Source organism: Pavona decussata, unplaced genomic scaffold (assembly GCF_977016875.1).
Source record: "Pavona decussata unplaced genomic scaffold, jaPavDecu1.1 SCAFFOLD_47, whole genome shotgun sequence".
NCBI lineage: Eukaryota > Metazoa > Cnidaria > Anthozoa > Scleractinia > Agariciidae > Pavona > Pavona decussata.
This window is the reverse complement of record NW_028145469.1, coordinates 1,751,581-1,894,808: the sequence shown is the minus strand read 5'-3', so window position 1 is coordinate 1,894,808 and position 143,228 is coordinate 1,751,581. Positions and strand designations below refer to the sequence as shown.

The window sequence follows — 143,228 nt, the reverse complement described above, 5'->3', positions numbered from 1 at the left end:
AATGATCGCCAGAAACGTTCAAATAACTATCGTTCAGTCTTAATAAATTTTCGAAAAGTCTTATACCAACTCTACTCGTCTTCAGCTTGTTCAAGTTGTGTTCCTGTATGTTTTGCTTTCGATTCAAGCCTTTCTTTTTACAAGAATGAGATGGAAAATGTCAAAAACCTTAATCTGTTCCATAAGGATCAACTGTGACGACCTTTTCTCTCTCACCAGGGAAGTAGCACTTGTTATTATTCAGCATAATGACTGGAGACAAGCCATGCGCAATAAGACCAAAGAAGGCAACACTATTAACACACCAATGAGAAAATTGATCAAGAAACTTCCTGGTGAGTTGTCTGCTCTCAGTTTAATCGCGGATAACTGTTATACCATCATATTTGTTTCACTGCGCACATGCCACACATTGACATTCCAATCTTAGCAGTATGCAGGTTGTTTGTCCCATGAACCTAGTTTAATGGCCTTAGCTCCCACGAGTCTCCTGTAGTTCAGTGGTAGAGCATCGGAACTAGTAATCGGAAGGTCTTAGGTTCGACTCCTGATAGGAGCACTCGGATTTCCTTTTTCCGAGTATGCCTGTGTAACATTGAATAATTAACAATTATTCCATGAGCGTGCGTTGGATATGAGATGGTAAATAGCCAACGAGGCGCAAAGCGCCGAGTTGGCTATAACCAATCTCATATCCAACAAGCGCGAATGGAATAATTGTTTTATTAAATTCTCCCCGTTTGGATATTGATGTTGAAGTAAAAGAATTTTTTTTTAAGTCAATATTTATTTCAAATTAAAACGACCAGATGTTGAGGCAACTTCCGAATAAAGCGCGCGAAACTTAATGATCACATGACACGCGCAGCTCATTGCGAACGGAGTTGAATGAAAAATCTAAAGCGAAGAAGATCGGACACAGTCGGACATCTCAAATTCAAGAAACGTTCAAGTGTACGAGTGACAACCTTTCTGAGACAAGCATTCAAGTGCTTTTGAAGTTCCAGCTAATCGAGAAGCGTAATAGTTGTGCACATTTGAGCAAACGTTTTGCTGTGTGGTGCCGAGCGAAGGAAGGAATCAAGGACGGCTTTTTTTATGCTGAACTTAATTCCTCGCAGACGTTTTAAAACACTTAGGGCAAGCCGAGTCCAAGTGTCGAGGTACAACCTCAGTGAGACAAGCATTCAGTGCAAGTTTTTAAACTTCGAGCTTATCGAGAAGTGTAAGAGCTGTGCACATTTGTGCAAATGTTTTGCTGAGTGGTGCCGAGCGAAGGAAACGAACATTATGGCCGCCGCTCGTACGGATTTCATGGATAAACTTTTGTAAATGGAGTCCTTGTAAATGCATAGAAACAGAAAGGCAGGCATTAAGCTCTTCTTGAGAAATTTTGTCGATCGGTTTTAACCTCTTACCGCCAGGATTTGCAAGCCATCCTGAAATTTTTCAAGGTAACCGGTTGGTATTGTTGATGTTGTTGTTATGTGATCTAAATCGTAAAATCGTGCAATTTTTTCTCATTTTAAAGGAAACTTCGGAGATACGCACCATTAAATAATGTCATGCCGAACTTAGTGGCTTTTATTGTTGTCATTGTATGGTATTTCTTTTCTTTTCTTTTTTTTCTGGATTTTTGCGAAGAAACTTTCCCTTTCCCGCCGAAAAAAGTTTTTAACTTAGCGACACCTGGGGCAATCGTTTTCCATATAAGGTCAAACTACGGTATATGAGCTGATAACCGGAATTTAGTGAACCAATCAGAACGCTAGAAATGCAATATCCGAGGCTGAGAATTTAATAATATACAGTATCATTCTAGTATAATCTTTGTTGCTGTGTTAAGAGCAAGTATTTCTACCACATGGTGCAGGACAAGCTGGTGGGCGAGCTCCAAATCCGTGACAAAGTGTTGCACTCCAGCGCTCAACATTCGGGTTACCATGCATCTCTTAGAGTAGCTTGCAGGATCGGCTGTAAGAACAATAGCGGAACGTAGGACTCGGAAAAAAATAAAACTACCGTCCAGGGTGCGTGATATACAGATCCAACGACACAAGAGGTTTCAAAGAGCTCCGTGCTATCTGCAGCATTCACCTTACTAGGTGTGATTGACTTTGTTGATTCTTTCCCGAGAAAACTGCCTTCTAAAACAGTTTACTACTGAATCTGTGTAACTGTATTTATTAAAAAAATGGGTCATTGTATAATGCAATTCCAGGAATTTGATTGGCTTAGAGACCATGATATATGAGCCATTATGCCATGCCCAAGAAATAGCGACCATTAAATTGTTTTCTGGTTGTTCTTGCAAAGCGAAATTCGCAAGATCTAGGATTGCATTGTACACTTTTATATTGTTATGTAGTTAGGTGTCCACAGTTAGCGTGCATTCCAGTACGCCAGGTGTTAGACATTACTGAAGTTTTAACTTACTTACCTGCTGGTCCGCGCTCTTGTGCTAGCCGCTTAGTTCTTATATAATTCTATCACTTCGGAACGTTTTGTTCAACAGCTCTGGTTTTAATGGTCCCGGGTCCACACCAAAAAAGTACAGTTCAGTAGGTGTCATTTCAACGGTCACACCTTAGGATTTCGTCCATAGATTGAAAGGTTAAACCACCTTTTATGGAATAAACAGTGCCATCATAAAGTACATCGCAATAGCTTTCAAATGGAGGAGATTTGATCTACACACTCCTTTGAAAATTTGACTGTACGATCAGAGTAAATTTTCTCGTTTTTCCGCTCTTGTTGTAGAGGTCGCAGAGAAAGTATTCAACCGATGTGTGAAAACAAATGGGTACCCTGTGGACCATCCACAGTACGCCATCACTCTTAGCTACGAGTTCCTTGATGACGTCAGTCTTGAGTGGGCAGGTTTCGTGACGTCAGAGGCAGCTGAGCACGAGGAGACTGGGTTGGATGCTGTGATGTACAAAATTAAATCAGCGTTACCAGAGAATGCCAGCAAGCAAGTGGAAATTAAGAGTAATCATCCGTTAATGCTTATGGTAAGCGAGGTTTACATATATATATATTCCTGTACAGATTTAAATTCTTGCCACTTTTTATCGAAAAAAAAACATAAAATAAAATTCGTTCACGGAATTAAAGTTGTGGTGCGCGCACAGTTACTTCCAAGATTCTTCAACATTATTGTGAGCAGAATGCAAACAAAACAAGTGACATCTTAAACTTTAATCGGAAAACTTAGATATTCTTGGAATCGTGAACTTTTATTTTGGAATCCTTTTAAAAAGGCAGCATTTGAGGCGTTTAATTTTGGTATACGTATTTGACTCCCGGGATTTGACCGCAATTTTGTAAATGTCTCTTTCAGGTCACTAAAGAGCGCGTTAAGCTCCTTAGCCATCCACTTGTGACGTACCTTCTTCGCTACAAGTGGCGTAGCTTCGGCCGGTATGTATATTACGGCCGGCTTATCTTGTATGGAATATTCCTGTTTTTCCTGACTGGCTACGCCATGCATACGACAAAGAGCATCCCGATAACTGAATGTAAAGATCACGAGTGCACGTGCAATGTAACTTTTGGTACTGGTACCACAGGAAACCGAGTAATGTGGAGAAAGATTGGTGGACCTGTGATTCTTACCACGACGTCGATAAGTATATTTTTAGAGGTGAGTGTTCTGTCATGTCACAAGCTGTAAGGTGCGTGCGGTGTAACTGAGCTTCGGAGGGTGTGTAGAATATGAAGCTAGTCTTTTTAAGCGTTTACCAGTAACACATAAAACCTCTTACAGAGTTGTATGAGCTCTCAGACTTCGGGCATATAAAAGTATCAGCGATATTGCTAAGGGTCTTTTCCAGTTCCTTTTTTCCCCAGGCGCACGGGAACTGCTCAATACTTACGGGCCAGTTTTCTCATTTTTGCGAAGAAGTATCAACAGTCACAACCCTGAGTATCAACTTCCCATTTACATACGCCAGCCGGTGTCGAGGTGTCGACGAACTAGTTGGGAATATACGGGTTTAAAAATTGCAGGAACATAGTTTCTTAGTTCAGCACGTATCAAGGGACATAACCAAAAATTCGGGACCTACCGGGTCATTGATTAATTTTAACCTAAAGTTTTTGTCGTTAATTTAATCATGGCATCTAATAAAAGGCACAACGGTGATTGATATGAAAGTTGTTTTTAATCGTTAAACAAGCCTCTAATTCAAGTGAAAGACGAAGTGTCGTAGAAACTGATTAGGGTATACTGAGCAATATGTTCACTGCGTTACATTAACTTTTCTTCCCTCGCCATTTTAGGTTATTCAATTTTGCTACGTATGGAGGCTCTACTTGCAGTGGAACAGACTTATAGAATTGTTTGCTTACATCTTCTCTATGGTTTATATCGTGGATGATTATCAACTTAATGAAAAAAGCTTCACAATTTCAAGGGGATCAAGGTTAGATGACTGCATCTTCCGATCTTTATACTGTCGTCCCTCCGACGGAAAACTGCCTTGAATTCCTCATATTTTCACATAGGTTAAGTAGCCTTTATATGCACCGGTTAAGGCCTGCCAAAAACTAAATCAAAGAAAAGGCATTTACAACACTTATAACATTTGTAGTCGTGAATTCTAAATCCTCCATAACCAGTTTGTTTATATACAGGCGAACAAAATTGGCACGTTTTTTTTTATTCGATAGTTTCACCATCGTGAGTTTGTACGAGAGGAAGATAAGTACCTGCATATAGTAATTTGTCAGTAATGTGTAAAGTTTTGGCGTTGAATCTTTCACATATTTTCTTTCACTGAACTACATACAGGCTCTTTTATGAATGTTTAAAATTATTTTTTACAGGCCGGGGCAATTCTTTGCAAGCGGTGGCATCTAATCGCACATTCTGTGTTTTCATTTTGTCTTTCGGCACAAAGCAAAGTATAAGGCAAAATCTCCGGTGATTTATGTTCTGTGTAATAACCGTATACTTTTTTGTTTTAGGTGTTTTGTATGGCATAACAGTCTAGGTGCGACCGCGGTCTATCTGTCCTGGATCGGACTAGTTCTTGTCATGCGCAAGTTTCCCAAGCTTGGTATATATGTGGTGATGTTCACTGATATCTTCAAGACGTTTGCTCAGTTCTTTGTGGTGTGCTTCCTGTTTATCGTCGCTTTTGGTTTAGGATTTCATATTCTTTTGTACGATCAGGTAAGCTAGTGGTGTGTGTCTCTGTTACCTACATATATGACAACCAGATTTTTGAAAGTTGGTAATAGGAATCCTCAGCTGAGCTCGTCAGCCATTCTTGTCCTGCCTTTCCTAGACAGCCCGTCTACGAGCCATCACTTCACGTTTAAAATCTGTAGATCAAGTTATAATCTGTCTCGGCTATCGCCAAGGCTTTCCGCGCAAATTACAAGTTCATCAAGATACCAGTGTCCCAGAAAAAAAATAAGTATAAACGACTGTTTAAAGTTAAAACACAAACTAAACAAGATTGTTTTTGCCATTTTTGTTAGCAAAGAAGCTTGTACGCAGTGGGTCTCAAACACCATTGAGTCCGACTGAGTTTTTCAGTCCTACCTCAAGACGTTTTTTAAACTCCTTTTCTAGGGCCTAGATAGAGAGCGCAGATCACAAAAGCGACATCCATATTTTCTCATTCGATCGTTACCCCAAATCCTTGGTCACTGACTCTTGAAAAGTGCTTGAAATTCTTGTGACACCCATGCAATCTCGCTTTTTCTTGGGCAATTTTAAGCCATCAAAAAACAACTTCTGCAGACATCCATTTGTGGCCTTAATGCCATGTTAATGGGTATTACGGATGAATACGAGGAAAGTTTTGCTACCAAACAGTTGTTTTCCTTTGCTTGGCAAATAGCCAAAAGAATGGTAAAGAATTTGGTCGCTTGAATTGCAATCATTCATAGATATACATGTGCTAAGTTGGGCGGAAGGGTTCTAACTGATAAGAAGTCCTTATACTAAACAATATTTTAGTGTATACAAGGTACACAGCTGACCTCCTTTAGTGTCTCAGAAGAGGCATTGTTTGGACTCTAGTGTAAGATTTTGCTACTTGGATTGTTGATTGTTTTTGGCAAGTTCAGAAAAAGGATAGAATTGTGTTTAGCCAAAGCTATACTTACAATAGCAAACCAGTGTCGTTTTCTCATCTATAGGTTCCTTACTCCACTCCTGGTCGTGCGCTGCTTAAGACTACAATGGGAATGTTAGGAGAATATGAGTATGACACAGTGTACAATGATCATGTGGTACCTCCGGTCACGTGGTTCCTGTACGTGACATTTCTCGTCACTAACTGCATAATTATCATGAATCTGTTGGTAAGTAGTATTACAACGTGGTCTGGTTAATTGATTAATTATTAAGAAAAGTGCCTACTTTTGCTAAGGCGTGCATACGTTCTGTGCATCTTGGGATGGTACATGAAACTCTGATTTCTTCTTACTTATTTAAAGATATTTTTGCACGGTTTGCAACTATGCGGGAAGAGAAGATCTTAGCAAGTGTTATTGAAATCCAAAAAGAAAATTGGGGGTAACCAGGCATTTTCCAGCGATAATCAAGCTTTAATTTAGAAAAACAAGACGCCTAAAGGCGATTCCGTGGGATGCTTTTGTTTTTTTAGCGTAACATTGGAGTGAATTGTGAAGTTAGAGAGTAAGGCCACAAGTAGTGAGTTAGATTGGCTGTTCGATGATCGCGGTGACATTATCTGTTTCTTTGGTAGGAACTTGTATATTCCCATTGATAATGTGTGCTTGTTTATTCGAGATAACGAAAGGATTAAAGCTTCCATGAGAAACATGAGGGATTTGTCTTAACAAATATTTCCCTTTGAATTTAAAAATGTTAACAGTGGAAGACTGAAAATAAAAAAAAAACATCGACCCGAATAAACCTTGTCGTAAACACTAAGTTTATTTACATGTGCGTTTTGGTGAACAGGTAAGCTCAACATCAGCAAGAATACACAAAACGTTAAACATACACGTAGCATGATTGTCGACTCGTGGATTGAACAGCCTGAACTCTAAAAGTTTCGAATAGAGTAAAACTCCCGAGGCTTCACTATCTTCAATAACAAAACAACAAACATTTGAGCCGCGTGGAATAAGTTATTTTTGAAATGGTTCGTGTAGATGTTTTCCGTGATGTACTCCTTGATTCGTGAATACACTGATTCAGTGGATATATATCGTGTTTCAAAGGTGCTTCAAACTTCTTGTATAGACTAAGCGTTAGGCACGTAGGCCGAATGAACACGTCAATTTCAGCTGTCATGAATTGCACAAAGGTACTATCAGGAGGCACTGACCTTAAATAATTTACTCATGAGTCAATCAATTAATTGTTGAAAAAAGTGAGGAGGGATAAGTGCCCAATGAAGTCGAGGATCGTGCATTCAAAGGAAATAAAATAAAACCTTCAAAAAGCTTTTATTTATCAAAGCAATTTTTCTAAAAGCGTGTACACTGATCAGGTTTCAGATGACACTGAAGAGTGGCAAACGTTTATTTTCTTTGGGATACTCCTGTCTTGAACTTTTTTCAGCTGGAAGAAGTCAATAAGAAGCGAGATTTTGTGGTCTCAGAAAAGAGCCCAGTTAGAGCAATTAAAAACAAACGCGCCAATTATATCGTAGTGGTCTGTCATTGTGCTTAGTTCATTATTACGCAAGTAATAATCGGCTAGCATCTTTCACAAATTCAGTACGATACGATTTTGTGACCATGGATACTTCTTCGAGGGAAAAATAGTTCATGTGGTCGAGTTCTTTTGTCTGTTAGCACGCTTAACTTTGTTTAACTGAATAGAGCCTTTCAACATTCAATATTTTAAATCGCCTATTTTATCATCTAATCAAGGCGTTACGTACTGTCGAAATGTAAGTTGATTAACAAATGTTAAACCGTGTGGCTTTTCTCTGTTGTAGGTCGGTTTAGCTGTAGATGACATTAAGGGAGTGCAAGAGAAAGCAGTTCTCAAGAGACTAGCTATGCAGGTCAGTTATAACCATCTATCAAAGCACACAGGGGTGTTTTCTATTGAATCGTACCAAATGTTACCATAAAATAACGAATAGAACACCCTCTCCCATCAATCTCAGGCACTAAAATCCCTTCGGTAATGAGCTTTTTCATTTCCTCAGTTGTTGTCAATGCGCATGATGGTTAATAGTTTCCCAACTGCTAAGAGAATTATCCTGGTTTTTATATAACTTTTTTTCTTCTCACTCCAAGATAGATCTAGGCTCCATAACATGGCCCTGACTTATGATTCTGTGAGCGAAATCCCAAAGTGTGAAACTGCCTATTTCCTTTGCTGCACAATTCGGCTGCAGCTTGAACATCTTTGTATAAAATCCTGCAGTGTGACAAATCAATTCAAAGCTATGTTTAACCAGCGCTTTCTTGTGGTGCTGTTTATTATACCGGTCAACAGGGTAATCACGACTTTGATTCTGTAGATGAATTCCTAAAGTATAATCAATCACCTCAAAGCTTTTTCTCATTACTTAGTTTCTATATGATACTGTTTTTTTTTGTGTCCAGCACAGAAGTGATATTTATGATTCAGTGGTTAAGTCCTGAAACTTGACTAATTGTGTGGAAAATACGCTTCTTAATGAAAACGTCTGCTTTGTCATGTTACAAAATTTGTTTTTAATTTGTTTTTGTTTGTTAATTTACAGCAATGACTATTGCGGGAACTGAATGAGTGAACTTAGCCTTGATTTTTTTCGTTAGGTGGACCTTGCTTTAGATGTGGAAAAGGCTCTACCAGCCATGTTAAGACAGCGGTTTGCAACAACCCAAGATGTAATTCACCCAAACGCGAACAAGTACTGGACAATATGGTCATTTTGGAACCAAGGGGTCAGTCCTGCAAGAGCGATTAACGAAGCCATGAATCCTGAAAAGGTTAGTGCTCTTACACTAGTTATCATTTTAGTCAGAAGTTAGGTCGACTGCGCTCAATTGATTTGACTTGAAAAAAATCGATGTTAAGTTGTTATCACAGCTATTTATGACCGCTTTTTTTTTTCTCACTAGACTCCGATTGAGAAACTTCAAAACCACCAAGAGGTCTTAAAGGAAGAAGTGATGACGCTCAAATCGAAACTCAAAGCTGTGCTAGATCACACCACACAACTGGAAGCCATGATGAAAGCGCTCATGAAGCATCACGGGATATCTGTGGAAGCGGAGGAAGAAGGCGAAGATGATGACTAGACGCGCATAGTGAATTGTGGGTCATCATCAGCTTCCCAGAAGGCTGCTTTTATGAAGTGGCAAATGTGACTTTTGCCACCGATACAGGAACATGATGATTAGAAAAGGCAGGGGAAAAAGGAACAAGCCAGGATGGTGGGCTATTTAACAGACACGAAGCCGTATTTTCAACGATCACTTCACGCCTGGCATTAATGTATCTTGAGGAAATGGCGAACAGTACACGCACGATTAATCGCGAAGTTTAGAGGTCCAATGACTAGTTTATCGTATCAGTGAAAAAAAGACTAATTAGACGTATATATTTACTTTTGTACTCAAATTTTCAGAGACACCTTCTGTTAAAACCTTTCAAATAGTAGTCATTACCTTTTTCGTCAAAACAAATTTATTACCGCTTTTTCGTCGTGTCAAAATGATAAAAACATCTAAAATCAAAGCTATTTGTAAATTCCAATAATACATTCATTTATTTATGAATTGTATTATAACCAATCATTTATTTGAAGTTGTGTTGGGGTTGTGGAAACAGGCGATACGCCATGCTTTCAAGCGTCCGATGTGAGTGGACGGATGGTGCGTGACAAATTGTATCCTCAAAAACTTCTTCTGTTTCCATGGAGTGCTATTCAGACAGTAAGGATTATTTATTTGGGGGCAAAACAAATATATATGTTATGCCTTCGTCCAATATTTATCGGTTTGTACTCCTTCAAGTTGAGTTGCTGAATTATTGTTGATACAGGAATATTTTCTAGGATTGTATTCTATGGAAGAGAGTAAATTTTAATTGTAAAGGTTACAAATTTTATGGCAAATAGATGATATTTTATACCAAGAAGAATCAGTTAAAACTTTCTTTTGACATGCGCAGTATACTTGGAAAAAAAATTACCATTGAATTAAGACGTGGCTTTAAATCAACTCGAGGTATCTTTAAACCCATCTCGACATGGATAAGTGTAACATTTAAAAATACCAAAATGTGGCTCTGGGGTATTTTTTTTTTTTTTTATCTTAAGTGACATCTGCAAACGGTTAAGGTTTGACTTGAATCTAGAAATGCAAACGTTTAGAAAAGCTTGTTAGCCTGCGATCCGATGAATGCTCTTACGTTGCAAAAGTTTTGCGCATGACATGGAAGAAACAACGCAATACAGAGCGATCCATTTGCCTTCTTTTGTATGTCAAACGGCTATTGACTATAGTAATAGCTATCAGGAACCAAATACAAGAAGTGTACAACTCCTATAGACTCGTGTAATAATTCAGTCTCGCACGTTAGTCTCACTAACCAGTCTAAAGCTTTGCATAATTCTCATGTGAACTAGAATTTAAATTTTCGCGGGAAATAGTATTCCGATGCGTATCTAAAAATAGACCAATCTGTGCTCAGTAAGAGAGAGGGACGCTCCGGGTGATGGACTCCTGTAGCTATTTATTATTTAAACCAGTCCCTGTTCTTTGTATTCTCCAAAATGCTTCATGTTTCCGTAACAATTAACGCTGCTAATCATGAGACGCAATAAAACGATTCTGTAAACCTTTGAATTGAAAAATAAAATAAAGTGTGGAAAATTCGATCGAGTTTCCTTTTTTGGTTTAAGTGCACTTTTCAAATCTCTGCGTTATCGTTATTACCACGATCTTTCTCTGTGAATACTAAGCAGAAAATGTTTTCGCGCACTCACGTTTTACCACAATAAAGGACAAGAGCATGAAGGGGTGGCGGTCTATCAGTTAGCGCATTAGGTTTTTGATCGCACTTCCAATGCCAAGATCAAACCCGGTTAGGAGGAAGTGGGGGGGGGGGGGGGGGATAGACGTACTGAATACATTTTCAAAACGGGAGACCACGCCTCGAGGTTCAACCTCTTATTCTTTTCCCATACCAAGTTTTACCGATATGGTAAAGCTTTCACGTACATTGTACCCCTTTCTTATATGTCAAAGATAAGCCAACAACTAAATTAAAGCCTTTCTTATTGTTAGGAATTTCTGCTTAGTATTGCTACCCTTTCGGTATTCAGATCCCCCTATTCAGTCAAGTGTTGCGACCTCTTAATGTCGTTGGCATACATCGAGAGTGAATGAGGCGAAGACGGGCGGAACCCCTCACGAAAACAGACTCCCCCCCCCCCCCCCCCCATATTCCTTCCTCGGATCGAAGGGACGTTAGTTCAAAGCAGGCCTTTAAGTTTGAGTATACAAGCAAGCGTTCATGAGCAAGTTTAATAAACGTTATTAGTCTTTTATGATATTTAAACTTTTAAGCCATACTACTATTACTAAGAACGATAAGGAATGTTTTTTTTGTTGTTGGTGTTGTTTTAATTAATGGCAACAATCCTTTTCTATGTAAAATGCTTGATAATAATTCCAAGCAACTGCCAGCTGTAAAAACTACTTATTATTAAAACAAAGCTTGATACATTAGTAAAGTTCCGAAATTAAATTACAAGCTGAAAGCTGCATAAGATAAGCTTGGATTTAAAATGGAAAATGTTGCAACTCAATCGATTGTCTAATGGAAGTTCATTCAGTAATCTAGGAGCAGCTGTACGTAGAGAAAGTCTTGAGATTGAATGTAGCTATTTTGCGGCGCAGAACATCATTGGATGAGCGCAGAAGTCTTCGGAGATAACAATACTTGCTGTACTTAGGTAAAAGATTCGTCACTCGTTTTTTGTGTGTTTTAATTGTAACGCTGTGAAATGTTTTATTGAACTACCCCAGGTTCCGGTTGTTCAAAGAGCGAATAACTCTATCCAGTGGATAAGTCGCTAATCGGCAGATAAAATGTATTGGTTGGAGTACATTTTATTCTCTGGATAGTGACTTATCCACCGGATAGATCTAGAATTATCCGCTCTTTGAACAAGATGCTTGACTGGCTTCACATTGTCTCTCTTCACTCACGTGGCTTAAAAGAAGTAGGAACAACCGTTAATGAGAAACGAACCAAATACTTAGGCAGCCCAGCTGGTGAACGGACTAGCATCCCATTTGGAGGAGGGGAGGGTAGGTAGTAATTTTTCCAGTTGTTTGATGCTACACCGGGCATAGGCAGCATATCGTTGTGTGACATCCTCTTACCTTAACTGCGCCACAAAATTTGCATGAGGAGGCCACTCGACCGTCAAAGAGGGAGTCGAAATACAAAATACAAATCGTGGCAAAATGTTATTGTTTTTTGCTTTGTGGAACTAACTCTCTTTTACTATTAATGAGATTGGAAGATTATCCAACACTTTAAGTGACTTTAAAACGAGGTTTTGTCGGAGTTTGGCTATCTATTCATTTCTATAGCAGTACCTTTTAATATGTAGATTGGATCTCCCATGTATGTATTAATTGCAATTGCCTTCACGGCGCAGTGAGAAATGCCGTGTGGAATAAGTAATGTTATCTTATCTTACAGTTGCAGAGTTCTAAGTGGAAAGTTCCGTTACAATAGAAACTGTAATGACGCCTGTTAGACGATAAGGAAACGCACTGTGATTCCATCAAAGAGGCAGATTAAAAAGAACGTCCACCATAAATAAATATTGAAATATTTGTGATGCAGGAGAGCGGTCAGCTGTGCACAGAGTTGTAAATAATAATTATGCACAACTACATACTGACATACGTAGAGAGTGTTATACACCGGCATGAACAGTCTGTAAATATTTCTTGTTTTAAAGCGATATTAGGTACAGAAATCCTCCGTTAAAAAATTTCGGTATGCCTATCGACCAACCGCTGGTCAAAGACATTGCTGACTCTAGGTAAGACCAACCACTAACCAAGTAGCCTGGGTACGAGTCTCTCCATCCCCAGCGAAAGCAATCTCGTACCCAGAGTCTTCAGGCTTTTTGGTCAGCGGGGCAACGCCGGGAAGACTCTGGGGACATCGAAAAAATTCAATTTTTTTGATTGGCTGTTCCGTAACGGTTTCCATTGTTTTACCGCAGAAATCCTGCGGTAATAAAATTTGATGTCCCCAGAGTCTTCCCGGCGTTGCCCCGCTGACCAAAAAGCCTGAAGACTCTGGGTACGAGATTGCAGCGAAAGCGAAAGCCAAGCAAACAAACAGCAACAAGTTTACAGCACACTCGTTTCAATCAGTCATGTCTCTTGATACACGGAGGAAAGATTTTTTGCAATCAGCATCGAGGACTACCATCAAAGAAAGATGTAAATCCATTTTCAATCAAGAACTCTTGAGCGACGTGAAGTTTGTTGTTCAAGGCTCCCAGGGCGGAAGTGAAAGTAAGATGATTCCAGCTCACAAGTTTGTGTTGGCGATCAGTAGTCCAGTGTTTTATGCCATGTTTTACGGCGAACTGGCGGAGACAAAAGATTCTGTCTATATCTGTGATTGTGAGTACGAGAGCCTGTTGGAGTTGTTTCGTTTCATTTACAGCGATGAGGCGAACTTGACACCGGACAATGTGATGCAGTTGATGTATTTGGCGAAGAAATACATGCTGCCTTCTCTGGCTGACAAATGCTCCATTTACCTGCAAGAGAAATTGGACGTATCAAACGTGTTTTCCGTTTTGCCAGACGCACAAAAATACGAAGAGAAAGATCTGTTGGATCACTGCTGGAAGGTGATCGAGAAAGAAACGGAGGAAGCTGTGAAATCGGATTGTTTCGTGACAATCGAGAGGTCAATACTGGAGGAAATGGTTGAGAGAGATTCGTTGAATATCAAGGAAGTGGAATTGTTCAAAGCTGTCGATCGCTGGGCTGGAAAGGAATGTGAAAAGCAAGGCCTTGTAGCAGAAGGCTCTGTGAAAAGAAGGATCCTTGGAGAACGGCTCGTGAAGGGAATTCGTTTTCCTGTGATGGCACAAGAGGAGTTTGTAGGTGTTGTTCTTGATTGTGACATACTTTCAAAGAAAGAGTGCTTTGATATGATGAAATATTTTAGCGCTTTGTTGACCATTCCAGTTGGGTTTTCTGGGCAAAGAAGAACCGGTCAACTAATTGTAATATCTAGGTTTTGCTCACTCGGTAACCTGGGATGGGGTTACTCTCCCGGCTATTCTAATTCTATACGTCTTTGTGTTGGCAAAGACGTAAATCTGCATTCAGTGCGTCTTTTTGGTAGCGAGAACAAGGAATATTCAGTGTGCTTATCGGTGACTGATCCCAGTGGTGTTAGTATCATAAATGTTAATGAAAAGTACTTATCTGAGCTTATACAAAGTGAAATGGGAAATTATCAGGGGTTTGAGGTTGATATTAAACCTCCTGCTGCCTTACAAGGGAATGTGGAGTATCGTTTTATTGCTTATATAACCGGACCTCCTTCCTGGTATGGGCTGAGCGGCAAACCCACTGTACAGCATTCTGGGGTAACATTCAGCTTCAGAAACAATGGGGGGAATACTAATGTTAATCAAGGGCTATTTCCTGAATTTATTTTTACAATGGCCTGAGTAGCAGCAACCTAATACAAGGTCAGTCTTTATTTGCGTTAGGATTAATTTACTTTAATGTCGAATCTTCCATGGATTTTCTAAAACGTTTGAGCAGTCACTATTTCATTGCCCGTACTAATGTCACTGATCTGAGACTCTCAAAATAGTCAGGCTCGGGACAATTAGGTTGCAGTGTTGCAGGTTGTAGGTGGACTTTTGTTTTATTTCAGGACTGTTTAAAATTTGTCGCTCAACTAATCGTGAGCATGGTGTTAAATGAGTCATTATAGGTCATTTAAGACTGTTTTAATTCCAGTTATAGTATGTTTACTCCATATATCGTTTTTTAAGACTCCCAGTAAAAAATCCTTACTGGATGTTTGTTTAGAGAGTTTTCAGAATCGAAACATTGACGATGATAGAGGTATCACCTTTGTAATTACAGATGCCACCAAGGTCAGGAGTTGTATGTTTCACTCTACTCGCAGGTTATAGAGAAGTCCACCAGACACTTCAAAGCTAGTTAGGAAAAATGACATTTGTTAACAAAAGGGAGGCTCTTTATGGTTCCCTGCTAGTTTAGAGTTATTTTAAAACTTTCTGCTATCCGTTGTGGGATAAACTACACTATATAATCAGCAAGGAAAGTGCATTTCAATGCTCAACTTTTTCATTCGTGAATAATTTTCTCGTCCAATTTGTCCGAGATTGTAGGTAGCAAGGAATTTTTCGGCCATTTTGTCAGATCCCATTATTCTGTAGAGAAAATTACTTTTTAATAATATTAGGCTCAACTTAATTCAAACAGTAATCTTAAGTAAAGAAATGTATAGAATTATTAATTGATGGAAATTTGTAGAAAGCTATTACTTGTATCTTGTTAATTAGGCTAATTAGAGATGTCGTTAGAGTGATACAGTTTTGATTAAGCGTAAAGTGTAAATTAATTCAGGCAGCTTTAGTTTTTCCAGTTCAGTAAATCGCTTACTATTGACCTGAGCGATGACATGTACTTTTTATTTTGCCTTCTACACGCTATGTAATATAGAACAGTAACGAGGGTCTTCAGATCTTTTAAGAATAAGTTAAATACCATTTTTTTTACCATAATTTTGACAGGTGCTTTAGTTTAATCAACCCTCGTCAAATTGTACAGTATACATTGTATTCATTTTAACTTGGTATTAAAATTTACATCTAAATATGTGCGTACGTATCTGTTTGTAAGCAAGAGTGTGATATGATCGTTAAATGTCGGAGTGACATGTGTGCGAGTTTTCCTGTTTTGAAGCAATATTCAGTATACCAGATGAATTTACCCCTTGGTCTTTACTGCAGAGGAGAGGAAACAGAAGACGTCTCTATAAAGTATTTTCTACATTTATAACAAATCAGTTTGAGATGGGAATCATTGCAACTTAACAAATCAATTGTTGAATCAAAGCAGTACAGGTGTTACAAAAATGCCCTGCCAAACAATGGTCATAATGAATTACAGGGGGAAAATTGCAAACAGAACAAATCCATAATAACTTTGACGTGCAAATAAAAAGCCAAAGAATCCTTCGTGCTTGTGCATATTTGTTTTGCCAAAGTTAATATTTTACCTTTCGGTATCCTTTTTTCTTGGCCAGTATACTTAAGCTGTTTGTCTTACAGTGAGCGGTGCTTGGCGCAGTTTGAACTGCTTGGGTTCACTTGAGTTGGTAGTCTCTCTTGAGGTGTTGTCTTACTTGCGATGATTGGCTTCCTTGAGATACTTGGTTTACTTTGGTTGTTTGGGTTGCTTGCAATTGAGTTGCGTGGGTTAGTTTAGTTGCTTGCAAAGGAGTTAGTTTTCCAGTGTTACAAATTTCTGGGCTGTCATTTTGCAGAGGAAAACTTGAGATTTTCTAAACCACTTAATCCGAAATTCTGAGACGATAAGAGGCCTTCCGAACAGATATCCACCAAAATAAACCCAAAAGTAATCTTTTCTTTCTTTTACTTTTTTACTTCGTTTACAAAATAGGTAAGTCCTTATTGTTTTAACTTGTAATTTATTTTGCTGAAATAGTCAGTTGGCTAGAGAAGGCCACAGAAGCTGCAGATTCTGTAACAAAGCTGCATTGGATGGTATTCAACGATGGTCGCTTAAATATTCTTTTATTCATTTACAATGTAACGTTGCATGTGTCCGGCGAATTCAAGGAGGAAAATTTTTAGAATGGGTGACTTTCGCGTAAAAAAGGGACTATCTAGACATACTGTGCTTCGCTCCCTCGTTAGTTTTACCGTAGCCTGAGAGCAAGCTCTCTTGGGGGTGGGGGGCGGGAGGGGACCACGCTAGTTTACCTCAGTGAACGCTTGGCTCTTTCATGTGAACTCTTCGTCTTTATCAACCTAGCAGTTGCAATCACAATATCCTTATGCCAAGCATGATATTTCAATTTTGCATTTGTAACGAGAAATCGCTGTTATCGATTGAGTTAATATACATACTGAAGAGAGTAGAATCTTTATTATTAATGTTGCAAGCATTATTATTTACTAGCTAAACTTGTTCTGGTGTAATTATTTCATGACATTTCATGGTAAAGACAACGAAGAACTCATATTTGTAGTCATTCCGAATACAGTTGCTAAAGTGACAGTTCTGAGATGCAAATCGCAAATAACTCATATTTGTGTCAACACTTTTGTACTCAAATTTTCAGAGATACCTTCTGCTTAAAAAGCCTTTCAAATAGTCGTCATTACCTTTTTCGTAAAAAAGTCTATTACCGGTTTTACGTCGATATGATAAAAGCAAATAATACAATTCATATAGAGCGGTTTCCAATTGAGTGTCGTAAAACCAAAACCAAAGTAATTACTCTGGTCAATCAGCAACAGATGTAAACATCACAACGAGCCAATCAGAATTTGAAGCAAATACATGTAATTGGCGCCAAGCGCGGGAAAACGCGTGCAGCCAAAACACGTTTTGGTTTTGGTTTGGATTCCCATTCGTTGAGTACGTGGTGCGAGTTTTGTTAACCAATCACAGTGCGATGCAAAACCAAAGCCAGCGCAAAATTACTTACGACGCTCAATTGAAAACCGCTCTAAAAACAAAAGTTATTTATATTCTGGAATACTACAGTTATTTATGAATTGTATTTTAACCAATCATTCATTTGAAGTGATGTCGGGGTTTTGGAAACAGGCGATACGCCATGCTTTCAAGCGCCCGATGTGAGTGGACGGATGGTGCGTGACAAATTGTATCCTCAAAAACCTCTTCTATTTCTATGGCTATTCAGATGAAATGAATTATTTATTTCGGGGCAAAACAAATAAATATGTTATGCCTTCGTCCAATAATTATCGGTTTGTATTCCTTCAAGTTGAGTTGCTGAATTATTGTTGATATAGGAACATTTTTTTAGGATCGTAATCTGTGCAAGATGGTCAATTTTAATTGAAAACGTTACAAATTTTATGGCAAATAGATGATATTTTATACCAAGGAGAATCAGTTCAAACTTTATTTTGGCATGCGCAGTGCACTTGGAAAAAAACGTTCTCATCGAATTAAGACGTGGCTTTAAATCAACTCGAGGTATCTTTAAAGCCATCTTAGCACGGATAAGTTTGACTTTTAAAAATACCAAAAATGTGGCTGTGAGGTATTTTTTCTCTTTAGTGACATCTGGAAACGGTTAAGGTTTGACCTGAATCTAGAAGTGCAAAACTTTTGGAAAAGCTTGTTAGAACAGTTGGGCCCACGATCCGATGAATGCTGTTACGTTGCAAACGTTTTGCGCATACATGAGGTGGAAGAAACAACGCAATGCAGAGTGATCCAGTTGCCTTCTTTTGTATGTCAAACAACTGATGACTATAGTAATAGCTATCAGGAACCCATTACCAGGAGCGCATAACTCCTATAAACTCGTGTAAAGGCGTTTTCACAGACTTATTTATTTTTTAATTGAAGTTCCCATAAATTCAGTCTCCCAGGGGAGCCTTACTAACCAGTCTCATGCTTTGCATAATTCTCATGTGAACTGGAATTTTATTTAATTTAAATTTCGCAGGAAATAGTATTCCGATGCGTATTTAAAAATTGATCAATCTGTGAAAACGCCGTAACAAAGGCTTAATTGAGAAATGGACGCTCCGAGTGATGGACTCCTGTAGCTATTTATTATTTAAACAAGTCCCTGCTTTTTGAATTTAGGTATTCTCCAAAATACTTCGTGTTTCCGTAACTATTCACGCTGCTTATCATAAGTCGCTGTAATACGATTCTGTAAACCTTTGAATTAAAAAATAAAATAAAGTGTGGAAAAATTCGATCGAGTTTCATTTTTTGTTTTTTTAAGTGTACTTTTCAATCCTATGCGTTATCGTTATTACTACGATCTATCTCTGTTAATATAATATTAGGTGGACAATTTTAAGACGCACTCGCTTGTTCTCACTTGACTAACTTTTGTTTATCCCGAGAAACCAGCTGCCTTAAGTTTTTGATCCTTTTGCTTTTCACCATAAAGGACATTAAACATAGAGGGGTGGCGTTCTACCAGTTAGCGCATTAGGTTTTTGATCGGACTTCCGAAGCGAAGATCAAACCTGGTTAAAAGGGACATAAGGGTAGGGGTACTGAATACATTAATATACCAAGAGACCACGCCTCAAGGTTCAACTTCTTATCCTTCCTCAGTGATGTCACATACATTGTACCCCTTTGTTATATGTCAAAGATAAGCCAACAACAGAAAAACGTCCTCTTCGCTTTTGTTATGTTCACACCAATCTTTGGATTTACTACCAGGAATTTTAGTCAAGTCTTGCCACCTGTTAATGTCGCAGCCTTTCGTGTTGATTCGAGATTGAATAGGGCATACCTTTGGGTGTGGAGGCGCGGTGGTGTAGCGGTTAGCGCGTCGGACTTTCGATCGGACGGTTGCAGGATCTGAGGGTCGTTGGTTCGAGGCCAGGTTGGTCCTTCATTGCTGTGTTGGTTCCTTAGACAAGAAACTTTGCTCCACATTGTCTCTCTTCACCCAGGTGTATAAATGGGTAACGGCGAAATACTGCTGGGGGTAACCCTGCGATGGACTAGCATCCCATCCAGGGGGGAGTAGCAATACTCCCAGTTGCTTCATGCTACATAAACCGGGCTAAGCTCCGGCCGTGTGGGCCACTTAGGCTCTTGTGCGATTTTACCTACCTACCTACCCGGGCGTAGCCTCCTTGTAAAACCTACATCAGTGTAAACTTCCCCTCCCTTCCCTTGTTCAAAGGAACATAGGTTCAAAGCTGGCCCTTGAGTTACAAGCGCGTCAATGAACCCATCTAAACGTTGTTATCAGTCTTTAATGATATTTAACCCTTTTTTGAGCTATACTACACTTACTTAGAGTGATCAATAAAAGTTTTTAATATAGCGTCTATCCGTTTTCTGTTCTAAAAGCTTGACAATAAATTCGAAGCAACAGTAAAAACTACGTAATTATCAAAACAACGCTTAATATATAAGTTAAGTTCCAAGTTAAATTGCAAGCTGAAAGCTTCCTTAAAATCAGCTTGGATTTAAAAATGTAAATGTTAGAACTCAATCTGTTGTCTATTGGAAGTTCATTCCATGATCTCGGAGCAGTGTGTTTTAATTGTAACGCTGTGAAAGGTCGTTCATTGAATTAACCCCTGGCCCCGGTTTTTCAATGGGCGAATAACTCCATCCAGCAAATAGGTCGCAGACCGGCGGATAGGATGTATTTTTTTGGAGTACGTTTTATGCGCTGGAAAGCGGATTTATCCACTGGAGAGAGTTATCTGCTCTTTGAACAACCGGGGCCTGGTCTCTACACAAGATACTTGACTTCACACTGTCTCTATTCACTCACGTGGATAAAAAGAAGTAAGAGCAACCGTTAATGAGAAACCAACCAAGTGGACTACCATCCCATTTGGAGGGGGAGGGCGGCGTTGGCGGCCTGTCCTTGTGTTACATCTTCTTACCTTAATTCCTGTGCTTGTATGACATCTTCTTACCTTAATTCTGTGCTTGTGTGACATCTTCTTATCTTAATTCCTGTGCTTGTGTGACATCTTCTCACCTTAATTCCTGTGCTTGTGTGACATCTTCTTACCTTAATTCCTGTGCTTGTGTGACATCTTCTTACCTTAATTCCTGTGCTTGTGTGACATCTTCTTACCTTAATTCCTGTGCTTGTGTGACATCTTCTTACCTTAATTCCTGTGCTTGTGTGACATCTTCTTATCTTAATTCCTGTGCTTGTGTGACATCTTCTTACCTTAATTCCTGTCCTTGTGTGACATCTTCTTGCCTTAATTCATGTTAATAGCCCTTTTCACGGTTAACTCTGCTTATTTGAATTACAATGAAATATAGAATGTATGTGAGACAATTTCGGGTTGCCTCGCATCGACGTTGGATAACATTGTAATGCAAATGAGAAAAATCAACCGTGAAAAGGACAATTGCATCACAAAATTTGCATGAGGCAGCCACTCGACCTTTAAAGAGCAAGTGAGTCAAAATACAAAACACAAATCATAACAAAATGTTATTGTTTTTGCTTTGTGGAATTAGCCTTTTTGCTGATATAAGATTCGAAGATTATCAGTGACTTTAAATCGAGGCTTTGTCACTACGGTAACTATTCACAAACGCGGCATATCTGAAAAGCCGGAGTTTTGTTATTTATTCATTTCTATTTCTATATATAGCAGTATTTAGTGTAGATTGGATCTCCCATGTATTGTAATTCCTTTCATCCTGAGTGGAAATACCGTGTGGAATAAGTTATATTATCTTATCTTACAGTTGCAAAATTATAAGTGGAAAGTTCCGTTATAATTATAATAGAAACTCTCACGACCTCGAGACTGTGCCTGTTATACAGCAAGAAAAAGGACTGTGATAACATCCCAAAGGTAAATTAAGAAATCTAATATCCATTGTAAATGTTGAAATATTCGCAAGGAGTGACAAATAATATGCACACTACATACTGAGAGAACGTTAGACACCGGCATGAACAGTCTGTAATATTTCTTGTTTTAAAGCGACATGAGAAAAATTCCGTATATTCCAAAGTCGTTCACGGCGACCAACAGCTGCCCAAAGAGCACGAGGACTCCAGTAAGAGTCTCTCGTGGCCAGCAACCGCTGTCCAAGTGGCCTGGGTACGAGTTTGATACGTGGCTCAATGACTCCCCTCATCCCGAAAGCGAAAGCTTTGTCAAACAAGCAAACAAACAGCGACGGAATTACACTAACAGCACATTCGTTTCAGTCAGTCATGTCGGTCGATGCACGCAAGAAAGATTTTTGGCAATCAGCATCCAGGAGTACCATCAAAGATAGATGTAAATCCATTTTCAACCAAGAATTCTTGAGCGATGTGAAATTCGTTGTTCCACAGTCGCAGGGAGGAAGTAAGATCAAGATTCCGGCTCACAAGCTTGTGTTGGTGATCAGCAGTCCAGTGTTTTATGCCATGTTTTACGGCGAATTGGCGGAGACAAAAGATTCTGTCGAGATCTCTGATTGTGAGTACGAGAGTCTGCTGGAGTTGTTTCGTTTCATTTACAGCGATGAGGCGAACTTGACACCGGACAATGTGATGCAGTTGATGTATTTGGCCAAGAAATACATGTTGCCTTCTCTGGCCGACAAATGCTCCGCTTATCTGCAAGAGAACTTGGACGCGTCAAACGTGTTTATCGTTTTGCCGGACGCACAGAAATACGAAGAGAAAGATCTTTTGGATCGCCGCTGGAAGGTGATCGAGAAAAAAACAGAGGAAGCTGTGAAATCGGATGGTTTCGTGACAATCGAGAGGTCAATACTGGAAGAAATGGTTGAGAAAGATTCGTTGAATATCAAGGAAGTGGAGTTGTTCAAAGCAGTCGATCGCTGGGCTGGAAAGGAATGTGAAAAGCAAGGCCTTGTAGCAGAAGGAACTGTGAAAAGAAGGATCCTTGGAGAACGGATCGTGAAGGGAATTCGTTTTCCTGTGGCGTTTGTAGGTGTTGTTCTTGATTGTGACATACTCACCAAGAAAGAGTGCTTTGATATGATGAAATATTTTAGCGCTTTGTTGACTATTCCAGTTGAGTTTTCTGGGCAAAGAAGAACCGGTCAACTAAATGTAATTTCTAGGTTTTGCTCACTCAGCAACGGATGGGGTTACTCTCCCGGCATTTGTAATTCTATACGTCTTTGTGTTGGCAAAGACGTATATCTGCATTCAGTGCGTCTTTTTGGTAGCGAGAACGGGGAATATTCAGTGCGCTTATCGGTGATTAATCCCAGTGGTGTTAGTATCATAAATGTTAATGAAAATTTCTTATCTAAGCTTATACAAAGTGAAATGGGAAATTATTACGGGTTTGAGATTGATATTAAACCTCCTGCTGCATTACAAGGGAAAAAGGAGTATCGTTTTATTGCTAACATAACCGGTCCTCCTTCCTGGTATGGGCTGAGCGGCAAACCCACTGTACAGCATTCTGGGGTCAAATTTACCTTTAGGAGTGATGGGGGGTTTACTGATCTCAATGGAGGGCAATTTCCTGAATTTATCTTAACAATGGCCTGAGTAGCAGCAACCTAATGCAAGCTCAGTCCTTATTTACGTTAGGATTAATTTACCTTGATGTCAAATTTTCCAGGGATTTTCAAAAACGTTTGAGCAGTCACTATTTCATTGCCCGTACTAATGTCACTAAGACTCTCAAAATAGTCAGGCTTGGCAAAAAAAACTGGGACAATTCGGTTGCTATGTTGCAGGATGTAGGTGGACTTTTGTTTTATTTCAGGACTGTTTAAAATTTGTCGCTCAACTAATCGTAAGCATGGTCTTAAATGAGTCATTATAGGTCATTTATTGTTAAGAGACTGTTTTAATTACAGTTAGAGTATGTTTACTCCATATATCGTTTTTAAGAGTCCCAGTAAAAAATCCTTACTGGATGTTTGTTTAGAGAGTTTTCAGAATCGAAACATAGACGATAATAGAGGTATCACCTTTGTAATTACAGGTGCCACTAGGGTCAGGCGCTGTAAGTTTCACTCGACTCGCAGGTTATAGAGAAGTCCACCAGACACAAAGCTAGTTAGGAAAAATGACATTTGTTAACAAAAGGGAGGCTCTTTATGGTTCCCTGTTAGTTTAGAGTCATTTTAAAACTTTCTGCTATCCGTTGTGGGATAAACTTCACTATATAATCAGCAAGGAAAGTGCATTTTAATGCTCAACTTTTTCATTCGTGAATAATTTTCTCGTCCAATTTGTCCGAGATTGTAGGTAGCAAGGAATTTTTCGACCATTTTGTCAGATCTCATTATTCTGTAGAGAAAATTACTTGTTAATAATATCAGGCTCAACTTAATTCAAACAGTAATCTTAAGTATAGAAATGTATAGAATTATTAATTGATGGAAATTTGTAGAAAGCTATTTCTTGTATCTTGTTAATTAGGCTAATTAGAGATGTCATTAGAGTGGTACAGTTTTGATTAAGCGTGAAGTGTAAATTAATTCATGGAGCTTTGGTTTTTCCACTTCAGTAAATCGCTTACTATTGACCTGAGCGATGACATGTACTTTTTATTTTGCCTTGTACACGCTATGTAATATAAAACAGTGACGAGGGTCTTTAGATCTTTTAAGAATAAGTTAAATACCATTTTTTTACCATAATTTTGACAGGTGCTTTAGTTTAACCAATTCTCGTCGAATTGTACATTATACATTGTATTCATTTTAACTCGGTATTAAAATTTACATCTAAATATGTGCGTACGTATCTGTTTGTAAGCAAGAGTTTGAATTGATCGTTAAATATCGGAGTGACATGTGTGCGAGTTTTCCTGTTTTGAAGCAATATTCAGTATACCAGGTGAATTTACCCGTTCGTCTTTACTGCACAGGAGAGGAAACAGAAGACGTCTCTACGAAGTATTTTCTAAATTTATAACAAATCAGTTTGAGATGGGAATCATTGCAACTTAACAAAGCAATTGTTGAATCAAAGCAGTGCAGGTGTTACAAAAATGCCCTGCCAAACAATGGTCATAATGAATTACAGGGGGAAATTGCAAAGAGAATAAATCCATAATAACTTTGACATGTAAATAAAAAGCCAAAGAATCCTTCGTGCTTGTGCATATTTATTTCCAAAGTTAATATTTTACCTTTCGGTATCTTGTATAGACGCTTCTTAACACATACACTTGCTTGCGTGCAATTCTTGGCCAGTATGCTTGAGGTGTTTGTCTTACAGTGAGCGGTGCTTGGCGCAGTTTGAACAGCTTGGGTTACTTGAGTTGGTAGTCTCTCTTGAGGTGTTGTCTTACTTGCGATGATTGGCTTCCTTGAGCTGCTTGGTTTACTTTGGTTGTTTGGGTTGCTTGCAATTGAGTTGCATGGGTTACTTTAGTTGCTTGTAAAGGAGTTAGTTTTCCAGTGTTACAAATTTCTGGGCTGTCATTTTGCAGAGGAAAACTTGAGATTTTCTAAACCACTTAATCCGAAATTCTGAGACGATAAGAGGCCTTCCGAACAGATATCCACCAAAATAAACCCAAAAGTAATCTTTTCTTTCTTTTACTTTTTTACTTCGTTTACAAAATAGGTAAGTCCTTATTGTTTTAACTTGTAATTTATTTTGCTGAAATAGTCAGTTGGCTAGAGAAGGCTACAAAAGCTGCAGATTCTGTAACAAAGCTGCATTGGATGGTATTCAACGATGGTCGCTTTAATATTCTTTTATTCATTTAAAATGTAAGGTTGCATGTGTCCGGCGAATTCAAGGTGGAAAATTTTTAGAATGAGTGACCTTTGCGTAAAAAAGGGGCTATCTAGACATACTGTGCTTCGCTCCCTCGTTAGTTTTACCTTAGCCTGAGAGCAAGCTCTCTTGGGGGTGGGGAGCGTAGTTACTAAAACAAGGAATGACCTAAAATGACCTAAAATGACCTAAAATGATCTAAAATGACCTAAAATGATCTAAAATAAATCTGAAATATTCTTAAATGATCTAAATGAAGTGAAACCAAGATAAAATTACAGAATTACAGAACTGAGTGCTTACCAAAGTAAAGGCTGATACCAGGAAGCTGCTGTGAACTGCCGGAAAGACAGAAGAAGACTCGAAAAGTGCCGATGGTTGCAGGTAAGCCAATTCGATGACAAAGTTGCGTAAACAAACCGCACTAGAGCGAATCTTTTTTTTTTGGTCGGTCTGGAAGACCCAAAAATATCGGCACTGACCAATTTTTTTCGGGTTCGTTTTCCGGTCGCACATTAAAAGCCACACGACAAGGCTAAATACTTGTGTAAACACTGATAAAACGCTTTTGTAAACAATGTAAAGGCATATCTGTGCATCAATAGGCCTAATATCACGGTTTTCGGTATTTTTTCCCGCGAACTATTTTTAGTAGCAGTTCACGGCTGGTTCGCTATGCAGACAAATGTATGAAAAATTCAAAACACGACTGGACGCTTTCTGGCACAGCTACGTCCCTCCATTTTTTTTCTTAATCCTCTTTCTAGTGCCAAAAGTTTCCAATTCATGAATTTTTCAGAAGCGATGTTTTATCAAAATTATTTGACATCGGATTTCCATACAAACAATGTTTTTTCAAGCCTGTTTGCCTACTCGTCAAAATGGCGTCGAAAACCGTGATAAGGCCTATTTCCTTAACTAAACACGCAGTTAACAAAACAAGGGTAGCGCATGAATGAAATATATCTCTGTGCCAGTTCCATATAAAATAGCTGCATCAATCAAAACCGCGTTGCTGGGCGAAACATAGAACTTCGCTTCGTACCAATCAAAACCGCGTTGTTGGAGAAAAACTAGGCACTTCGTACCAATCAAAACCACGTTGCTGGGGAAAAACTAGACACGTTGCATCAATCAAAGCCGCGGTTGTGATACAGTAATTATCGGGAATTTCCCTGAAGAAGTCTCCGGTAGAGACGAAACGCGTCGGAAGTAAACTAAGTCTTCTGTTGTGCTGCTCACTAGTCTTTGTTATAAAATTAAAGAAATAAAATCATTTTAGATCGTTTTAGGTCATTTTAGATCATTTTAGATTCATTTTAGATCATTTTAGGTCATTTTAGGTCATTTTAGATCATTTTAGGTCATTCCTTGTTTTAGTAACTACGGGGTGGGGAGCGGGAGGGCGCCAGGCTAATTTACCTCAGTGAACGCTTGGCTCTTTCATGTAAACTCTTCGTCTTTTTAGAACCGAGCAGTTGCAATCACAATATCCTTATGCCAAGCATGATATTTCAATTTTGCATTTGTAACGAAAAATCGCTGTTGTCGATTGAGTTAATATACTATACTGAAGAGAGTAGAGTGTTTATTATTAATGCTGCAAGTATTATCATTTACTAGCGAAACTTGTTCTGGTGTAATTATTTCATGACATTTCATGGTGAAGACTACGAAGAACTCATATTTGTAGTCATTCCGAATACAGTTGCTAAAGTGACAGTTCTGAGATGCAAATCGCAAATAACTCATATTTGTGTCAACACTTTTGTACTCAAATTTTCAGAGATACCTTCTGTTTAAAAAGCCTTTCAAATAGTCGTCATTACATTTTTCGTAAAAAAAAATCTATTACCGGTTTTACGTCGTGTACAAATGTTAAAAGCAAATAATACGACTCATATAGAGCGGTTTCCAATTGAGCGTCGTAAAACCAAAACCAAAGTAATTACTCTGGTGAATCAGCAACAGATGTAGACAACACAACCAGCCAATCAGAATTTGAAGCAAATACATGTAACTGGCGCCAAGTGCGGGAAAACGCGTGCAGCCAAAACACGTTTTGGTTTTGGTTTGGATTCCAATTCGTTGAGTAAGTGGTGCGAGTTTTGTTAACCAATCACATTGCGATGCAAAACCAAAGCCAGCGCAAAATTACTTACGACACCCAATTGAAAACCGCTCTAAAACCAAAAGTTATTTATATTTTGGAATACTACAGTTATTTATTAATTGCATTATAACCAATCATTTATTTGAAGTTGTTTTGGGGTTGTGGAAACAGGCGATACGCCATGCTTTCAAGCGCCCGATGTGAGTGGACGGATGGTGCGTGACAAATTGTATCCTCAAAAACCTCTTCTTTTTCTATGGCTATTCAGATGAAATGGATTATTTATTTGGGGGCAAAACAAATAAATATGTTATGCCTTCGTCCAATAATTATCGGTTTGTATTCCTTCAAGTTGAGTTGCTGAATTATTGTTGATATAGGAACATTTTTTTAGGATTGTAATCTGTGCAAGATGGTCAATTTTAATTGAAAACGTTACAAATTTTATGGCAAATAGATGATATTTTATACCAAGGAGAATCAGTTCAAACTTTCTTTTGGCATGCACAGTGCACTTGAAAAAAAGTTCTCTCTGAATTAAGACGTGGCTTTAAATCAACTCCAGGTATCTTTAAAGCCATCTCAACACGGATAAGTGTGACATTTAAAAATACCAAAAATGTGGCCCTGGGGTATTTTTAATCTTTAGTCACATCTGCAAACGGTTAAGGTTTGAGTCGAAGCTAGAAGTGCAAAACATTTGGAAAAGCTTGTTAGAACAGTTGGGCCTACGATCAGATGAATGTTCTTACGTTGCAAACGTTTTGCGCATGAGGTGGAAGAAACAACGCAATGTATTGTGATCCAGTTTCCTTCTTTTGTATTTCAAACGACCGATGACTATAGTAATACCTATCAGTAACCGATTACCAGGAGCGCACAACTCCTATAGACTCGTCTAAAGGCGTTTTCACAGACTTATTTATCTTAAATTATAGTTCCCATAACTTCAGTCTCCCACGGGAGCCTTACTAACCAGTCTCATGCTTCGTATAATTCTCATGTGAAGTGGAATTTTATTTAATTTTAATTTCGCAGGAAATGGTATTCCGATGCGTATTTAAAAATTGACCAATCTGGGAAAACGCCGTAACAAAGGCTTAATATAAGAAATGGAACCTCCTAGTAATGGACTCCTGTAGCTATTTATTTTTTAAAACAGTCCCTGCTCTTTGTCTTCCAAAATGCTTCGTGTTTCCGTAACTATTCACGCTGCTAATCATGAGTCGCAATAGTACGATTCTGTAAACCTTTGAATTAAAAAAAAAATAAAGTGTGGAAAAATTCAATCGAATTTCATTTTTTGATTTTAGTGCACTTTTCAAATCTCTGCATTATCGTTATTGCTACGATTTTTCTCTATGAATACTAGGCCGGCAATTTTTTCGCGCACTCACGTGTTCTCACTATTTGGTTTAGCGCGTCAAACCAGCTGCCTTAAGTTTTTGCTCCTTTTGTTTTTCGACCATAAAGGACATTAAACATGGAGGGGTGGCGGTCTACCAGTTAGCGTATTAGGTTTTTGATAGCACTTCCAATGCCAAGATCAAACCCGGTTAGGAGGAGGTGGGGGGGGGGGGGGGGGGATGGACGTACTGAATACATTTTCATCATGGGAGACCACGCCTCGAGGTTCAACCTCTTCTTCTTTTCCCATACCAAGTTTTACCGCCGTGGCGAAGCTTTCACTTACATTGCACAACTCTCTTATATGTTAAAGATAAGCCGACAACAGAAAAACATTCCGTTCATTATGGCTGGGAATTTCTGCTCGGGCTTGCCTATCCTTTCGGTGTTCAGTCAAGTCTTGCGACCTCTTAATGTCGCTACATTTCGCATACTTCGAGAGTGAATGAGGGGGAAACGGGTGGAACCCTCCCATAAAGAGACTCCCTAATCTCGTACCCTGATCTCAGTCGGTTCGGGAATGTCGAAAGATCTGGGTACGAGATTAGAGACTCCTCCCACCCCTCCCTCGATCAAAGGGACATTGGTTCAAAGTTGGCCCTTGAGTTTGAGTTTACAAGCGCGGGTCCATGAACAACTTTAATAAATGTTGTTTTTAGTCCTTTATGATATTTAAATTTTTTGAGCTACTCTACTACTACTAAGAAAAGTAGTATATCTTCAGCAAAATTATCCCCGTTAGTGGATCCCCTTGGATCCCCTTGGATCCCCTTGGATCCCCTTAATCAATATTCCTAAGCGTCGAGTCCATGACGTCATCTATTGTTATAACCTAGGGAAAAAATGCGTTCCTCCATACTAATGAAGTGTCGAGGTTTACTAATGAGCGTCACTCTTGCACAAAGGAAACAATAGACATGCCCAGGCTTGCCCGCTCTATTCCCACCCTGATTGGATCTTAGGATTTGTATTGTCTGTTTTGAATAAAAAGCGGGTAGATTTCGAAAGCGTCATTCCTTCATTCAACTTAAACTCGCTGGGAAAACTTTTTCCGATTTTTAAAACGTTAGTACCGTTGAAAATGGCTTACTTTGACCTAAACGCTATCAAAAATGCAATGATTTCTTCTTCATGGAACTCCCTCATAAAAGCATGGTACGATGTAGAAAGCGTGTCTCAAGAAATTTCTACCCTGATTCTATCTCCCCAACGTAATCTGGAAGCTGTTACTGAAGGTTTAAAGCGATGGAAGGAACACGCTGGACTTTTAAGTTGGAATGTAACGGTTCATTCATTATTACTGCACGACGATGCACGCAGTAGCCGCGTGTTGAGCACAGCTGTGTGTTGCTGGAAGGCGGTCCAACTGCTGGTCGTTCAATTCGAGAAATTGTTATTTAATCAGAAAGAGAAAGGCGTGGAAGATACAGTGTGGTTGCAAATTCAAGGTTTGGTGAAGAAATTTGGAGTCCTTCTGCTTAAAAGATTCACAAGAGAGCAATGTGGCCTAGATGATTTCTCACTTGAGAGGAAAGGAGCTGGTGATAATGACCCTGGCGAGAAATGTTTTACAAGACCTGGTATCCCCTATCTAAGCAAGAAAACAAGAAGAACCACAAAAAGTCGCCATTGCTCCAAAATGCGAACCCCTTTCAAAGACGCTCTCAGCGAATTCTTTGCCGAACGACGAAACCCTCCGAAACTAACCATCGAGATTCCCAAGACAAGTTCACGACCAAAACTGCAAAGACAAAATGGGGTTATAGAGCAGTGATGAGGATGCGTTTTACTTGATTTGTGATACTCATGCTGACAGTTTTCTTGAAAAACAATTTGATTTTATATCAGTGTTAAGCTCATTTTCTGAGTCCTAATAAACCGTTGATGCGTAAACCTATCTTTGTGTCTTTTTTTCTCCTATCAATCTCGAGAAAATAAAAAATATATCAGTATATATATTAAAGTCACGCACCGTTAGTCAGTTAATTATGCTAGTTCGCAAGCCTAAAGTTGCATATAAATAAGTTCAGTTCTGCTGAAAAACCCCAAGGGAGTATCTTGACGCATTAGTTTATAATCAATTTTATATAACTTAACAAGGATCAATTAAAACACGCGACTTATAATTGTTAGCAATAGAACCAGACAAGAGATACCGTTTAAAAAACTTTATTAAAAAACAATAAAGGGTTAAATACTCAGCGATTTGAAAGGAAAAGGAATGAAAATGAATCATTTGACTGACTATTACAAATCCGTTTTTTCCGTTTTATTTCGAGGAATAATAAATATTCCTTCCGTGTCTACACAATTTTCCTATGGCCTCTAAGCCAAGAGTTCGACTTTCTTTGTTTCTTGCGGTTTGCCTTGTTCTTTGAAGTCGGTCTTTTAGTTTTTGCTTTAAAAGAGGCCTCATTTCTCCGCTGTCTTGACAGTTCGTACACCGTTTCTTGTGTCTGTGCTGGATTGTGAAAGTGATTTTTTCCGGAATTATCCGCTTCACTTTCGTAAACGACGACTTTAACTTTAGGTTGCAGTTTCGCCTCTTGTAAATACTGTCTTCGCTGTATGTGCCCTAACTGATGAACATCCGCGAGATGGTTAGCTAATCTGACAAGGTATTTAGCCCCGCACGATGGAATCGGACAGTTTCTGCAAACTCTCTTGTAAACCATGTTGACAGTTTGGTGACTGAACACAAATGACATCTTTTTCGCAAATAGTCAGGTTATATAGAGTGTCAGAAGGGCCAAACACAGACCAGAAAGGCCATAACCAGGCCAAACACAGTCCTGAAAGGCCATAACCAGGCCTGAAAGGCCAAAACAACGCCAAAAGGGACTAAAGGAGACAAACGGGCCATTTGTAGTTATATGTTTTTATTATTATTATTATTATTATTAGTAGTAGTAGTATTATTATTTTTCTCAGACACACGCGTGGGTGTCGCGCGTCGCTAGTCACGCAACAGCTCTCAACTTTGGAATCATCATCTTTATTTAAAAGTGTCATCACAAATAACAGTGTTTAATTAAAAAGTTTTGATCTTGCTTTAGTAATTTGTATTTCAAATTTCAGATTTTTTTAAATTTTTGGACAAGTTTACCGATTATTGTTATTATTTTCAAGTCATCAATCAACACACTTAAAGTTTGCTTGTTTACAGTTTTATTGAAATGCAACAATACAAAGATCCAGGAAATAAAAAAAAAATCCATAACAGTCATAGTAGGTTTAGTCTTGATCTTGTGGAATGGGCTACTTTTCGTACAATCGATTGAGTAAGAATTTCCGCTTATCGATAGCAAGTTCCGTCGATTCCAACCAATCAAATCCTTCTGTGTCTTTAAGCTCTTTTTGAGTTTCCATCACTTTTTTGAAGGTGGGATCTTTTTTCATTGCACGCATCCATTGTAGATTCTCTAAGAGCACTTTTCTCAGCTCTTTTCTGTAAACAGGAACGAGAGCGTTTACGGCTTTACTACGAGCCACATCTTCTGAATCGCCGTTTTCTTGGTATTGATTGATCAAAGCGTTAAGCTGGGTCTTGTGGCGGTTCTCGGCTTCATCAAGAATGCGTGACCACGGCTCTAAGTTTTCTGTTTCTTCTTCTTGGGAAGACTCCGTTCCTTGACTAGAAACTTCGCTTTCTTGGGAGAAATCGCTTTCTTGGGAGAAATCGCTTTCTTCATTGTCTTCATCATTTCCAGCACCTTGTTGCAAGTATAAGGTATAGTTTGTGCTCGTCATCTTTGGTTTGAACCGCACGCCTTCTGACAGGAAACTAAACTTCAGAAAGTAACGCGTCTCTTTTAAAGAAAATTGATGAAGGCGGGGTTACTAAGCGTTCTCCTTCATAAATAAAAGAAGACCAGAAAGGCCATAACCAGGCCAAACACAGGCCTGAAAGGTCATAACCAGGCCTGAAAGGCCAAAACCACGCCAAAAGGGACAAAAAGAGACAAACGGGCCATTTCTAGTCATGTGTCTTTATTTTCTCAGACACACGCGTGGATGTCGCGCGTCGCTAAGTTTTAATTGTCTTATAAGCTCTCTGTGATAATTCCCTTGTTCCGTTCATGGTTTTGAAACAGGTCGCTAATAGTTTCCGATATTCTATTTCAATATCACCATTCTACACTTTTTCGAGGGTGTTTGGGGTTCCAACAGTAAACTTGCTAGCCATGTTGTTAAGGAACTGACGGTCTGAGAATCGAAGTCGATGAAGATTTCGCATAAAATAGATTGCGTGTAGCCGGTTCGGGTATTGTTATCGACACTGACTCTGGGACTACCCAGTTGGATATGACTTATTGTTTCTCAAACAAAAGACACACGAGATAATTCACATGCAAATTTTAGAGCTGGAGTCAAACATATGTTAAACATAATTAGTGACTAATGCGGTGTAAAGATGAATAAAACTTTATTTCACTCAAAACCTTTAAAAATCTTTCAAAGGATCTCAAGACAGCTCTATGTCCACACAGACGGTAATGCAATATATTTAATTAGAACAAACAGGAAGATCTTGGTTCCTTATATTGTTAAGCATAGCAATACATTTTGATCTGCGTAAATCTCGTGCAAAAGCTCTAGAATAAGAAGATAACTGTTTATCTCTTTCTATCTCTTCATGTTCTTCGGGGCTGATGACATAACCTTCAAAAGGTACGTGTTTGCCTTCAATATGTCTTTCATATAAAACCTTCAACACTCGGAAACTTTCGGGATGATAGCCGTCATCACTTGCGTACTTGAAATACGCCTGACGCAGCAAATCGTCTTTATCTAAACAAAGTGAAGGATCTGGGTCGTCTCGAGAGTGTTCTTTCATTTTTTGGACATAAAACTTGTAAGATTCCCATACTTCGTCCATCCATTTTCTGTATCTAAGACCGTGAAATATTTTAGGACTTCCTAGACTGTTGAATCCGTTGTCACACATTAAAAATCCTTCGTCATATTTGCGTGCATGGCGCTGGCGCTGAATAAGTCCTTTCTGTTTAACCTCTTGGCGATGATTTTCAAACATCTCCTTTATCTCTCTATAAGGATGAAATCTCGTGAACCGTGGCTGAGGTGAATATGAGAGCCGCTCCTTGATAGCATGCGATATTGGCTGGTCTATCCACATGAAAAAGTTACACTCTTTTTTTGTGGCACGTCAGAAACATGCGATCCTGGCTCCACGGTTGTTTACTTTTTCTCAATGCTAGCTTGTTAGAACAATCACAGACCAACTGAGCTGCATACCTTTTCACATCAGAGTGTGTATGATGTGCGATACGCTCTATGTACTCTTTCCATTCTGAAGCAGGGGCAAACATAAAGCACATTTTCTCGGGACAGTAAACATAGCTAAATCCTTGCGCTTTTTCTACCAATTCTAACGTTGAGCGGGGATGAAACGGGCAGGACTGACCGGGTAAGGAACTCGCTTTGTCTTTTGTCGACAGAGGTGTAGCGCTCGATTCGACTTGCATGTTTGGAACCATCCTTGCGAAATATAGCAGCGATAAAATAATCTTTACTCTAGTTGAATGATAACGCTTTCAAATTTTGCGCTGTTTTTATTAACTCTAACAATAGAGTCTTGACTATCCAATCAGGGTGGGTATAGAGCGGGCAAGTGTGGGCATGTCTATTGTTCCCTTTGTATTAGAGTGACGCTCATTAGTAAACCTCGACACTTCATTAGTATGGAGGAACGCATATTTTCCCTAGGTTATAACAATAGATGACGTCATTGCCTCGACGCTTAGGAATATTAATTAAGGGGATCCAAGGGGATCCACTAACGGGGATAATTTTGCTGAAGATATACTACTAAGAAAGATAAGGAAATGTTTTTTCTTAATTATTGGCGGCAATCCTTTTCTATTTATAACGCTTGAAAATAATTTCGAAGCAGCTGCCAGCTTTAAAAGCTACTAATTATTACCATGCGACGTGCCTTACCGTGGCCACCCAACAAACTTTTATGGCTAACTTGTGAAAAAAAATAGTTTGTTGGGTGGCCACAGTAAGGCGTGTCGCACTGTAAAACAACGCTTGATGCATTAATTAAGTTCCAAAATTAGATTACAAGATGGAAGCTGCCTTAAAATCAGCTTGGATTTAAAAATGTTAATGTTACAACTCAGTCTATGGTCTATTGGAAGGTATTTTGAGGCGCAGACTGAATCATTGCATGAGCGCAGAGGTCTTCGGTGTTAACAATGTCAGTACTTGCTGTAAGGAACTCTATCCAGCAGATAAGTTGCTACCGGCGGATAAAATGCATTGGTTTCGAATTGGTTGGAGTACATTTCAACCGCTTGATAGCGATTTATCCACTGGAGAGAGTTATCCGTTCTTTGAACAAGCGGGGGCCTTGTCTCTAAACCAGAAACTTGACTTCACAGTCTCTCCTCACTCATGTGGATAAAATGAAGTAGGAACAACCGTTACTGATGTAATGAGAAACTATGCAAATCCTTAGGTAGCCCTGGCGCCAGTGGACTAGCAGCCCATCTGAAGGGGGAGGTAGAGGTAGTAATTTTTCCTGTTCCTTCATGCTACACACAACGCGTAATAAAGGATTTTCAAGTAATTAATTCCGCTAACGATAAATAACGACTTCTTCACAATTTTCCTCGTGATTACGCTTCACTCAGGCTGTTTCAGTTCTGTAAAGTTGATCTAACAAAGGATTCTACACTCTACACTCAAAACTTCATCGATCCGACGATAAAATCACAACTCGAAGGCATGTTCTTCTCACGTGGCCTCTTCCCGCCACTCACTCGTAATTATGCTAATCTATGCTCATAGTTCAATTTCTAACACACTCCCCACCTTGACTGTTACGAGTCAATCAATAATATAACTGCTCAAAATCGTTACAAAATGAACAAAAGGTGAGAGTTCATCGTTTCTTTCTCGTTCTCCTTAATTAATGTTCAGCAACATGTTCTTGTTCAGCGTTTCCTACAAACACTGTAAAAGCTGACCAGTTACCATAACCAAAAAAAAAAGGTTAAAGTTTGAATCTGAGGTAACCGTATTTTTTTTGGTCACTGTGAACTTTAAATTATGGGTTAAATTGGTCTGGGAGAGCTGTTCGAGGACGACCATTGCATCTCAAATCCCTTCGCACATGTCAATACAGAACACAAGCAAGCTGCCTACTTCAAAGAAAATTTCAGTTTAGTTGTAAGTATCAATGTTGTTACTCTGCAGCACGAGTACACAGCTCAAGTACTACTAGCAGTTCTTGGGCTAGCGCTATATATTTTCCATGAAAGTGATGCCGGTACAGTTACTGAGTGGGAAGGGATTTGTTAGGGATGTTTATGGTATAGGATTTTGGCGGGAAAACGGAGTGCCTTTTGCTTTGGCCTGGTTACTCAGCGCGAAGTGAGAGTAAACAAAACAGATCAGCCAGAAAAAGCTGAATACCGGAGGGTTTTGGTTAAAAGGCCTGTCATTTGTTCTATTTTTGTTATCTAAGCTTATTTTATAGTTAGATCAGAGTCAAGGCAAACACTAGATCACTTTTTATTCGTCTAACTTGTGTATTATATTTCTTCAAGGAACCAAGACGTATTACACTTGGTCATTCATCAGCTCGAAGACGCAGGGGCATCAGACAGAGGCACATATTGTTGTTAGACTGTCCGTTGTTAGACTCATTTCAACTTATGCTGAATAAACCATCCATTCTTGACGAGGTGAGACTAAAACCATGTTTGCCTGTTTTAATTAAGTCAGTGAAGAAGCGGAGTTTTTTTTAATTTAAGCTCATTTTCATTTGGTCTTATTTTTCAACCCAATTGTTCATTTACGTATCAGGAGGAGCTGAAGAGGATAAGTTGAGTGAGGAGATGTATAAAGTTAAAGGGGCAACTATAGAATTCAAGAGCATTTCGGTCCACCTCATTTGCATGTGTCGGTATGTCTTAAAGAACGATAGATAATATTCTTATGCAGTGAGAAGTAATGAAAAATATTTTGTGTCAGGTCAACAACAGCCATCAGCGCAATGATGGTAAAATTGAGGACTTCTGTGATGGGGAAGCGTTCAGTGAACATCCCTTGTTTTCAAGTGATCCAACGGCATTGCAGCTATTTTTATACTACGATGAAGTTGAGATAGCCAATCCCCTTGGCAGCAAGACAGGAAAGCATAAGCTAGGTATGTATTTAAATTTGAGGAAATATCAGTTTCCTTTGTTGTGATCATTTGCATTTGCATTTAGTCTTAATCATGCATGTATAGTCATTTAACCAATTACACTGTAGATAACTACCTGCACAAGAAGCCGCAAGCATTAAAATTTTGCATGGCATGTCAAAGAATTTGGAATGCAATGATCTAATAAGAAAACGACCACATCATACCACTTAAGTTATTTTGCCTTTCTTGGGTAACATATACCTGGAAGCAGAATATTTGACATAATTTGCGACCTAAGCTTGTTTTGCCCTCCTAGGGAAGCACAAACCTGCTGGAAGGGGGATTTAATTTTCTCGCATTTTTCTTCAACGTGTTCTGTCTTCCAGTTAACTTTAAGACAACAATTTCACTGCTTGTGGCTTCCAGGGCATGTTAACAATAATCACTAGTGTACATCTGAGTTTATAAACCTTGAATATTTGTAGGGGTTGTGTATTACACACTGGGGAATATATGTCCCAAATACAGATCTCAACTTGATGCTATTCAGCTATTGGCAGTTGCAACATACCCAGTCATTAAAAAATATGGAATTGATGCCATTTTGGAACCTTTCCTGGATGAGTTACAGTTTTTGGAACAAGTAAGTACTTTTGATTAATAATTATTATTGATAGGTTACATTTCTAATCCAGAGTCACTACATTATGCTGGTAATAAAATTAATCAATTACTGACATGCTTTAGATAATTGATAGGTTTCATGTGATAATTAATATACTATAATATTTTGTCGACATAACAGTTTTGCAAAGTGATAACTGTCCAGGTCACTTATGAAACTGGTGTTGAAATATAGCCAAACAATTTATTTCAGTAAATCAAACATATATAGTAAAATAAATATATTCACTTCCTTCAAGTTCTACAAGTTATACACCTCTTTAATGTATGTTTTAGGATGCAGGACACCAATTCATACTAAATGGTAAAAGACACTCTCTGAGGGGCACCATTGCATTCGTTTCTGGTGACAACCTTGGTTCCCAACTAATTGGTGGCTTCAAAGAGGGTGCAGCAGCACGACTGAAATGCAGGCATTGCATGGGTTCAGCAGCTGACATCCAGACGAAGGTGTTAGTTTAAAAGTTATTGCTACATTAATTTACATGATTGTACATGTATGCACATGTACATGTACAACTGAAATGTCATTTTTCATTTTCTATGTGATGCTTCACTATCTTTAAAGTTATGATGGGCACTTGGGCACTGTTAGTAACAACCACGATCATTTTGGTCTCGCTACTATCTTGTACCCAGAGTCCTTGGGCTTTTTTTAGCGGGTGGGCGCCAGGAGAAACTCTAGGGTACTGGAATTTTATTATGGCAGGATTTCTGCCGTAAAACAAGGCAAGCTGTTATTAAGTTATTATTATCATTAATTTAATTTAGAAGCATAAATGTTTACTCTTTTCCTATATGTTTCAGTTTCTTAAAATGGTAATATTGGTATCCCTTTTTACCCAGTTTAGAGAATCCCAGTTTGTGCTTAGAACCAAAGCAGGACACAACTGTCATTGTGATGAGGTTGACAGAGTTCCTGCAAATGGAATCATTTATGGGATCAATAGGAGATCAGATTTGTGTCATCGTTCTCGTTACTTTCATGTAATTGGAGGTCTTCCTGCTGATGCCATGCATGACATTTTGGAAGGAGTCCTCCAGTATGAGCGCAAGGAGATGTTGAAAGTTTTTGTAAATGAAGAGAAGTATTTTACCCTAGACAAGTTGAATGAGAGAATCAGAGATTTTGATTATGGTTACTACAATGACAAAAACAAACCATCTACGATTTCCTCGAAAACTCTCAACAGCGAAACTAACAGTCTCAAGCAAAAAGGTATTAAACTGTCTACCGCATGCCTCAGTACATAATATCTAGTACGCTGACATTTTTGACAACGGGTTGATCTTTGTGAGGGAAAAAGGAATTTACTCAAATAGATAAGAATTTTTTGTTCAATTAAGTAAACTGCAATGCAGAAACAGATGATTTGCGGTTAAGTTTTTAAAGAAAATTCTATTATTGGTTGTTATTAATAACAACTTAGTGATGATCTCTTTTCAAACATGAGATATTTATTAAGGTCCAGTGAGAGATGCATGTACAGGAAAATAATGCAAGTATTTGCTATTGAAAACCTTCAAATTTAATCAATTATTGGTTCCTTGCTTCCTTGAATTGTACATAAGAATAGTTAATTCTTGTTCTATAAAACACTTAAATTATATGATTGTATGAAATGAACATCTTTACAAGATAAGATGTAAATATTGGTATTATGTTATTTTTGCAGCAGCACAAATGTGGTGTCTGGGTAGATTTCTCCCTTTGATAATTGGGAATCTTGTACCATCAGAAGATGAAAGGTGGCAATTATTCAATATGCTTCTTGACATCAATGACATTGTGTTTTCACCTGTTGTAAATGAGGACAGCATTGGGGTTCTTGAAGGTTTAATTGAGGAGCATCATGCCACATTTATTGGCTTGTATCCCGGGAGATCAGTTATTCCAAAGATGCATTACATGATTCATTTCCCATCACAAATGCTCAGGTCAGACTTTTATAAGCTGCATTTTTACAAGTTATCCAAAATTGCTCAGGGAGTGGGGTACATGTGCATGTGTAATGTGCATGCACGTGCACGTGGCTTGTACTGCACGTGCAAGTGTATCATCTTACACACTTCCAACATGGAGATGTAACCTTAAAATAGTAACCATACAGACAGCATGACAGTTTCCTTCTCAAGTGGCAGGTGGCATACCTCCTACACATTTACTTTGACGTAACCAAGAAATAGACACGTACACATTATTAGCTATTTTATCTTGCATTTCTTCTGTGATTGGTTAATTTTATAACTTACACTTTTTTAAAACAACCCTTTTTAAAGGCTTGGACCAATGGTGAGATCTTGGTGCATGAGATATGAAGCTAAACACAGATATTTCAAGCAACTTGCTGGAATTCTGGGGAATTTTACCAACGAGGCCTTCTCACTTGCTGTGAGACACCAGCGGCTTCAATGCCTAAAACTGGGTTCAAAAGGAAACTTTGCGAGCGACTTTCTCCACAAACCTGTAGAAATAGGTGAGTTAATCATGACTGAATGAATTGGATGCCTAGGTTTTATGAAAAATGTTGAGTCATTAATATGTTATTCAGAACTTTGTCTACAAATGGATTTACCCTAATTAGAAGTCTAAAAGCCGTGCACTGAAACATCCACATTGATCTTTGTTATTTATCAGTTACAGGGAAAACAGTCATAGCTGGGGATGCTGAATATTTCAATGAACTTCAAGCTATGGAACCAACTGCAGACGGCACAGATGTATTGTATGAGTAAGTTGATAAGAAATCATTTTGTTCATTTTGTGACAGATCTTTTGCTTGGTGTGCAAGGAATAATCAAGATTGCAAGTAGTCACTTGAATGGGATTAGTAAAGTTAATATATAGTTAATACTAGTATTCACTATTGGTAGTTAAAACTGCATTATTATTATTATTATTATTATTAATATTATTATTATTATTATTATTATTATTATTATTATTATTATTATTATTATCATTGTTATTATTAAGTCTTTGACGTTAAACTATCCTGCATTGAAGTCTCGCAAGACTCTCGGAGACCAGTCATTCTTCGTGGCCGTCCCCAAATTATGGAACGAGCTTCCTAGTGAGATCAGGGACCTAAATTCAATAATTATTAGTAAATTCAAGACGGCAATCAAGACTTATCTTTTTAGACAAGCCTTTTTTATAGTATTTATATATTTAAATTTGCTCAATTGAAAATTTACATTGATAATTGCGAATAGAAATTAATAAAATTATTATTATTATTATTATTATCATTATTATTATTATTATTATTATTACAACAGTCAATTTTTTTAGGAATTTGTTAAATAGAGATAAGTTATTGAATAAATGTTTATAACACAAATTTATTTTTTTTATTGTTACCACAGGGCTACCAATGTTATCATTTTGGGGACCAAGTACAAAGAGAATGCTGTAGTATTCCTTGCATTTGACGACGACTTGCCAGAATTTGGAACCATTTCCAAAATTGTTGTATTTGGTGATCAATTTATATATTTCCGGATTACCAAATACAAGACAATTGAGTATAATAGGCATTATCATGCATTTGAAGTTTGTAGAGAGCTTGAGCCTGACAAGATGCTTATAAGGCAGGAGATGTTGGCAACTTACATGCCAATTCATGCTGTAAAGCCATATGGACAAAATCGTAGGAATGGGGCTTTGTTTGTGGCCCCAAGGTTTATGATACCAGATGATTAGAATATTTTTTAACAATTACACAGACAATCGTGACGGGTTAGAATAGTCTAGGCTTGTTGTGATTTAGGTTCAGCAGCAATTAAGTGATATATATGGGCATGTGGTAACATGCACTTGTAGTATTTGTGGCTTTTTTGTCCTGCTTGTTATTCATTGCATCAGTAAAAGCATGTCACTACGACATAACAACACTGACTCTAAAAATAAAGAACCAATTGCTGTTTTTTTATGTCTTTGTTTAGTCTCTGAGATGCATACAACAAACGATTTTACAAAGCATTCATTTCCTTAAAACAACTAATTACAATTGGTTGTTATAGGCTATAGAAACTATTTCCTTTGTTTGTTTTGACCAATAAAAAAGGTTGTTTTGACCATTTCTCGTTCAACCAATTTTTTATGGTTGAAGTAACTTTTAGTAATTGGTTAATCTAACCACTTCCGAATGGGTTATCGTATTTAACCAATTAATTTAGGGTTAAAATAACCTAATTGGATCAGTTATAACCTTTTAAAATGGTTACCTTAACTGGTCTGTTTTTACAGTGAAAGTTATAGGAAAATCAGTGTTCTCGTTCTGACGTTCAGGCTCTCGTATTCCAGCCTCTACAGGATACAACTTCTTCAAGAGTCTTGTCACCTCGATAACTCGATCACCACAACGCGTTCTCACCACCGCTCCCCTATGAAATCCATCTCGTCCTGTGATGAGGGATTTAACAACTCCATGTTCCAAAATTGTCTGGGCGTCTTTTCCTTGTGGATGCAAACGACGTCTCCAATTCGGACGGTTGGCTGTCTGTTCTTCGATTGGCAATTGTGATGAACACATAGCTCAGTTAAGTACTCCTTTGCTGACGTCTCCAAAACTGCGACAGAACGGTTGTCAGATATTTCGCGCATTTGACAATTCACTTCCTGTCAGTGGCGTTTCCCTGAACGGAGGCCCGCCACTTTTCCGTTCTGAACTCAACAGTCGACGACCAATAATCAATTGTGACGGCGTCAGAGGATTTCGCAATTCATCGTCCACTTACGTCAAGGGTCGTGAATTTAGTATTCCCTCTATTTCAACAACAACAGAGAGTAGTTCTTCATAGCTGATTCGTACGGTTCCCAAGGTTTTCTTCATGCAGAACATCGAGGAACAAGCCCTAGCAACCTACAAAGGGACACTACCGCTATGGTTACGGTAAGTAGACGACACCTTTACAGCAGTACGTAAAGACGAAATCGACGATTTTCACGAACACCTTAACAGACAGAACGCTGACATACAGTTTACTAAGGAGATCGAAGAAAATGGTAAAATACCTTTTCTAGACTGCTTAGTTACCCGTAACAACAACGACAACAAACTAAGTACTACGGTTTACAGGAAATCAACACATACTGACAGACTACTGGGCATGCATGGACCAGTCATCTTACAACCCTACTTCTCACAAAGCAACGACTATACAGACCTTAACAAGGCCAGCACAACTGGTTTGTGACTCACCTGATAGACTCGCAGACGAAAACAACTACTTAGACAACGCTTTCAACAAGAACAACTATAACAAGGACTTTGTTAGACGTATAACACTTACAAGAACACTGAACCTAACGTCACAAACAACGATGCGACTCCCGTAACTACTGTAACTATACCTTACGTAAGGGGCACTTCTGAGACTATCGCACGGATTCTACAACCCTACAATATCCGTGTAGCTCACAAACCTATAACCACTATATACGACAACTACTGACGAAGGTAAAGGACAAAGACGAACCGAACCGCAGACAGGGAGCAGTTTACAAGATCAAATGCTGCGACTGCCAGGCCACTTATATTGGTGAGACTGGCAGAAATTTAAACGTACGACTGACTGAACACAAACGAGCAACTAGAAATGGTGATATCAACAATCACATTGCTGAGCACCATTTACAAACGAACCACAGAATCGACTGGGACTCTGCCAAGTGCATTACCTACAGTACAAATTACTATCAACGACTCACTCTGGAAAGCTGGTTTACTAACTTAGAACAAACGCCACTCAACCGTTGCCTACAACTACCTGCACCATGCAAACGACTTATTGACAACAACAACGAAACAGACAAACAATAGACATTTTACTAACAATAGACCCACGGACGTTTTTGACAAACAAAAGACGGATCGAAACGCACCAATCATTTTTTACAGTCTTCACAGCCAATTACATCACGGCTTACTGACAAACGACCAATAACATCTGGACTTCGTTGACCAATCAGGTTAACAACTAGACACTTATATACCACCTACTGACGTTCCAAAATTCACTTGACTCTGAAGATGACTTCCGCTCAGGTTGTCGAAACGTCAGTCAAAGTCACCACAAACAGTCCTTCTCAGGACTACACTCACCCGGATGATCATAATTTACGTACTTATAAGCAGCGTTTTGTTGTTCAAAAAATCCTCCCCACCAAGGAGCTCTGAATGTGACATTAAATTTCCAGTTGATGTTGTGTTCTGCTAGCAGTTTCTTTAGCTCTTCACTCTTGAAAGTGGATCCATTGTTTGACACTACGAGACTTGAAATACCTCTTCTGGCGATGAACCTCTTAAAACTTCTCACGAACGCTTCGATTGCCAATCTTGGGACAAGGTCGAGATGAACAGCACGACTGGACGCACACGTGTATAGCACGATGTATGCCTCAGTGTTCATGTTATCACTCGTGTGATAAATGTCCTTGACGTAAACGGGGCCAGCAAAGTCTACTCCGATACTTGTAGATGCGAACTCGTCCGATAATCTAAAACCACCGGGTAGTTGTGAGGTAGGAAGTATTCCATATGGGCGACCTTCAAGTTTCTTGCATACTACACACTTGCTGATTATGTTCTTCACCGTTTGTCTGCCCTTCAAACCCAATACTTTGAACGAACTTGAACCAATGTTTCCGCTATTCCATTGTGCATCACTTGATCATGACAATTGAGGATCACCAGTTTAGTGAAATAATGACCTCTCGGCAAAAGTATCGGAAATCGTGTTTCGTGTTGTATAGGGATGACAGGCTTTCTAATCCTCCTCGACATCGTAGCATCCTTTCGTCGTCTTGATAAAGGCCTAGTGATAACTTCATCTGTGGATACTTGTCACTCCTTAAAATCTCTTTCCGGACGTCTTTCCATTTCTAGGCTGAAATGTGTCTCAAAAACTCTGTCATTCTTGATAATTGCCTTAAAATGATTTGAGCTCGAGTTTAGGTAGCTTCACTTTTTCGCTTTCAGCATTTTTTGAATTACCATTTCCCTAAATTGCCGCCGGAGTCTGCGTGTGTCCGCCATGTTTGGAATGTTCAGAATGTTCTAATCTAAAGTCAATTTTCGCCAAAATACTGTAAACATGCAGAAAAAACTCACCGAGAAGCTTCTATTTCTTTCTCCAGTTGCTTTTTTTTTTTAGTGTTTTCCAGTATCGTTTCATCCAGCTTTTTTATGGTTTCCATTTTTTCTGCCAGCAAGTTCTTCAACGGAGTTAACTTTTCCTTTGACGACAATAAATATTCCCCGCCATCTGTTAAGATCTTCTCCACATTCTTCATCGTTTTGTACACAAACGCCTTGTGAGCCTCTCGGGAATTCATGGTCTTTTCGACGTTCACGATGTTTCTAAAATCTCCGCTAAGGGAACCTTGGCTTTTGACGATTTGTAGTTGTTTTGATGTTTGTATTCACTCGTTGTTCTGGAAGCTTATCCGGAATCGGAGGATCATGTAATAAAGGATTTTCAAGTATTTAATTCCGCTCACGATAAATAACGACTTCTTCACAATTTTCATCGTGATTACGCTTCACTCAGGCTGTTTCAGTTCTGTAAAGTTGATCTAACAAAGGATTCTACACTCTACACTCAAAACTTCATCGATCCGACGATAAAATCACAACTTGAAGGCATGTTCTTCTCACGTGGCCTCTTCCCGCCACTCACTCTTAATTATGCTAATTCATACTCATAGTTTAATTTCTAACACAACGCACCAGAGTAAAGTACTGGCCGTGCGTTGGCGGCCTGTCGTTGTGTGACATCTTCTTACCCTAATAGCCCTTTTCACGGTTGATTTTTCTCATTTGCATTACAATGTTATCCAACGTGGATGCGAGGCAATTTCGGGATAAAACTATAAAATAGCCCGTAATTGCCTCACATACATGCTAGATTTCATTGTAATACAAATGAGCAGAGTTAAAGGGAGGGGTTCACGGTTCTGCGCATGTCCATGAATCAAAATACTTTTTCGCCTTTGCTTGCTATGACCCGAGCCTGTTTAATTTAATTCGTTGTTTATGAACCATTCGGAAGGGAATAGATAACTCGGGAAGTAATTTTTTCATATGATTGCGTTATTTCGCATGCAAATAACTGTAAACACATCAACCGTGGAATAAATCCTACGGGTCAACACTAAATTCAATATCGACAATATGAGTACAGTCCACTAGCATTTTCTGTGAATTTTGGTCATCAGTCATCTTGCTTGGACTAATTATAGAATGTGATTACTGAAGTACATGTGAGTGGGATTTTTAAGGCTATAAAGCTGATAAGAAAGAGAAAAAAGCATTTAGATTCATGCACATGCGCTGAAATGTGAACCCCTCCCTTTAACCGTGGAAACGGCTATCGCATCACAAAATTTGTATGAGGCAGCTACATATTGACATTTCGACATATATATTGACATCTCGTCATATATATTGAAATTTCAACATATATATTCATTTGGCATTCCGATATTTTGAGCCAATTTGACAAGCATACAGCCACTCGACCGTCAAAAAGCAAGGGAGTCAAGATACAAATCGTGACAAAATATCATTGCTTTTGATTTGTGGAACTACACTTCGTAATGATATAACATTCGAAGATGATCCAAGATACTTTAAAACGAGGCTTCGTTACTGTGGGGTCACTGATCACACATGCGGCATCTCTGAAAAGCTGGAGTTTGGTTTATTTATTCAGTTCTTTTTCTATAGCAGTAGTTAGTGCAGGTTGGATCTCCCGTGTGTGGAATTCACTTTATCCTGAGTAGAATTACCGCGTGGAAGAAGTTATTATACTTAACTTACAGTTGCAAAATTATAAGTGGAAAGTTCTGTTAAAATAGAAACTTTCACAACCTCGAGATTGTGCCCGTTATACAGTAAGAAAAAGGACTGTCAGGATAACATCTTAAAGGCAGATTAAAAAATAAACGTCCATTATGAATATTGAAATATTTGCAACGGAGGATAGCGGTCAGCTGTGCACAGAGTGATAAATAATATGCACAACTACATACTGAGATAGCGTTAGACACAGGCATGAACAGTCTGTAATATTTCTTCTTTTAAAGCGATATTAGAAATATCCGTCAAGAGTCTGTTGTATCCGTATATTCCAGAGTCGTTCATGGAGACCAACCGCTGCCCAAAGAGCATGAGGACTCTAGTAAGAGCAGCCGCTGTCCAAGTAGCCTGGGTACGAGTTTGATACGCGGCTCAATGAGGGACAAGCAAACAAACAGCGACGAAATTACACTAGTAGCACATTCGTTTCAGTAAGTCATGTCGGTCGATGCACGTAAGAAAGATTTTTGGCAATCAGCATCCAAAAGGACCATCAAAGATAGATGTAAATCCATTTTCAACCAAGAATTCTTGAGCGATGTGATGTTCGTTGTTCGAGAGTCGCAAAGCGGAAGTGAAAGGAAGAAGATTCCGGCTCACAAGCTTCTGTTGGCGATAAGCAGTCCAGTGTTTTATGCCATGTTTTACGGTGAATTGGCGGAGACAAAAGATTCTGTCGAGATCTCTGACTGTTCGTACGAGAGCCTGTTGGAGTTGTTTCGTTTCATTTACAGCGATGAGGCGAACTTGACCCCGGACAATGTGATGCAGTTGATGTATTTGGCGAAGAAATACATGTTGCCTTCTCTGGCCGACAAATGCTCCGCTTATCTGCAAGAGAACGTGGACGCGTCAAACGTATTTACCATTTTACCAGAAGTGCAGAAATACGAAGAGAAAGATCTTTCGGATCACTGCTGGAAAGTGATCGAGAAAGAAACGGAGGAAGCTGTGAAATCGGATGGTTTCGTGACAATCGAGAGATCAGTACTGGAGGAAATAGTTGAGAAAGATTCGTTGAATATCAAGGAAGTGGAGTTATTCAAAGCTGTCGATCGCTGGGCTGGAAAAGAGTGTGAAAAGCAAGGCCTTGTCGCTGAAGGCTCTGTGAAAAGAAGGATCCTTGGAGAACGGATCGTGAAGGGAATTCGTTTTCCTTTGATGGAACAAAAGCAGTTTGTAGGTGCTGTTCTTGATTGTGACATACTCACCAAGAAAGAGTGCTTCGACATGATGAAATATTTTAGCGCTTTGTTGACCAATCCAGTTGAGTTTTCTGGGCAAAGAAGAACCGGTCAACTAAATGTAATTTCTAGGTTTTGCTCACTCAGCAACGGATGGGTTTACTCTCCCAGCCATTCTAATTGTATACGTCTTCGTGTTGGCAAAGACGTAAATCTGCATTCAGTGCGTCTTTTTGGTAGCGAGAACGGGGAATATTCAGTGTGCTTATCGGTGAATGATCCCAGTGGTGTTAGTATCATAAATGTTAATGAAAAGTTCTTATCTAAGCTTATTGAAAGTGAAATGGGAGATTATCATGGGTTTGAGATTGATATTAAACCTCCTTTTGCATTACAAGGGAATAGGGAGTATCGCTTTATTGCTGACATCACTGGTCCTCCTTCCTGGTATGGGCTGAGCGGCAAACCCACTGTACAGCATTCTGGGGTAAAATTTAACTTCAGGAACCTTGGGGGATCTACGAATGTTAATCAAGGACAATTTCCTGAATTTATCTTTGCATTGGTCTGAGTAGCAGCAACCTAAGGGGGGCAGGGATGGCACAGTGACCCGGGTTCGATTCCCGGTCTCGGCGTCATATGTGAGTCGAGTTTGTCGTTGTTTCTTATCCTTGCTCCGAGAGGTTTTTCTCCGGGTTCTCCGGTTTTCCCCTCTCCTTAAAAACCAACAGTTCCAAATTCCAATTTGATTGTCAAGTACTTTGTCATGAGACTCTTGCTCGAGATATTGCACAAGCTCTCCCCGTGCCATTGACATTAAATTTGAATTTATTAATTTTATTTTATTTAACGTAAAATCGGGTCAGTCCTGATTTATGTTTAGGAAAAAGATTAATTTGCTTTCATTGCTGTCGAATTTTCTCAAACGTTGGAGCAGTCACTATTTCATTGCCCGTTCAGTGAGACTCTCAAAATAGTCAGGCTTGGCAAAAAAAACTGGGATAATTCTATAATTGCTGTGTTGCAGGATGTTGGTGGACGTTTGTTTCATTTCCTGTTTTAATTTGTCGCTCAACTAATCGTAATTATGGTATTAAATGAGTCTTTATAGGTCATTTACTGTTTAGAGACTGTTTTAATTACAGTTATAATATATTTACTCCATAAATCGTTTTTTTCAGACTACTAGTAAAAAATCCTTGCTGGTTATTTGTCTAAAGAGTTTTCAGAATCAAAACATAGACTATGATAGAGGTATCACCTTTGTAATTACAGATGCTTGTCGGCGCTCCTAGCAGCCACTAGGGTCAGGAGCTGTATGTTTCACTCTACTCGCAGGTTTAAGAGAAGTCCACCAGACAACTTAAAGCTACTAATGAAAAATAACATCTGTTAACAAAGGGGAGGCTCTCCTTTATGGTTTCCTGACGGTTAAGAGTCATTTTAAGTGTTAAAACTTTCTGTTATCCGTTGTGGGAAAAAAACTGCATTAATAATCAGCAAGGAAAGTGCATTTCAATGCTAAACTTTTCAAAATTCGTGAAAGATTTTCTTGTCAATTTTGTCCGAGATGTCGGTAGCAAGGAATTTTTTCGGCCATTTCAATTTCGTCAGATCTCATTCTGTAGAGAAAATGGCTTGTAGCTATTACTCGTATCTTGTTAATTAGGCTAATCAGAGATGTCATCAGAGTGGTTACAGTTTTGATTTAGGGTGAAGTGTAAATTAATTCATGTTGCTTTGGTTTTTCCAGTTCAGGAAGTTCGCTTAGTATTGCCCTGGGCCGGGTTGTTCGAAAGCCGATTAACGCTAATCCACGATTAGAAGTTAATCAAGGTCTTCATCACGCTCCTTAAAAATAGGATTAAAGGCTGATGTCAAGCTTAAGGTAAAGAAAAGTCTAAGTCAATACTGAAGGACAAAAATCTTCTGGAAGAATCTTTATTAATTAGGTATTAAACTCGAATCAAAGTCACCACGTTAATCCAGGATTAGCTTAATCGGGCTTCTAACAACTGGGCCCTGAGCAATAACATTTTGTTTTTTATACGCTATGCAATATAGAACAGTGACGAGGGTTAAATACCATAATATTAGCATAATTTTGACAGGTCTTTGGTTTAATCAACTCTCATCAAATTGCACAGTATACATTGTATTCATTTCAACTTGGTATTAAAATTTACATTTAATATGTGCGTACGTATCTGTTTGTAAGCAAGAGTGTAAATTGATCGTTAAATATCGGAGTGACATGATGCGAGTTTTGCTGTTTCGAAGCAATATTCAGTATACCAGGCGAACTTACCCCTTCGCCTTTACTGCAGACGTCTCTAAGACGTCTCTACAAAGTATTTTCTAAATTTATAACAAATCAGTTTGAGATAGGAATCGTTGCAACTTAACAAAGCAATTGTCGAATTAAAACAGTTCAGGTGTTACAAAAATACCGTGTCATACAATGGTCATCATGAATTACAGGAAGAAATTGCAAACATAATAAATCCATAATAACTTTGACATGCAAATAAAAAGCCAAAGAATCCTTCGTGCTTTTACATATTTGAAAGTTAATATTCTACCTTTCGGCATCTTTATACAGGCTTTTTGACACATGCTTCCTTGCGTGCAATTCTTGGTATACTTGACGTGTTTGTCTTACAGTGAGGTGCTTGGCGTAGTTTGAACTGCATGGTTTATTTGAGTTGGTAGTCTCTTTTGAGGTGCTGACTTACTTACGATGCTTGGCTTCCTTGATTTGCTTAAGGGCGATGCCTACTTTTGTTACTGCGCATACGTTCTGCGCATTGCGAGATACTTGGGTTTCTTATGGGTGGTGCCTACTAATACAGGGTTTTTTTGCGCTGTTTAAAACCATACAGAGAAAGCAGGACTTAGCTAATCTCGTACCCCGATCTCAGTCGTCGGTTCGGGAATATCCAAAAAGAAAATTGGGGGTAGCCATGCATTTTTCAGAGATAATAAAGGTTCAATTCGAAAAACAAAAAACACCATACATTGCTTTGTATTTTACTGCTTTTTTTTATTAGTATTGCTTAACAAGAGAGGATGAAGGTAAGAGAGGTAATCCCCCATATAGGCCCTATTCCCATCGTAATCCCTCTGAAGTTATTTTTAGATCTCCCGCGAGATCCAGTGTCCCAAGAGGGTTAGGTGATAGCCAATCATATATCCTGAATTTTACCCACGTTGACAGCTGAGCCGATTCCCACGCAATGCTACGCGTCTTTCGCGAATTGATCTAAAAAGAAAATGGCGGAACATGCATACAGAAAGCGGTGCCTGTATATGTTTTGTGGACGAATGCGAGTTTAAAGTGGTTGTATTTGGACAACGCAGATTGGAAAAGAATCGCTCTGGCATGATTTTTTTTAGGGTCCAGCTGTGCGGAAATTATGCAAGAATATTACAATACAATTAGCTGGCGAAAATTGAAAGCCGCGATTGAACAGACAAATGCAAACATCTCAACCTAGGCACGAATTTCGATATTTTTATCGCAGTGAGTACAAAATCCCTACAGTCATTAAAATCTACTTTTTATTTACTTTCTAATCACGTATGTAGTGAAGAGATTCGTTGGAAGAAATGCAAGAACAAATATTTTTTCATGCAAGAGTATTACATTTAGCTGTCGAAACATTGAAACCCGCGATTGAACAGACGAGTATAAACATCACAACCTCCGGCAAGAATTTCGATATTTTTATCTAAGTGAGTTCAAAATCGCTTTGGTCATTGAAATCTACATTCCATTAGCTTTCTAATTACGCATGTAGTGAAGAGATTCGTTGGAAGAAACGCGAGAAACAAATCTTTTTTCATGCAAGCGTGTTACATTTTAATAGCTGTCGAAACATTGAAAGCCACGATTGAACAGACGAGTATAAACATCACAAACTCCGGCAAGAATTTTGATATTTTTGTCGCAGTGAGTATAAAATTTCTTCAGTCATTGAAATCTACGTTCTATTTACTTTTAAATCACGTTTGTAGTTAAGAGATTCGTTGTAAGGAACGCGAGAAATAAATCTTTTTTTCATGCAAGAGTGTTACATTTAGCGGTCAAAACCGCGATTAAACAGACGAGTATAAACATCACAACCTCGGCACGAATTTTAACATTTTTATCCCACTGAGTTCAAATCCCTTTAGTCATTGAAATATACATTCCATTAGCTTTCCAATCACGCATGTAGCCAAGAGATTCTTGAAAAGAAAGGCGAGAAACAAATCTTAGCTTTATTATGCAAGAGTGTTATATTATATTTGAATTGAAGCCGCGATTGAACAGACGAGTATAAATATCACAACCGCGGCACGAAAATTTTGATATTTTTCTCACAGTGAGTTTAAAATCTCTTCGGACATTCAAATCTACATTCTATTAGCTTTCAAATCACGTGTATTTCTTAGAGATTCGTTGGAAGTAAGGTGAGAAACAATTTCTTTTATGGAAGTGTATGATTGTGATTAGCCGTTGTAAAATTAAAAACGGTGAAAGACACGTAACGCGAGGTAACATTATCCGCGAGAAAATCGATACCTTCTAAAAATAACTTCAGAGGGATTACGATGGGAATAGGACCTATATGAGGGATTACCTCTCTTACCTTCATCCTCTCTTGTGCTTAATTATCTCTAAAAATGCGTGGTTACCCCCCAATTTTTCAAGGGTGGACGCTTATTATTTTCCTGAAATTTTCAGTAAGCAAGGACACTTTTAGAGAAAAACGAAACAAGGGATAACAAGTTTATTTTTAAAATGTGGTACGAACATGAGTGACGGCTCGTGCGTCACTTTTTTGATCTTACCACATTTTAACGTCATCTGTAATCTATTACTGAACAGACGCCCGGCAATCAACGGCGTGACACTGTGCTATCTATATATATCACGGGCTAGGAGCATAAGTGGTCTTAAGGACCACTGTAACGTTATAATTTGAGTGTCATGCGTTGCGAAATGGCGTAACTTAATAAGTGGTTTGTACTTCAATTTATGAACACCTTTAGGAGTGGAAAATAAAGAACAGAATGAAACACCGTGAATTGAACAAAAATGCCTTACCTTAGTCTCCTTGACACCTCGTCAGTGTATGTGTGGCTTAGTTTGGCCGTTTCAGCGCAGTTCGAGAGGGTTTTAGGTTCGCTACATACCTCCGTCTGGAGAATAAATATAGAAGGCGGACAAAAACAACGAACTTATTAAACCCATTGGACTCGTGCTGGAAAGGCAAAAATAAATGCCACACAAACACTTACAAGGTATCAAGGAGACAAGTTAAAGCATTTTTGTTCGATTCGTTCTCTTTATTTTCGACTACTAAACACGTTTGTAGATTCCTGTACAAAAATTGCGCAACACATCGTGACACTCAATTACAACGTGACGTTGCAAAGGTGTTATAAATGCTCCTCAGTGAAGCTTGGGATAGCCCTTTGATGAAAGTGGAGCGAAATCTAAAGCTGTTCTAGCAAATCCGGAAAAAGAATTCCATTCAATCATGTCACTCGGTACACGCAATGGAGATTTTTGGCAATCAACAACCAGGAGTACTATCAGAGAAAGATGTCAATACATTTTCAATCAAGAACTCTTGAGCGATGTAAAGTTTGTTGTTCAAAACACCCCGGGCCGAGGTGAAAGCAAGAAGATTCTGACTCACTAGTTTGTGTTGGCGATCAGTAGTCCAATGTTTTTGCCGCCATGATTTACGGTGAATTGGTGGAGACAAAAGATTCCGTTGAGATCTGTGATTGTAACTACGAAAGCCTGTTGGAATTGTTTCGTTTCATATACAGCGACGAGGCGAATTTGACACCGGACAATGTGATGCAGTTGATGTATTTGGCGAACAAATACATGCTGCTTTCTGTGGTCGACAAATGCTCCGCTTACCTGCAAGAGAACTTGAGAGCGCCAAATGTATTTCATGTCTTGCCGGACGCAAAGAAATAAGAAGAGAAAGATCTTTTGGATCACTGCTGGAAGGTGATCGAGAATAGAACGGAGGAAGCATTGGAATCGGATGGTTTCGTGACAATCGAGAGGTGAATACTGGAAGAACTGATCGAAAAAGATTTGTTGAATATCAAGGAGGTGGAGTTGTTCAAAGCTGTCTATCGGTGGGCTGGAAAGCAATGTGAAAAGTAAAGCCTTATAACAGAAGGCTCTGTGAAGAGAAGGATCCTTGGAGAAGGTATCGTGAAGGGAATTCGTTTTCCTTTGATGGAGGAAAAAGCATTTGTCGGTGTTGTCCTCGACTGTAACATACTTTCCAAGAAAGAGTGCTTTGATATGATGAAATAATTTAACACTTTGTTGACCAATCCAGTGGGGTTTTCTGGAGAAAGAAGAACTGGTCAACGAAATATAGTATGTCGGTTTACTTCACTCAGAAAGGGTTGGCAATACTATAGCCATTCTAACTCTATTCGTCTTTGTGTTGACAAGAACATAAAGTTGCATTCCTTGCGTCTTTTTGGCAGCGAGGACAGACAATATTCAGTAAGCCTTTCAGTCCTTGATCCAAGTAGTGCTGGCGACTAAATCGCAAGCCGTGTTACAGGAAATGTCTCATCTAAGCTTATACAAAGTGAAATGGGAAATTATCACGGGTTTGAGATTGATTTTAAACCTCCTGCTGCATTACAAGGGAATAGGGAGTATCGCTTCGCCTACGTTCAGAGCACGTTGCTTGGACCTTCAAGTTCATATTCGCAAATAAATCACGCCAAATTCAAACCTATTTGTTGCTGGAAGCATTCATCAAGGTGATCATGAACGATTTAGTGACATTTCACGGGGGAGACAACGAAGAACTCATATTTGCAATCATTCAGCACAATTACTAAAGTTACTGTTATCGTTATTCTGAGGTGTAAGTCGCGAAGAGCCCATGCATATTTGTATCCATTCAGTAGGTTTACTGTTTGAAATTATTGTTATTGTTATTGATTTGGAAATCGCAAAGCCCTTATATTTGTGTTCATTAACTGATATTTGATCCATTCAATAGATTTATTGTTAAAAATTATAAAAAGTGTGTGTATGCCAATTTATTGTTTCTATTTATTTTGTAGTACTGCCTCGATACTGCCCAGTATCTTAAAGCTTTTCGCAACATTTCACTTACAGCCAATTTGTGATATTAATTGAGTTATAATAGTTCTTCAATTGTTCAGAGACTTGTAATTTCGTTCAGTTACAGTATTTTTACTCCATGCATAAATATATATTTTTTAGCATTTAGTCTTCGGGGTCCAAGTGAAAAGTCGCCTTGCAGCATGATGGTTTAGAGTGTTTTCAGAACTTCAAATCATAGACGATGATAGACGTATCATCTTGGTGAAACAGCTGTTTGGCATCGTTCCCGGCAGCCACTTGGGCCGCGAGCCTTATGTTCTACCCCACTCGCAGGGTTATAGAGACCTCAACCATACAAAGGTAGCAAAGGAAAAATAAATTTTGTAATAAGGGGGGGGGGGGGGACTCTCCTTAATTGTCCCCTTTTGAAAGGCTGAAATCTTTTGTTACTCTATTGTTGAGCAAACTTCATATTCCAAAAACTGAAAAGCGTGGAATTCCGCGGAAAGTGTGGACATTAATAATTAGTAATGGTCGGTGAGGAAAGTGTATGTTTTCAAATGTTCTACTTTTCTAAACTTGGTGAATTGTAAGTAGCGTGAAATTTTTTGGGCCATGCATCCTTCAGAACTCCTATCGGAGGGAAAACTGCTTCGATCAGTAAGCTTAACAACAACAACAACAACAACAAACTTTATTAACCCCAACAGTTTAGAAAAAAAACATTTACTGTGTAAAACAGAAAGGATAGTAAAGGAAAGGAAAGGATAGTACTGGCTACCTGAAATAACCTTAGAGGTAAAAATGCCAGGCAGCCAGTTTACAGAAAAGATATTTTATATGTTCAGGTCGGGCACACAAACATGCATAAGACACAGATGAAAAACTATGAAGAAACATGCAGAGTTCAGATAACTACCAGGGTACGAGATTGGTGCAGCGGAAGCACTGGACCTAAATTGAGCCTGTGATGATGCCATAAGAACGACATCGGAAATTGATTTAGCACAAGAAGAATCAACAAATTTTGGTTTAACAAGGCGGAAAGTTAGTAATGGTGAGCTGCCAGTAGTGAGTTAACGCCTGTGTGTTGCAAGTTCTTGAATTTTCAACATTTCGCTGGCAAGATGTTGAATTTTTCAACATCTTGTTGTCAAGATCTTGAAATTTCAACATCTGCCGTTAAAACGTTGAAAATGCATCATCTTGCTGGTAAGATTTTGAATTTTTAATATCTTCTGTCAAGATCCTGAATTTTCAACATATTGCTGTCAAGATCTTGAATTTTTAATATCTTGCTGTCAAGATCTTGAATTTTCAACATCTTGTTGTCAAAATCTTGAATTTTCAACATCTTGCTGTCAAGATTTTGAATTCCCAACATCTTGCTGGTAAGATCTTGAATTTTAAATGTTTTGCTGTCAATTCAACATCTTGCCGGCGAAAAGTTGAATTTTCAAAGTTAAAGCCGGTTCGATTCTAAGATGACAGAGCTACACAGACTCCCCTCTGCGTTTGTGGTTGCATGAAAACATAAAATGGGGTTTGGGAAGCCTACACAACTCCTATTCACATATTTGCCGCTTCCATCTTGGTCTTTTGACCAATTCAGCTTCTTAATTGTTTGTTTGCAGCGTTAAAATGATGATCTGGAGGATTATGAGTTCTACGTTTTATATCGCTCTTGAGGTTTCTGCTTAGCGACTGTCGTTCTTATGCAACTGGGATGATCGAAAATACCGGATTTTCATTGGCTATTTGAATTGTCGAAATTGTCAAATTGTCAGAAGAGAGACCGCTATATACCTGGATTCAAAACTTGCCATGTACAGAGCAATAATCGTGGTGAAAAGGTGTTCAAAATTCAATATGTTGCGGCAAGATCTTGTTATCACCATATGGCGATAACTTACTGCTGTAACTCACGAAGGATAACACGCCGAATTGGTGGCTCCATTTAATTTCCTCCACACTTGTTTTAGTTATGGCCTTCGACGCACGCGGGAAAGATTTTTGGCAATTAACAGGGAGAAGTACTATCCGAGAAAAATGTGAGGCCATTTTCAACCAAGAATTCTTGAGCGATGTTAAGTTTGTTGTTCGAGACTCCCAAGGCGGAAGTAAAAGGAAGAGTATTCCAGCTCACAAGTTTGTGTTGGCGATCACTAGTCCAGTGTTTTATGTCATGTTTTACGGTGAGCTGGCACAGACAAAAGATTCTGTCGAGATCTCTGATTGTGAGTACGAGAGCCTGTTGGAGTTGTTTCGTTTCATATACAGCGACGAGGTGAAGCTGAACGCGGACAATGTGCTGCAGCTGATGTATTTGGCGAACAAATACATGCTGCCTTCTCTGGCCGACAAATGTTCCTCTTACCTCCAGGGGAACTTAAGCGCGTCGAACGTGTTTACCGTTTTGCCAGCCGCACAGAAATACGAAGAGAAAGATCTTCTGGATCACTGCTGGGAAGTGATCGAGAGCAAAACGGAGGAAGCTGTGAAATCGGATGGTTTCGTGACAATCGAGAGATCGGTTCTGGAGGAAATGGCTGAGAACGATTCGTTGAATATCAAGGAAGTGGAATTGTTCAAAGCCGTCGATCGCTGGGCTGAAATGGAATGTGAAAAGCAAGGCCTTGTAGCAGAAGGCTCTGTGAAAAGAAGGATCCTCGGAGAAAGAATCGTGAAGGGAATTCGTTTTCCTTTGATGGAAGAAAAAGATTTCGTAGGTGCTGTCCTCGACTGTAACATACTTACCAAGAACGAAAGCTTTGACATGATGAAATATTTTAACACGTTGCTGACCATTCCAGTTGGGTTTTCTGGAAAGAGAAGGCGGATTGGTCAACGAAATACAATATGTAGGTTACGTAACTACCTGATGGGCTGGTTGTACGATGACGGCTTTTCTAATTCCATAAGTCTTTGTGTTGATAAAGATATAAAGCTGCACTCAGTACGTCTTTTTGGTAGCGAGAACGGGGAATATGAAGCGAGGCTATCGGTGCTTGATTATGATTATGATTGTATCGCAAATGTTAAAGGTAATTTCTTATCTAAGCTCATACAGGGTGAAATGGCAAATTATCACGGGTTTGAGATCGAGATAAAACCCCCTGTTACCTTACAAGGGAATGAGGAGTACTATATTATCGCTAACATAAAAGGACCTCCTTCGTGGTATGGGTTGAGCGGCAATCCCACTTTACAGCATTCTGGGGTAGAATTCGCCTTTAAAACCCACGAGGGGCATACTAATGTTTATCGAGGGCAATTTCCTGAATTTGTGTTTGCATTGGTCTGAGGAGGGGCGACTTAACATAAAGTTAGTCCTTATTAACGTTTGGAAAAAGATTAACATATGAAATTTTCAAAACGTATAAGTAGTCACTATTTTATTGCCCGTAGTAATGTCACTGAGACCAGTCTCAAAAATGTTTTTAATTACTTTTTGCCAATAAAACTGGGATAATTGTATAATTGCTGGGCTGAAAAAAACCCAGTATCCCCCATGCCGGATTTGGTGATTCAATCTTTCATTTAATGAAATTTACGATCCTTGAAAGGATTTTTTAGATGATTTGAGAATACAGTCGAACCTCCCGTAAGCGACCATCCATAATGTCAAGGATATGTGGTCGCTTACCAGAGGTTAGACCACGGGGGGGGGGGGGGGGGGGGGGGCTGGGGGGTGTCTAAATTTCGGGTAATTTACATATGGTAATTGCGGACACCTAACCCTTTTGCCAGTGCTTATCGAAACCTAAAGTAAAAACTTTTCTTTACAATGCCTGATTTAGGAGCAAACAGTAAACGGCATGTTTGTAATGTTACATTTCAAGCGTAACACATCAGCAACTTTATTTGTTTGTTTGTTTGTTACATAATTAACCCAGTTGACGTTCCTTATCGCCACAATTTTTCTGTTGGATAATACAAGGTTAAGGGAGTCATCACCAGTCGTGCATGTCCATGCATGCTATTAACAAGATAAGGGAGTTTCTTTCCTATAAGGGATTCAACCTGATTAAAGTTTATTTCAGTGTATGCTATGGTGCAAGTATATTTGTTATCATTTGTTTCAATGTCGGGAGACACTTCCGGTAGCTCCGGATGTGACATTTTAATACGGCATCCGCTGTAATGATGTGGGCCAATATGTTACAGTCAATTTCCGCCCGTGAGAGAAACAGCAGATTGTGTGTCTAGTGGTCACCTACGGGAGGTTAAAAACAATTGAAAATTTTAAACAATCATCGCTAAAAGTGGCCGCTTACGGGAGGTGGTCGCTTACGAGAGGTTCCATCTATAGTGATTTGACTTGAAAACTTTTGGTCTTTTGGAAAAGGGTCGCTAATGAGAGGTGGTCGCTTACGAGAGGTGGTCGCAAAGGGAGGTTCGACTGTATTTCCTTCAATTTTTTGTAGTGTGTACCGACTTTAAGAGCCGATTTCTGAGATTATCAAAAATCGGGCGTCAGTCGTGAAATTTCGAATTCCTTCATATTTTGCCCATATAATCTCTATAGTAGAGTATTTTCAAAAATAACGTTAAAAGTTTCGTCAGCGTATTATTTTTTTCGAAATCGGGCAAAGTTTGAAATACGGCAAATTAGCGTCCTTTCGGTCACGAAACTTACTGAAAATTACCCATTTTCATCTCGCTCGTAGAAAGAAACGCGATGTCCTCCATTAATGAAATGTTTACAAAATATAAACACATCCCTCTTCTTCATAATGCACTAGTTAAATTTAGATAAGCTTGAGAATTGCAAATGCTTCGGCCGTTAGAAGAAACCTCATTTCGGCAGTTTAAAAATTTAGTAAATTTCATCCAATTTCAACACAAAAGAAACCCAATTGTTACGTCCAGTTTGAATTTAAAATGAAGACATTGTTGAAGCACAACCTTTGTAGTTTACTGTGTTAAAATATTTCTGGCGGCAATGCAAAAGTACCCCGTCGAGAGACCAAAATGTGAAGGGTACTTTGACACGAGGAGAGCCTGTGAAACGAACAACGGCCGTCACGCTACAAATCAAGTCCTTTGTTAAATTATCACTTGCAACAAAGAATATGTTTTCTATAAGCTGTACAGAAATTGCTAATAGTAGCTTATTCTCTGCTGAACTTAGCAAGTAAGGTAAACCTTGCAAGCTGTCAGTGAGGCCACACCTGCATTTTATGTCTACACGTAGCATCTTCCTTGACTGCAAGACAGTCAAATTTTTGTCTTTCAATTTCAGATACGATACTCGAGAAGCACGAAAAGCCTGGAATGTCATTCGAGTTCTCTTTTCCTACTGGCTAATGTTCATGTGGCATAATTAAAATTATGCCACATAGACACTAGCTTGTTGAACATTAGCCAGTTCAAAGCTCTCAGTTAGTGAGAACGCCCAAATTTCAAACCAAACCCGAGGAAACAAAATGAGTGGAATTGTGCAGAGAGAGAGCGCTTTTAAATTCGGGTTCATGTTTTCGCGGTTCTCACTATTCTGGACCTTGGAACAGGCTAAGCTGCAAAATAGTCTTTTTGTGCGCTGGTCCGTCGTAGGATCATGTGCGGTCGTTTCTTCTAGGAAAATGTCTACTCTACTTGCTACTGTATCATAGATGGAACCTCCAACCATTAATGTTAGCATTTTTCTGTAGTTAGGAAACGCTATAGTAACTGTCCACTTCGATTTTGATATTTGCAAAGGTAAGTGCCATACAGTAGAAAATATAAAGTGACTGTTGAAAAAAGGGCACTAAGCTGTGTTCTAAACGTCCGCGAGTTCTCACGCGCAAGGACCCTTCCCCCACCCCCCCCCCCCCACCCCGCCCCAAAAAAATGTTTTCAAGCACAGGGAGTGTATATCTGGCTAGACCGCTGGTTTAGGAATTTGAAGAACTGCCTATTTACAGAGGTAAAATACGGAATTGTTTGTCGTTTGTTATTTGTTCGCCTTCGTAGCCGGCGTGGGAAGATAGTTCGGTTACCAGGTCACACGCGGTTTTGATCACGCCTTAGTTTGTCAGAGTCACGCAGTTACAAGGATTTCAACTTTTTCCGTTTAAAAAGAGTTACCGGCGTTGCAGATCAGATCACTGTGGTAAGTCCTCCTTAGCGAGCTTTTTGAATTCAGGGCTAGAATAAACTGCTAGTTTATAGCAATTTCATAAATATTTATTCTGCGATGCGACAATCACATAGCCGATCTCTGCTGTTAACTTCGACCTCTTCTAAGTGAATTTATACCATCTTTGCTTGATAATTCTAAAGTAATTGCCTTTCCTGTCTTAAACGCTCAAGCAATAGATGAATTAAAGCTTAGAAATACTCTGACTTTTGGTATTTCCTGACTGTTGTATTTTTGAAAGTAGCCGAAGCAGAATAATGTAAACAGTTTCCTATTACACAACAAACGGCAAAATGTGCCTAATCCCCAGTGACTTCTACATGTGTAAAAATACATGAGTTGACAAAATCATACAAAATGTTATCCTACTAAGTTCAGCAGAGAATAAGCTACTATTAGCAATTTCTGTACAGCTTATAGAAAACATATTCTTTGTTGCAAGTGATAATTTAACAAAGGACTTGATTTGTAGCGTGACGGCCCTTGTTCGTTTCACAGGCTCTCCTCGTGTCAAAGTACCCTTCACATTTTGGTCTCTCGACGGGGTACTTTTGCATTGCCGCCAGAAATATTTTAACACAGTAAACTACAAAGGTTGTGCTTCAACAATGTCTTCATTTTAAATTCAAACTGGACATAACAATTGGGTTTCTTTTGTGTTGAAATTGGATGAAATTTGCTAAATTTTTAAACTGCCGAAATGGGGTTTCTTCTAACGGCCGAAGCATTTGCAATTCTCAAGCTTATCTAAATTTAACTAGTGCATTATGAAGAAGAGGGATGTGTTTATATTTTGTAAACATTTCATTAATGGAGGACATCGCGTTTCTTTCTACGAGCGAGATGAAAATGGGTAATTTTCAGTAAGTTTCATGACCGAAAGGACGCTAATTTGCCGTATTTCAAACTTTGCCCGATTTCGAAAAAAATAACACGCTGATGAAACTTTTAACGTTATTTTTGAAAATACTCTACTATAGAGATTATATGGGCAAAATATGAAGGAATTCGAAATTTCACGACTGACGCCCGATTTTTGATAATCTCAGAAATCGGCTCTTAATAACAGCAATGCTTCATTATATTGACTGCCGTTCGGAAGTTTAGTGAAGATTCACCAATCTACAAATAACGCTGTCAACTGAGAAGCTAACTAATACTGAGAAGTTCTTCATTAGTGATTCTTATTAGTTCATTGTCACTTGAGATTTGTTTCCTAATTTCAGAAAGTAGTCATTGTATAATCTGAGGACATTTATGCTGACTTTGATATTATTTGAGTTGCATTGTGCGAGCTATGCCATGTTGTCGATCCCCAACAGAGCCAAAACAACTGTGCACGACTGTTTCCATTAGTCTTGAACACTAACCATGTCAGGCGCTGTGCTGCAATATATTTGCAGCGCTTTAAAGTCAATTCCATTTTTAAGTAACATAATGTTTAGAATGTGCTGACATTGAATGTGTTTAAAATCAGCCCTTAGAAATGACAGGGATACCAAACGTGACTCATTCTGGTGTACCTCTGTTCCGGCAGAAGGCCCTAATCTAAGCCAAAATGCTAGCTCCAATTTTCGTGAAACTGGAAACCTTATCTTTCATTTGCATGGTTAGTTTATGTTGTAAAAAATGGGAAAGCAGGCCAGCCACAAGCAATTGCAAAAAGACCGGAGACAATATCTTTAATTCAACCTCTTATTTTCCTTGCTAAACATTTTATTACTAAATGAATTACGTTTTAAACTGATTAAATGTATGTTTTTACTGTCTGTTCCTTTTTGTTTTCAAACAATTCTCAGTACTCCCTTCAGTCTACCCCACACCCATCACAAGCCCCCTAAGTTATCTCAGTCAACAGGTTTCAATTTCATCTCGCTGAATTTTAGACTCGCCGACCTAAACTTTCCCTTCAGCCAAACAATTCCAGGCCCGTGCGTCACTTCCTTTTCCAAGAATTTTCCATTTAGATTTGAAACCAGGCAGCTTTTGTACCACCAGCCTCCATGATACGAGTCAGCGCAGTTACGGGCTGCCTTGTCATTGTCCTCGTCCGAGGTTGAGAAGGGCATGTGGTTATGGTACTTAAGCGCATCGCCGGCCGAACCTTCGTAGCCTTGCACGGTGAGATTGTACAGCGAATTCTCGTCGCCAACAGCAAATGTTTTGTACGTGGCGTAGGAAGTGGCATGATTACCCTTCTTACTCCGTTTATCTGTGGACACCTGCAACAAAATAAAGAAAGTTTTCCTTGTCTCCTGAGCGGTTTATAAAAGCGAATAGGTGTTTTATTGGGAAATCGAGAGATCCAATTTAACAATCTTTGCAAATCAGCATTCAGTAATTACACTATACTACATTGTTTTTGTTATTGTTGATGAGCAGTTTTCTGCATATGCACTAAAAATATATATAACTGCAGAATGGATGAGGAACTTGTAAGGTTATTGGGTTCATACAATAGGCAGACTTCTATAAATGCTATTTAAAAAAGGAATTGTGGAGCTCCGCTTTAAGGTTTGGCTAAATATCATATTATATCAGGGAAAATGAAGTTTTTAACACAAACGTTTTTTTTTTTTTTTTGATGTGGTTAAAATATCCTTGTAACTTTTCTTTTTATGTATTTTACTCAAATGCCGGTTTTTATTTTGGAATTCATGTCTAAGAGAATGATCATCGCAGTTGTATACGCAAATTAAAAAGTTGCGAGAAAATTAAAGCCAGAAAATACTTACTGATACTACAAACAATCTTTAGAAAGTTATCTGAATGTGTTGGTTTACAAACGTTTTTTAGTATAATTGCATAAGCTGTTTGTTGCGATATTTTTTAAAGCTTTTGCAATGACGGAAGAGCAAAAATCCCTCGATGAGTTGTATATAATTTAGCCTCAACCGGACTCTACAGCGTAACTGTGTGCCCCAGCTAAAACAATCCCTTAACTGACTAAGCCAAGCTAAATTTTCGTTCAGTTTGTTTCAATACTATTATTGACCGCAGGTAAAATGCTATGCGATATAAACAGAGAATTTTAAAGAATGTTTGTAATCTTCACCAACCGCTTTTAGTCTGAAGGGTAAAGGGCGGGGAGTAAGACTAGAATACTGTCCTTTTGCGGAGAAGTAAATTGAAGTAAACTGATGACGAGTTGTTTTGAAAAGTCCAAATAGTAAGTAGTAATGTACTGTTTTTCTGTAACTCCTGCGTTAACATACGGTTTGATTTCGTTTCCTATTACACAATTATACAAGCCCGGCCCAATCTAGACTGCAAGCGGGCTCTCTTTCGCTCGAAAATCCGCGTGGAAGAACGACGCAAAAAACTGAGCAAGCATGAATTTCAACGCGAGAGTCGCTTATACCGTGCTCTCTCAATTGCTTCCCTGCGGTTTTTTTTTAGCTAAAGAGAGAGTGCTTGCAGTCTAGGACCTATCTGTTAAGAGAATAAGAGTTTAACCTGAGTACTCATTTCCTTAGTTTTCAGTTGAACCGCTTCTGTACGGTAATACTAGGTTCTATAGGTAGTAGAAACATTTAAGAGTAGTCATTCAACTAACCTCTACACGCAAGCTGACAGCTCGATTAGCGGTTAGGCGATGGAGTTTATCATTTCCAAGCCAGAAGCTTGCTTTGAAGTTTCCAAAACCTTTTTTGTAATCATTCCAACTTCGGGAAAAGCTGATGACTCCCTTTCTGCCTTTCTTTTTCTTCTTCTGTTCCTCTCCTATCCTCCTCTGGAACACAGTCCATCCGCCGCCATCTGTTTCCATGTCGCAATAAACTTTAAAAGGTTTTTTGCCATCAGGGTTAATGGAATACACCATGCTTTTTTGGCCTTTAGGGATCGTTGAACAGTCTACAATTGATGAAAGGCAATGTTAAACATATAAAGATCAGCAGGTGAGAGACAAGAGAACGATTCGAGGAGACACCTTTATTTAGGGACGAGAGGACACGTTTTGCCATGCCATTTGAATGGGAGGCCGCTTTGCAGCCTTGCCGGCTTTTAGTTATTTAATTAAGGCAAGTACTTACCCCCGTATATAATCTTCGCGGAGCGCCGACCAGCCATAGTTAGGCCAATTGCCGTTGCCATCAATGTTAGTAACCAAAGGCTTGTAAATGCCATCCTACATTGATAAAGAAGGTATTAAAAAAAGCAGTTTACACAGACACATTTTCTGCTACGTGATAGCTTAACATGATGAAGATCGTAATGGGTATCGTTTTAATTTGTGTTTTGTACTTTCGTTTAGTATGGAGCGGGTAAAATAAAGACGTTTGAGTTGAACTAAAGCCGATTATTAAGGCCATGTCCACACGTATCCGGAAATTTTTTTTTCCGCAAATATTTTTTTGCGGATGCGAAAATTTTCGCGTCCACACGCAGCGTATTCGAATCGTTTTCAGCCGTCCACACGTATCCGATTGTATCCGGAAATTTTCTGATTTGCTCTAGTTCGCAGTTCTAAAATTCTCTCTCCATTCTTCTTCGATCATTGTGCCACTGATAAAATTGTCCCACCATGCGCTTGTCCTTCTTGGTTGCATCCAGAATAACAATCTCAAAACATCCTGTCGATCTCTAATGTATTGGTTGTGTAAATTTATCGCAGCTGCATTTATCTGAACGCATGATATCAAACTAGAAATCAGAGCAACTAACAAAGAAGCTATAACCCGGCTTGCTGTACGCCATGTTTGTTTATAATGCTCGCCGTGAAGACTGGATCCAAGAGAATGACGAAAGCGTATTCAAAAATTTCCGGATACGACTGTCCACACGTATACGTATTCGTATCGGATAAAAAAATTTCCACTCTGGAGAGCGTTTTCAAAAATTTCCGGATACGGCCGGAAAATACGCTGGATACGTGTGGACGCAAGCCGTATTCGTAAAAAAAAATTTGCGTTTTCACAAATTTCCGGATACGTGTGGACGACACCTAAAACTGACTAGATTCTGTACATTGGGCCGTTGTTGCACGCATTCTGATTGGCTAATGGACATTCGTTGTGGGGATGAGTAGTATGTAACTATAGATAACTGTTTTTATGATTCAGTTTTCAATGCTTACCCCCAGTAAATTAAAGTTTTTATTACAGGATATATAACTATAAAGGATTTTTAACTCTTCAACGAAACTTCAAAAGTAAAGCTTGAACACTTCACGAAGAATGGTGTCCTATAATTAAAAATGCTTATCTAAAACAGCTCCGTGCCAACGTTGTTTTGGAACTGATCCTCCAAGACTTCTAAATCCTACTGATATTATTATTACCTGTTAAGTTTTTTTTTTTAATTAAAATTCGCCCCACTTTGGTTCAGATAATGACAATCGAAGAGTTCTATCTGTTTATCCCATTTTGTCAAAGAAACGCTCAGTAGGCTTTTTTACGATATGATGTATACGAAAACAAAATCATTTTTTAAACTTTTCGCCGAGAGTTATTTGGCTGCTAATCGGGAACACATTGATGGCTCTACCTTCACATTTTACATGACTTTTTGGACTTTTATGCTGTTCTGAGAGTTAATGTTGAAACCCCGTCCACCTTCTTTGGCGTCAAATGCAGTTAGGCTTTTAGTTTTACTAATCAAATCTAATATTATGGCTCCTCAACTGTGGGTAACCTTTTTGTTGTTAAGGCAACGGTTGCTCGTGCGGAAAAACGCTTTCTTAAATTTAAAGTAGTCATTTTGGATGTTAAGGATACACAACTCTCTATTTCGGTGGAATATCTCTTTCAGTGAAAGCAGTCTTATTACCTCAAAACTTTAGCATTTTGCAGGGACATCAAATTCATCTCTTTCTTCCCCATGTTGGTTTAATGCCTTTCATTCGCCGGAAAGAAAATTCACTACCGTTTCAGCCTCTCTGTCGGTACTTCGGCAATTGCCATTGATAAAACGTTGGAGACCCGGACAATTACAAAACATCGCGGTCAAATAGCTGCTTTTATAGTAGAGATGTACAATCCCTCTGGGACAATTTGGGAATCTTGAATACGTGTGGTTATGTGTTCAGCAGTTTTTAATAGCCTAGTAGAATTTTTTCAATGGTGCTCAAGGACGGAATTATGCCAATAGTTCGTCCACGCGCATGATCCTTTTTGCCCCCGTCTTTATACAATACGAACTCTAACCAGTCACATTGAAGATGTTTTCCCTCGTTCGTCCCAGAAGGATGATGCGTTTCTAGTATAAAAACGACCAACTTATGTCAAGTCGTAAATGTGTTACAGCCAGAAATATCACTCCAATTTTCAGCCGTCATTTCTCCATCATTGATGGCGACTTTTTTTAAAGTTGAAGCTCTCAAGAACGATCGCCAACGAAGGAATTAACTACCTCAAAAGTGCATCTGAAATTTTTTCACTCGTTCTTGCTGCTATTGTTTTAGCAATTGCTACTGCTTTTCAACTGTGTTCCTCATTTCTAAAGTGATATTTATTCGGTTATCAAGCAATGAACAAATTTCAAATGCAAAAACCACTTTCTGGTGAAAAAAATAAAGAACTCAGCGAGGATTTGTACAAACAATGCAACGAAATCAAGGTCTGAAGGTGTCTATCAGAGCGGCTCTCGCTATATGGGCAAGAAAAATACAAAGCACAGGATTTTGACGACTGAAAGAAAACAGGTATTCATGTCGCAACATGCAGAAATTCATTTAAAAGATATGCTAGTGGAATTGAAACAGTTGTTGAGACAACGGTGGGTCATGTGAAAAAATGCTTCCTCAAATTTGCTTTTCACAAGGACAAAAATCCCCTAAGTAGAGGTCGATTAAATTCATTGTTTCTCCTAGCGGAGAGTTTCTGTGAAAGTAGATAAGGGAAAAGGCCGCTTTGTTGTCAGTCTCAGTCACACTTTGCACTTGCATTGACAAATCGCCTTTTAATTATTTTCAAACTATAACTAACCAAAAAACAAATTGATGAATAAATGACTGAAAAACGTCAAAAAGTGTTTTTGGTCTTGCCCCCTTGAGGTAACATAGTCTTTTAACGCGAACCAGCAAAAATAAAAAGCGAAATATAATGTATTTCTTGTCAGTTTAAGAAGCAGTGACACTAATATTGATTTATATGCGAAGAGACTATGTAAACTTTTACGAAATTAAAACTAAAATATCGGTATTGCAAAGTGGTTTTCGATCGGCAAGGGATGAGGTGCAAACTGATTTTCTCGCTAATTTTGTAGCTAATTAAGGGAGCAATTTCTTAAAGGTTTTACGCATAAAGATTTTAAGATCTGCAAAAAGAAATTACCTGTTAGGTAACCAGAGTGTGCTTTCTACCAACCAAAAACGGCTTGCTGACAAGATAAAGTGATCCCGGCGAATTTCATCAGATCGACTGGAGCAGCGAGAGATTTCCGTGTATTTAATAACGACTTGTTTGGACGTTTCTTGGCGGGGCTTCCTGATTTTCAGAACTAAATTATAAATCACTGACTGGCCAATGCGGTTGCCATTAACTATATCATTCAGAATATAGTCGCTTTCATACGATTATAGTTGGATAAATGCGCATCGCGGGGAGGAGGTGGGGGTGGCAGACGGCGGAGTAGCAGGCCGCAGAATTTTGAGGGAGACCCACACAGACAGCATGCTTCTTTCTATATGTATAGTTCTCTACTAATATGTACTTCAAAATCGTGTAGACAGGTTGCTTATTTATTTATTTATTTATTTATTTATTTATTTATTTATTTAGTTCTCCTAGTTCTCCTAGTTCTCCTTTTCTTTTTGGATACCAAGAGCACTTGCTAAGTTCTGCTTTCTCCGCATAGTTTTAAACCGCGCAAAAATATCGCTGTATTAGTAAGCACCACCGATAGGAAACCGGAGTATCTTGAGAAGCGCAGAACGTATGCGCAGTAACAAAAGTAGTAAAGTTAAAAGTCCATTGAAGATAAATTCAGACAACGAAGTTTGAACGCAATCTGTGAAAAATAAGCGATGCACTTAGAGCAAAGATAGAATTGCCAATCTTCGGGAATTTAAAAAGGAGGTGAATTAAACGTCCGTTCAACTTGTTATCTAACCAACTGAGTCAGTTACGCTATCAAAATCTTTTTCCAGCTCCAAGGTAACTGTGGTCAAACGTCAAGAATAAGTAAATTCAGTTGTTGATATGGTTTTAACTTTGAGAAACTTTTTTGCGAGTCTTTAAGTTTACTAAGTCATTTGTGGGTAAACTCAGAATAAAAAACAATTCATTGCCTTTGAGCTCACAAAGTAAAAAAATCCTTAAACTTTTCTTATATTTTAAGTTTGACGTCGGTCAGCCCCCAGCTCGTGTTGACTGTGTAAGGTTGGCCTTTGGAAGGCAGATTTCTTCAATAATCGTTTACAAGAAGCGTAGTAAACACAGAGTAAAGTTTAAAAAGCGTTACCGTCGAGATAGCTTTCGAGAACCGCAACCGCAAGGCAATGGATTTTGGCAATCCCCCCGCAGATTAAGAAATTTTGCAGCCCGAAGACGCACACAAGCGGAATCTTCTGTAGAATGAGACGTACGATCATGTTTGTCACGCAATGAGACCGAGCGCGCAGGACACCCAACAAAACTAACAACCAGATTATTTTTATTCCGCGGCAGTTTGTCTGCGTCTACCGACTTCAAGCTTAAAATCCCCTAGCTGACATGGATAATAAATCTGTTACCAGTTTTTTATCTTTTAACATGGGATTTTTTAATACAATTTTTTTACAATGATATAGATTCTTTGTACGTCGTGCACGTTCACTGGACAGAATGGTACCACTGGTGTCAAACGGGCACACCCTTTCCAGCATGATAACCCGGCCTTGCCTGATTTTATCGCTGGGACTAAAACAACAAAAGAGAGCCGCATTTAAAGGTTGTGACAATTACCTCAGTTATTTCTTTGCGATAAGAAAGTTGGCGCGTTATGTAAGCTACGCTCAAATAAATCAATCGTTTATTAAAGTCATCTTTAACATTATTCAGATGTACACCACCAGCATTTAGCGAAAGCTATTCGAGGCGGGTAGTGTAACACGGGTTGTGTAAGTGGTGTTAAGAAAGAAAGAAGATAGAAAAAGAAACCCTTTTTCTGAGTTTTTCGCTAGTTGCTACTCAAAACTTTCTCTTCTTGGCCACTCGCTATTATTCGGCTTTATCCTGCAATATACCTGCCGCCTGAAGGTTAGCCTAACAGTGGTATAAATGCCACCAATGCTTTTAGCACTCAGCTTGTAAGGCCAATGAAGAACAAACTTAAAGCAAAAAGCAGATAAGAGCCCGGAAAACGAATCTTACTGCTGGCAGATGCAGCCTAGACAAAGTGACTGAATCTTTTTCATGTAAGGCTGTTTGCGATGAATTGATATGTCAGTGACATGCTAAAAAACAAACAAATGTCCTTTAGAAGGACAACATTTTCAATGCCCTCTGTAATATCAGCTAGGTTTGAGCTACACAGTTCCATGTGGCCAATATTTCCGGATTAATAGCAATTCTACAGCACTCGACAGTTAAAACGGTGGAAAATGGACAGCTCGCGGGGATGAAATTTGGTATTGACTAGCCAGATTGTGTTTTGCAGTGTGGAGAGGAAAAGTCAAACTTAAGCTTAAAACATTACCTGCGCTGCAGGCTTTGTCGAACTGGGCCCAGTTGTTCAAAGCCCAATTAAGCTTATCCCGGATTAACCTGAACTCTGATGCAAGTTTAAGTAATAGTTGATAAAGACTCGCCCAAAAGATTTTTGTCCGTCAGTTTTACCTGAGACTTTTCTTAACCTTTAGCTTGAAATTAGCCTTTTAAACATTTTAAGCGAGCGTTAATCACCTTTCGAACAACCGCGCCCTGATGTCTAAAAGTTACTGGAAATCCACTGCATAAAAAAGTTAAAGGATTGATTCTCAATTTCTACTTAAAGTTTTCGTGTTCATTTAGGAAAACTTTTGGTCTGTCTTAAATTTTTGTCTTCAACGATAATAGTCTTCTGTCTTCTGAGTCAAGATCGGGCCCGGGTCATGACGTTTTCCGAAAATAATTTCCGGTATGACCTCGAATAATGTAATGTAATGCAATAGATAAATAGGAAATATAAATAGCCCTGAATAGCGCTTGAGTAAGATATTTTCTGCCCCTGTCATGACGTTTCCAGAAAGAAATTTCCGGTATAATCTCGAGTACCGTAAAGCAATATTTCAATTGCAATGGGAGGATAACTTTTAAAATCTGTGAAGCGTATCAAGGGAATACGGAGATCACGCTATCTTTGTGACTCAAACTATTCCATCAGCTAGTTTTATTAGATAGTAAAAATCTGCGAAGCATGCAATGGGAATAAATGAGACCACACTGATTAAGAATGCCGCGAAAATGCCATTAGGGGCATCTTGTTGTTGAAGACAAAAAGCTTTCCTAAATGAACACAAAAACGTTAAGTAGAAATCGACAATCAAACCTTTAATTTTTTTATGATGTGGATTTCCAGTAACGTTTAGGCATCAGTTCGACAAAGTCTGCAGTGCAGGTAATGTTTCAAGCTTAAGCTTGACCTTCCTCTTCGCACTGCAAAACACAATCTGGTCCGCAGTCAATACCAAATTTCTTCGCCGCGGGCTGTCCATTTTCCATCATTTTAACTGTCGAGTACTTCTCAGAACTTATCCTTTCGATTAGCTGCTTCAAAAGGGTTAATTTTCTTTCTGTCAACAGCACATTTGAATCTGAAACATTACAACAATATGGTCGCTTGCTCCTTCTCAGTTCCAGGTACTTGACGTGACAATAATAAAAAAACCCATCCGACATACACCAAGATATTGATTCTGATTGGACCGCTTTCGTTAAAGACAATAAGGATAATAGGAGACAAAAATATCCCCTCTAAAGGGAAAACTGAATTTGATACATGTTCAACGAGTAATAATTGAAAGATGCACATTTGCGACTACGATGAAGAAAAAAAGGAAACTCCATCGAAATTTCGACACGGTCTGCCCTGAGGGCATCCGGCGTAATAAAGGACTACTCGTCGTCTAGTTGAAAGTGTGATGATTACAGCAAACTCGATGTTACGCGCCTCGTTGGCTATTAGCTTAATAAAAGCTAATATGCCTCAGTTTCAGTTGAGGATGATATTATATTGCGTTAGGTAATCCACTACCATTCGCAGACAAAAAAAGACTTTTGTTAGATTTCAAAACAAATTTTAGCTTTTCATCAAAGAAATCATTTGAGCTTCACTGCAAGGGATTCATAACGTGCTGACTGAAACAACTGACTTCTCAACCTTAGAGACTAAGAGTTTCCGGCATTTTATCTCCAGTTTCTTGCGTATATAAAGAAAGTAGAATAGCCCCCTCCCCCCTCCTGGATGAAATGTCGGTTTATCTTTTTTCGTCAGGTTGCCGTTGCAGTTTCCCAGGGTGGGGAGAGACAACGCAACTTAAATTTTCTCGTTGAAGGAATAAGGTTTAGCTGTTCTATTTCGCTCACATCCGACAGTAGATGAGCCCCCAGCGGGTATATTAGTGACGGGGACGTGCGAAGACCTTTTTTGGGTTTGAAATTCTCGGCTTGGGACTTTTTTGGGGTTTGAAATTTTCTGGTGGACTTTTTTTGCCCTTACGATTTTGGCGAGGTCTTTTTTGGGGATTGATGAAAATCGTTCCCTACCATTCTTGATTTTACGGAAAACGATTTTACTAACAAGTTTAAATCATGCAAAGTTTTTGTGCATCAAGCATTTTATTATTAATTAGCAGAAAACAATTTAATGTATTAGATGAGTAACCATAGTTTGTTCTCGTTTGAGTATTTAAGAGGGAATGTCTACTAAGACCGAGCGAAATCATAAAAAAGTGGCACATGATGAAAAAATCAAAACTCTGCATATTCCGTCCAGAGATACTCCATACTAGTTTTAAAAACGTGGTGGGATTTTTTTCCTGAAATATATTTTTTAAATCGGAAAAAATAGAAAAAACGGTGACGGCCCCTCGTGGTTTGAAAAACACCCGAAATAAACATGGTTCACACCTTCTCGTAAACTTCGTTCTGTTCAATTCGCATCAAAGAAAACCCAGTTTTCTTCTTGAAAATTTCCTTTTGAAGTGTTTATTAAGTATCTGAGTCCAAAAATACTTCAGTGGATGAATTTTCCTGGTCATGAGGAGCCACAAAAAATCTCAAAAATTCGCTCCCTCCAAGTTCTGAATTTGGCGCACCCTTTTAATAGAAAATTTCGCGATCCGGTAAAATACTAAAACCCTTCAAATTTAGAATTATAGATTGAGGAAGTATCGCTCTAAAACCAGGTTTAAAAAATAGCTTCGGGCTTTTTACCAGCGCCGAGCATTAGCGGTCTCAAAAGCACGAAAATCGCAATATAAACGTGTAAACAAACTGCACATGACTGCAACCAGTACGAAGAGAAACTATTGAAATTTCATGTAGTTTACCTCGGCATTCGCCTTTAAACCACCAGTGAAAGGTCATGTTTTGCTAACTGCAATAAGGCATTGTCTAAATAAGATATTTGGTTGTGTTTGTATCCTTTCATTATTATATAGCCATCTTGATGTGTGAAGTCAACAAGAGAAATTATCATCGCTTATTGCGATGGAGCGACAATAAACTCAAATGACTTACCATCGGACCACTTCTTTTCGACTTGAAGATCGTTTAAAATGGAGATGAGTTTGATTTTCTTTGAATTTCGAAACGATTTTTTTGTTTCGAGCTGTCGCTTCGAGATCCGTTCGCAGGATTTACTTGAAGCGAAAGCGCTCGTGAATCAATTCGACTCTGTTTATGGCATAAGTCACGTAATAAAATGTCACGCTTTTTTAATTCACGTGACGTTAGGTTTGACTATGTTGGGTGAAAAACACACGGGAAACGTGTGTCCTGACATGCTGAAAACAACAACAACAACAACAACAAAAAAAAAAAATTAAAAACAATGAAATCTTTACCAAAGTGTGGACAGGACTGATGATTTATAGCCGAATGTTTTTATCATCTATACACGCCAAAAGGACTGAGCCACAAAGCAAGCCTTGCTAAAGTATGATACTCTGCATTTTAATGAGGTGAAACCTAGGGGAACACTTTTCTTGTTAGAACCAATAACTATTTAACGCCTTGGTTTTCGCCTTCGTGCAAAAGTCACTACGGTCTCATCCCTGACTGTTCTCTTGAGGATGGGACAAAACAATGTTATCAGCCAGAAAAAAAATCACTCCTCACTGCTGACATGCGCATCCTTGACAAAAAATAAAAAAATAATAAAAGGAAAAAAAAACTAGTACATTTCTTCGTTTTTTATTTTTTGTTATTATTATTGTCATTTGCTTCATATTTTATACTGTCAATCAATTTAGTTTAACGTAGTTCTGCTATTGTACAAATATTTGTCAGCTATATAAGCGTATGTCCCAATGTAAATTTTCATTATACCTGAAGACGGCTGGTTTAGCCAGCCGAAATATAGTAACCTTTAACCCATAATTCTACGTTGTATCGATCTCTGCTTCTTTTATCATTCTAGATAGGATCTGAGCTATGCTGACATGCGAAGGAATATACAATGTTTACTGAATCGCGCACTTTGGTTTTCGGACAACCAAAACTGATAACAGGGGCACCCAACGGATGGTTTCGGTAAATTATCTGTTCGAATTTTCACCTCGAACTTTCATGATATGGAAAATTTAAGGCCTATTGTTTTCGGATTGATGAAAATGTCGTTTCGGGGAAAAAAGGTCAGCTAAGATTTACGGAAAGGAAATAAGACCTAAGGTTTTCGAGAAATGGACAAAAATGCCCTAGTAATTTCGAAAAGACTGAAGTTCCCCTAGAATGGCCGAACAGATAAAAATATTATAGCGCAGCCTAAAATGAACCTACAGAACTTTAAAGGCACTCACCAGATAGCCTAAAATAGCGTTTCAAAGGATCTAAGAGAAAACTGTCGTTGGGTGCCCCTGCTGATAACTCTTCAGGTCGCTCTAGGACGTCGACCCTTGCAGCATCTTGGTTGATAGAGCGCCGGTATGTGGGCCTCCCATGACGATGTAAAGATATTTGCCTTTGCTTGCTTCACAGTCAATGCAAACTCCTCTTTAAGTTCGTTTAGCACATCAACGGTGTGCTGCGACATCAGAATGTTTATCACTAGAGAGCTAGCGACGCAGCGTGTCTGGTGAACGTATTGCGCGGGACAGGGCGCCTGTCTCATTTGGTGTTATTTCTTGGCATGTACCTGACAGGAGCCACCCCTTGTCCACCATCAAAGTTCGTCCGCTCGCATTTTTCAATGAGCGTTTTAGCTGAGATCTAATAGGGCTGACGTCTGTAGATGCCAAGTATGAATTTAGTGCGTCTATAGGCCTAAATGTAGCTCCTGATGTAATATAATAAAGTTATTTTATGTTCTGAATCTGAACTGTGCAAAAGGACAAGCCTTTCACACCTAAATTTTAACTCTTACTATCGTTTCACACATACCCTGTACTATGAGTAGAAGCCCCCCCCCCCCCCCCCCCTAATCCCCTCGGCTCGATCCAATGCTTGCAGTTTCTCGTACTGTTTTCGCTGTCGCCTCGGTAGCTTCCGCAATAGGCCTGCGGTCACGGCATATACCTATGCAAAAGATTGCTAAGCTCACTTATTGATTTATGTAGTGATTAGTTCAAAGTTCAAAACACCAGCGACGAAAAAGACAAATACTAGTCACGTTTGGGTTATACCCCCACGCAGTCGCTTTTAGGGGAGCAGGTAATACGATGTCCCCTAAAATGATGACTGGGTCCAGGCTACGTTTGGATTGCACTGTTTCCAACTTAAATTGCCCCATTCATTCGCAAATCAGTTACAGAGGAGGCCAGCGTATATGACAAAATTAAGGTGTACTCAGTACACCAGTTTCAAGTTGTCGCAATAAAGCTAAAGACTCCGACTTGCCTATCCCACGGTCTGCTTTTCTCACCTTGTCAGTATTGCAGTATGTTAAGAGAGCCCATGCGGATCTCGTCATTGGTTAGCACTGGCTCTGCACCGGCCAATTTCCCACTGACATGGGATAGGTTAGACTTTCTCAAAGTCCGTTTTCGTGGGAGTCCAGTCAGGCGCTCAGCTCACGACTCCGTCGCCTTGTTGGTCACTCTTTCGGTGCATAAGAAGACGACTTGTGGCAAGTCTATAATGGTCTACACAGAAATGTAGACGAAGAGAGAATCACGCGCGCGCTAAGATAAGAGTAAACATCACTTATTCGAACACTGCTAGTGTTGTCCCGCCTGAGAAATTTCACGAGGTATGCATTAAAGGGCCCTAGCCAGCCACGCCTATATATGTTTATATGCGAGAGTTTGGCTATTATATTTTATTCAGAGCATGTCGAAATGAACGAAATCACTGTGAAACTACTAAAGATAATGACACATACTTTCAAGAACACAAAGCAACAAGATTTTGCTTCACATGCAATATCAATAATTTTGATGGAAAATCTCCAGATTCCCGGAACAATTTTGGCTTGCTCCCGAAACAGCGTTTGTTAGAGTTGTCACCCCCCGTGAAAATAGCGGAGGCTGACTAGGGTCCTTTAAGTTTATTGTTGTCTTAACGGTTTTGCACTAGAGTTGCGCCAACGAAAGATTTGAACGGTTTACTAAAACACTTTTTTTCTGCTTGACCACCTTGTCAGATAATTGAACTAGCATCCGCAAATCTCACAAGCTGATTTCACCCAGTCACGACCGAAATGGCCGTTAGAATGATTGCAATCATCAGAAAATTCTTTAAACGCGGCGTAAATACAAAAAACTACAAGTGTTTTATAATATATAAATTTTGTATATTTGGTAATTGTTTCAATCAGAACAACGGCAGTGTTTATAAGAACACAACAGATCATTGTAACTAAAATAAACACATTTAAAAAAAAGTGCTACAGATCAGAGAAAATTAACGATTAAACAGAAAACTGAACTTTTTTAAAGATCTTATTAACGAAGAATTGATGCACCCAACCCTTTTTCAGGTACTGTTATCATCAGTGATCACGGAACTCTTTATCTGTCTGTATATCTTTTATCTTGTTTATAGCTGTTATTTATGTTGGCAAACCGACACATGCGAAAAGAACGAACGTCATTCTGGTTGAGAAACTGAAAAAGTTCTCGTTAATTCAAAATTTTCTTATATCACCTTCTACCGGTATCTGTTCAATTTCCTCTCGTTAAAACATCATTCAAGTAATTATCTTTGCTGAATAAACCATTCACGCACACGCCATGACCGTCGTGAAATAAACAACCTGAATCGATCACTCGTGTTCACGGAGAAATTCAAAAGCCGCGTTAATGCGTGAACAGTCACGTTTGCATGTTCCGTGAATAACTTTAAAGGAACTAGTTTCAGGCGCCCTGATGTTTGGATTTTTTTTTTTTTTCGATTTTGGCTATATGTAAGAAAAACCAATCAAGCCGTTGCGTGACCGAAACAAGTACAGTCAAAAACAGTCGAAGACGGAAGATTATAAAGTCCGGCGGTTTCTGAAATGACTGTGGAGAACTTTAAAATTAGATATTGCTGTTAATATTTTCTATGAGCCGACAGAGTTTTGTTACCGTCAAAGGATTTTTGCCCCTTCAATTGGCATTTGCCAAGTGACGTGAATGCGATAGCAGAAGTCATTAGTCACTGAAGGAGATCAATTATCAACCCTTCGAGCTATGATGGCTTTGTGTGGTACATTAAGCCAAGAAACTGATACTTAGATGACATCTTATTCAAGGTGAACCAAATATGAGCTTTCTGTTGTTTGGTCCATCGTAATATTGAGGGAAACAAGAAAAACAATAAAGTCTTAGTTGATTTTGACAGAAACAGCATGTGTATCGCTTACAGTTCTTGTCAGATAATGTTGCAATTATCGGGATTTTGAGAGCGTTAGTTCTCAGCGCTGATAGAAAGCCCGAAACTGATTTTTAAACCTGGTTTTAGAACGGCATTTCGTCAATCAAGAATTCTAAATTTCAAGTGATTCGGTGTTTTACCGGGTAGGGAAACTCTCTCCTGAAAAAGTGCGCAAAATTAAGAATTTCGACTGAGCCAATTTTAGTAACTTTCGATACCTTCCCCATGACCTTCAAAACTAAAGCAGAGATCTATTATTGGCCTCAAACGATTCGTAAACACTTCAACTGCACATTTCCAAGCTTAAAATGAGTTTTTTTTTATCGATGCGAATTAAACAGAGCGAAGTTGGGAGAAGGTATGGGACACGTCTACTTTGGGTGCTTTTATAGACACTTGGGCCCGAACAGATTTTATTCAATTTTTCTGGGTTAAAAAAAGAATTCCGAGAAATCAAAACCACCACATTACTAGAACTACCATAGGGTATCCTTAGTCAATTTGTGAAGGACTTTCCCTTTTTATCATGTGCCACCCCTCGCTCGGTGTTAGTAGACATTCCCTCTTAAAGCCTTATTTTGTGATATAAAAAGAGACAAGATGTTCCCGTTTTTGGTTTTCCTGAACAAACATATATTGCACTCGACTTTGAAAAATGACTGCAGTCTGCCTAAAGTTTTGTGACAGATGCACAAGGAATGAATATAGTCGGACGCATGAAATATCTCGCATTCTCTTGGTGCTTTGTACTTTTATTGTTTTTGATGCTTAAAAAATTTGGACTTTTTTTGGGTTATCCTTAGCGTGACGGGACTCTTTTTGGGTTTCAAAATTTGGCCTCATTCGCACCCCCCCCCCCCCCCAACTAATAAACCCGAGTACCCCCCCTGGGGATGCGCCTGCAGTGTAGTGATTGTCACTTCTGTCTTGGATGCAGGAGACTGAGGTTCTAGTCCTCGCCCACTAACCATATTTTCACAAAATATGTTGTATCTTGCTTTTACCTAATTTCTTTGTTCCTTTCATATAACAGATCATTATAGTGATCCTATTTAAATAATCGAGTATTTTTGTTCAGCGACTATCGGTTGATAGTTGCCCTGCGAAAATTTGATGTTCTTATTATGGCTTACTTGCTAATTTTAATTTTCAAATTATCAAAGAGCACATACTGAAGTAATAATGCCCATCGCCAATTACTCAATGTAATTAAATTGTGCATTTTCAGGGGTGTCAGTAAAACGCGGGGTCGGGGCCGGGGCCGCGGTCGGGGTCTCTTTTTTTTTTTCTTTTTTTTTTCTTTCCAACATTACAGGTCATTTGTGGGTCAAATAAGGATTAAGGCTAATATAAAAAAGTTAAGTCTCTAAAGCTTACTGAGCTTAGGATAGGTCATCGGTGACAACACTCTATGCAGTTCCGTATTCTGGCAGACATTGGTTCCGTGAATTGACTACCTTTTATTCTTCTAATTGAAACGAAATGGGGCAAAAAATACAAGGTACGATACGATATATTTCCTTGAACTAACAAACTCTTGAACTAGAATGTGCATGAACTTACTATGAACACCCCCGCCGCCTCCCTTGATCGTACTCGTTTGTTACAGTCAATCCATGTCACGCGTGACTATTATTTCTGAGAATAAAATAAACATGCGTTCGAATTCCTTTGTAAAGCTTGGCATTTGAATGGAATGTGGAACATTTCTCTGGAAATCTTTTCGAAAAAGACGCATTAACTGACAAAAAGTTTCAAAATACTTGAGAGACAATTGTTATTCTTGAAATACTTGTGCTGTAATGAAAAGAAAAATTCATAGTTTTATACCGTCAATAAACTAGGGAAATTTCTACGAGAACTCTGAAATCTCTGCCGACATCAAAACTGACATGTAAATAGGCCTTATCACCGTTTTCGACGCCATTTTGACGAGTAGGCAAACAGGCTTGAAATAACAGTGTTTGTATGGAAATCCGATGTCAAATAATTTTCATAAAACATCGCTGCTAAAAAATTCATGAATTGCATGGAAACTTTTAACACTAGGAAAAGGATTTTAGGGGAAAAAAGTGGAGGGATGTAACTGTGCCAGAAAGCGTCCAGTCGTGTTTTGAACTTTCCATACATTTGTCTGTAAAGCGAACCAGCCGTGAACTGCTACTAAATATAGTTCGCGGGAAAAAAAATACAGGAAAATGTATGCAAAGTTCAAGAATAACAATTGTCTCTCAAGTATTTTGAATCTTTTTTTTTTTTTTGTCAGTTAATGCGTCTTTTTCGGAAAGATTTCCAGAGAAATGTTCTACATTCCATTCAAATGCCGAGCTTTACAAAGGAATTCGAACGCATGTTTATCTCATTCTCGGAAATAATAGTCACGCGTGATATGGATTGACTGTAACAAACGAGCACGATCATGGAAGGCGGCGGGGGTGTTCATAGTAAGTTCATGCACATTCTCAGTTCAAGAATTTTTTAGTTCAAGGAAATAGTTGGCTTCACACTAGAAGCTAAGTTAGTTTCAAGTAGGCACTTGATTCAAGTGCACTTGAAAATCTCAAGTCGCACTTTAGAAAACTTGGCTTCACACCTGGTGACAAAGTATACTCTTGAAGCACAAGCTGTCAATCATCTTTCGCGGTAAAATCAGAAATGCGATTGCTCGCCGGGAAATCATGGAGCCTTTGCAACGGAAAAACGTTTTATGTTGTTTACTCTTTATTTTGTCTTTAATTTTAACCCAGAGAGCTTTAACATTGCAGGAAATGCATAGGTTCCTTATTGTTTACGAGAACTTTGCGACAACACAAAAGAACAGGCGGCATCTTCTCTTTTTGTCGAGAATGGTTCAGCAACGTGGTTTTCGGCAAAGAAATCGCCACAGGGTTTGGGCATGGCCTCGTCCACAAAATTGGTTTAGACTGCTTTTAGCTAACTGCGACATGGATCCGCTTTGGAAAATGCATTTCCGCGTGACTCGTCCAACGTTCAACGCCTTGTGTGATTTGGTACGCGGAGACCTCAAACTGCGAGGCGTATCTCCAGCCATCCATTTTGATTTTTTTTGGATTAATTTTAGTTCACGGCAAAATGTTTATTTGTCCTGGCACCGCAGCACATGGCTTTCAGTTGGTTTCCCTTTTCCTATTGGTCAAGTACGTTCTCAAGTGTGGTGTTGGCCATACTTGGCCGCGTACTTCGGCTTCTTTGAACTACGAAAGTTTCCATGGTCACTAAGTAAAGTTCAAGTTGGTAGGTTTTACCCCTTCACACTCAAAGTAGGTTTCAAGTGCACTTAGATTATACTTACAAGGTCTAGTGTGAAGCCCCCAAATATATTGTCTCGTACCTTGTATTTTTTGCCTCATTTCGTTTCTTAGAAGAATAAAAAGTAGTCAATTCACGGAACCAATGTCCGCCAGAATACGGAACTGCATCGAGTATTGTCACCGATGACCTATCCTAAGCTAGTAAGCTTTAGAGACTTAACTTTTTTATATTGGATTTAATCCTTATTTGACCCACAAATGACCTGTGATCTTGAAAATAAAAAAAGTAAAAATAAAAATAAAAAAAGGGACCCCGACCCCAACCCCGACCCCGACCCCGACCCCGACCCCGACCCCGACCCCGACCCCGACCCCGACCCCGACCCCGACCCCGACCCCGACCCCGACCCCGACCCTGACCCCGACCCCGACCCCGACCCCGACCCCGACCCCGACCCCGACCCCGACCCCGACCCCGACCCCGACCCCGACCCCGACCCCGACCCCGACCCTGACCCCGACCCCGACCCCGACCCCGACCCCGGCCCCGGCCCCGACCCCGCGTTTTACTGACACCCCTCGGAAAATAATAGTCACGCGTGACAATGACTATAACAAACGAGCACGATCATGGAAGGCGGCGGGGGTGTTCATAGTAAGTTAATGCACCTTCTAGTTCAAGAATTTGTTAGTTCAAGGAAATATATTGTTTTGTACCTTGTATTTTTTGCCTCATTTCGTTTCTTAGAAGGATAAAAGGTAGTCAATTCACGGAACCAATGTCCGCCAGAATACGGAACTGCATCGAGTGTTGTCACCGATGACCTATCCTAAGCTAGTAAGCTTTAGAGACTTAACTTTTTTATATTGGCTTTAATCCTCATTTGACCCACAAATGACCTGTGATGTTGAAAATAAAAAAAATAAAATAAAAAAAAGAGACCCCGACCCCGACACCGACCCCGTGTTTTACTCACACCACATTTTCAGTGATCAAAAAAATTTAACTCAGACTAACTTCTGGATTAAGATTTTGAGTTTCCTCAATATTCGTTTTACTTGCTGAGAGAGTTGCGACGCGGTAGTCTCTTGTTGAACTGAAAAGCAGTAACTGACGAAGAGCTGTATTGTTCTATTCATAAAGTGCCCGTTGCTAGGCATCAATCCGAAAATACAATTTCAATATTAGATGCGTTCCTTCAGGCGCTCTATTTTAACAAAGAACACAAACTGGAGTAATAATTCCCATTGCGAATTACTCAATGTAATTTTAAAAGAACATTAAATTCCAAGGGGCAACCGTCAGACCGATGGTCCTAAGACAGAAGTATTCTATTGTTTTTATCGTTCATCACTCAATTTTCTTCCAAACAGAAGTCATTGAGACTGGCATTTCAAATTTGCAGATCACCAATTTGAAACTTTAAGGCGAAAGGTTAAAATGGTCAGAACAAGGTGAATGAACAGCATACAGGATAAAATGCCATTAAAACAGCTTGTTTGTTTGTGAACTGCAAAGATAAATGGGAGATGTTTGCACGGACGAGTCAGTATCCATCCGTGCATTTTCTCCCGACGGACACTATACACTGACAGTATCTCTCTTGGATGAACCCTACCACATCACGTGATCAATTGAAACCAATCAGTAGTAGTCAACTACAAGTGGAAATATGGCTGACTCACTTTGAACGAATATTCGGAGCTGCCTGCTTCATGTTGCACTGTTGAAGTATCAACTGATAAAAAGTGGAGGAAATGGCAGTTGTAACAGCAATGAATAGATCAATTTCTATGCAATAAAATTCATACCTGGCTACAAGGCTTAACGGAATAAAACAACAGAAATAAAATTGAGGCTAAGAGATGAATAATTAATTTATTTTGTTTTATTCCCCTAAGCCTCGTAAACAAGCTAGAATTTCAAAATTTCGAAATTAATCTATTACGACGAAATAGTTTGTATCAGAGCTTGAAACTTGGAACAAATAAAGTTCATTTCTTCGTCTTTCGAGATATGAGATTTAATTTAGAGAAAATTACATACCAGAAACACTTTTATATTAAAGACACTAACTTAGTTCCTTTTATCTTTTTTCTTTTATTTTTATAAATAAATTATTTTCCACGGAGTAGTGCTAGTCTATTTGATCTGTGTAAACAGAAAATATGAAAAAAAATTGAAAAGGTCTCAGATATTTCACATTTGACTCCTAACAAAATCCATGAAATAATACCATCCTTATGTAAAGATATGATTATAATACACTGTACTGTACATGGGCGGCCCCAGGAAGTCTCGATTACAATGGTCCAAATACGACCTATTCCCAAGTAACCACTAAAGAAAATGTCTCTCATTTTTAATTGTACTAATAATGTACATCATCAACACGACATATATTTTGCGTACGAGATTAAAATTTATTTCGAAGCAAACAATGTTTCAAAGGCATAATTCCTGTATCTGCTGCACTGTACAGATTTGATAAAATTTATTAAATGCATCATTTGAGACCGATCGAGCCTCGTCTTATGCCTTCCTTACATTCATCCGACTTGCGGTTTCAGCAGTAAAGAATTATGATAATCGCATTTCTTTATCAAATATAACATCCTCGATAACGTTCATGAATCAATTAGAACTACGATGCTTTTTCTTTCTTTATTATGAACACATTTCATTATTTGAAGGTAGAGCGAAGACTATTTGAAAGGGAGTCCGGACCTTTGATAACCGTTAACTAATAAAACAATCACAACCTTGCGATACTTAAAGTTAACAAGCTATTTACAGTTCTTTTAACGAGTTCCTGGTCATCGTTGTCTTGTCATGATGATCCTCCTCATGTAAGCCATCATAAATGATCCTCTGGTCTTTTCTTTATTTATTACAGCTCCACATTCAGTAGCCTCCCACGCAGACGTTCTTAGGGGTTCGTCACGCGTTCCTGCCCCACGAACGTCTGCTGAAACGAACAGCCACTTCCGTTCGTCGGCAAATTGCCTTTGTCTGAAGAGACCAATCAGCATTGACTCATTATGACAAGTAAAGCCAATCACATACTGCGAAACAACGGAAATCATCACCCGTGGAGATATTTTCGCTTCCGGACGTGCATATAGTTTATACGATTGAATTTTTTCCTTCCACAACTCCCTGAATTTTCTTCAGTGATTTCACTAAGAGAAGCAGCAAGAATTCCAAGATTTGCCAATTTGTCTACCTGGCCTTTCATAAGATTTACAAGCGGCGAAACCACAACAAAAATCAGTGACCAGCAGCTTCAAGAATTGAATTGTAAACAAACGATAGAGCTTGATAAATAAGTGACTTTCCATAACCAGTCGGACGTTTTACGAACACATCAGTTTTCTTCTGCGCAAATTGCACTATGACTTCTCTTTGATACGCATTCAACTCTATTATACCAAACGTTTGGCATACATGACCAAAAACCACATTTAAGTCCGCCATCCTGTCTAGGATAATATTTTTAATATCAAACACGAGTTTACCCAAAGTTGGGAAACGGCTCCTGATTGGTCTGCAGTCGACGAACGGAAGTGGCTGTTCGTTTCAGCAGACGTTCGTGGGGCAGGAACGCGTAACGAACCCCTAAGAACGTCTGCGTGGGAGGCTACACATTCAGTAGCTACCGGCAAAAGCAGCAAAATGATACCTTTGAGTAACAACCAGAAAAGTCTGAAATAATCGCGTATATATAACAAGTTTAGTGACTACTGACGACTGAGTTTGTTTTCGCTTTCTCTACCCTCTATGCTTTGTCATTCTTTAAAGGATTTAGATATTTACTGGACCAACTTTAAAAACTGCTTGTTTACATTTTCAGATCGAGACAGTCGTTTTCTGATCAAGTCATTCACCACCATGTGTAGCTGCAAAACTGCTAAACGCTAGGAAATATCATATTGGCCATCACTAAGGGCGTATGAAAGGTTAACTTATTTTGGAGTGAAAGTTTACTGGCTTCACATCAAATAATTTCCAACTGGAAAACAATCTTGAGTGATAAAAATAAATCAACAACAACAGCAGGTTTTCAAATTTTGATTGAATCAGAACTAAAAAAAGCGAAATTAGAGGGATTTTTTTGCATTTTGTAGTTCCAACAGCTCAGCATTTCAATATCAGCTTACTTACATTCTAGGTCAACTAGATGGTCAACTATTCCTTTCTACTAAACTCGATGGTGACGTCATCACCAATGAGTACAAATGGAGCCCAGTGTTTCACTTCACTACACCTGTCAGATTCCCTCATCCATTTCATGGCTTCGTTCAGAGCTGCACTGGCACTCTTTCCTTGCTCTAAGTGCTGGTAGAAACTTCTCATGAACTCCATTGTGGCCTCGTCATCTATCGCCCACAATGACACCAGAACAGACCGAGCACCGGCACCCAAAAATGCCCGTGCAATGCCAACCACACCCTCAGCCTTAATCTCCCCGCGGGCACTATGACAACAACTCAATACAACCAGTCTTGCCCGCATCTGAATATTCAGCACATCTCTCATCGTTAAAACGAAGTCTTCCTCCACAGGAGCCTGTGATACTGGTAGAGGTTTTGGTGCTAAAGCAATTTCTCCTGTTTCCATCCGCCCGTGTGCTGCAATGTGCACCAAACCAACTGAAGAGAGTCGCTTTAACACTTCATTCTTCGTTGCCTGTCGTCCAATGAGTGGTGCAGTGTTCAGTATTTGCCCAATCATCTGAACCTCTTCTTGTGCGAATGGCAGCTGCTGTAACTTTGTCCTCTCGAAAGTAACTTCTTGCACCCAAGGATCACCCACGAGAAGCGCCCCAGTCTTAATGTGGTAATCGGCTGGACAATCTGCGATCAAGATCAAACTTGTCAGCGATGGAATCACCCGCACTCTGAAAGATTCGCAAAGGTACCTTGAATCTGAGTCCATGAATGCAGGGAAAGGAGCCAAACACAATGGACCCTCGGGGACGAATATAACTTCATTGTCAACCAATAAATCTTGGATAGGACTAATGATGGTCTCATATAATAAATTTAAAGCACTTTGCTGGAGATGTGAGGATTGATTTTGTTCGTTCTCAGGAGGGGATCTCTCATCTGTAAGGTTTTCTTCCCTCGCAGTATCCAATGAACGATCCTCACATTTGAGAACAGCTCTTACATTAATTTCCTGCCTTGCGGTTGACATCAAGGAGCTCAAGAAAGTGTCGACATCAACTTCACCATCGGGGATCTGTTTTCGTCTTAACTGAACACCCTTTCCTTTCTGGAAAACCCACAAAATTACTTCTTGGTACTCAAGCGCTATGAAAACTGTACTGCAAGGAAGAAAACCTGAAATGTCAGCTACAGTTTTTATTTTTGTGCCAGTTTCTACTCGGGTGTTTTTGGCTGCATACCTGAACTCCAAGAGATCTTTCAGAGCCTGTGCACGTCCCTGCTCTGCAGATAACAGAGCCTCCATAATCTTGCCTTGCCATAACAACGAACGCCATAAACTAACGTATGCATACTGGTGCAAATTGCGCAAGCTCACCTTCCAGTCGTCCTTAAACACAAGATGATGTCTTACATCATTGAGCGTTGCTACGCTTTGTTGAAAACAATCTGCAGCTATAAATATAGAGTCAGTTGATTGAAAGACTGTACCAAGGAAATAAAATGAATGCCCAATTGCAACTTTGTCCATCACTTGTTGTGCGATTTTTATGGCACGTTCAAGGTAGTCTATGGCTTTTTTGAAATCGCCAAGATCGCGATAAGCGACGCCTAGATTAGCATACGCGTTTCCTTCCAACGAAATTTCTTCAAGTTCTTTTGCGATTTCCAGGACACGTTCAAAGTACTCTATTGCTTTTTTGGAATCTCCAAGAACGCCATAAACACAGCCTAGATTACTATACGCGTTTCCTTCCCCTGAAATGTTTCCAACTTCTTTTGCTATTTTTAGGTGACATTCATTGTAGTCTATGGCTTTTTGGAAATCTCCAAGACCGTAATAAGCGTTGCCTAGATTACCATACGCCACTCCTTCACCTGAAATGTCCCCAACTTCTTTTGCGATTTTTAGGCGACGTTTATGGTAGGCTATGGCTTTTTTGAAGTCTCCAAGACAGTCGTAAGCGTTGCCTAGATTACCATACGCCGCTCCTTCACCTGAAATGTTTTCAGCTTCTTTTGCGATTTTTAGGTGACGTTCATGGTAGTCTATGGCTTTTTTGAAATCTCCAAGATTGCGATAAGCGTTGCCGAGATTACAATACGCCCTCCCTTCACCTGAAATGTCTCCAACTTCTTTTGCGATTTTTAGGTCACGTTCATGGTAATCTATTGCTTTTTTGAAATCTCCAAGACTGTGATAAGCGTTGCCTAGATTACCATACGCCGCTCCTTCACCTGAAATGTCTCCAACTTCTTTTGCGATTTTTAGGTCACGTTCATGGTAGTCTATGCCTTTTTTGAAATCTCCAAGATTGCGATAAGCGTTGCCGAGATTACAATACGCCCTCCCTTCACCTGAAATGTCTCCAACTTCTTTTGCGATTTTTAGGTGACGTTCATGGTAGTCTATGGCTTTTTTGAAATCTCCAAGACTGCGATAAGCGTTGCCTAGATTACCATACGCCGCTCCTTCACCTGAAATGTCTCCAACTTCTTTTGCGATTTTTTGGTGACGTTCATGGTAGTCTATGGCTTTTTTGAAATCTCCAAGATTGCGATAAGCGTTGCCTAGATTACAATACGCCTTCCCTTCACCTGAAATGTCTCCAACTTCCTTTGCGATTTTTAGGTGACGTTCATGGTAGTGTATGGCTTTTTTGAAATCTCCAAGAGAGTTATAAGCGTTGCCGAGACTACTATACGTCTTTCCTTCACCTGAAATGTCTCCAACTTCTTTTGCGATTTTCAGGTGACGTTCATGGTAGTCTATGGATTGTTTGAAATCTCCAAGACCGTGATAAGCGTTGCCTAGATTACAATACGCCTTCCCTTCACCTGAAATGTTTCCAACTTCTTTTGCGATTTTTAGGTCACGTTCATGGTAGTCTATGGCTTTTTTGAAATCTCCAAGATTGCGATAAGCGTTGCCGAGATTACAATACGCCCTCCCTTCACCTGAAATGTCTCCAGCTTCTTTTGCGATTTTTAGGTGACGTTCATGGTAATCTATTGCTTTTTTGAAATCTCCAAGACCGTAATAAGCGTTGCCTAGATTATAATACGCCCTCCCTTCACCTGAAATGTCTCCAACTTCTTTTGCGATCTTTAGGTCACGTTCATGGTAGTTTATGGCTTTTTTGAAATCTCCAAGACCGTGATAAGCGTTGCCTAGATTACAATACGTCTGTCCTTCACCTGAAATGTCTCCAACTTCTTTTGCGATTTTTAGGTCACGTTCATGGTAGTCTATGGCTTTCTTGAAACCTCCAAGACTGTGATAAGTGTTGCCTAGATTACCATACGCAGCTCCTTCACCTGTAATGTTTCCAACTTCTTTTGCGATTTTTAGGCGACGTTTATGGTAGTCTATGGCTTTTTTGAAATCTCCAAGACCGTGATAAGCGTTGCCTAGATTACCATACGCCTTTCCTTCACCTGAAATGTCTCCAACTTCTTTTGCGATTTTTAGGTGACGTTCATGGTAGTCTATGGCTTTCTTGAAGCCTCCAAGACTGCGATAAGCGTTGCCTAGATTACCATACGCCGCTCCTTCACCTGAAATGTCTCCAACTTCTTTTGCGATTTTTAGGTCACGTTCATGGTAGTCTATGGCTTTTTTGAAATCTCCAAGACCGTGATAAGCGTTGCCTAGATTACCATACGCCGCTCCTTCACCTGAAATGTCTCCAACTTCCTTTGCGATTTTTAGGTGACGTTCATGGTAGTCTATGGCTTTCTTAAAACCTCCAAGACTGTGATAAGCGTTGCCTAGATTACCATACGCCGCTCCTTCACCTGTAATGTTTCCAACTTCTTTTGCGATTTTTAGGCGACGTTTATGGTAGTCCATAGCTTTTTTGAAATCTCCAAGACCGTGATAAGCGTTGCCTAGATTACCATACGCCTTTCCTTCACCTGAAATGTCTCCAACTTCTTTTGCGATTTTTAGGTGACGTTCATGGTAGTCTATGGCTTTCTTGAAGCCTCCAAGACTGCGATAAGCGTTGCCTAGATTACCATACGCCGCTCCTTCACCTGAAATGTCTCCAACTTCTCTTGCGATTTTTAGGTGACGTTCATGGTAGTCTATGGCTTTTTTGAAATCTCCAAGACCGTGATAAGCGTTGCCTAGATTACCATACGCCGCTCCTTCACCTGAAATGTCTCCAACTTCCTTTGCGATTTTTAGGTGACGTTCATGGTAGTGTATGGCTTTTTTGAAATCTCCAAGAGAGTCATAAGCGTTGCCGAGACTACTATACGTCTTTCCTTCACCTGAAATGTCTCCAACTTCCTTTGCGATTTTTAGGTGACGTTCATGGTAGTCTATGGCTTTCTTGAAATCTCCAAGACTATGATAAGCGTTGTTCAGATTACCATACGCCTTTCCTTCACCTGAAATGTCTCCATCTTGTTTTGCGATTTCTAAGTCGCATTCAAGGTGTTTTAAAGGGTGTTTGAAATTTCTTTGTCTGTAAGACTTGTTTCCAAGATTGTAATACAGCTTCTCCTCCTTCAGTTTCTCTTCAGTTTTCTTTATTACAATTTTTACATCGCGTCCATGGTTTTGTGTAGGTGTTTTGATATTTCCAATGCTTTTTGCATCTCTGCTAGTTTGGACCACAAAGGTGCCTTTGTCCTGTTAATCATAAACAACCAATCATGTAACCAGTAACATGTGGTAGGTTGATAAATCGCAATTGGTTTGCTGATCTTTTGTTTTTAACTAGCTGTTGAAATAATCTGTCAAGTGTTATACCGCGAAATGGAACCTGACACTACTTGATTTTTAACAGCTAAGGAACGAGAACGCATTTATAATTAATCTTAATCGACGGTGACATCCACTTCGAGCAAGCTAGGTCAGCCGCGGAAGATAGCCAGAGCGAGAGCTTGCTCGCAGGCTTTCAGCACTGTGCACTTTTTCATACACTCACATACCGCCATGAACCAATTAAGATTTGTTCCCAGCCTTTTGTGATAAAAGATTATAATAGCTTTTAGAGAGAAGAAAAACGACATATAGACAATGATAGTAAAAAACTATTAATAGTGAAAATTTGAAATTTAAAAGCGTTAACACATTTTAACAAATGTTAAGTGGACCTGTTTATTGGTGTGGAGATAAAAAGAAAAACAATTTTGTATGCGGGTTTGCCTTGTCTTCTTTTTTATCTTCTTTTAGTTTTTCTTCTACCACTTCATTGACTTGTTATAGCCATCATTTATAGAACCTTGATGATTGATTGATTCTGTCAATTCTGTTTCGTAACTCGTGCTTTTTTTGAATAGGAACGGCTTGAAAGTAAAACTATTTTTTCACAATTATAGAGGCTCTTCGTGCACATTTTGGTGTTCAACAAGGAGACTTATTCTTAGTCAGGGCCGTAAACCATTTCAATATGCTTAACGTTTCAACAGAAATTTATTCAATAGAGAAATATTTATTTGGCTTGTGAACATAAAGAGGTTAACAAAGGATAAGGACTGAAAAAGCAGTAAAATAAAACATAATACACCCTCACGCAGAATGTCCAATTAACGAAAAACAGAGGGAAGCAGATATTAATGTTTTTTGCTCAGTTTTATGGCAAGCAATCTATCAAAGTTAGTTGTTTGAATGGATGAAGAGTTTTGTATTAAGTCAAGTAATTTTTTTGGATACCAAGGAACTTGCCAACAATCAAACCTTGCTGGTGGTACGTAAAAAGGTTTGAAGTTTTGATCTCTTTATGACGAACCCAAGTACGTGTGGAAGTGTTAGTCAAAGTTCATGGGCCAATCACGAGTGAGCGTTTAGGGAGCCATAACCACTTTATGATGTTATCTCAATCGAAATAAAAAAAGACTCAATAGATCTCCATACTCTGCATGGGCGTTCACAACATGTAAACTCAACATAAATTCCCTATATTTTTTATTCAAACGTTAGACGCCAACTAGCAAAGTTTCGTTTCAACAGCGAGGTATTTCTAACCCTGGAATAACTCCATACTGTCGTTCATGATTAAAACTCATCGCAAATATCTTCCAAAACTTTAGAAATCAAAGCACCTCAAAACTTGAAACAAACAAGCGGTTAAGGTTAAGTGATATATTGGGTTCTGGTTTTCCAAAAGGCATGTTAACAACTGAGGCCCCTAGAAATTAATCTTGACAACTCAGTTTTATTTTAATCCATAGACTTACTAGTAAATTCACATCCAAAACATGGTAAAATGGAGCATGGTAAGAACACCTCCCTTGTGTTTCTTGTTCTGTTGACATATTTGTAACCTCGTTTTATTGTCCATAGATAGCCCATTGTAGTTTAAGGAGGGAGAGAAGTGTGGTAGATCTCGATATCAAACATTCTATATCGATACAGGGGCTTCCCTGAACGATATCGTAACTTAAGAGAAACATCGGTTGCCTTGATACCCTTCTATACCACTCACGTGACCACTTGGAATAAGAAGCGCCATGTATACTCAACGCTAAGTTTAAGCAACTACCTTTTTATAATTAATATTCTCATGTGCAAGATTAATATAATAATTCCTCTTTGTCTGTGAGCCGTTGATGTTTCACTCGAACAGAGTATGACTGATATCTGATCCACTTCCAAAACTGGTATTGACCGAGCCTTAATTTTGTCTACTGTAAGATAAAGTGGTCATGTGACGAAGTCATTTGACGTCATTGATTGTTATAGCAACCATAATTGCATCCGACATCTTGGTTGGCTGCGTAGCTGGCAGGATGTTGGGCGAAAGGCGAAAGTTGGGCGAAAATACAGCAAAATCGCGAGGAGAATGGGGAAAAGGAGATTTGAAATCTGCCAGGTGATATTTTCGTGCAGCTTATGCCTCTCGTTGTCACGGCTTACACCTATCATGACCTCTCCGCCGGCTGCGTAGACTAACATCTTGGATTTTCGTTTGTTTTAAAATCACTTCAAATAAATCGAAAATAAGTGCAAATGGGCAAATGCCAGAAATTGTTTTGAAAACACAAACTTGTGAGTAAAAAAGCACGACATTTTAGGCAACTTGCCTATTTCAAACTTGCTTGACACAAAAAACATCACGAAAATAATCACGAGACTAATGGTAAAAAGTGAACAGGTAGTAAAAGTCTTTCTCCCCGTATCCCACACGGTAGGAGATGCTAAACATAAACCCAAAAGCGTTGAAATGGTTGGCATCTACCCTCCCCTCTCTTGTATTATACATCTCAGGGTTAATCTCTAAAATGTTTGCTTGTTGTAATGCCTAGATGTAACGTGAGTAAGGCCTTGTTTACAGGAGGTATGGTTACCCAAGGGCAAGGGTTCACCAGCAGCCAAGACAAAGTTTTTCCGGATTTCCAAGTAAATTATTCAGGTGGGGTTACCCTAGTAACCGAGACAACTCACTGCGTCACACTTCAGCTAATTCGACGAACAAAACACGCGTGGAAAAATCGTTTTAGCCCCCAAACATTGGGCTTGTATTAAAATTATAACGGCTTCAGACGTTTTTTTCACCTGAAGCTGCCTGCATATGTCTGGTAAGAAATTCACAAGAGCAAAGCAAATGGACAGGTACCTTGGCAACTTCCAGATGACAAAATGTTACAATTTGTTAATTTCAGTTGACAATTGATCATTGAGCCGCCAACAGGTCCAGCAGTTATCAATAGAGTACTAAGAATACTCGTTAGTGAAATCTAGACACTAGTCAGTTTCGGAATTGTAAGAGGGTTTCGTGGTGTGCAAGGTGGAAAGGTTCCTGTAATCCGAATTCAGAGAAACAACCAAGGTGCGATGCCACAGATTGGTAATGTTCGTTTAGCGTTGCTAATTTAAAAGTTGTTTTTCTCAACTAATAAACACAGAATAGATCTTCAAACTTACAGTCTGATTTACTGACTGATCCTTCACTGCCTTTTTCCCAGCAGTTTGCAGCTTGCTTCGTTCCCTTTCACACCGGCGCCTTACTTCCAACAACTCCTGGCTATTCTTGTCAATCTTACATTGGTTAAGATCTCTAATAAGTCAAAAACAGAGGTCATCAAGGATTTCAAAACCCTTATGGGAAATACCACAGATAACGAGTGGTCACTGGATTACAGCAGGACGTTAAATGGTATGACAAAGGCATTCAAAACATCCCATATGAGGCTCGACGTACCAAGCTATGTTTCGACCTAAAACCTTTGGTTTTTTTCATTAACAATACAAGAATTTCAAGAACGTCAAACGGCTAAAAGAAAAAATAATTCAAAACATTGAGTTGAAAGTGGGCGATGTGAGCGAGAAGACGGTTAACTTTTCAGAAACTTTTAAACTTTTTAATGTGAGAATAGCAGTTCTTAGTAGTAGTCTGTGTTTAGATCCCTCTTGGAGTGCCACGCTTCAAGAAAAAGTTTCTTGTGGAAAATAGTTGAGTGCACAAAAAACGTCATCAAAATGCAATTATTTCTCTTAAAATCAGTTCATCTTTGCAAATAGGTCAAGTTTCGGTTATTTCAAAGTTGTCAAACTGAGTAATATCTATATTTCTTTTTGGTTGTTAGTGTACAGTGAAGGATACTGCTAATCCCTTGTCACACCACGTGATGGCTTCCTCAAACTGATTTAGCTGAACACAGGCACTTGCTCCTAATGAAAAATAAAATATGATTAGTACTCTGGCAAATATTTCTCCTTAGTCATGATATACATACCAAATTCATAATTCACAACTCTTTCCAGTCAACGGAATTAGCAGATTAATTGAACGATATCTCGAAATGATTATATAGTTCCGTTAATGCTTATCTAATCTCCGTATAATAATTGATACAACACTTTCTTAAAAGCTCGACTAGCTCTACTCATCTTTTACTTCTGGATGCCCCACGTGGTAATTATTTAATTCTTCAATGTTAGAAAACAAGTCACAAGATTTAGAGTTAGAATAAGTAAATGACTGATTTTCAAAATACCGAAAGAATATCAATTTAACCATCACTTTCCAGTAATTATATTTTGACGGATGAATACTACCACTCTTTTTCAGCTCATACAATATTAAGGATAACAAAAAAATGCCTTAACATTGGAAAACAAAATATGGTAATTTTCTCCACATATTAGGTTACCATAGCAACATTCCAAAATTTAAGGTGACTCTGAACTTCTTTCATAGAATTTTCTTAAACGTTGGAAAAAATGAGAGTCAGCAAGCTCGTTTTTCACGTGTTTTTAACATGATTTCTTTTTTCTAAATTCAGGAAATATTTAGTACTTCTTTCACTGTGTTCATGCCAGCGAGCTCTTGCTCGAATGATTATTCCTTAATGATTCTATGACTACAGATCCTCTCACCATAATCTCAACAAAAGCGATTTTACCAAGAATTATATACTAGCGGACATGGAGATGATGACACGGTAAAGAATTTTCTGACTGTGCTTGATGTTCCAAAATTGACTGAGGAGCAAAAACACATGTGTGAAGGGAAAATTCTTCACAAGGAATGTGAACTCATGCTTGAGACGTTTCAGAACAATAAAGTGCCCGGAAATGACGGGATTCTGGTCGAGTTTTATAAAAAATTTTGGACATTGCTTAGTGAACCCTTTGTAAAATGTGCCAATGAATGTTTTGAAAATATGGAAATGTCCAATTCCCAAAAGCAAGCAGTGATAACCCTTATAGAAAAAAAAAGGAAAAGATCGCACGCTCCTTGAAAACTGGAGACCGATCTCTCTTGTTAATGTGGATGCCAAATTAATGTCTAAAGTTGTAGCTAACAGGATGAAAAAACGACTACCTTGTATTATCCACTATTATCAAACTGGTTATGTTCAGGACCGCTATATTGGTGAGACTGTACGATCTATGTTTGACATAATAGAATTCACTGTAAACGAAAATGTTCCTGGAATGCTGATATTTATCGATTTTCAAAAAGCATTTAATAGTCTTGAATGGGATTTTATTTTTGGTTGCTTAGAGGCCTTTAATTTTGGTCCAGATTTCAGTCGATGGGTTAAAACGTTTTACAAAAATATACAAAGTTGTGTCATAAACAATGGTAACGTCTCTGATTATTTCTTTCTTGGACGTGGTGTTAGGCAAGGAGATCCCTTATCGCCTTACCTTTTTGTGCTGGCGGCTGAAGCTCTAGCAATTGCTCTTCGACAAAATGTAGATATAAAAGACATTTTTGTAGATGGACAGGACACAAAATTGCTACAATATGCAGACGATATGACTGCAGTCCTCTCGGATATTAGGGAGCTTACGAATCGACTACTTTCGCACGACGGCGCCGTTGGATCGCCTTATAGTCCCGCGTTGTCGTCCTGTAGAAATTTGAATTTACGATTCGCAGTAAAGACGACGACGTTTGTGCGCGACCGGCAAATTTTCCTGCCGTTTCTGAAGTTTGTTTTTATCTTTTGACAAGGCGAGTTTTTTTAAAACAAAATGCCTAACTTCAGAGAAACGAGAGTACGCTTATGGAAGCGACTTTATTAACGAACAAGAATTTGTACCTTTGTACGACTGTCACAAGCCAACAAATTCAGAGTTTCCGTACTGGAACTACGACAGGTTCGATTTGACGAGAAATCAAATGACGAATACAAGGTCGAGTTTCGTTTCTACAGGGAGGATATTTATAAACTTGCTGAACAGCTACAGCTACCTGACGACAACTTACAATGGTTCAGCTGTTGCTTCGGTACCTGCATTATGCATGTTTCTCAAGCCCTTTGCCTATCCTTGTCGATATGGGATTTGGTTTATCATTTCGCCAGACCGGTTCCTGAGATTACCATCATAACAAACCACATAATGGACTTGATTTACGGTCGGTGGCATCATCTGCTCACAAGATACAATCACGATTTGCCCTCTCCTCCCAAACTTCTTCAATACGCTGAGGCGATCGAACAAGCAGGAGCTGCCTTAAATAACTGTTGGGGATTCGTAGATGGGACTGTGCGTCCACTTTGTAAGCCTAACGAAAACCAGCGAGCCATCTACAACGGCCATAAGCGTGTCCACTCCATCAAGTTTCAGGCTGTCGCTTTGCCTAATGGATTAGTAGGGAATATATTTGGCCCAGTTGAGGGAAGATGCCATGACAGTTTCATGCTGGCTACCTCAGGATTCTTGCGAGAACTGCAGAGGTTTTCTAACTTTCCAGTAACTGGCCTCCCCATTTGTGTGTACGGTGACCCCGCCTATCCGACACGATCACACCTACAAAGGCCCTTTAAGGGTGGTGTCCTGACCCCAGCTCAACAAGATTTTAACACCTCAATGAGCACAGTCCGCTCTTCTGTGGAGTGGATATGCGGGGACATTGTTAATTATTTTAAATTCTTAGATTTTAAAAAGAACCTTAAAATCGGATTGAGTGCTGTAGGAAAAATGCGCATAGCATTTCATATGGTTCTGTTACCTCAGAGTATTTTGGTCTTAACCCGCCAACTCTAGAGGAATACTTTATTTGATGTATTGTACTTGAGATACACTTTCAATACTCTTGTTATACGACATAAACAATTTGGTCTCTTACAAGAATTCATGGTCAAAATAGGGCACAACCTATCAGTAGTGTAAAACGCGTTATCATCAGAGTTACAATAAAGTGACGGAAAGAAATCAAAAGCTCTGTTCAAATGCTAAGATGCACAAAACGTCTTTTACTACAGAAATACTAGCTGCTCAAAAACTATTGCCCCTTTCTTAAAAGTTCAGTAATTGCCTGAGATTGTGCTTGCTGGCTGTTAAGCATCATCTGCATAAACTGTTGTTGCTGCTGTTGCTGTTGCTGCATCTGTAACTGTTGTTGATATCGCAACTGAGAAAGCAGTGCCTGCTGAGTAGCCATGATAGCTTCTTCTTGCTTTCTCTTTATCTCTAGCTCATCTTGCCTTAACTTGGATTCCCTCTCTGCTGCCTCCCTGAGATAGTCGAGTGTGTCATTGCTTTTTTGACGTTTTTTCGCGGTTCATCTTTTCCATTTTGATTCTTAGTCTGAGCTAGCCGCTCCATAGCCCTCTCCCTGATCTCCTCCCCTGTTGCTTTATCTTGATCCTCCTTGTTTCGATCCTCAGCTGATTCTTTGTTCTGTTTAGCCTCTTCCTCATCTCTTCTCTCTAGATAGTCTTCCATGATCTGATTTATTTCTCGATATTCCTCGGAAATTCCCAAGCCCCTCTCGGCCTCTCTCTTCCTGGCCTTGCAATCCCTTTCTAGGATTTTCAAGCGGTCTCTTAAACCCTTTGGGGAAACGCAAAATTGGGGGTCTTTGATGCTATTCAGAATTTTGCATATTTCCTCTAAACTGTTCCCCCGTTCTCTGGTGCCTGAGCGGTACTTCCACAACTCCCAACTAAGGAGTTCGCGACCAAATATGGTGCCATGGTTTAATGACCATTCCATTTTAGACATCCTATGCAAAGATCAATTGTTCAATTTAATACTGTTATAAAATCTTTGGTAGTACCTAAGGTCGTTTACGTTTCCTCATTAATGTCAATTCCAAAAGAAATTATTGCAGAACTCAACTGTCGTTCAACGGTCGTTCCCCTGTTTTGCAGTGCGCAACTCTACTGTGGACATTGGTAAAATAAAAAATTTACGCTCATTTCTAGCTAACTACTGAGTATCACTCAATCTGACTTGCATCTAACAACAAAATTGTTAATTTGCATTTTGCGCGGAAATTAAGGTGTTTCCATAGGACTCGCCCCAGTCCCTTCGCGGAGAAACCAGTTTTGAAGCTCGATTTACCACTGCTTTGTGAAATATCTGAAAGGTGAACCTATTTTCTTTTTTCAGATTTCTAGCCACAATATCGTTTGCCAACTGCCGTGAAAATTTAAGGAAAATCCTAGTGTAGGAAATATCAAATTTTGCGCCTAATATCTAGCTAATGGACATTTTGGCCTACCATCAGAGGTAACGAATTAGATTATTTTGTTAAATATCTCAGTAGTACTGGTTAGGAATAGTTTTCAAACAGATTTCACTTTGAAAATGATTTATAAACAGGGAAAAAATTCTATGAAATGAGCCGTTAACTGTTCTCTTCGGTTTTTGGAAAATGCTCTATTACAGTCCTCTTTGAACCAACATGCAGAAATTGCCTTATTTCAATGCTTCGTTGCTGAAGAACAAGCATGGTGACCCCCTCTTTTTATTTCATTTATGCAGTTTACATATAGTGAAACACACATGGGCAAGTTTAGAAAAAATCTGAGTGTAGGTTCTATTTAAGGGGAATGACCTTAAGCGGTTTAGCGGTAGCTCTCTCTTCAGTGCGCAGAAACTTGCCATAAAGTGATCCTTGCGGTTACGATTTGCCTACGCGAACAAATATGTATCAGGATTTTAGGCTAAAAACGGGGTTGCAAATATTGAATGTTGTTGTCACGTAAATTACATTATGTTTCCAGGAATGGCATGTGACGGAAAGTATGGCCTCCCTCCTTCAGATATCTACCTATTACAGATGTTAAGTAGGAAAAGAATCAGTTGCATGTTAAAATAAAGAGGTCATAACCCGTTCGAGGTTAGAAACTGATCTAGATGTGTATAAATGTGTACAATACAATGGTTTTGTCTCAAGATGTTTTGTTAACAGTTCCATTAAGTACAGCGCTAGTCGCTGCACCATGCACTATAGGTGCCGAAAGTTTTTAGATTTGTGCCAACTCAAATGGGGTACAGTTAGTAACGGGATGATACGGTAATCTAAAGGCAAAAAAAGTGCAATTAAAATTTTTGTTAAAAAAGCTCGTTTTTCAGTTACAACCAATTAACGGTAAAATTAAAGGGTGTTTTAATAGGTTACACTTTTGTTATGGTAAGCTATTGTGTTGAGTTATTGACAATATCTTGTTCACCAATGTTTGGCATATTTGGGATACCATTAATGTTGTGATAAGCTAATAAAGAATGGTTATATTCATCTGTCAAGTGACGGAAACTTGACAAAGCACACCTTAGCTGTAAGTCTTAAATCAAATTTTTCAACGTCCCCTTAGGTGACTCTTACCTCTTGCAATCGCTTTGACATAAGACGGTTGTAAGTCAGTGGCAGCCTTTGCATCACTCAGCGAATCATGGAAATTACCTGCGTGAAAATCAATGAAAATTAAAGTGATCTACTGTGTTGACGAGCGTACCACTAACTTAACCACTCTTAATTTCTGTGGTAATACATTAACGTGACAAATGATGAAAGGGTCAAAACTTTTTTCTCACCCAGATTAAAATGAGCTGTTGCCCTGTTGTTGTACAGTTTGGCTTTCAGTTCTTGATCCTTACAATCGACTTTTATTCCTTTTGTGTAAAGAAATATAGCATTTCTGAAATCTTTCTTCCTGAATTCATCATTACCGTCATTCTTGAACAGCTCTGCTATTGCTAAATTAAAGAAAATAAAAGGCTTTCTTATGAATGAATTAGATGATCATCCCTAGCTTGTCTAAACTTGGAACTTGTTATTTTCTGAATAAAGTTTCAAAACTGACTTTATTAAAACCGATGTATGAGTTTTACCAGTAAAGCAGCTTACCCAAGGCTATGATGAACTGTGGCCTACCTAGTATAACATTAAAATCTTTACGTCGTACTGCAGGTGATTAAAACAGCGTAAACGCTTTCAGAATTGCCTCAATTTCCCTACACGACCTGGGAGGGGGGGGGGTCGATTCTGCTTCCACTTCCAACGATCAAGAGCATTAAGGCTATGAGAATAAAACCAGCAGGGCATATCGCACCTACGAAAACTATTTCCTTTGGCGTCCGCAAAATGGGGTGATGACTTCAAATAACAGTGCGTCAGTAACGCCATTAATTCTTCACAGCCTCCATCTTGGATTTCTCGATTTCTCCAAAACTTGGAAGACAGTTTCAAATCGATTCAAAAATAATCCAAACCAATAAGAAAATGTTAAAATTGTATACAAAAGTAAACGTTACAACGAAACACTTTTGTGGGTGAAGAGAGACGTCATAATAAAAGGAAGGGGAGTCACATGTTGAGACTGACCAGGTGCTGAGATCCATCTTCCCGCTTCCAAACCATAAATACTGAACACTCGGCCTAAGAACTAGTACGTCTGGGATCTATAACTCCTCAATGATACTCTCAAAATCTCTTAGACCATAAGTTATCATTACTGAAAACTCCTTACCTCTTAAATTGGCTTCATCATCATCCAGTGTTTTCTCAGTAGCAGCTGTAACGTCATATTCGTTTGCATTGTCCTCTTTGCCTCCATCTTGTAGCTTGTTCTGTTCTTTCACAGATCGGCTCCTTAATTCCAATAATTTCTGGTTGTCTTTGTCAATCTTACATATGTCAAGATTTGTAAGACGTAGGTTGTAAAAGTTATCAACGGTTGCCAAAACCGTCAAATTAACGACACAAGGTCAAATGGGTAAGGTGTCTTAATTTCTTGTCAGTTTGTTTGCTCTTCCGAAATTTAAGGGAAATAATAGCATTGCAATTGTCATGGAGAATCAAAGAAATCATTTTTTCTAATCAGTGTTAATTTTGTGTACAATAGCAGGAATGAGGCTTCGTAATAAAGTTTGAATCTGATTAATAGTTTTCATTGTAGCTTTGGCAATGAAGGATACTGCTAATCCTTTTTCGCACCACGCGATGGTCTCTTCAAATTGACTCAACTGAACACAGGCACTTGCCCCTAATAAAAGAGAATAATGTAAGTCCGCATATTTTTTATTGAAAACAGGGTAGATGGTATAATTAAATACTATACCAGCAGGCACTTCTAAGGACACGCTCCGAGGGAAGGATACCCTCGGTGTATTATCCCGGGTAAGCTTAGCTGCAAGAAGACTGTATTCGCAAATGTGACAGTTTACGTCAAAATACTAAAATTTTATATCTGTCATCTATGTAATTAGTATTAAACTTTATGACGCTTTATTTAATCCGCTATAAATACAAAGTAACTTTTCAACGAAGGTAACATTAAGCGAAACATTTTGAACGAAACATTTTGAACTACAAACAACCGTCGCCTCAATAAAGGAGTTTTATTCTTCAGAAATCTTACCTCTCACGATCGCTTTGATAAACAGTGGCTGGAAACCAGTAGCAAGTTTTGCATCTCTTAATGAATCTTCATAATTTCCTGTAGAGGGATAGATACAGAAAGATAAATAAATGGAGAGGTAGTACATTAAATAATGAGGTTTCTAATTAAAGCACTCTTTAAATTTGCGATGCTAAAACACCTAAGTTAAGCAAAACCTTAAAATATAAAAAGATCTTACCTAAACAGAAATATGCATCCGCCCTGTTGCTGTACAGTTCGGCCTTCAGTTCGTCATCCTTGCAGTACACTTGAATTCCCTCCGTGTAGAAGTGTATGGCGTTGCTGAGATCTTCCTCTTCGTATCTCTCATTACCTTCATTATTGTAAACCTCTGCTATGGCTAAAAATCAAATTTAGTAATTTAAAAGACTTGGATATTACTCGTATCGCCCAAAATCTGAGTATAAGCCCTTCACTTCAACAACTTCGCAAGAGTTTGGTCGAGATTGGGGATAGGTGCGCTTACAACCGAGGTATATCAGCGGGGCTTGGAACTGGCGATAGTGGCACAACTGGGCTACGAAGATGTGGGGAGGGAGTTATTACGGGAATCAAAATACAAGAAGTGGTAAAAGCAGATTTACTAACAAAGATCATCTCATCAAATGTTTTTTCTCACCTCTCAAAGTGTTGTCATCAAAATCCAGTTTATCTTCACCAACTGGAGTGACGTCACTCTCACTTGCAACTTTGGTTGGACTCCTTGCCATGAATGCTTGGAGTTCAGCCTAGGGATTGAATGTTTACACGTTCATTACTTTGTCAGTCACTGTTGTTGTATTCAAAGACGAAACTGAAATGTTCGTATGAAAAGAAAAACACCAAGCAAGGAAAAATAAACAAATGCAAGATGGCCGCCTTCTGGAAATCATCACGTAATGTCTATGTCATGATGATCGTAATGGTATTGATATACCGCATATTTTCATATTCAAATGCGGTTTACATTACTTCACTGCAAGGATGAGATCGGACGTCAGCATATATAGGCGCCGCTGGCGGTCCATTAGCGACCTCATCCAACCCACCCAACCCATGAAATCATGAAATAGTACAAAGACCAGACCAGCACACCGGGAACTCCATGTACTCCCTTTAGACCCCCTTTTTAAATCAAGCCGTTCTGTTCAAGTTTTTAAACGTACCTTAAAGAATAAGCTTTTAGACAATTTTGTAAATACTTCCTGAACTTCATTTATTTTTAGTATTTTTCTCGATTAGTAAGTTTAGATAATGTTGTAATTGTTTTTTTTTTTTAAATTTGATTAATTTTAATTGTGTAGTTATTAGTAACTTAAGTATTTAAATAATTGTTCCTGAAAAGCCCCATTGGGGAGGTAACAATAAAGTATGTATGTATGTATGTATGTATGTATGTATGTATGTATGTATGTATGTATGTATGTACTCTTTGCGATTAGTATATGGGTTCTTTAACTTCCTACAGAGTTATGAACAATGAAGTGTTGTGAGAAGGGGCCTACGGTTTATCCGAGAAGACTAGAAAATGTAACAAAGGCAGCACTTTCTTCTCAGTTATTTAAAGACCCTGAGTGTTGGTTCGGCCGGGGTTTGAACCCAGGACCTCCCGCACGGTAGACCGATGCTCAACCAACTGAGCCAATCGGTCATCACCTTGTTTCGGACCTCAAAAGGAAAAGCACTGTTCATCCTCCAAGCTGCAATGCCACAGTATTAATACTCTCGTAGTTATGAAGGGGGAGAAGGTGGGGGAGGGGGGGGGGAGGGAAATCCGCTTAACCCCCAGCCCCAAGAGACCAAAAAGCCCGGTCTTGGAAAGAGTGAAAATAAGGGCTCATATTTTTATGCTCGTCTGGCTTATTAGGAAAAATGTGAATACAGGGGACGAAATTAATACCTACCTGAGAAGCCCAATGTATATTTTACATCATGTGATTTGCCAGGGTGGCCAGCTGCAACAGAAAATGTTGCACGCCAAGATCAGTATGAAGTACAAGACAGTTACGTTTAAAAGGGACAAAACATTCACACAACCTCAAGGACAAAACGACTGACACTCTGGGGTAAGTAAGTGGGTTTGTGAAGGATGGGGTAGAGAGTTTCTATTACAGGATAATTTTGAAAATGAACACTTCACAACCGCGACTCAGATAAAGGAGAAAGGCTTGTTCCACGTTCTTATTTGACGTCCTAACTACCGGTAGGCTGTTTCTCCCATGATGTCAGAAGAAAAACGAAAGCAGAATCGTTGGCCAAAGACCACCAAAGGATGAACAGAACGCAATTAAAGGAAAATCACAGTTGACGGGAAATTGGAATTTTATGTTGGTTTCCTTATACATTGAATATTCTAAAGGCAAATAATACAGTTGTTTTAAATGAATTTTACTCAAGAAAAAAGTTTTCTTTCGGTGTATGTTGAGTTCACATATTTCACAACCAACTCCCTAAGTTTCTAGTTTTCATGGCCTTTTGTAACTGGTTAGGCGTACATCTGTACTCAAGAAGGAGAACGAATGCCTAATTCAACGCTAGGTGTCTTGTGTCATTCAGGCGAAATCGAATTCAGTTGTTTCTCTGTTTCGACGCGCCCTTATCTCACTTTTATGAACCTTATTGACCTCACTCACACAAGAATTGTGTGATGCGTCTTGTTAACAAGTTTGAGTGGCGTCCCGGCCGTTTTGTGAAATTTCTACCTCGATAATCCTGCATGGACCATATTAGTTTCTACTTATTTAATTCACAGTGTAAGTCGCAAGTTAGTCAACAGGCAAAAGGTTCAAAGTCAGAGAGACAAGCCAGCGAATTAACCAAATCAGAACTTACAGTGGGAGGTAGAAGTTAACTTGTTCCAAAATCCTTTCTTGGTGTCAGTGATCAAAACAAAACAAAACTCATGTAAGCGGAAAAATCAGGCCACAAATTAAATTTAAAGCAAGCCGCAAATTGATCTTGGTGGAAACATGTTAAACGTCAAATCCGAGTTGCTTAACCATTCTCTCCTGGCTAATCCTTTAAAACTCATTGTTGCTGTTGTTGTTGTTGTCCTAATAGGCTGTAGAAGTTTAATAAGTCTCACTGATTTGCATAAGTTTCTCAGTCTCAGCTCAGTGAAAAAGAGACTCTAAATTTGTTTAGCCAAACAAAGACCGTAAGCAATTTTTTTACGGATTGTATCTCTTTTTTCAGTCACCACTTCACGATCGATCAAACACGGAACTACTATATTTTCATCCCATTAGACCGAAATCCAACATTGAAAATTGAAACTTTAAATCACAGAACATTTTTGTCCCAAGAAACTGAATTATTTATCACATTTTACGACGTCATTTAGGTAAAAAAAAAAAAAAAAACGTTAATTTTAGAACAAGTCATGCAGGACAGTGACGTAAACTTAATTAAGCTCTGATTCAGGCTTAATCTGACAAAGTATAAGGAAGAAATACATCGAGGATATAACACGGCGGCGCGAAAATATGAATTTTATTTTCAAGTGGTAAAAACAATATTTTACGAACGAGCGCAGTCACCGTGTAATTTTCTTTTTATTATATAGACAAATCTATCACTCGCCATTTTTCGCCGATTGTTTGCATAAACAACAGTGAAAAGCGGCAAATGACGTCATCAATATCCTCACTAGTGAGGATATGGAAAATACGCCACTCGGGTTCCGGATGTACTTTCGTATGAATTTTACGAGTGGTGTATTTTCCAGAAAACACTCGTGTCTATATAATAAATGCTAATGAGTTCCTGATATCCAAACTTACGGTGGAAGGAAATTACTTATCATATATATTCGGAAATCCGTTCTTTGCGCAATCAAAACAAATCCAAACTCATGTGAACTGGCAGGTCATTTAACACGAACTACAAAATTCGAAGACTGATTGCAAATGGAGACCGTTTTGCTAACCGCACGGCTATTAGTCTTACTGCAAAAGCATCACAAAAAAATTTAAGCTCTTTGGACATTACCGAAATGTTGGTGAAGTAACAATGTGCAATAACTTTCATTCATTTGTATATGAGTTTCTGTCAATTCATTTCAAAGCGCATAAATTTGCTTTTAGTCAAACAAACGACATCAATGTCTCCATTTTGGGACTATACTTCCTTTATCAGCTTTTTAACCCAGGAAAAAAATTCCACAAATTTATTATTGCGTTCATTTTCAGAAAAGAATAAGTTGCACAATTTGGTAAGATTTCCTCCTTTTGTGCAAGAAACAAAAATATCAAAATTCTCAAGCCGTGTTGTGTCCTTCTTCTCCGAACCGTCAAATTACAGAACCAAACAATCTCCTTTTACAATTGTCCTTCCCGGACTCTTAAAGTGTCTTCACATTGTTTTTGTAAATGAAGAGTTTTCCGTGATTTGTTTTAACGCATGTTCTACGGGATAGAGAATAGCAAAGTCACGCAGCTATTATAATATCTTTATTTCAAGAAAGCAAGAGAATCATCTTATCGACTTCTACGACGTCATTGGTCAAAAATATATTGCAACAAGAGTCAGAGGACACAGATGGAATCTAGGGCGTTGGCTATGGAATTAACGACTTAGTTTCTACCAAGGCTTAATCTACTACGAACGAAGTCATGGAGGCATGCGTTTGGAACCCTGATATCAGAAATTATACTGTAGAAAAAACAAGTTGGCGTATCAAGAAATCCTTTTTCGGTGTAACCGAAACAAAATCCAAGATCAACATTCAATATGGACCCAAAATTAAAATTCACAGTCTATTTCTGGTTTATTCAAAGGCGAAAAGTTCCAACTCAGTTCGAAAGTTTAAGTTATTTGAAAATTATGTCTTCTAAAAAACTGAGTGTTGCTGTAGCATTCTACCTGGCAGACAGTTTCGTTTAATTCAGGGAAGTTAAGTCATTCATTTGCATGTCAGCTTCTTACTTTTTAACTGAAAACATAAAAGTTTGCTTTTAGTAAACCACAGAGCAGTAAAGTTTTTCGTGGATTAAATTTCTTCAAGCAGTTTCTAACCCAAGAAACAAGAGTCCATGAAGTTGCTATTGTATCCAGTTTCAGATAAATCAAAAAATTTGCACAGTCTAGACGGATTTTCATCTTTCGGCTCCGAAAATAAAACAAAACGATCGATATTGTCAAACTTCACTGTTCATCGTCCTCCATTAAACCGTTAAACTACATAAGCCATACGGTCTACATAAAAAGTGTGCCGGTTTTAGCTGTGCTTACCTCAAACTTTAAGTGTCTCTACAATGTGTTGCGGATCAGAAATCAGGAGTCATTTGATTCGACAAATATCACATAAAAAATGAGGAAATGTATGTTCGTTCTAAGAAACCGAAATCAGTTGATCACGTTTTACGATCTGTCATCCGTGAAAAAGGCATTGTAACGAACGTCACAAGGACACATTGAAAGGAAATTGGTTGACTAAATATCTGACTGAGTTCTACCCAAGCTATAAAATGTGCTGCTGCAAGTTAGTTTGAAGAAACTTGAAAAGCTGAAAAGCTTCGTGTACTTGCCCAGAAATTTCAACCGTATAGATAACTTAGGCGCGCAAAATCCTTAGAGTTTCTAATGACTACTGTCTGTCGTATTTGTTATTCGAATTGTAAATTCTTGTTCAGAATTTCTAATCCAGGAAACAAGAGTCCATGAAGCACTAGTCTTAATCGAAATCTAAATTTATAAATAGTTGGCTAACATGCAAATTACATTCAGTTTCGGGTAAAATAATATTTGCGCAGAATTCGATGAGACTTCCATCTGCGGAGCAAAACTCTCAAACAGAAATATACCGTCTTGACTCTGTTGCCATCTAACACAAGGTTTAGAGCTTGTACTTATTTCGCCATCTCTCGCTTTATAACGGTCCAACATCAAATCGGGAAGTTTCCCTGAATAAGTTTTATTTTTCATGCAAGAAACTGAAACCAGTCAATCACGTTTTACGGCCTCGTGCGTCAAAATTATCTATTTTGCGGTCGAATAATTTTAGAAGTATTATCTCGAGCACACATGAAGATCCGGGAAAGTATCACGAATAGGAACTGTTTAGTTAACCGACTCAACCGTCCACATTATACTGATCAGTACTCGATAACATTTGATGAAAAATACAATTTCTCTTGGCGATATTCTCTGCTCGTATATTCTGCCTTTATATCGATACGTCCTACCAATTGTTACTGTTGCAATTGTACGAGAAATTAACATCCTATTTATTCAATTTATAAGGTACTCTCCAGTATTGAATCAATCTACGTTATCTTACTTTTTCCGTAACCAGTCAGACACAAGAAAAACACAGAAACTAAAAGATCCGTACACTGCAAAACCCTACCGCTCAGAGTTTGTCTAACTGTGTTGGTACTGTCCTTCTTCTCTAAACATTTCAATTACATAAGATATACAGTCCACGTACAGTATATAGTCTTATACCTATTCTTACCTTAGAATATTGGTGTCTTGATACTGTATGGTGGACTGATAAATTTGCAAAGTGAATTTGAAAAACTCGGAACGGTATTTGTGATCAATGGTATCTTCATTCTAAAAAACCGAAATCGGTTTGTCACATGTTACGAGGTCATGGCTCTAAAATTAATTGTAACAAGCGTCACGAGGGGCAGCGATGGAAACTTCGGGCGTTGGCCGGGTAAATATTCCCTGTTAACGGTGAATTACTGCCCAACCCACAACTAACCAATAGGTTCACAATACGTGCAGAACGGATGGCGTTCTGACAACGGTCACGTGACTAGTGTCTTGTGGTATCGAAAAATAAGCAATTGATAAAGAAATGATATCGATATTTTGATACTCGGTATTGTCTATTTTATCGTATCCGAAACAAAAAGTTAATAATTTGGCCTCGTCGATGATACGAGCAACGACCACTTTTTGACCCCCGAAGTATCATTTTCTTGATAAATTTGCGCCAATAATACAGCCGCTTGAAATTCAAGTTGGCTTAAGCGACTAAAGCGAACACAAATTTAGTCTGCGTGGGAAGCGGGGAGCGCGTGAAGAGCGAGCCATTCCCCTCTACCTTCCCCCTTTTTAGTACCGCCGCACAAACTGACAAAAATTGACAACGAAAGCCTTTTCGCCTCCTAATTCATGCTGCCCTCCTACGTTGTTTTTATCTCTCGATTTCCTTCGCTTTTGAGATAAGACGAAGATGAGGGGAATCGGACATCACAGCCATGTGATTTGGGATCAAAGACTATGGGATCAGGTTCAGTAACAGTTTGTTGAAGAAAGAAGAGATCGGATCACTGTTGCTCACTTGTCGTTTGACTGATCTTGCTTTCCTTCCTTTGGCTCGTCACGCATTGAAACGATCGCACCTGGGTTTCCTATGTCTCCTGTCCACAGATCTTTCATGTCTCACAAAATCGTCAAACGAGCGAGTTAAATGTAAGAAAAGGCTGATTTCACAGTCATCTGTCTGTCTCTGTCTCTCTCTTGCTTGCTGTGTACCTCTATGCAAACTCCGCATGACTATCGAATACCATGAAAACTTTTTTAAGCTCCTCGTCTCTATTAACCCCCTGCCTTATAAGCCCTCCGTTTGGAGGTTAAAGGGAACTTAAGCACAGATGTTTTTGAACCGTGAGTCGGACGGGAGCTGGAAATTGAATTTTTTCCTTTTTAGGAGCATTTTTACGCCATCAACGTCAAGCCACAGTCATCAACAAGAGCTTTTCCTATGCGTGGTAAGGAGCAAAACCAGGCCAAAAAAGAAAACGTTAGACTTCCGGTTGCCGTTCGTGGCTCACGAAAGTCTGTGTTTAAGCTCCCTCTTTTAAAACAGGGACTTCAAGCAGCCACAACGTCAACGTTACTTGAAAACATAACCGCCGACCGGTTAGCTCAGTTGGTAGAGTACCGGACTTCCGTGCGGGAAGTCGTGGGTTTAAAGCCCGGCCGGATCACCACTCAGGGTCTTTAAATAACTGGGGAGAAAGTGCTGACTCTGCTCTGATATCTGCAAATCGTTAGACTTTCTAGTCTTCTCGGATAAGGACGATAAACCGTAGGCCTCGTCTCACAACCCTTGTTTGTAAATAACAGTGGACGTTAAAGAACCCACTCACTGTTTGCAAAGAGTAGGGAACGTAGTTCCCGGTGTTGTGGTCTGGTCTTTATGTGTTTATTCTAATGGTTGGGTGGGTAAATGCTCGGAGATATTAGCTGCATAAGCTACTTTAAAATCCGAGGGTAAATAAAGTCATGATGATATGTTCATTAAGCCACTTCGCGGTAACTACAAATCGTTCAACGCGTGAAAAGGCTCGAACTTTCCCAGAACTGAATGATGGTGACAGCGTTCAAGTGGAGGACGAAAATGAAAAATTCAACCTCATGTGCTCACGTTCTCCACATAACGTTGGTCATTTCGCTTGCTGTTCTATTGAGGACGCAAATATGTACCAAAATTTATAATGAATGTGTAGTGCCATTGTTCGTTTTGTTTTGTGACGTTCTCGTTGTCCGTTGCAGTTAGAACTGCTTTGCGGTCTACAATGACTGTCGCTCATCCGCGTTCAGATGTAATACACCAGTTCAAATCATACTATTGGCATTGACAAAATTTGCAAAACACAAGAAAGCAACATTTCAAAGCTCTCCTCACAAAGTGGCGGAGATTTACCAGCGAGTTGAGCCCAGGACTAAGCAAACTGGTTCACGTTGAGGTGCTGGCAATAATTGTACCAATTTTCATAGACTGCAAGCAGTCCCTTTCTGGATAGTCGAGAGGTCGCGCGAAATAGCCGAGTGCGAAAAAAAACCTGGACCGAACGAGCGGAACGGGGCTTGGGGAGAGGCGGAAAAAAATTTTTTTACTTCTTTTCTTCAAGGTTTAACGAATTAGGTGCGGCAGAAAGTACGCCGTCTGAATAAATCGTCGCTTCAGAGTCGAACTTTATAAATGAATTAGGTTCGGCACATGAGTGGAGCGGCGGCTGGAACCGGCCTTAGTTTTTGCCTGGTAAATGTTAGTTGTTCCAAGCCCTGGGGACGAGCGAGTGTTTGACCGGGAACTGAGCCTGGGAGTTGGCGCTAAATTTGAGATGTAAACATGGCTGCATTTGCCAGAAGACGACGCTCTTTTGCAATGCTTATGCTTCTTTTGCTCCTTGAAGAAGACGATGATCTCCTGTATCACTACTTAAATGATGTTTATTATGGAAACACAGAGGAAGGTAGTGATTCTGATAGTGAAGAAGAGGATGACGAAGACGAAGGTGAAATGGATGAAGATGTCGACACAGATACTGCAGATGACGAACATGGCTTTGATGAAGATTCTGAAAATGAAGGAGATGATGAAGCAGAAGTTGAACCTAAGGAAAATCACGAGGTAGTGTGGAAGCTTTTTTATCTTTGGATTCAGTCTGTAGTTAAAACATCCTCGGTCAACCAGGAGCCACTAGTAGCGAAGGGGAGGAAGAAGTCGACGGCAGAAAAATGTCAAAACGGCAAGCTATTAAAGTCAGGAAGAATAGTAGAAGAGGAGCTCTTTTTTTTCTTACTAACTTTTCTTTACCGAATTTTTCCACCCGTTTTGATTTTTTCGTCGCCCCTCTTTCTGCTCCTAGCTCTCTAAGCTAGGAAGTGATTCAAAAAAGGTTGTCTACTATACGACGGGAAACTTCTCTTTTACAGGCTTTTCAATTTATCATGAAGTTTTGTACACCAATGCTTTGTTCCCAAACAAGTTTTGTTGATAAATCCTGCATTTTTCTTACTTTTTTTACTCAAATTCTATTGGTTTTGCAAATAAATCAGCAGGCTATCCTAATGGCTCTATTTTAATCCACTGTACGAATTTCTTTGTTACCATTGAATTGTAATAAAGATAAAGATAAAGACAAACAATACAAACTGGTGATTTAATAAAATTGGTGACTCTTACATGACGAAGTGATAGTTTTTGGCGGGAAATTGGGGCGAGTGAGTGGTGTATCGATCGAAGGTGATCGGATGATTGTACTGTTGTGTGGAGAGAATTTACACCTAAACACCGTAATGCCACCGAAAAAGACCAAAGAAACCAAGGTACTGTGCCCCTGATCTTTCGCATTTCCTGTCTTAAACTAATTTATATCCATTATCGGAAAGTGAATTGTGCACAGCGATGGCGACTAACTGTTAGTCGCCACAGGTACAGTAGTTCGTGTTCACTTCAACTGGAGATGACGTCTTTGCCGTTTTGATCTTCGCTCGATCGGTTATTTTGTCACTGTGAACACACGAAGGGACTAGTCGCAGGGACTTGTTTCAGGGACTAGTCCGCTGTAGGGTTTACACGGTGGGACAAGTCGCGGGGACATTGAAGTCCCTTGAAGGGTTTACACGCGGGGACCTGTTACTCATTGAAATATTAGCAAAATTTAGGGCGGCTTCACTGAAATTCAGGGAAACGTAGAGACGAAAAAGGAGCGGTCCTAAACAGTGAAACCGAAGTTACTAAATTTTAAAACCGCAAAACATTGAAATACCTGCACACGTCAATAAAACAGCACATTGTCGATCTATAAAATTATGCACTTGTCATCGGCTTCCCCGAGGGGGGGGACCCCGGGCTGATGTGGGGAAATACGGGGACTTTATGGGGACTTTGCAACAAATTTCTTCCCTTGTGGTGGGGGAAATGTGGGGACTTAGATTTTTGAATGCCCTACTCTCGGGGAAAATATGGGGACTTCGCTTATGTTCAACTGAGATGAGATTGGGGACGATTTTTGTTCGCTCGATCGATGGCAAGATGGCAGAGGAGAACAAGAAGGTATGTTTTAAAATCCATTGTTTTTTGTCTATCAAACAGACCATCCATCAAAAATTTGTACGTATTTTTAGGCATAGGCAACTTTAAAATTCCTCTGTGTATATATTATTGTTTATAGAGGTCACTGTTAAAGGTCAACAGGTCGTCTTTTGTTAGTGATATAATAGAAGCGGTCTGTTAAATTGTTAAGGATAGAAAAAGTTGATTTTTTTAAATATTCACAAGAATGTTAATTTCTGAAGCATCACAGCAATTGTTCAGAGTACTCAGGAAACTTAAGGACGTTGTGTTTAGAAGCAGCAATGAACCATCATGATAGTGTGTTTTCCCTTGTTCTTCATCAGTCCGGATAGATTGAAAGCAGATTCTGGGGAATTCAGGACTGAATGAAAAGTTGAAATTTTCACCATACTGCGCATGTACAGTAAGAGGAGTGATTTATAGCAACTTATGGAGTATTCGAGAAATAATAATTAAAGTTCAGTTTTCATCAGAATGCAAAGTCCGAGTGTTTGCCGACTGTTTAAAGAACCCAAATAAAGTTCTGAAGTGCATCTTCAAATCCAGTTGGGTTCGCCAAATACTGGGGACTTTGCAAGAAACAAATCCCGCACGGGTGGGGAAATACAAGAACTTTGAAATACACAATTAGCAAAGTCCCCACATCAGCCCGGGGTCCCCCCCCCTCGGGGAAGCCGATGACAAGTGCATTAGTCAGTCCTTTACAATTTCCAAAAGGTTTTTTTTTTCTTTTTAAGAGTTCGGTATACTACTGATTCAGAACAGAAAAACAGCAGCTGTTCAAACAAGGCCTTAAATACAAACAAAATTAAAATACTTGTTCAACCTCACCGTCGGCCCCCATCTTGAAATGGAGTTCGTAAGGGGTTATGGGAGCGAAAATACTGATCCGCGATTGGTTTATTTTCATTTGGTCGCAGGGACTCGCCCCGCGAACAGTTCACATGCAGGGACCAGCATAATTTGAGGGGACAAGTCCTGGGGACTTATCCCACAAATTCAAACCAAATTTTGGTCCTTGCGACTAAAATTTTAGTGCTTCACGCAAAGGGACTAATGGTCCCCAGGACTAGTCGCGGGGACTCATCGCAGGGACTAGTCCCTTCGTGTGTGCCGACCTTTACACTCGCTTGTTATGTACATTGACTGCTTTCCGTTGATCCTCATCAAACAATTGAACAGTTTATTGTAAATTGCATTTACCATTGTAAACAACAGTTATACATCAGGGCTGGGTAATGTTTGAAAGCCGATTAACGCTTATCTACAATTAAAAGTTAAGCAAGCTTTTCATCTCACTCGTTGAAAATCTTTTTAAGAGCTAATTGCAAGCTGAATGTAAAGAAAAGTCTAAGTCAAAACTGAGAGCCAAAAATCTTTTGGAAGGATTTTTATTGATTAGTAATAATTAAACTTGAATCAAAGTTCACGTTAATCCAGAAAAGCAGTTGTTCAAAGCCCGATTAAGCTAATCCTGGATTAACAAGAACTTTGGTTCTAGTTTCATTACACAACCACTAGCTTAACATCAGAGTTTAAAAACAATCTTAACGAGCAAGCTGAAAACCTCTGTTGACTTTTAATCGTGGATTAACGTTAATATGGCTCTCGAACAACTGCTTTCTTTTTAACTTGAAATGTCCATTAAGTTTGCTTGGGAACCACTCATTTGAAATAGCAAATCTTCCATATTTTTAGTGGACAGCTTACTGCTTCTAACCTGTCTACATAAGATAAGCTAAAATGTGAGTTCCCTTGAAAGAATTAAAACTCAGTGTTAGTTATGTTATATGGCATAATTAAATTATACTGCATAACCTAATTATCACTATTTAATATTCTTAATTTATTGACTGAGGGTGAGTCTTGGGGTACAATCCATTTTTATCCACACCCAGCTAAGGATGGCAATTTTTTTTTTTTTTATTTTATTTTTGCTGGGGATGGGGTAAAGGATTTTTTTTGTAAGAGGAACCACTAAAATTTGGAAGCTTCAGGTTAAATTTTCAAAGGCAGACCAGAAACTTGAGTACTCAGATTCTATTCTTCAAAGTGCGTGGACAAAACTTTGAAGGGTGGGATTCCTGCTTGAGTGTGCATGTGTGTGTGATTTCCAGAAATGGATTAATAATAATAATAATAATATTTAATATTTATATTGCGCATTTTCTATAAAAATTATCAAATGCACATTAACAGACATTACAATAAAATCCAAAAGAAAAAAAATAATAAGAACCCGTTTACATTACAATTACTATGGAATAAAAAAGACAAAAAACTTCAAATTAAATTAACAATTTGCTATAAGCTACATGTAGATGGAAATATTTACAATGGCTGTAAGAAAAGTAATGTACAGAAAACTATATAAAGGCTAAAAGGCTAATTATAAACTAATTGAACTAAGAAAATGCCTTACTGAATAAAAATGTCTTAAGTTCTGTTTAAAATCACTTGTGGTGCAAGCAGATCTAATGCTTACGGGAAGACTGTTCCAAAGCCGTGGCACTGCCACCATGAAGGATCGATCCCCCAAGGTAACTTTTGTGAGACGCTTTGGGGTGCTTCAAACAATCCCCTTGTTATTTCGCCGTAAATCATAATGGGATAACGGTAAAACAGAAATCAAATTAGATTTAGAGTATGTTTCAAATATTAGCAAAACTGCACATTTTCAGAGCATTGCCTTATAAAGGTGAGATTTTATGACAGTTTGAACACTCACAAAATTAAAATGTTTTGTGCGGAGGCGAAAAGGCCATGCCATCCAAATTCATTTTTTCGTAAAGAAAGGGGTGCAATGTTACTGAGTGTATGAAATAAAAAGAGCATGATAAATTAACCATACGAGTAAATTACAAGTCATGAAACCACAAAGGAGAGATTCATTGCAGCTTCAACACCTGAAAATTTGCAAGTATTTGAATGGAAAAGCACTGGAGGGCTAAGCTTCTTCTCACATTCACATTCAAATGGGTGCACTTACTAGAAAAGAGGAAAGTTTTGGAAGGATGGTTCTAAAACAAAAATGCTACTGCTGTGCAACCTAAATGTTATAGATAGAGAACATTGCCGCTCATTGTGATAGTTACAATAGTAGGGAGCCGGAAATATAATAGTTAAATAATTATTAATTTAATTGAACCCATGTCAGGATAAAATGATGAAGAGTCACTGAGTTGTGATGAAACTAGGCATTCCTAACTACTCCAATCATATTACTCACCAGTAACAAACTATACATGTCGGTGTCCACAAGCTGGTACAGCTATAATTGAGTATTTTTTTTATAATTCACTAATAATGCTGTTCTTGTAGGAAACAAAGGGAAAAGGGAAGCGCCCTGCCAAGAGAAGCAAAGCTGGTGATGACGAACCTAAGTCTAAGAAAGCTAAGAAAGAAAGCAGTGAGGAAGAAGAAGACTCAGATGAAGGCAATGAGGGTGAAGTAGAAACTGACTTCTCTTGTGAAGCTACAGATAAGTGAGTATGAAAACAGCCTATTATCAAGCTACAAGGTTGTCTTTTTTGCACTAACTGGCCGATGTCTTTCACCATACAGTTGTACTTACATTGTAAAAAATGCTTTCTCTTCCCACCCTTACAATTTTATATTCTTCCCTATATACAATTCTTCTATATCAAGTTTAGCTTTTAAAAGCCAGAACAAAATCTAAAACAAGTAATGTGCTGTGTACAGTCAAACCCTTTTTTACTGACACTTGAATCTGTGTCCTACACCTTTCTTACAGGAAGTGGAATCTCAAAATTTCCAGCTGGAATGTAAATGGCATCCGAGCTTGGCTGGTAAGTGAGCAGGGATAAGATTGTACAAAAAATCAATCCACACTGTCTTGTACTGTTGATGACTTTTCTAAGCACATTTTTATCAGTCAACTTTATCCTGCACCTTTCTTCCTACAGTCATGTTACATAGGTTTTCATGTATACATGTACAGTTTTTTTTATGTAGCTTTGATTCCTCAAACAACTGTCACACATGTTTTATTCTAAAACTCTTTCACAGTACAGTGTACACTTACTGTACACACACAGCTTGATCACTGGGGTTTCCGAGATCCCTAGTCTTCAAAACACACATTGTGTGTAACACATGTTCATTTTAATGCTATGTTTCAACTGGTTTGGGGGTAAAAGTTTGGAAAAGGTTAAAATTTATTTCTGTACCTCAGACGTAAGTGCAAGTAAAATAGCCAGTGGTCGTTCATTTTACCGTGAGAATTTCATTACAGAGACTAACTTCATCAACCAAGGCTGAACTATTTGAAAACCGGATATAAGTTATGACTGAATTGAGTGTTTTAGGTGTAAAAAAGGGGACGAAAATTTTGATATACTGAATAAACATTGGTCCTTGAAAAGTGGTTTTTCTCCTTGAAAAGTCCTTGAAAAGTGCTTGAATTTTGTTTGTCTGAAGTTGTACGAACCATGTACCAATGATTGTACCACCCACCTCCTTCTTGACACCTGAAAATAAACCTGGGGGATTAGGTACTGATCTCACACGACTTCTACATGTAGGAAGACCATCTAACATGATACAATTTCGTGTATAAATAACAAAGATTGATTGATATTGATTAATATTAATTGGTTGATTGATCGATTGATTGATTGATTGATTGATTGATTGATTGATTGATTGATTGATTGATTGATTGATCTTGTGGTGTCTATGGATATGGACTAATTGTCACATACATGTATTTTTCTCATTCAGAAAAGTGGTTCTGCATCATATGTGAAAAGAGAAGCTCCTGATGTCTTTTGCATACAAGAGACTAAATGCCAAGAGGATGATGTTCCCAAGGTAGAAATTATTGCACTTCTTCCACTTCCTTTTCTTTTCCTTTAACAACAAGAACATGGCAAGGGTTCAGTTAAAAACTGTATTGAAATAGATCTATAAATGTGTGTAAATACATGTCCGTATACAGCTGTAAAATCATTTTGATGGTGCAAACCCATTTATTCTTCGTAACCTTTAAAATTCTACTCTAGTTTTTGTCACAACAGTTACACATATGCACTTAACTCCACCTGATTCATATATCAGGGAACTTAAGTAGTGACAACAGTGACTGCAATCAGAATCTAATGTTTGGTTTTATCACCAGAGTTGATAACTAAAAGGTAAATAAATTTGGTCACCTTAAAGAGGTTCAAGAGCTGATGTTTCAAACGTTAACCCTTCGTAAGAGATTTGGATTTGGTCTCACAAAGGCTTGAAACATGCCCTGAATCTCTTTATGGAGGTGAAATTATCTTATCAATTTTGTTGATAAAACAAAACATTGTATAATTTTCCACTCCCCACCAGTGCAGCACCTTAGTTTCTTTTATTAGAAACTAACTCAAGCACATAGTTTGCACATGCACTTATTTTCATACAGCTGTATATGCAAATATGTGTACTGTATGTCCTCCCCATACAGTATGTGCCTTTGTTATTCATTGCTATACCTTTTGCTTTATGTGGCATTGTGTTGCACAACAAGAGAAAAAAAAGCGGCGGCAGCCTACAAGTACAAAATTTGCATATACAGCTGTACATGTAGATGTAACTGAAAGTTTGCAGGTGTCATGAATGTGAGCTCAAGGTTCACTCTTTAAAGTACTGTAGTAAACTTATTAATTTTTCTGTGTTTCAGGAAGCAAAATTTGCCGGTTATCACACTTACTGGGCACAAGCAGAGACTAAAGGCTACAGTGGTGTTGGGTACGATTGTACAACTTGTTTAATTTTTACACGGAATGCCCACAGGGCAGGCCGTATCTAGGTTTGGGTCGGGTATATATTTTTTTTCTTCGTAGTAGTCACAAATCGACACATTATTTACGCATTAAAATATGTCCTCCCCTAGTAGTGAATTATTGTTCTGATTGTCTTGAACAAAAATGGCCCAATCAAAATCCATTATCGGCGCGTATATCACGAGGGAGGGGACCCACTTATCTCTACCTGTGTGACGTCAAAGCAAATTATCATTTGGAAAAGTTGTTTTCATTCAATGGCGGCCACATGTCTGAATTTAAGACCCTGATCTGCCGTTTTCAGAAAGAAAACAAACCTTTTTCAAGCGGTAAATTGAAATACAGTCGACTCCCGATAACTCGAACCCTCAAGGCAAATTGAAAAAGGTTTGAGTTATCGAGGGTAAAATTATATAGAAAATGACGTGAAAGGAAAGGAAAATTGGTTTGAGTTAGAGGGAGGTTTGAGTTATCGGTAGTCGACTGTAATAACTTCTACATGTAGGTAGTACTTGACAGTTGAAACGGTGGAAATTGGGAGAGTTCACAGCAAAGAAACTACGTTTTCATAAACAGATCGAATAATTCAAAGCGAAAGAAGCCAGACTAGTTCAGCAAGGTCATGACGCTATTGCAGAGTTATGCCCGGTATGACTCCCAGTAACACAACGATAAAATATAACGCAGTCTCTCTGAATAAAACCCTTCAATTATTTCAATTGCGAAGGGAGGATACAGTTGACTATAAAAATAAGCGAATCTCTAAATTTAATCTTATTAGAAGGGAGGATAGTTTTTAAATATCTGCGAAACATATCATGGGGAATAAATGGGGCTACATTAAGCATTCCTTGTAATGCCGATTAAGGGCATCTTGTTTGACTATGAAATAGTCGCATTCCTTGTTTTCCTTTCACAAACTCTGCTCATTGAATTAACATGATTGCTAAAGGCAAGTTCTTTGTTTTTGTACTTTTAATAACTGGTTGCAACCTGGTTTGAATTCAAAGTTTGCCTGTGTTATTTACTGATTAATACATCATTCTCATTCTGGCTGTAACCTGTTGTAATGAGTGGTAATGGCACTGCAATATTGTATTTCAAGTGGCTACTTGTAATTTGTCAGTGTTTGCATTTTATATTTCCTAGACTTTGCAGCAAGACCAAGCCACTGAATGTATCTTATGGCATAGGTGAGCATACACTGTAATGTAAAGAAGTGTCTAAGTACTGTGTAAAATGTAGTTCAAAGACCGAACAAAATGAACTCCTGTAGTGGTTGTAGTAAGTTTGAAAGAAAAACACAATAGCATCAGTTGGGATGCCTCCTTACAATACATGTACGTTTATGTAAACAAGAGAGGAGCTTGGGAATAATTATATTTTGAATCCAAAGTTATGTACAGCTGTAACCATAAGCTGCAGTCAAGCTGGGATGTGATCACTCACCCAGAATCCTCAGGCTCTTTGGCCAGCAGTTGGATGCCAGGAGAAACTCTGGGGTGCTGGAATTTTTTCATCACATGATTTCTGTGGTAAAACAATGGAAGCCATTCCGGGAACCTAGTCGAAAAAACTGCTGGCCAAAGAGCCTTGGGACTCTGGGAATCTGGTCCACAGCTCACCCTTTCCTTTAATTTGTGTGAGTGGAAGGCTCAAGTCTCTAAGGGTGTATGGCAACATGTTTCTCAAAACTGACAAAAAAAATAATAGAGCTTACATGCGCAAATATGGATACATGCGTACAGCATAAGCCAGGGAAATGGACCCTGGTCAGCTATTGAATAAATCCCTTTGGTGTGGGTTATATCACCCAGGGTTTCATTAGAAGCCAGCTACTGGCAGTCAACTGCCACCTACAATGCCTCTCACTGCCAGTTACTAGGTAGATAAGGGGCATACCCCCAGAACCCCCTACTAGGTGGCAGGGGCCTAACATCCCCTTTTTAAAATAGCCGTGGCTGCCTACAGTATCATTGGGGGCCAGTTACAACTAAACTTTTTTAAACCCCTGCCACTATTTTTAGATTCTCCCAAACTTCCTTGATTTTTTGTTTGAGGTTATTTAAACACAGACACTTTGCTTTCTTGGTTTCCTTCATAAGAGTAAGCCTACAAAAAATTTAGTAGTATATCATGGCCCATGTTTATCTAAGGCCTCATGAAATGGATACAAAATTAAACGGTGCTCTTCGTATGAGCTAAATTCTTAAAACGATGATACCCAATCCAACAAGATAATTATTCAAACATTTCATTAATGGTTTAATATCACATTTGACTTCCCAGGCATTGCAGAGCATGACAATGAAGGAAGGGTTATAACAGCTGAATTTAAAGACTTCTATTTGGTAACATCATGTGAGTTTCTGTGATACTCTACATGCATTTGCCTTTGTTTAATGCAAGCGTATTATAGTTACTTTCAGCGCTGCCAATTTTGGGATTATGTAAATGAAGTTTGTTTTTTTTTTTTAAGCAGAAACGAGCATCTGTGTTTCTTTTGTATAATCCACTTGACTAGAAATACTGAATTGAAATTCCATAAAATATCCCCACTTCCTCCTAGACGGTTTTATGATTTGAACCCTCCCACCTGTCTAGAAATTCAAATATAGCCTCATTAACTTTCCTTTGAAAAATGTTGGAGGTGATGATTTGAACAGAATTCCAGAAAACAACTTCATGAGAGACACAGGAAACCCAGAAGCATTCAGAGACCTGATTTCCAACTTTGGGTAATCTAGCTACTGAACCCCGCCAGCTAATAATCAAGGGTGGGTCAACCACAAAATAAAAAAAATAAACAATTAATATGGTTGTACATGGTAAAACTGCGGACAAAAATTTGTGAGACACTCCAAGACTGCCTCAATTAAAAATTAAAGTTGAAATAACCAAAAACGCGTCTTCACTTAGAGCTCCCAAAGTTTTGCACTGTCAACTAAGTTACTGTAGGGAAAAGGAGATGTAAGGTGTCTAGGTGTCCCAATATTTCTGTCTGGGGTTGTAGATCCTATTTCAGAAACACAGTGTTGACTAAATCTGCCACACAGCATAACAAGTTGTAATTTATGTATTTTCACCATTTTCGAAACCAGGAACTGAAGATTATAATATACACAAATATATTAATGTTTTTTTTTACCATGTAATCTTAACTTGTACCCGTTCACTTTTAGATGTTCCTAATTCAGGACGTGGACTTCCCAGGTAACTGTTGGCATCAACATCCATCGCATGACAGGATGCTAAATAAAATATGCAAACTTGAACCATTACTGTCCATTATGACTTTTAGAAATATTTGCAAATTTGACTTTGATGGCTCAGAATAATTTCTGCATTTTACTTGGAACACTTGACAGTATCAGTGTTTGAGGCATTTAAAATATAATACCTTTTTAAAATTCAGAGTGGGCTTGCACCGTAAACAAATGCTACCTAACTTGGTAGCTTGAAACACTGTCCACAGGTATGCACCCTTACATGCATTTATCAAAGGGAAGGTTTTTTCCGTTTCAATTTTCTGCTGACACGTATCTAGAACCCTACAATTAAAAAATAAAAATGGTCTCCAGAGTGGGAGCTTGTGGAAAGTAGTGTGAACACAGCAAAGAATGCTAAAGTTTTAAAACGTTTATACATGGAAAGCGAACCGCGAGCTTTTGAAAACGACTGGCCAAGTGCTCTTACTGGTTTGGAGGTTAAAAACCCCTGGGGAGGGGAGGGAGGTACATGAACTCCATATAATGGACTATACAGGGAGGCTCCGTCCGAAAGGGGAACCTTTTTCAGGCTGGTGTGAGATACATGTAAAAGGGTAGGGATTTCACGACCTGGTCCCAGTTGTTCAAAGGCCGGATAACTTTATCCGCTGGATAAGGCACTATTCAGTCTCTAAAACATACTTCACGTTAAACGTTGTCCAAGGTTTTCGTACTCTCCCAAACTAAACTGTGGTTACAGTGTGCATCTTCGCTTGTACATGAAGAAATACTGAAATCTTTGCACAGATTGAAACTGTCGGATAGTGACTTATCCACAGGATAAAGTTATCCGGCCTTTAAACAACGGGAGCCGCGGCAGTTTTAAGGGCTTTTCAAAATATCTTCTCAAACTCATTAATAATTCATCAAGAGAAAACAAAGAAAATCACTAGCGTGACCGTGGTTTGGATATTGCCAACTTTAGCCTTGAATTTCTCCAAGAATTATTGATCATTTGAGAAGCCATATCAAACGCTCGAAAGTGTGTTTCATCAGATATCCAAACACCTCGAAGTCGTATAGAAAAACTCGGCTGCGCCTCGTTTTTTCAACCTATTTCTCAGTGTTTCGATATCTGATGAAACACACCTTCTCGTGTTTGATATATTACTTGAGCAGACACACCAAAATGAGATGCAATTTGCCCTGAAGGTGTGTGAAAGGGGTAGGGTACTACCATTTTCTCTGGGAGGTGTATGAAATGGTTACCTTTTCCGTCAAAAAAATGGCTCATAAAAGATAAGGGTTTCCCCCTCCCTCTCCCCCCGGTAAGGTTAAAGGTTAAACACCTGTGTCGCCTATCGTATGGAGGCAGAACTAAGTTCCGTTTTTAAAGGAAATGTAAAGCTTTGTAAACGCATCCTTGGAATGGAACCTATGCAAATGTTTTGTAAATGCTTTTCTCTACAACCGTCTATTTTTCTCAGTCTTAAGTCTGCTTTTACTTTATTGTAGGCTTGGCTATCGGCAGGGCTGGGACAAGGACTTCAGGAATTACCTCAAGAATCTTGATAAGAAGAAACCTGTAATTCTGTGTGGCGACCTTAACGTAGCACACAAAGAAATAGGTAGGAATATTCACCGTACAGTTTCGATTTAGTACCCAGGGCGTTAGTTTCATGTAAGGAACTCAAGGGAGGATGCTTATTTGTGTTTGACCTGAACACCTGAGAGTACTAAACACGTAATTATGAATAGCAGCAACTAAGACGGTTTGAATTGGGGGAAGGGAGGTCAGCAAAACCGGAAAATAAGCCTTTGGTTTTAACTAATGCAAATACGTCTCCCTTTCAAAGTTAACGGCGTCGAGACTTTTAGATTTCGTATTGGGAGAACTGGACACATGGATTTGTAACTCGTCCATCTTAAACGATCATCAAAAGCTACTAACCCACCCCTCAAATTTAACGTCTTGATGGCTTCGTGTTATTTGTCTAGACCTGGCAAACCCTAAAACAAACAAGAAGAATGCCGGCGTCACAAAAGAAGAGAGACAAGGCTTCACAGAGCTGCTAGAAGAAGGTTTTGTGGATTCGTTCCGCCATTTTTATCCCAACAAAGCGAAGCAGTACTCATTTTGGTCTTACATGGGAAACGCTCGTGGTAAAAACGTCGGTTGGTAAGTTCCCACTTGTTAATGACGGTGCCTCCTAATATAGCAGTATTTTTGCGCAGTTCATGGCTAATTGAGGGAAAACCAGCTATTGAAATTCAAAAAGAAAATCGGGAGTAGCAGTTCATTTTCAGACATAATTAAGCAACAGTAACTTGAAAAGGCTGTAAAATACAAAGCAACGTGTATGGCGTTTTTTCCCAATTGAACCTCAATTCTCATAATTAAAGGTTTCGTAATACCGAAAAGTCGTTCGTTTTTACCGTTAATTTTTACTTGCTTATGAACCTCAATTGTCTGAAAAGTTCATGACTACTCCCAATTTTTCCCGCATAGTTATAAACCACGCAAAAATTTCGCCGTATTAGTAAGCGCCGCTCATAGGAAACCGAGTGCCTCGGATCATCCCGAGATGCACAGAACGTATGAGCAGTAACAAAAGAGACCCTGCCCTAAATCACATATTGTAACTTTAACGCGACATTTTCCCCTCTGGCCGATGGATATTTTGTATATTCGTTTTTTCTGTTCACTTCTGCATACTAAACAAGTATTTTTTCCTTTAAGTTAATGGTCTTTTATTAAGACAATTATGTTCTAAACTTAACTTTTGGTTAAATCCATAACTCCTTGCTTCTACTGTAATTATCTACAGCATTATCGTCTTGTGGTATACACACATTGTGTTCGATCATATTCTTTACCTAATGTCGAAACGTTCAAGTTCCTTTACTGTCAGTGACCCCGTCGGACCACTTCTAGATTGTCTCTCTCTCACTATAGTGGGGTTTGAATCAACAAAAAGAGCGAAGAAGCGAAACAATGATTAAGGCTTTGGGTTAAAATTACGCAATTACTAATTGTTCGACTGTGTTTGCCATGCTTTTTGCTGTAAGTGGTTTACTGCAACTCCCTAAGGAAGTGATTAGCCGAAGGTTGTGACGTTCCCTCTCACCAGACCCCACCTACCCCACCCTGAAATAAAAGGACGCGAAACTACAAGGTTACTTTTAAAACTGAGCTTAAAATATAAACAAATAACAATAAATAAATATTTTTTTAAGTGTCAATGTGTTAAGCGCAGAACACTTACTGGGTACACCCTTCAGATCAAATTAGAATTTGAAAATGTTGCTTTAGAAGAGCAAACCAGACTTCCCGGAGAAAAACCTCTCGGAACAAGAACGACAACTCGACCCAAGTATGGCGCGAGTCCGGGCATCGAACCTGGGCCATATTGGTGGGTGGCGAGTGCTCTCACCACTGCGCCATCCGTGCTCCCCCAAACTAAACTAAAAGCCCGCAAAATAGCCCCTTCACTTGGGGAACCTTATACGGCACACTTCCTAGACCCCGTCTACACATGTACATTCCATTTTGCGCGAAATCCCTGTTGACTTGGACAAAAATCTTGGCCTTCAGCGGCTTTCAACGGGGCGCTTTCAGTCGCCCCAGTTTTGTTCAGTTTTAAATACCAAGAGCACTTGCTAAGTTCTGCTTTCTCCGCGTAGTTTTAAACCGCCCAAAAATATCCCGTATTTGTAGGCACCACCTATAGAAAACCCGAGTATCTCGAGATGCCATGAACTTATGCGCAATAACAAAAGTAGGCACCGTCCTTAAAAGCCTCCGTGAAGGAGAACTTGTGGGTGGGGCCTTAGTATTGCCGTTGTATTTCAATAAATTTCAACCCAGCTTGTGTTTCGAAGTGAAATGATTTTGTTTCATTACAGGCGCCTTGATTACTTTGTGGTGTCCGAGAGACTGGTGCCTAAACTAGCCGACAGCCTCATACGTCAGCGTGTTAAAGGGAGTGACCACTGTCCAGTTGTGTTATTGCTGGATCTTTAAATGGGCACTGTGGAGCAAACGAACATTTTAGCAGCAAGCCACGTTCCCAATTTTAGCGTTTAACAAGTTGTTTAAATTCGGTTTTGACTGACAACACAGATGGGCCTACTGCTTGTTTACTCGTCAGTGGCCCTAAGGCCCTCAGGCTTTTCTGAATCAATTTGCAGCCGATTTCACTACATTCGCAAACTCTAGTTTTTCAAACCTAATTGGTCGGGTATGATTTCCGCGTCACGATTCACCTAAGAGTGGACAATGGTCAGGAAAGATCGCCCTTAAGATGAGTTCACAGAGTAAAATAATATTAACTTTATTGTTTAAAGAGCGGAGAACTTTATTTAGCCAATAGATCATTACCCAACAAGTACAATGTATTAGCTCAAGGCTGTTGCCTAAGAAAGATTTCAAGGAACCCACGAGGCGAAAAGCTGAAAAGTTAGGAGCCCAATTGCAACATGTGAAGTATTAGGTACTGCTTCAAAAATTTTACAGTAGGCGGCCAGAGCATTTTCATGGGTGCCCCAGGTTACTGGGATCATGTTGGGTAGCAGCTTTGTAACTGGTGCACATTTTATCTTTTCCATTGAATGTGGTTATTTGGCCAACTGGGGCCTGATTTATATAACTCTATAAAATAAAACGATTTGTGAATTTCTTGTGGTTATGAAGAATCATTACGAGCAAATCATAACCGGGGAATCACGATTGAGAGGCCCGGAAAGCAACTAAACAGTTGATTATAAAAGGGACCGTGAATACGAGGGTGTCCATTTCACAAATGAGTAGAGGTATGCATGAAAGATCAGACTGGGGCAGTGGATTCCCGGCGCGAAATTCATCACTGGCAAAACCAGCGCTTCAGTCATTGTGAGTAAAAGGGCCTTTGCACAGAAGTTATCCTGTGTAAGTAAGTTGTAAACACATTGTAAGAATTTATTTAGAAAAAACGTGTTTAAATATTATGAGCCATCTCAAACCAGTGAGGTCCAGTTGCCATTTAGGTGAACGCTTTCTTGCAATGCGGTGCGAGGCGGTTGTATACGCATGTTACCACAAAAAGAGTAGATCCATTTTTGAGCTTGTCAATAAATGGTGGTTGAAATTCATGGGTTAATATTTCACTAAATCTATGAGGACGTGACCAAAGACACCTATCAAAGAGCAATATGTTCCGTAATGTGGACTGTATAGACTGACGTTTTACATGTATTACTTTTTTCCGTATTTATACTTTTCATTTTAAAAACATTTGGTAAAAATAAGCATTTTCTTAACTGACTCTCAGCCTGGGTAATGTTCTTTAGTACGTTCTTGAATTTTGGTTTATATATATATCAGCCTCAACGTTCTTATTAAAAAACAAACAACGAATGTATTACCAAAATACACACCATACCTCGTTTTCACTTGATTTTCACATTTACATCATCCTCGGAGACCCAGGGGCAGTTAGTCTTCGTTTGTAAGAACAGGAGAGCCCCTGGGCAATTACTCTTACCGAACCAGTTCCAGAGGCATTTGAATTCCCCACTCTTGACCAAAAGCGTGGAATTCAAATGCTTCTGGAACTGGTTCGGTAAGAGTAATTGCCCAGGGGCTCTCCTGTTCTTACAATAAACTTTCGCCAACGAAAATCCCTTCTACCCGACTAACTGCCCCTGGGTGTCCGAGGATGCATTTACACCAACGCGTTAATTGCTGAGTGGTTTACTAAAGTGATATGAGAGTTTTGCTCCGGACCACAAATGAATCTATTTTGAAACTGATGAGCAGCGGTTCTTCAAGGCCTTAATCACCTATAATAATAATAATAATAATAATAATAATAATAATAATAATAATAATAATAATAATATTATTATTATTATTATTAATATTAAGACAATATTTAATGAGGGTGACACCAGAAAAGCTAACACAATGGTGATAAATATAAAATACAGAATTTAATAAGAAATTTAAGAGTAACAAATCAAGTTACAAGGTAATCGAACAGGTTAAAAGTTTAAAAGTAAAAAAAGGGAGAAAAACCTTAAAAATTATCCCTGACTTAATTTTTTTTAACCTATCTAAACTATATGCCCTAGCATCAACGGAAATACGAATTTAGTTTTAACTGAAATCTAAAGTTGTCGCACAAATTAAACTAATTCCTTTCGCTTTCTCAGAGAAATTAAATTTGCCATTTAAAATGCGAAACAAGGTCAGCTAGCATTTCGTAAAGCCAACCAAAGCTAAGCATCAGAAAAGATCACGCTGTAACTGCATTAGCTTACACAACGACCTTGGAACGCAGAAGAGAACATTTTAAGTATTTTGCTTAAATGTTCTCGTTTAGCTGACCTTTACCGTGCACTTGCAACGACAAAATATCATAATCTTCTTTTATTAGTTATTGTAACTTATTCCCTAAGTTCTTTTTATTTAAATCTCTCCATTTTTGGTTCCTCGCCTGTCCTTAAGTTCTAAACATCATTACGTAATATGGAGGCCAACTAGAAAATCGGATGGTTAACTTGGCCTCCGTTCTCAATCGCTACCTCAAAATTATTCAAAATCAAAATTAAACCAAAATTTTACTATACAAGAATGTAATTATAAGAATCTTTCTAATTAATTATGAGGAAAATAAAGGTTGTTGTTGTTGGTGGTGGTGGTGGTGGTGGTGCCCCTAACCGAGGACCTTCCAGCAATTAGCAGAAAACCGTTCTGTTTTCTTAAGTTAACAGTGGAGTCATTCCGTCATTTCTCCTGCTGCTACACCAAATGAAACAAACCCAACATAAGTGATACAAAGCACGACAGACCACTACAGTTAGCCGAAATATTTGTGACGAAAGAGCAGCGACCAGGAGAAGACCAAAAAAGGCAGGGACAGCACACAGAATGATGATTTCCACCTTTTCAAAGACATTCCACCAAGAAGTAAAATGATCGTTTGTCGGGACCGCCAGCGATAGAAAAGAGGCAAAATACGCGTTCATCATCCCCAAGAGAACGATGAACACCAGAGAAATGGTTTCTACTACGTTGGCAATTCCATCACGAAACGGCCAGGTCATGGAGTGATGTTGAAGAAACAAAACACAAAAGAAACTCATAATGAGAAGACGAGGCATTGGGTCACTAACCAAAGAGCTAAAACAAATAAGGATCAGGCGGCGGCCTATCATAACGCTTTCCCAGCTCAAAGACAGTTTACTCCCATTTTCAGGGTTCTTAAAACAGTCGTAGAGAACCCGTTCTACAGACCTTCGTGACTCCTGGCTTGGGGACGAGTCTTCACTGGCCGCATTTCTTGCTGTACAAAACAAGGATATGTATGACAAGTAAAGTAAAGAAGGCAAAGGAAACGAACACACCAAGAGAAACTTACCCACAGAGAGGGTCCTGTTATAAATCTTAAATGAACCCCAAAGCAAGACAAACACAAAAGGCACAACGAACGTGCAGATAAATGCAACCAAAATGTATTGCCACCACTGAAAACACGCAATGTTTCCATCGTAAAACAAGCGCTGCTCTGAGCCAATGGGAACACAGCGTAAAAGATTGAAGCTACTGGAGGCCAAAGTAGTGTATCCTAATAACATGGTTTGTAAAACGCCACCAAAATACGGACCCGCTGCTGGAGATTCTTGCCCTCGCAACCTCTGAACTACCCAATGAAAAATATAAAAGGCGCCAATCACAAGTAATGTGGCAAACACGTAACATGCAGAAAATAGTTGCTTAGTTATCGACGTAAGGCCAGGAAAGGGACAAATCAATCCATTGGAAGAAAAACTTTGTTGAAAGTTGAAAAGTCCGATCAAAGGATCGATAAATTTAGTCTCCAGAATGTGCTTTGACGAGTTCGAGACAAGGAGAAGGTTTGTTGCCTGATAGAAGTAAAAGAGAATCTTAAGATAGCCTCGGTCGAAGTTATTTTCAGCCTGGTTGGCGGGTTCATGTTCTTTAAACCATAGTATTTGAAGCCTGATCCAAGACACAACAGGAGGCTTGAATGTGAAATAAAACGCCATGAGCGAGACGTAAACCAAAATCACGGGCCAAAACCAGTAATCCTTGCACTCACGTGATGGTCTGCAGTTTGTAGAGTAAAGTGTCTCTGTGTACGTCTCATTACACTGTCCACATAGTTCACCTGAACGGTTACCCTGGCAACCATTGTATTCAGGAAAGTCTGTTTCCTGAGGAGGGCGACAATAACCCAGAGGACACAAGGTGAACTTTAGCGTTGGTGGAAAGATTTTCTCTTCAGAACCCCAAAAGTTGGGTTTGGCGACGATATTTTTGGAGCAATTTGCTCCAAACGGGCACGAAAGACATTGAAATCCTGGTGCTAATCGAGATCCAAGCGCCCGACCACGTTGCAGACTATAGGAATTTTCTCCGCATGCAGAACAGCTTAATACCAGAGTAGACACTTCAATTACACACGGTATTTCATTTATCTGTGCTGTTACTTGATCAGTAAAGTAAAGGATTTCCATTTGACTCCCAACAGGACAATGGAAGGTCGTCAAATTGTTGTTTCCAACATCTATCACCCTTCCGTTTCTAACCTGCATAAGAGGATCAGCACTGCCATAGGTTCTGGAGTCCAAGGTACTTTGGTGTAACATAAGTGCACCCGAACTTTCGGTATGAACAAAAGATCCCTGCGTGTATTTCGTTGTTGGCAGTTGTAATTCTTTCATTGTTTGGCGGAAAACACTGCCTTCTATAATGAGACTTGCAGATCCATCTAGCGTGTATATATGCCCTCCACGAATTGCCGCAAAGTTGTCAACAAAGTAACAATTTCGAAAAGTTGCCTTTCCGTTGCTTAAAAGTACGGCACCACCGGTCCTTGCGCCATTTCTCTCAAATGTGGTGTCCTCAATGGTCAAGAGGCTTTTGTAGATCCAAGAAGGGTAGTTTTTAACATTATTTTGAGTGTCAGATGAAGAACGTTTCTTGGTACATCCTGGATCCTTCTGAACATCCGGCCACATCGAAAAATACAGCGCTCCCCCATCCCCAAAAATATAAGAACGATTCCTCAAGAAACGAGATCTTTTGACTACAACAGTTATATTTTGGTCTGATTCTATGGATATGGCACCAGCTCCAGCTTGAGCTGAACAGTTTTGGAATGTCGAGTTTATTATTAAAACGGATAAAACAGCTGACCTTGTTTGAATTTGAAATGCTCCTCCCTTGTAATTCAAGGCTGCATTGCTATCAAAAAGAGAATCTATAACTTTAAAATTGTGCATTTCATCAGCTATCCAAAAGACTCCACCATATGAACCAGCAAAGTTACTTAGAAATTGAGACTTTTGCACCTTCACGGTACAATTGTAAATTACGGCAGCACCTCCAAATCTCTCCACAGCTGCATTTGATTCCATGACAACTTCTTGAAGGATGAGATTACTTTCACTGTTCATCATGAGAAACAGTGCACCACCCTGTCGAGCACGGTTGCTCGAAAATGTTGAAAATTCTATTTGGATTTGGCTAGGGTTTCTTTTCAGACTACGATCATCGGTTGTTAAAGAACCAGCCCATAAAACGCCACCAAAGCCCCATTCTGCAGAATTTGAGATAAAATGACTGTTGTTGATACTAAGCTGCATTGCGGTTTCATATTCGACATACAGTGATCCACCAAACGCGTTCGCCATGCATCCTGTGAAATTGGAACTTGCCACCGTCAAGAGCAAATCAGCATTATCACTACTACGCTTTCTTTTCGGTAACATCGAACCCGTTTGCATATAAACCCCTCCTCCTTTCATAGCAAAGCAGTTGGTAAACTGAGTTTGAATCAGTCGCAATGATGCCCTACGTGTAACAATATACAAAGCACTTCCCCAAGAATCGATAAACTTACATTTATTGCAATCAATTTGAAGTAGTTGCTCATCTTGAAAACTGTAATCTAGGTGAGCTTTAACGTTTGAAAAATCAGCATCGTCCGAGTCGAAAACGCGCGAGTGAATATACACTGCTCCACCTACTTTATTCCAAGCCGTGTTGCTGATAAAAACGCTGTCTTCAAAACTTGCACTATACATGTTAGTGCATTCAGTGTTGATGGCTCCACCTTGAGAAGCACTCGTGTTAAAAAACGATGAACCGGACACACTCAACTTACAAATTTTAGTTCCGTTCAGGGATATTACTCCGCCCTTTCCTTTAACTTTGTGGCCACTAAAAGTGCTGTCATATATATGCAAAGAAATGTTTGATGCACTGACGTTAAATAATCGAGTACTGTAGCTTGTGAAGTTGCTCGCGCTCACAAAAATATTGACAGTGGTGCTTCGAAAGACACACTCGCTGTATCCGTTACTCCTCTCTACATCTCGGTCTGATGACGGACTGTTGTCAATAAATGTCACATTCAGAAGGTTGACGTTCTGCGTGCTGTTGTCCACTTGTACAAAAATGAGCCCACGTGAAGAAAACCTGTTGCGAGAAAAAGTTACATTCTCCAGGATGATATTAGAAATTAATGACTTGTTAGTGTTGGGCGATTCAGTGAACGAGATACATCCTCCATCGTCTGACAAAAAATTGCCATCAAATAAGGAATTTGTCATTTTGAACATTACTTCGACATCCTGTGATGTGGTCTTTCCCCTGCTGACAACAACTGAGATACACTGCTTATTTTTGGAAAAGGTTGAATTTGCAAAGTGAATGCTCGAACTCCTTTTCTGTCTTATTACAAAAGTGACACCTTGCTTGCTGGCTTGAAATTTGCACCCGTCAATAAGAACAGAAGAGTCTTCAAAACGCACGAAACTTTGATTCACAGATAGGCGTGATATAGTTACATTCATTTGTTCCCCTTCATAAGAACCGTTGAATATTAAGCCAGTTCCTTCTGAGCATCGTATCTGAGCCATGGAATTACCATATCCTATCAGAGACAGACTCTTGTATATGTAAATTCCCGGATACTCTGACGTTTGCGATTGACAGGTGTAAGGGTCCTGGTCCGTGTTAGTTCCATCCAAGTAAATACTATCCCCAAATGAGGCCAATGTAACAGCACGCCAGATGTTTTGACAGGGCCTATACGGATCACATGACCAGCTGTCGTGACCAAACCGGGAAAGGTACAAGTTTCTCGCCTCTGTTACACATCCTGCACGAGATAAAATTGTTTGGAACAGTATTAAAGGCAATAGTTTAATTACAGCTACAACGGGAAATCCGTAATCACATTTCCCAAACTTGAAGCGGGTAGATGCAAGCGACCCCCACTTTGGATTAATTCCCTTGCTAAAAAATACTAGACTACGAATAGTCCCCCATTTTTCCTCAGGGATGGTAGGGCGAGCGAAACGCGAGCGCGCGTGAAAATCACCCCACGCGAGAAAAGGCGACACGCGTGGGGTGATTTTCACGCGCGCTCGCGTTTCGCTCGCCCTACTATCCCTGAGGAAAAATGGGGAACTACTCGTAGTCTATAGAAATACCAAACGAATCGCTTAACTAAGACCGAAAGGATGTGGTTTAACCGAGGGAAAACCGTTCTTTAGGGGTTTCAGGGCGAGTAAGACGCCAAAACATGTTAAAAGGCGGGAATCATTGTAGATGCCCGGTTACCATATTTGGTAGTTAAACTGGTTTACCAGGGTGATTTAAGGTGGCCGAACACAGTTTGCGCGCGCTTTACAGATTCTGTTAGTGATGCTATTAAGCGCGCGCTAGGGTTGTGGTAAGCAAATACTATCGACCACTCTATTTTATACCAAAAGGTAGGTTTTGCTCTTAAAATAACTTAGTTTCTCGTTTGTGAATCCTTCTTCATTTATCGCCGAACAAATAAATTGAGTTCACAATGAGCTAAGCCTTTTTGTACGCTTTTCATCTTTCTGAGAAACCCTAATTAAAAGCCACGCATGCGCATTTGAGCAAAAAATTGTGACTGGTTATTTTAATGGAAATAAACTGTTTTCTAAGGAACCGCTCGTTAGAATTTCGTGAAATTTGACAAAACAGTAGTTTTCTAAAAGCGCAACTTGCCTACAAACCAAAAACAAAATCTAACAGAGGGTATCTTCAAAAAACATTTAAGTGCAAAACCAACATTTACAGGAGATCTGTCTGTTAAAATTACATGAAAGCAGCGTCACTATGTCAGTATTTTGTGGGTTTTTCTGGATACAAAATATGGAAAACATCTAACGAGTGCATTTTCTAAAAATTAAGAAAAACCATTATTTGTGGACGGTTAATAGCTTGCTGCGTTGCCATGGCAACGGCACCTTGTTCAACAAGAAGCATCAAAATTTATTCTTTCTTAGTTAATCTTTCACGATGCTAATTTCGGGTACTCAGAAGTACGTAGTTTTCAAATAATGTTTACTAACACCTGTGTACTGGAAAAACTGTGTTCGGCCACCTTAAGCCCAGTTTACATGCTACGATTTGTCGGCCTGACAAATCTACAGTCATTTTACAGTTACTAAGCTAACGCTAAAGACTGATGAGCCGACTGAAGGGAAATTAAATTCAGAGGAGACCAAAATGTAACACAAAAATTGTATAGAAAAGTTTATATTGGTCTCCTCTGATTTCAATTTCCTCCAGAGCGATATCCGTCACTTTAAAGTAGAAAATGCTATATTTGACAACAGTTTGCAGTCTTTCTAATAACAAACACTGCAGCCAAAGTTTATTGCAAGCTTTCACTGATGACACGAATAAGTTGGCTTTGTGCAAAATTTTGTAGCCTACCCTCCCCTCCATAGTCATGCAATGCTGTGTGGCGTAAGGTCACGCGTAGAGAGCATTTCCATAAAAGGAAAACAACAAGTGCAAGGACATAGTTGAGAACGGCAAGTCAAAAATAGTGAGTTCTGTATTGTGTAATAACTTGAGACAACTGCGAGTTTGGATTAGAACGGTGAAACTACAACGCAAGGTATTCCATACCCCCTCAACAGAAGGCAGCTGGGCGGGGGGGGGGGGGGTGAATGGCCCAGGAAATTCCAGAGGGGAGGAGGGGTGAATGGTTAGATTAGTTTCCAGAGGGTCAACTTCACGTTTAACAAGGACCGCGGAGCCGGGGGACCACAACCCCCTCCCCTCCCCTCCCCCCCCAAAAAATAGGAGAAGTATTCACCAATTTGCAGTCTATGCACACCTCCATTCCCTGCGCCTCCTGAGCAAGTATTTCGAGGAAACCGTTTTGAAGGACGACATTTGATAGTGTCGGCCATCGAAGAAGGTTTTCATAAACCAAGTGGTTCAACGTATTTCAACGCTAAGACTATTTTGATAGGCTTTCTAAACTCCAAAGACATATCCTCACAAATCAAATATCTGGAAGTAAACTACGCTGACGATTTAAAAGAACTGGGTATCTTTAATAGCAACTCGAAATTCTTAACGTTTTGATGAAGAATGGGGTTGCCGTTATCTGATATTTTGAAAATGGTAAAGAAACCCAGCCGTTCACGAGAGACACATGACTAGTGAAGTTATGATTACTTGTAAGTTCTTGCAGGTTAATCCTGTTATCTTAGCGCAACTGGAGAAAGGTCATTCTCGATGGCAAGAAGGGTGAAGACATGGTTGTGAGCAAACACGAATCAACAAAGCTTTAACTGTGTGGCAGTATTGCACACTCATGAGGCAAGAACCGATAAGATTTGGTAAATTTACTGAGTCAGATCCGTCATTTTCATTGTGCTTGAATTTTTTTGTAGTAGTTCGATTTTGCTTCAATAACCTGTTACCCTGATTAAAAATAAGATCATGCATCGCATCTGGCATATTTGGGTGAATCTTCAGCCATTCTGAACACATTCTGTTGAACAGTTTTTCGGGATAAAATTCCCTCCCCCCGCCACCCCAAGAAGGTAAAGCGCCATCAACTGTCCTGACCCCGCGCCAAATAATAAAAAAAAAATGCTCCGCGGTCCATGCCCACCTCGAAATCCTAAAGCGTGACCCATGAAATCCTAAAGTGTGACATACGAAATCCTAAAGCGTGACCCATGAAATCCTAAAGTGTGACATACGAAAATCCTAAAGCGTGACCCACGAAATCCTAAACGTGATCCATGAAAATCCTAAAGCTATCATATGACGAATGGAGTCAGTGAAAGCCACGAAGCAATGCAACAAAACTCAACTTGGGTTTTCGTCCCTCTTTGAACTTGAACCACTTGTAAGTGAAAAGAACAAGTAAAACTCGGAGAAATCGTGATATAAACACGGCTCGAACGGCGGAAAAGATGGATCAAATGGCCCGCATGCATACAGAAAATCGCTTTGTTAACTAAACATTTATATGCCGTGGTAGTTCTTGTTAGAAATCGTGGCTACTGTAGGGATGGAAAGGTGGCTGTGCTAAATGTTTAATTATCCATTGGATTGATTAATCGGTTTGTTCATACTTCTTCCAGCGACGCCCTCGTTAATTAAAGTGCTTATAACCCCACAACACAACAATACGTGTTTGGCACAAGTCTTACCTCCAGCGATGACAACCAAAAAGAAGTATACTCTGTAAAGGCTACAACTTCTTGCTTGCATCTTACTTTGTTTAGCTTTGCTTCTGAAAGACGGCTAGTCAAAAATGAAACTCAAATCTCGGTTATATCACGAGCCGGCGTCATTTAAGAACAGCTCGGCATAGTTCACGCTCAGTTTGGTAGCGCTGACAGTTGACACGCGGTCACGCTGTCTTCGGTGCTAAAGTTATCGCCAGCGATTGTCAGCGGCTACACCTTTGGTACAAGACCAAGGTAAAAGTGTGGACCTTTGAAGATAGCCAGGAAGCTAGAGACGTCTCCTATTTTCCCGATTTTTCCTTAGGGGAGAGGGCGGCTGCACACAGGCTACTTTGAAGCCTGAAATACTAGGCGCTTGAATTGCGTGGAAGGGAGGGGGGAGTCGAGAGACATTTCATTTTCAACATGCAGGCAGCTCCCATTAGGTAAATTCAACCTATGAAAAGCATTGTAGAACCAAGAGATGTTGTACGTGACACTTCATTACCATTAATTGAAATTGATTTGCAGCCGATAAGCATGTAATTAACAGGACTGAGCAACATAGCAGATAGGTTTCATCCTGGATTAAAGGGACAGTATCACGCTATTTTTAGTAACACATTGAAAGTTGGAAAGTCGCTATTCAGTTGATAGCAGCCAAGATATACTGACAAAATTCCATTAAAAGACTATCAGAATGCAAAGAAACTATCCACGGATATTTTCGCCGGCAGACGACCAAGATAGAGAGGAGTTCGTATTTGAAAACGCCTGGCGGACGTTTTCAAATTTCGCTGTTGTAACGCACTAAAAATCGCCGGTTGTACTATATTTTGGTTCAACCTTTCGTCTTCGAATCACTATTAATATTTCTTTAAATTAGCGATTGAGAAATTAATTAACACAGTGTTCAAAGTTTAAATTTAGTGAATTTTGGCCAAATATCATGATATCTCCCATGATACTGCCCCTTTAAATCAGACGAACGCCAGTTTTGGAAGGATACGTCTACAGCATACCAAATCAGTTTTTCTCGTAGGTGTAGATGTTTGTGCAGTTTTAATTTGAACCCAAACGGCGCGAAACAGCAACATTCGTGGCTTTAGTATTAAGGTGTTGCTATAATAACAATAATAATAAAATAATAATAATAATAATAATAATAATAATAATAGTAGTTTATTGATATTCCTGTCGCAGCCTAACGGCTGAATTACAAGGATGGTCAGTGACAATAATTCAAGAGACTACGGTGTAAAGACAGTCAAATAAATCATTTCATAAATATGATTAAAAGCACTAAATAACAGAGGAAAGGATTACAACTGGTCTTGATACTTAATGGTGTTCAGATATCCTCTCCGGAGCATCGCGTCAGTGGGAGGTCACAGATGCACGGAGCAACGGTGTCACCCCATTAACCCGTTTGTGAAATACCTGGACTTCTCTCTCGGGTTTTTATTCATTCATTTATTCATTCATTCATTCATTCATTCATTCATTCATTCGTTCATTCGTTCGTTCGTTCGTTCGTTCGTTCGTTCGTTCGTTCGTTCGTTCGTTCGTTCGTTCGTTCGTTCGTTCGTTCGTTCGTTCATTCATTCATTCATTTACTCGGCCCTTCAAGTCAACAACTGACAGCTTGTTCAGATATCCTCTCCGGAGCATTGAGTGGGAGGCCACGGCAGTCACAGCGCAGCCTAGTTTTCCTAACGATGTCAACAGTTCGAGCAATCTCCCGTGAGTTCGACTGTTATTCATTCACAAAACACAACGTAGCAGTTGGTTTAATACCAGCCGCAAGTTTTAAGCAGCTTGTTTTCGAATTGCCATGTTAATAACGTCCAGATTTTCATGAGCGACAAATCCACAAAAACTATGAACTTGCACTGGCGTTACTTTCGAACCATGCAAAGTTTGTGAACTTTGATGTTTTCCTTTGACATGTTTGACAGCTTTCGTCTTGTTTAACCAATCAAATTATTTGAACCATTCTAACAAGGATTGTGATTGGCTTATTTCAGCGTGCATGATGAGAGTACAGATGCACGCCACTTCTGTTCGTTTGGAAAATGAAGTTTGTTTTGAAAATGAGCGTGAATGCGTGGAGAAATAAAATAATTCTTTATCATAAAACAAATAAAGAAGCCTCGACTGTGCTCTGTTCTGTTGTAAAGCACTTAGGAAGCGGCTAAAGCACTCAAGAAGTAGGGACAAACACTCGACTACGTCTCGCGTTTCCCCCTACACTTCTTTCGTGCTCAAACCGCTTCCTGCGCGCTTTACAACAGAAAAGAGCACAGTCGAGGCTTCTTTATTTGTTAAATCAATCCTATCAGATATACCTTAACCTAAACAAATCAAGACACAAATAAATCGTTTCAAAGCTCGGCAACAAATACACTAAAATCTAACTCAAACAAAACGTGTTTCGTCCTCAACGCATTAGTCAAGACCAATAGCTACCAATGAACTAAACTCTTTCTCTATGAGGCAGTAAAAAAAAATAACAACTGTCGGTTGCCTTTAAATCCAACTCTCCCATGCTGAACAGCCAGATTATCCAACACTAACAAATCACGCTTCCTCCACTTGAATCCTACCGCGCATGACCAGCCGCTGGCCAGTAGGTGTTATAGTACCTCGGGCTCGATTACGCTGCCGTCGCCATAATAAGTGTTACTAGGCATTTTGCTATCTGGAATCTCTGCTTTCCCTGGCAGTAACCGGTAATATGAGCTATGATTTGTTGTCACTTGGCTAAACCACGTCTTCATGCCTGTTATCGGGTGATGTATGTAAACTGGTTTGTTTTGCCAGACGTACAAATCTCCACTGGGGTCCCATGTAAGGTTGTTGCCATGTACCTTGGCTTGTTTTTCCACAACCTATAAACAAGCAATAGGCACATGTTATACTAGTGCTTGCCAGTTGGCTATAAAATATACATTTACATTCCCACAGTTTTCATCGCCCAGAATCTTATTGTCTTCCGCAACATTTACGGCTCATATCGCCACGATCTGATAGACGCAGCATACGAGACTACGCTTTTTATACCGGAGTAGTTTTATTGTTTCCGCAAAGGATTATTCAATTCAAATTTGGATCGGTTAGCGACCTTTGGGAATACCCGATTCTTTTGCGCACGAAAACTTTATACAAATTTCGATATGCGGCAATTTCAAAACAAGTCCATTCTATCGTTTTCCGATAAGAGAGGAGCCTAAAACGCGAGCAGAATGTTAGAAATTCGCGTTTTGACAGCACTTTCACTCACTGCAATCCTTCGAAAATTTTCGCGTGGCTTCTTAAAAGGTCAAGTGAACATAACCATGTGGTATAATGACAATCGCGCAAATATTTAAATTACGCCTTTAAGTCCGCCTAAAACCATCTCTCATACGAACAGGAAGCTACAATAGGTAATTTTTAACTTAAATTTGACAGTTCAATGGAGAAGAAGAGAAGAGCAAAAGAGCAGACCATAGTACACACAGTTTAGTGGACCTTTCTTCTGTAAAAGCCATATGGTGCAAGTAGTTTATGAGTTGTTGATGGTTTTTTTCTTAGTGTGTGTGTGTGTGTGTGGGGGGGGGGGGGGGCTAATATTTAGGGGACTTCCATTCAGAGGAAAGAGTGTGTGGGGTGGAACGACGCTTAAATTTGGATTTTCGCGGTAAGTTTTATTTGATTATGACGACAAGTTGGGGCCGGCCGGGACTCAAGAGTGGGAAGCATACCACAGGAAAGAAGTGCAAAAGCTATGAAAAGAGCTTCGAGATCTTTTAATTTATGCCACTTACCTCTCTTGTCATCCTTTTGATACACGTGTTGCCAATTCATATACTCTTCATTGGACTTGTCAGGCAAAAATCTCACGTATCGCACTTGTTTTTCTTCAAATCTCCGCACAATATCGGAATCCAGCGCGGAGAGCAGTTCGCTATTTTTAACCAGAGGTGTCTCACCGCCGCAGTCGTCAGCAGGCTGCTGGACGCAGAAAAAGAAAACCTGTGGGGGCGGGAGGGTTGGAATAATAATTAGTAGCTTGAAAATGGCTTGGGATGGCAGAAAATAAACCTTCAAAGGTCAGGCAGGGAAACGTTGACAGTGAATGAGAATGATCTATTAATCAGTGAATAACACAGGCATACTCCGGAAAAATCCGAGTGCTCCTATCAAGAGTCGAACCAACGACCTTCCGATTACTAGTTCGGATGCTCTACCACTGAGCTACAGGAGACTCGTGGGAGCTAAGGCCATTAAACTAGGTTCATGGGACAAACGTCCTACATAATGCTAGGATTTGAATGTGAATATGTGGCATATGCGCAATGAAATAAATGTGATGGAATATTTTAAGGGGAAAGTAATAATCAGATACACTTGTAATTTTGTACCTGGCTTTTATCCCCTCCCGTTGAATGGGGATTCTCCCCTGCGTTACTTACCTTGGATGGGTAAACTTGTGCATAAGACATTTCGTTGTGTGGGTCTATGCTGATCTCATCGGGATCATTGTTGGCGGTGTATGTTCCTACATTCCCGTCAATTTTTGTGCGGAACGATGTGCCACCTTCATATGTCAACCTTTTCCAGGGGATTCCCTGAGCAATGACCGAAAAATCCTGCGCAGTTTGAGCTGGGAGATTGCAGAACAATATGGCAGGATTATCCGTGAGGTTTTCCTCCACGTATTCCATACATTTTGCTGTCAGCTCAGCGAGAGAGGCCTGGTGTGGATTGTTAACAAACACCCCATGTGGGAATGACTCGGTGGGTTCTGCAAGGAACTCTGGGAAGCCTTGGCCAGTTGAACCTACCATATATGGTCTGTCTTTAAGTCTTGACTTGACTTTAGGCACTAGTTCCTCTCTGGGTATCCTCTGAAAGATGGCTGGTTTGGTACTTGCTGATGTTGAGGATAAGCAAATGTTACCTTCAAAAGGTTGTTTTCGCCTCACACAAAAGCAGACCGTGGGGAGTTTAGAGATTGACGTGCGACGTCCCAGAAGGCAAACTGTCATATTGATCGGTTGGACTAAATAAAAGTCTGGTTAACACATACAACAGTGATGAACATAACGAAAAACAAAAATAAAATTGATAAAATATAGGGCTTTTATAAAATAGTTCCTTAGAATCGCTATGACGGGTAGTTGCAATCTAATGTTCAGCCACGTCACGATTCACGGTTATTTGATTGTACGACACAGGTACGATCGTTGTTATCGAAGAGCTTCGCATTCGACGCTTATCCTCCATCCTTGACTGAAAAGCTTGCGTGCCTGTGCAAAAACCTTTGTTCCCCCAGTTTATACAATAGCCTCTTACGGCCAGACAGCTCTTTATCAGGGACAGTTCCTTGAACTTTGTCCCAATGGCTCGTACACTCCCATAACATACGTAAAAAGGAACATTTTAAACAGAGGAGCCTCTTGCCTGACTCCACCCTGGGCCTGTCACCTTGTCGCGGTGGTGGAGCTTGTGTTTCTCAGTGATCCCAAGAGCTATGCCGGTGGGGACTCAGTCCCTGGCGGGCTCAACCGTGCCGGATTGGCCCTCCAGGTTGGAGGTTGGGCGTTAGGCTAATCACCTAACCTCGTGAAAAGTGAATGATTACAGAAACCTTACACATTAGAGGCAATCTACCGAATCTTGGGGGCCGAGTGGCACACAACATGACGCTTTAGAGTGAAAGCCACATGGAAACTCTGGAGCCGAGGACGCCAATAGTGCACCCAAAAACACAGTTGAGGATAGGAAACTGGAACGTGAGAACCTTGTATGCACAAGGGAAGACAGCCCGTGAAGAGGTAAGAAGAAGGAGATGGCGATTCATTGGACACATCCTCAGACAACAACCTGACAATGACTGTGTTATAGCCCTAATATGGACCCCAGAGGGAAGGAGAAAGAGAGGCCGGCCAAAAACAACTTGGCGGCGCACAGTGGAAAAGGAGAGGTCCAAAGCAGGGTGGCAGTCCTGGAGTGAGGTGCGCACTGCAGCGCAAGACAGGAATCGATGGAAAGCACATGTGAAGGCCCTATGCGCCATCTTGGCGCCAGGGGACAAGTAAAGTAAAGTAAAGCCTCCTGTCTGAACTATTCTTTATTTATATAATGCAGTCATGTAAACTAACAATTGTCTGTCTTCAGTCTTCGATTAAAATCCCAGGTCAAGAAATCATCCTTTTCAAACCCCACTACGCATGACTATTAGCTGGCTAGTATGTGCATGGTAGCGTGGGCTCGGTTACTTATTTTAAGATGAAAATAGCGATAAGAAAGTTCGACGTTTTATTTTCGGACGACTCCATGTCGTCATTGCGGTAAATTGCGATCTCCCTAGAATTAACACTGACTGCAGTAAACGTTTAGTCCTGCCGGGTGAGCTGAACCCATGAATTTTTCCAACTGAGCACTACGATAACCCTGGGAAACCACACGAGGATTTGAGATGACGCTTTCTATATACAGCGCCGCGCGATTCTCCTTAACGTCAGAGTTGATCTATTTAATTTCCAAATGAACTTTCCAGATTTTTTTTCAATGATAAGCACCTTAGCCCTATAAGCGTGACACATTTTCCTTCCCAGATCTCCACACCATTATCGATTGAACCAAGTTTTGGAGGCTTGATTAAGCTTGACGGTTGACGTCATGTTTGGTTGCTTGCCAAGGATAATTGTGAACGAGGCAGTGCATGATGAATATTACGTTTGTACACTCATAATAAGGAGTCTGGAGCATGGACAATTTCTTTTCTTCGTGTACAGTCAGCAGAGACTATATATTTTTTTTAAATTTTGAAACCTGGATTTTGGAATTTTCTTCGCAATTTTATTGAATACATTGTGCGAGCTTGCACTAATAGGACTCACCAATGGACAACAAATGGACAACAAACATACTAAACGGGCCAATACATTATCAGAGATAAGTTTTACTGACTCTTAGAAAGAGTACTGCAGTCTGCAAAGAAACCTCCTGAGCAAAGACTGATCTCTTTGAATTTTATTGGTTTAGTAGAAATGTGCTCGTTCGCTTCTTCATTCGTTCGTTCGTTCATTTGTTCGTTCGTTCTTTCGTTCATTCGTTCGTTCCTTCATTCATTCATTCATTCATTCATTCATTCATTCATTCATTCATTCATTCATTCATTCATTCATTCATACATTCATTCATTTATTCTTTTGTTTGTATATAATTAATAAGGTTGTCGTTATTGTTATTTATATAAGATTTATTTATAAGATCTATTAATAATGTTATAAGTATGTACTTTGCCACACTGTTGAATACTTGGATAAAATTATTCGCCTCAACAAAAGGAGAAATCGGGT

The 143,228-nt window shown here is 39.2% G+C and overlaps 10 protein-coding genes and 3 pseudogenes across 15 annotated transcripts in view; 8 read left to right on the top strand and 5 right to left on the bottom strand.

The window, feature by feature from the left end:
* LOC146482230 (uncharacterized) overlaps nt 1-10,133 on the top strand; it is a 24,125-nt gene extending 13,992 nt beyond the window's left edge. Inside the window, exons 12-20 of the mRNA XM_085107508.1 lie at nt 220-335; nt 2,761-3,014; nt 3,344-3,646; nt 4,285-4,427; nt 4,972-5,179; nt 6,157-6,321; nt 7,935-8,003; nt 8,749-8,922; nt 9,055-10,133. Coding sequence (XP_084963634.1) covers nt 220-335; nt 2,761-3,014; nt 3,344-3,646; nt 4,285-4,427; nt 4,972-5,179; nt 6,157-6,321; nt 7,935-8,003; nt 8,749-8,922; nt 9,055-9,234 — 1,612 coding nt within the window. The 3' untranslated portion in view covers nt 9,235-10,133. The remainder of the gene's footprint in view (nt 1-219; nt 336-2,760; nt 3,015-3,343; nt 3,647-4,284; nt 4,428-4,971; nt 5,180-6,156; nt 6,322-7,934; nt 8,004-8,748; nt 8,923-9,054) is intronic.
* A 3,170-nt stretch (nt 10,134-13,303) lies between these two features.
* Nucleotides 13,304-15,854, top strand: LOC146482229 (BTB/POZ domain-containing protein 6-like). The gene has a single exon (XM_085107348.1). It carries the CDS (start codon nt 13,347-13,349, stop codon nt 14,664-14,666), a length of 1,320 nt encoding a protein of 439 aa, XP_084963474.1. The 5' UTR covers nt 13,304-13,346; the 3' UTR covers nt 14,667-15,854.
* Nucleotides 15,855-21,845: 5,991 nt separating this feature from the next.
* On the top strand, nt 21,846-50,055 carry LOC146482226 (BTB/POZ domain-containing protein 6-like). The gene is made up of 2 exons (XM_085107522.1): nt 21,846-23,690; nt 49,133-50,055. Exon 1 carries the CDS (start codon nt 21,854-21,856, stop codon nt 23,246-23,248), a length of 1,395 nt encoding a protein of 464 aa, XP_084963648.1. The 5' UTR covers nt 21,846-21,853; the 3' UTR covers nt 23,249-23,690; nt 49,133-50,055.
* LOC146482228 (uncharacterized) lies at nt 36,057-42,058 on the top strand. Its single transcript, XM_085107491.1, has 9 exons — nt 36,057-36,676; nt 36,966-37,140; nt 37,608-37,765; nt 38,083-38,256; nt 38,653-39,025; nt 39,483-39,744; nt 40,087-40,283; nt 40,445-40,538; nt 41,176-42,058. Exons 1-9 carry the CDS (start codon nt 36,647-36,649, stop codon nt 41,510-41,512), a joined length of 1,800 nt encoding a protein of 599 aa, XP_084963617.1. The 5' UTR covers nt 36,057-36,646; the 3' UTR covers nt 41,513-42,058.
* LOC146482227 (BTB/POZ domain-containing protein 6-like) lies at nt 47,061-50,055 on the top strand. Its single transcript, XM_085107531.1, has one exon. It carries the CDS (start codon nt 47,112-47,114, stop codon nt 48,426-48,428), a length of 1,317 nt encoding a protein of 438 aa, XP_084963657.1. The 5' UTR covers nt 47,061-47,111; the 3' UTR covers nt 48,429-50,055.
* Nucleotides 50,056-56,257: 6,202 nt separating this feature from the next.
* Nucleotides 56,258-58,815, top strand: LOC146482225 (BTB/POZ domain-containing protein 6-like). The gene has a single exon (XM_085107488.1). It carries the CDS (start codon nt 56,953-56,955, stop codon nt 58,270-58,272), a length of 1,320 nt encoding a protein of 439 aa, XP_084963614.1. The 5' UTR covers nt 56,258-56,952; the 3' UTR covers nt 58,273-58,815.
* A 3,944-nt stretch (nt 58,816-62,759) lies between these two features.
* On the bottom strand, nt 62,760-68,489 carry LOC146482224 (fibrinogen-like protein A). The gene is made up of 4 exons (XM_085107489.1): nt 68,367-68,489; nt 65,127-65,221; nt 64,649-64,947; nt 62,760-63,314 (listed from the first exon to the last, which is right to left on the bottom strand). The coding sequence occupies exons 2-4, from the start codon at nt 65,218-65,220 to the stop codon at nt 62,940-62,942; spliced, it is 768 nt and encodes a 255-aa protein (XP_084963615.1). The 5' UTR covers nt 65,221; nt 68,367-68,489; the 3' UTR covers nt 62,760-62,939.
* Nucleotides 68,490-83,336: 14,847 nt separating this feature from the next.
* Nucleotides 83,337-108,069, bottom strand: LOC146482221 (uncharacterized). Of its 4 annotated transcripts, none has more exons than XM_085107503.1 (13): nt 107,991-108,069; nt 103,438-103,488; nt 102,174-102,282; nt 101,733-101,894; nt 101,513-101,590; nt 101,070-101,137; nt 100,622-100,778; nt 99,687-99,848; nt 99,478-99,555; nt 94,009-94,076; nt 93,330-93,443; nt 85,459-90,092; nt 83,337-84,193 (listed from the first exon to the last, which is right to left on the bottom strand). In XM_085107503.1, exons 3-12 carry the CDS (start codon nt 102,262-102,264, stop codon nt 85,470-85,472), a joined length of 5,601 nt encoding a protein of 1,866 aa, XP_084963629.1. In that variant the 5' UTR covers nt 102,265-102,282; nt 103,438-103,488; nt 107,991-108,069; the 3' UTR covers nt 83,337-84,193; nt 85,459-85,469. The 4 variants fall into 4 exon arrangements, with proteins under 4 accessions (XP_084963629.1, XP_084963627.1, XP_084963626.1 ...); XM_085107501.1 differs by lacking the exon at nt 107,991-108,069 and adding an exon at nt 106,766-106,846; XM_085107500.1 differs by lacking the exon at nt 107,991-108,069 and having other exon boundaries at nt 102,174-102,347; nt 103,438-103,622.
* On the top strand, nt 95,892-96,925 carry LOC146482223 (uncharacterized; annotated as a pseudogene).
* LOC146482222 (uncharacterized) lies at nt 97,147-97,868 on the bottom strand (annotated as a pseudogene).
* A 2,528-nt stretch (nt 108,070-110,597) lies between the features above and the next one.
* On the top strand, nt 110,598-126,474 carry LOC146482220 (uncharacterized). Of its 2 annotated transcripts, none has more exons than XM_085107540.1 (11): nt 110,598-110,909; nt 115,680-115,843; nt 116,113-116,167; nt 117,102-117,191; nt 118,033-118,100; nt 119,285-119,328; nt 120,425-120,496; nt 121,318-121,348; nt 122,860-122,972; nt 123,343-123,523; nt 125,251-126,474. In XM_085107540.1, the coding sequence occupies exons 1-11, from the start codon at nt 110,628-110,630 to the stop codon at nt 125,366-125,368; spliced, it is 1,218 nt and encodes a 405-aa protein (XP_084963666.1). In that variant the 5' UTR covers nt 110,598-110,627; the 3' UTR covers nt 125,369-126,474. The 2 variants fall into 2 exon arrangements, with proteins under 2 accessions (XP_084963666.1, XP_084963667.1); XM_085107541.1 differs by lacking the exon at nt 110,598-110,909 and adding an exon at nt 111,494-111,607.
* Nucleotides 126,475-127,282: 808 nt separating this feature from the next.
* LOC146482219 (uncharacterized) lies at nt 127,283-136,061 on the bottom strand. Its single transcript, XM_085107507.1, has 2 exons — nt 135,859-136,061; nt 127,283-132,515 (listed from the first exon to the last, which is right to left on the bottom strand). Exons 1-2 carry the CDS (start codon nt 135,917-135,919, stop codon nt 128,086-128,088), a joined length of 4,491 nt encoding a protein of 1,496 aa, XP_084963633.1. The 5' UTR covers nt 135,920-136,061; the 3' UTR covers nt 127,283-128,085.
* Nucleotides 136,062-137,753: 1,692 nt separating this feature from the next.
* Nucleotides 137,754-140,966, bottom strand: LOC146482218 (uncharacterized; annotated as a pseudogene). Its single transcript, XR_014864197.1, has 3 exons — nt 140,334-140,966; nt 139,689-139,893; nt 137,754-138,769 (listed from the first exon to the last, which is right to left on the bottom strand). The product of XR_014864197.1 is annotated as an uncharacterized LOC146482218 (transcript).
* Nucleotides 140,967-143,228: the final 2,262 nt, after the last annotated feature.

Coding starts and splice junctions, on each gene's coding strand:
- LOC146482229 (XM_085107348.1), top strand. CDS start 13,347: ATGTCTCTTGATACACGGAGGAAAGATTTTTTGCAATCAGCATCGAGG.
- LOC146482226 (XM_085107522.1), top strand. CDS start 21,854: ATGACTCCCCTCATCCCGAAAGCGAAAGCTTTGTCAAACAAGCAAACA.
- LOC146482228 (XM_085107491.1), top strand. CDS start 36,647: ATGCTGAATAAACCATCCATTCTTGACGAG. Junction 38,257..38,652: donor CAGCTGACATCCAGACGAAG/GTGTTAGTTTAA, acceptor CTTTTTACCCAG/TTTAGAGAATCCCAGTTTGT. Junction 40,539..41,175: donor GGCACAGATGTATTGTATGA/GTAAGTTGATAA, acceptor TTGTTACCACAG/GGCTACCAATGTTATCATTT.
- LOC146482227 (XM_085107531.1), top strand. CDS start 47,112: ATGTCGGTCGATGCACGTAAGAAAGATTTTTGGCAATCAGCATCCAAA.
- LOC146482225 (XM_085107488.1), top strand. CDS start 56,953: ATGGCCTTCGACGCACGCGGGAAAGATTTTTGGCAATTAACAGGGAGA.
- LOC146482224 (XM_085107489.1), bottom strand. CDS start 65,220: ATGGCATTTACAAGCCTTTGGTTACTAACATTGATGGCAACGGCAATT. Junction 64,948..65,126: donor CGCGAAGATTATATACGGGG/GTAAGTACTTGC, acceptor CATCAATTGTAG/ACTGTTCAACGATCCCTAAA. Junction 63,315..64,648: donor CTGTCAGCTTGCGTGTAGAG/GTTAGTTGAATG, acceptor ATTTTGTTGCAG/GTGTCCACAGATAAACGGAG.
- LOC146482221 (XM_085107503.1), bottom strand. CDS start 102,264: ATGGCAAGGAGTCCAACCAAAGTTGCAAGTGAGAGTGACGTCACTCCA. Junction 101,138..101,512: donor TATCAAAGCGATCGTGAGAG/GTAAGATTTCTG, acceptor CTCTTTTATTAG/GGGCAAGTGCCTGTGTTCAG. Junction 99,849..100,621: donor TGATGAAGCCAATTTAAGAG/GTAAGGAGTTTT, acceptor TCTTTAATTTAG/CAATAGCAGAGCTGTTCAAG.
- LOC146482220 (XM_085107540.1), top strand. CDS start 110,628: ATGGCTGCATTTGCCAGAAGACGACGCTCTTTTGCAATGCTTATGCTT. Junction 110,910..115,679: donor AACCTAAGGAAAATCACGAG/GTAGTGTGGAAG, acceptor CTGTTCTTGTAG/GAAACAAAGGGAAAAGGGAA. Junction 115,844..116,112: donor TCTTGTGAAGCTACAGATAA/GTGAGTATGAAA, acceptor CCTTTCTTACAG/GAAGTGGAATCTCAAAATTT.
- LOC146482219 (XM_085107507.1), bottom strand. CDS start 135,919: ATGCAAGCAAGAAGTTGTAGCCTTTACAGAGTATACTTCTTTTTGGTT. Junction 132,516..135,858: donor TTTGGTTGTCATCGCTGGAG/GTAAGACTTGTG, acceptor TATCTCGTGCAG/GATGTGTAACAGAGGCGAGA.